We start from the raw sequence: 121,672 nt of genomic DNA on the forward strand, positions 1-121,672 counted from the left end.
CAAAATATTTGAATCAAAGCTCCTTGATGGAATTAAAGCTTTTATATTGTAGTTTTAGAACATATGTTTATTTTATATTACAAAACACTACTAAATATTTAGAATTTGGAGATGATAACAGTTTCCAAAGCAGTTATATGTGATCATATATTGTTGGGAATATTAAAATAAATTTAAGTCAATGATGACTTATTAGCAGGTGGAGTTGAAAGGTTATAAAGAGGTCATAGAAGGTCACAGACTGATTCATTCTAATTGCAGGGGGCAGCATGTAGATTTTCACAGGAGAGAAAGTTTCGATGTTCTTTTCCATTATAGTTCTAAACCACGCTAGTTAATGTACCACTCTGCCACGCTGGGAGAGAATGACTGTTAATAACTAACACATAGAGCACCAGGAAGAATAATCATCTAGACTAGAGACAGGCAGAGCACATCAGCATTAGAATAGACACAGTGGGTACTAGCAAGATAGTTAATATAGAAGAGGGAGGAGAGAATCCAAACATTTTGTATTAGACTTAGAATGATTCTGTAAGTAGGGAAGAATTTAAGTATGACGGAAGCTATTCCATATATAAACAAATTAACATTTGCCCTCAGATTGGTTCGTGAGTGCTCCAAAACCTTTTAGGACAACAATCTCCCATCCCATTATCAGACTTCCAGGATAATTATATGATTTTTCAGAGAAGAATTTTCCATGTGAAGTTCTTAAACAACTAGTCTATTTGTCCTGAATGAACACTCAGAAACAATGCCTCCTTGGTCAGAAGAAAGGCCGACTAGTTTGAGGGCAGTGAGTCTGCTTTTATGGAATTCAGATTAACAGCACAGTAAAACCAAGGAGGCTCTCAAACTCTGAAAATCTGGTGTCTAACAACTTTAGAGACCACAATTCTAGTCAGCTGCATTTTGCAGCAATGTGGCTGGCCAGGAGAGCTGGTAGACTTCTTTTTAGCCAATGGGTATTCTGTACCTAGCCTAGCGTGAAGATTAATAGGGATCCAGCTTTGTTGTAATATTATAGACCTAAGATTTATGCTGTTTGGATTCAGTTGGCTCCACTGATCAACTATTTTGCCACCAATCTTATGAATTTTCATCTGGCCTACATGAAGATATGGCACATTTTACACTTCCCGAGATAGGATCACTGAATAGTAAAGCTTTCTCCTTTATAAGCTCTATTTTCATAAAACTTTTTGTATTAAAATCCATTGTATTTCTAAATAAACAAACAGATTGGTGGTAAAGGAAACATTTGAAAAGTAGCAGAAGTAAATAATGAAAGGGTTAAGAATGCTGATGCTGTATTTGGAAAGACTTCATCGGATGCATAGAATGGAACATATAGTAAGAAGATATATATACATACATACAGGGAACATGAAAAGGTGGAGTAAGAGGCTAATTAATTAAGATGAGCTATTATCAGCAGGAGAAAAAAATCTGGCAATTTTGCAACAGAAAAGCTTCAAAAACAGACTCCAAGGAGAAACTGCTGAGCTTGAATTAATATGCAAACTAGATACCATTAACCTGGGTTTGAATAGAGACTGGGAGTGGCTGGGTCATTACCCATATTGAATCCATTTTCCTTTGTTAAGTATCCTCGCACCTTCTTGTCAACTGTTTAAATGGGCCATCTTGATTATCACTACAATAGTTTTTTTTTCTCCTGCTGATAATAGCTCATCTTAATTAATTAGCCTCTTACACCACCTTTTCATGTTCCCTGTATGTATATATATATCTTCTTACTATATGTTCCATTCTATGCATCCGATGAAGTGGGCTGTAGCCCATTAAAGCTTATGCTCAAATAAATTTGTTAGTCACTAAGGTGCCACAAGTACTCCTGTTCTTTTTGAAGATAACTGCTGAAATCCTGGTGATCTCAGACAATATGTGCATGTCCTTGTCTCCCTGTACTGCCCCCTGAAAATGGCAGCAGAGCTAGGTCACTTGCTGCTCTGCTATTGGTTCCCTGCCTGCTGCTTCATGCTTCTGCTCTCTCCACTGGGATTTGGAGGCCGCGTAGGAGAATTTGAGCAACATTAACTTATGTGGCAAACAGTGATGTGATTTCTTACTGGGAAACATGCCATGTAAGAGCATCTGTACCCTGCTTCATTTTCCTTTTCCCTCCGGCTTAGCTCTCCTCCTCTTTCTTGCACAGTCCCTGAGTTCTACAGATTTTCTTCATTGCTGAGTGACCAGTGTGTATTCTGTGAAGGGTATGCTGTTTACGCATTGCTTATTAGTGAAGGGAGTTCACAATTCATTTTATAGCAAATTCATAAATTCATTTATCTGCTTAGTGGAAATGAGGAGTGTACAAAACTCTTGGTTATTAATTGAAGGGTAGATGAAGATGCAGGACAGTGGAAATAAAGTAAAATAGCAAAGGGAAGGTGGAGAGAGAGAGAGAGAGCTGAGGGACTGTGGAGAGGAAATGTGAGGGGTAAGTGTGAGAAATAAGGGACTGGGGCAGGAGCAAGAAATTAGGTCTGGCAGGGAAGATTACTGGAGTGGGTGGGGAGTAGGAAGTGGCATTGGGCAAGGACTAATACTGTAGGAAGGTATAGATTCGAAAGGGAGAAAAAATTAGTGGACTACAAAAAGAAATAATATACTGAGGGAAGTATGAAAACTGATGGTGAGAAGAAAAGTGATTATATATGGGGGTAGGGTTGGCAGCCGTCTGGTTTTCGACTGGAACGCCCGGTCAAAAAGGGACTCTGGCGGCTCCAGCCAGCACCACTGACTGGGCTGTTCAAAGTCCGGTCAGCAGTGCAGTGGTGCTAAGGCAGGCTCCTTGCCTGACCAGGCTCCACGCAGCTCCCGGAAGTGGCCGGCATGTCCCTGCAGTCCCTAGGCACAGGTGTGATCAGGAAAGCTCCGTGTGCTGCCCCCGCCCCGAGTGCGGGCTCCGCAGATCCCATTGGCCGGGAACCGCAGCCAGTGGGAGCTGTGGGACCGGTGCTTGAGGATGTGGGCAGCACACACTGCGCAAAGCCGCCTGGCCGCGCTTCCACCTAGGGGCCGGACATGCTGGCTGCTTCCAGGAGCAGCGAGGAGCCAGGGCAGGCAGGGAGCCTGCCTTAGCTCTGCTGCACCACAGATGGGGGGTGGGGGGAGCAAAGGGGCAGTGACATTAAAGCTCTGCCACGGCAGCACTTTAACATTGGCTGAGTACAGGCCAGTAGCTGTACCAGCCTACTTCCTCCCCTGCCTGAACCCCTCATTTCTGGCCCCACCCAGGAGCCTGCCCCCCAGGTGGAACCTGAGAGAGCAAGCAAGAGGGGGGGGAAATGGAGGGAGTGGGGGCGGGCCCTCAGAGAAGGGGCGGGGCAAGGGTATTCAGTTTTGTGCGATTAGAAAGGTGGCAGCCCTATATGGGGATTGATGTATGTGTAGGGGACAACTGACATTTGGTGGCTTCGTGAAGCGGGACTCTCAAATCCCCGACTCTGGTGTATACGACTATTCCTTTCATTTTCTTGCCGGTGACATTTAGCCAGGTTTGGTGCATCGGGGACACACAGTCTGTGCGCATCCTATTAAATGTGTGACATGCTTTAGGCTCCCTGGGGATGAGAGGTGGTAGTCAGTCCTGGCGATGTAAAGAGCACACCAGGGACCCCAAACAATACTGATCTTAAACGCCTTCACCCCATCCCACACTGAGAGCCCAGCCCACCTCGAGCAACACCTCCATGAAATCATAGAATATCAGGCTCGGAAGGGACCTCAGGAGGTCATCTAGTCCAACCCCCTGCTCAAAGCAGGACCAATCCCCAATTTTCACCCCGGATCCCTAAATGGCCCCCTCCAGGATTGAACTCACAACCCTAGGTTTAGGGGGCCAATGCTCACACCACTGAGCTATCCCTCTGCAGCGAACCCCCCAACACCGCCCGGGAGCCCCAGCCAGCAGCCCAGGAGATCGGGCCCTCGCGGTGCATGCTGGGATGTGTAGTCCCTTTCCCTGGCCCCTGCCCCGCGAAGAGAATCACAGCAGGGCACTCCAAGCCCGGAGGCGGCCGAGGCGAAGGGCGCATGCTCCGCGGGGCTGCAGGCGGGTGGCCGGGAAGGGCGCACACTACCTTGCTGGGAAGGAGGCACCGCCTCTTGGCCTGTCCCGCCGCGGGGTTGGTGGGTTGGGCTGGGGAGGTGCGGCGAGGAGGCGGGCCCGGCCCGGCGCGTGCGTCAGGTTCGGTAGCGCTGCGCGAGGGGCCGGGTAAAGGTGAGAGGGAGAGGGGAGATTCCCCATTTTTCATTCAGGAGGGGACGGGACGGGGCAGGTCGGTGCGGGGCGAAGCTTCTGCCGAGCCCGGGTTCGGGGTGTGGCTGGGGGGCGGGGGGCTGAGCGGCATGAATCCCCCCCCCACACACACACACACTGCACAGAGCTGGGGGAGGGGCTGCCCAGTGGGGCTGGGGCCCCACTCCTTTCCCCGCAGGGAGGGGCGGCAGGGCTCAGTCCCGTGAGGGGGGGGGGTATCCTGGGGGGCGGGGAGGCGACGGACCCGAGACAGCACCGACCCTGCGGAGTCTGGTGGGCTGCCCATCCCTCGGGGGGAAAAGGGGGGGGCTGCAGGGACTCGGCCCTGCTGAGATGCCCCATGAGTGTTTGTTCTGCTGGGGTGGGCAGGGCTGGCTCCTCTCCAGCCGACTTGGCATTTCCCCCTTTAACCCAAGGGAGAGACTTCGGCTCCAAAGAGCATAAAACCTACAGTGCCAAATCATGCCCACAGACTGCCACAAGAGCGCCTGGCTGAAAGGCAGGAGCGGGAGTAAAATGAGCTGGGTTCCTAGCGCTACCACAGACTTTCTGTGGGATGCTTAAGCTCAGTTCTTCAATTCCCCTACCTGTAAAATGGGGATAGCGCTTCCAGTCCCACAGGAGCGTTGGGAGACTTCATGCTTGTAAAGTTCTCTGAAATTCTCAAGCAGAAAGCCTTAAATAAGTAAAATGTATTGTTATGTTTAAGCCTTTCCAGTTTTCATCAGCTTTTCCACCAGAGGTGCCCCTGAGCAACCAGCCTATGCCAGTTTCACCCTTGACTGCAAATATCAGAAAAATAATCGTGTCTGCTTTTTTATAAAGAATAAGGGATTAATGTCAGTGGCGGTGCATGTAATCTCATCCAATGAGACAACTAGTACATAAAAAAAAAAAAAGGTGAACTTTGGTAACGGTATGTTCAAAAACTGTTCTCAGGGCAGGTTGTAATTTTACCCTGGAATCAGTTTTACTGAAAGTTTTATTAAAAGCAGATACCATCTCAGACTATCTGAAGTTTAGAATTGTTCTGACTCTTTGGAGCACTGTACGCAGTCACTGCATCTTTGCCATGTGTCTGTGATAGGTTGGCTGAGTTGGGATATAGGATACTAAATTTGTGAAGCTAGTGCGTTGTCCACTAAGAAATGACAGAGGCTACTCTATTTAAATTGTAAGCTCTTTAGAGCAGGGACCATCTTTTTGTTCTGTGTTTGCACAGTGCCTAGTACAATGGGCTTTTGGCCCATGAGTAGGGCTCCTTGGTGCTGTGGTAATGCTAATAATAATTGGACGTGTACTGTTGTAGTTGGAATGTTACAGTGACTTCAGGTTTAAAAAAAATTCCAGTTTTCCAGAGTCTGAATATGACTATAGGCCAGGTTGTTGCGGGGAGGGAGGGGTTTGTTTGTTTTTGGAGGGAGAGAAAACAGTGATAGGTTTTGATTGATTCCACAAAGGGAGAAGAATTTCTGCTCTAATGTTCTCTCTTTGTTTCTTCTTGTCAGTGATCAGAAGCAGCAATAGGAGAAATGGAGATGCAGTCATATTACACGAAGCTCTTGGGAGAGCTCAATGAGCAAAGAAAGAGGGACTTTTTTTGTGACTGCAGTATTATTGTGGAAGGCAGGATCTTCAAAGCTCACAAGAACATTCTGTTTGCTAATAGTGGCTACTTCAGAGCCTTATTGATTCATTACATTCAAGACAGTGGGCGACACAGCACTGCTTCTTTGGACATTGTTACTTCAGAGGCCTTCTCCATCATCCTAGATTTCCTTTATTCAGGGAAGCTGGATCTTTGTGGGGAAAATGTTATTGAAGTCATGTCAGCAGCTAGCTACTTGCAGATGACTGATGTGGTCAATTTTTGCAAAACTTACATCAGGTCGTCGCTAGATATTTGCAGAAAAATAGAGAGAGAAGCTGCTTTCTATCAGGCTGATAGTGGAAGCTCTAGTTCTGCCAGAGAGGGCACTTCTTATGGTACAAAGAGCCAGTGCTCTGCCTCCATCTCTTCTCTGCAAGAAAAGGAAAGGATTTCTGATTGTCAGAGAGATCCTCCCTGTGGTGAATGTAGCAGCTGCCACCCAATGGAACTTGTGGTGAGAGACCCTGTAAGCAGTGATTCTCCAGATGACATTAATTCTTCTCTGCCCAAAGGGGTAGTAGAACCAAAAGTAGAATTTGACTCTGATGAAGTGGAAGTAGAAGTGGGTGAACGACTACAGCAGTATCCAACTCCATTATCTCTTGAGCAGATGGAAGAGGGGCTGCACAGTGGCCAGGCAATGGACTTGGCCTGTAATAACTACCATATGAAACAGTTCCTGGAGGCCCTGCTACGCAACAGTGCAGCTCAAAGAAAAGATGATGTAGTTCATCACTTTGTTCGGGGCTTTGAGGGTAGGCCAGAAGATGCAGGGGTGGCCATGAGTTCCATGATGGACATTCACAGCGACTGGTATGGTGAGGATACAGGTGAGATGAGAATTCCCGAGGCTCTAGATAATGTCTGTATAACAGATGAGGAAGCTGTTTATTTGTATCACTTTCTATGTTAATTGAACGGTTATTCTCATTCTTGTTCAGTATACTTCACAGGAAAATATTGCTGAATTTTATGCAACAGCAAAATAAACTATTGTTCTGGACTTCAAAAGAAAGCTGCACTCATTTTGTTCAGTGCAGCATTTGGAAGGTAAGTATTTCTGATCTAAAAACTTGTATTTGAAATAGGTATTTTGGAGTCTAATGGTGGTAGCATAATTTGGGACAACACTGGAATGAAAGATGAATGTAAGAAAAGCTTTACCTCTTATAACTGTTAGCATTATGTGTGACAGGTTCGGTCACAGAGACCCCCTTGGGACTTTCACCTGTTGTGCTGAGATTTGCCTCTGAGCTTGTTTTCCCTGCCAGCTTGGGACTCCAGAACCCTGCCTTGTTGAGCCAGACACGCTAGCCTGCTGCAACACAGACCCAGGTCTGGTCCACAAAGCCGCAGACTTTAACCAAAAACTGCTCAGCAGGTCACCTATCTCCAGCACCCACACACCCAGTTCCCAACGGGATCCAAACCCGAAATAAATCCGTTTGCTCTGTATAAAGCTTATACAGGGTAAACCCATAAATAGTCTGCCCTCTATAACACTGATAGAGAGAGATGCACAGCTGTTTGCTTCCCCAGGTATTAATCACTTACTCTGGGTTTATCAATAAACAAAAATGATTTTATTAAGTATAAAAAGTAGGATTTAAGTGGTTCCAAGTAATAACAGACAGAACAAAGTAAGTCACCAAGCAGAATAAAACAAAACACGCAAGTCTAAGCCTAATACATTAAGAAACTGATTACAGATAATATCTCACCCTCAGAGATGTTCCAATAAGCTTCTTTCACAGACTAGACTCCTTCCTAGTCTGGGCCCAATCCTTTCCCCTAGTACCGTCCTTGTTTGTTCCAGCAGGCATCTTAGGTGGAAACTAGGGGTTTTCTCATGACTGGAAGCCTCTTTGTCCTGCTCCACTCCCTTTTATAGTTTTGACCGAAGGCGGGAATCTTTTGTCTCTCTGGGTCCCCACCCCTCCTTCTAAATGGAAAAGTACCAGATTTAAGATGATTCCGCTGTCCTGTGACCTGGTCACATATCCTATGTGACCTCATTCTTCATTACCCATGAGCTGGCACACAATACACAGGAATTTTTCAAGTAAACAGCCATTTACAACCAATTGTCCTAGTCAATGGGAGCCATCAAAATTCTAAACCACCGTTAATGGCCCACACTTTGCATAATTACAATAGGACCTCAGAGTTATACTTCATATTTCTAGCTTCAGATACAAGGATGATACATGGCATACAAATAGGAGGAATATATTCAATAAGTTAAAACATTTGTTATGATACCTTACAAGAGACCTTTTGCATAAAGCATATTCCAGTTGCATCATATTCACACTTATAAACATATTTCCATAAAACATATGGAATGCAACGTCACATTATGAACAAGAGTTGTTATAGATTCAGAAAGGCAAACTGATAGTCCCATGTTGGTTATGCTATAAACACTGAGAGGCAGAATATTAACTACACTGCATATTTTCCCTCTAGAGACAGACTTCCTTCTCCATTGCTGATCATCAGGGCTGCTGCTTTCACTAGCCCAAATGCATGCTGGGATTTCTCAGCACCAGCAGGAAGGCTATGTGACAGCACCTTCAGGGACCTGAAGGAGAAAAAGCTCTTGTAAATATACCCATTTCCTAAGATGGCTAACGATTTTGGGTCTTCATCTGCTTGTAATAAAGTTGGGGGACTATTTCTTTTCCCGAATACTGTCTCTGTTTACCTTTCAAAAACTGTCCTTTAAGGTGGGCTCTACTCATTGTCTGAAGTACACCTCAGTTCATAGCCATTCATAATTCGCCAAGTTAAAAAATAATGATGTAGGCAATAGGAGTTATTCACAAAGATAGTGTATGCTGTAGAAAGTAAAGCTACGTTTATGCCATCACTAGCTCAAGCACACAAGTGTGTTCTTAAAACCACTTAGAGTTCAGCGGGTCCGTAAGGAACTCTCACTGTGTAGTGAATCAATGTTCATCTGATAAAATCATTAAGTCAGTCAGCATAATTGAAATATTTAATGGCAGGATTCTGTTACAATAACATCTACTGCTTCCAAAATGCTGTAGCATAGTAGACATCTAATAGGATAATATTATGTTCCATTGCTGTTTTTTTCAAGTAAAACTCTTCAAATTGTTAATCTAGCATTAAAAGTGAAAATACACATAAAACCTGATAAATCATCAATAACAGAATTTGCTAGAAACTTTAACACTAGAAATATGTATTTTAAATATACATTCAGGGTTCTATGTTTCTCTTAAAAAAATTGACGTCACTAGCACCTAAAGTAGAACAGGAAACTATTCTTTATGCTGGTTTAGGTTCTTGTGATGTATTCAGCTCTTTCAAGGGAGAGACAGAACGCTGATCGCAGGTCCTGGTAGCTAAAGTTGCGGAATGAGTCTCAGATATCTTGTTTTTGAAAGTGTGTGTGTGTGTGCTTGTGTGTATATGTACATATGTATATGTCTACACATGAATTATTAGGGTCTAACTGATTTTGATATTTATTGAAAAAGATATTATTTAATCTTTGAGGTGCCAGTACAGCAAAGGACTATGTGTATGCATAACTTTAATCATGCACTTAAGTCACATTGACTTCAGTGGGGTGCCTGACTTCAGGGGGGCGCTTTAACGTTAAGGATGTGTTTAAAGTATTTTACACGCTGATTCAGGAAAGCAACGCACACTTTTTAGTCTCTTAACATCACCACCCAATCCTAGTCATGTTACAAAGGACATCTCTAGTCAGTCATGTATTGGCTACCATCAAGTAATGCCAATTTTTATTTAAAAATGTAATCTTCAAATACAATTCTCAATTTTTGCATCTTCTCACATGAATTTTATCAATGTTTAATTGTATGTGTATATTCTCAATCTAGGCATATTTTACTGGAAAAAAAAAACAACAGCAAACGTATTAGAGATGAAAGACTCCTATTAGTCCCAGTAGAAAGCCTACTAAGACTTGAATGGGGACAGAGGCATAAATTACCTCTAGGGATGGTCCCTCTGTGTCTAAATTGACACCCATTATTATAGCATATTGGAAAACTTGCTAGTGCCTGTGCACTTTTCTGTGGCTAAATTAAAGACTTTAGTTTCCAGTGCTGTTAATATGACACCTTTTTCAAAAATAAATTTGCAAATAACAAGAAGCTTTCAATGGCTCACATATTGAGCATAGTCTAGCAAACACATCACACCAGAAACCAATTTTGCCAATTTATTAAATTTATTTTAAAATTGCCTGATTTTCAAGGGTTCTAAGAACCTGCAGCTCCATAAGCTTTTAAAAAAGAGACCATAAAATTAAAAAAAAAAAACAAACCATCCAAGTGAGTCAAATACAAAGAGGAAAAATATGTGAATATTCTGGCCCTAGCTTGCAGGCAAGGATTGTAACGAGCAACCTAGCTAACTTTGTTGAATTGTCTAAAATATATTGTTTTCTTTTTAAAAGGTGATGTGTTAGTTGTGCCAATCAAGCTCCACAAATGCCCGTTCTGTCCCTACACCGCTAAGCAGAAGGGAATACTAAAACGGCACATTCGCTCTCATACAGGCGAGAGACCCTACCCTTGTGAGACGTGCGGCAAACGCTTCACCCGGCAGGAGCACCTTCGGAGTCATGCTCTGAGTGTAAGTTTGATGAAAGCAGATATCTCTCAGAAGCAGATTTAAAAATAAATAGTAAGCTCCTGTGTTCAGTGTTTCTCAGTCATTCTGCTGATGTGTGTAAAGAATGTATATGTGTCACATTTTGATTTAAGGCTGTTCTAAAGTACAGTAGAAGATAGAATGATTCTGCTCTCAATAGGTAAGGTTAACTGGGCAATGGTTAAGACTAAGAAATTGACATTTAATGCAATACAATTATATTAGTCCAAAACCTTTGTTCTTAGAAAGGTGATGTGATCATTTGCCCTGCAAGTTTGGTAAATGCTGCTGTGTGTTTCGCCTTGGAATATATGGAAGCAGCATCCCCAAAAAGGGCTAAAGCAACAAGATAGGCCAACCACTTTTACAATGATGTTTTATTTCTCATTGATCAGGTGCACCGATCAAACAAGCCAATTATCTGCAAGGGTTGCAGAAGAACGTTCACAAGTAGCCTATCGCAGGGATTACGACGCTTTGGCTTGTGTGACAGCTGCACTTGTGTAACGACTACGCATGAGGATTCAATGCCCATTAACCTCAGTCTGATGGAACCTTCATCAGAAGGTCAAGAAAAGGGTGATACAGACAATGATTGGCCTATATATGTCGAATCTGGTGAGGAAAATGATCCAGCTGATGACGATGATGCTGATGATAAGCAGGAGATCCATAGAAGCTTATCAGACCGAGAGGCACTTATGTAGTAACAAAAGGAGGGTGGGCAGATTTAAAGTGTCTCCCCTGTGATTGGTCATTCTACAGCAGAAAACTGCATATTTAACCAGTTTTGTGGAACTGTGTGTTTTTTATTACTAAATTCCAGTTTTGATAGAACTGGTGGGAAGAACTGGATTTTGGAATTTTGAAATATTTTTTAACTTTTCAGTGCTGTGCACTAGAATTCTGAGGGAATTTCCTGTCCTGGGTGAGCAGAGGCTGTCTCCTTGCAATCACCTGTTGTGCTTCTGTACCCTGGCTATGAGGGAAGGATCATCATGATCGTTTGATACTGAGTTTCCTTCCACAATGCTACCATAGTCCCCCAATCCTGGTCTCAAGGGGGCACCATCATCTTTCTAGGAAGAGATGTGAAGAAAATAAACGTAGTTTTCATCCTTAATCTTGGACTTCTCTAAACTATTTTACATTCTTGTCCTTCTTATGCTAGGAAAGTCCTATCTGAAACTGTAAATCCTAACTGTTTAATTTTAAAAGTTTAGAATAGGATTTGACCTGGAAACCATGGTAAATTACCAGGATAACAAATATGCTACAGAGGGAAGCATATTCAGTAGAGAATCTTCACACGTGTTTGTTCATATATGTACTTAGAGAGCAAGCTTCTATTTTTGGGCAGTTTTCACTACATTTCCATCCCTGGAGAACAACAGAGCTTGGGCTATGATTCTTCTGGTCTATCTTTAATGCCCATTAGACAGTAGTCCAGGCCTGAGAACTACACAGAATACTTATTCTATGATCTGGTAAAATAGTGTCCAAAGTGCACTGGTCACTGAAGCAACAGTAAGTGCACTACCCACCTCTTTTCATAAAATCATAGAACTGGAAGGGACCTCGAGAGGTCATCTAGTCCAGTCCCCTGCACTCAAGCCAGGACTTAAGTATTTTTCAACCATTTAAAGTAGAAGTTATAACCTAGCAATCTAGAAAAGTGGTTTCTTTAGTAGATTCAATAGTCAGATTTACTGCTGATCTAGCCGAAGAATTCCAAAGAAAAATCTGGGCTACGTATATAACACCATCCCTGCAAAGTATTTTTCATGAAGTCAGGTGAGACCCCTTGTAAAATTAGAGACTCCCTGTATGCAAACTTCCCTTTTCCTAATGAGAGTTTTTTCTTCTTATGTAGTCAAAAAATAGTCTTTGGTGATTCCTATGATGGTTTGTACCCTTTCATTGTCTTATGAATTCATCCAGGTACTGTCTCTTGTTAAAATTCCAACTTGGACCCTACATTTTCCTTGTTGAATAGATACAAGTTGGCTTTTGAAGGAGGTGAGATTACTTTACTTAATTTACCTGTCCAGTACCAAATTGCTGTAAACTATGAAATTAGCTGGGAAACTGTAAAGAGCTCTTGGTAAGCTACTGCTAAACTTAAGACTAAAGAAGATACAATACTGAAGGATTCTGTGAAGTGAAGGTGCATACTGTATGTAGATAGTACTTTTTAACTTTGTAAATGTTAATGAAAAGCACTGTACTTGGGCCTCACTTTCTGGATCAAGTGCTAGAACAGAAGATTGCAGACAGACATCACTGACACAAGAAGATCGTCTCACTTAAAAAGACAGTTTTCCTTTCTTATATTTTACAGAAGACTTTACACTGAGCAAACATAAAATGGAACATTTTTATATAAAAAGCAGCTGATTTAATCAGTCATTTTCTGTATACCTCATGCAATTATTTCACATATTGGATAAGAACATTCTGCCCCACAGTTCAGCTTCTTTATTTGCTTCATCCTGTAGTAAGACAATAATCCTGGTGTGATATCACAATCTACTTGTACAGAAGTGATTCTGATATCACAAATGCAGCATTATGACTTCATTGCAAGATCAAATAGGATGAATAAAAATGAAACAAGCCTCTGTTTATCTTTAATTACTAGCAAAGTAGCAAAAAAAAAAACCCAACCCCCCCAAAAAATCAGAGGTAAATAGAGTTGTTTGAAATGTCTCCCCAAAACTCGAAGTCTTACTTTAAGTGCTATCTTTCTGGAAGATATTGCATTTCTTGCTGGATTTATTTTCTGTAACTTAAATTGAGAGGAGCAACGCACCTTTAAAAATAAGCTATTTGTATTTGTTTTTTAGTTTGTTACAAAACCTCTCCAATAGTCCTTATTTCATATTGTTTGTAAATTGGAGTTGGTGTCTGAACGATAATGTCATAGTTTCATCAGCATAGCAAATTAGTATGAGGGCCAGATTTTCAAAAGAACTAAGCAACCACCAGCAACTCCCATTTAGGCACCTGAATGAGTGTCTGGATCTACAAAAGAGCCCTGGCCACTTCATTTAGGAGCCTAAATGGGAACTGAGCTCTCCTGAACATCTAACTTCAATTTCGGGAGCTAAACACTTTTGAAAATCTGGCCTATAGAGTGGGCTTCTAAATCACATAAGCGCTTTTGAAAATCCTATATATAATCCCATGAGGGTGGTCTTTTCGATGACTTCTTTGTTACTGCTCAGCCAACCCAAGTTCACGATGGTATTCTCTATCTGCTTATCAGTTGAGCAAAGGACTTTGTGTAAGAACATTTTAAAAGGAGTCCTCATACTTTTGACAATTGAGGACTGAGTTGCATAATGAAGGTGGGGTAGGAATGTAAATAGTCATCCTAACTTTTCATCAGCATGGCATCCTGATCTCTATGGTCATTCTGGCAGAGAGGTGCCACTTCAGTGTAAATATTAGAGGCCAATAGACTTGGAATATTCATTGGATATGGTGCTGGATAGTGTGTTATAATGCATCTTTCTGGTGATTTAGCTTATCAGAGAAACACTGTAGAACTATGTTGAGGCATGTACTAGTGAACTCTGAAATTGTGAAGACCTTCAGAAGAGGGAAAATCAGTGCTCTTGTGAAGGCATGTATGCAGTGGATTTAAGAGCTGTGGGAAATACTGCAGTGGCCTTCAGCTGTTTGAATTCAGCCTGCTTCATTTGGTTTTAGAAATTTTTCTTGTGTGTCTTGTGCATAGAGAATGGAACTGTGTTAAGTTTTGTGTAACGTTGGGGCAAGGGGTGGGGTGGGCGAGAGATTCCAATCACGTTGCAGTTTGAAAGTGACCAGCAAAATTGCAATTTCTGTTGATCTGTCATAGTGTGCCACTTTGTTTTTCAGTGGGTCCTTAATTCAGCCTCAGTGTTTAGTAGAAAAGGTTACACTTTATTCAGTTTCTTGTGACAGATGTTTATGTAGATCTGTGTTTGCTGTGCTTCCCACCCAGTTCCATTCTGTTTCCCTGAAATCTTCCATGTAAATCCAGCCTTTACAAGCTTTGAGAAAGTGACACTGCTGTTCTAAAAGAATATTCATATGGTGCTGAATGAAGAATCAAAGAAAATGTCCTTAGACTTGTTTCTAATGTGATCTTTTCTCTCAAAGTTTTTAAAAGGCCACGAAAACTACATATCTTAAATTCTTAGCTCTGCATAATTTACACTGTTTAGGAGTATACTTAATTTATTTGTTTGCACATAATTGCACTGTTTTTCACTAAAGAAATACATGCTGCAATGATATTAATGGTGCATTGAACTTGTAAATATTAATCTTCCAAATCTGAGTCATTTCATTTGTCTGAAATTTGAACAGTAACTTTATAGCTGGAGTCCTTTAATTTAGTCTACCTAATTAACAGACACTCTTACGAGCTGAGCCTTATTTGAACAGCTGATTTAACTACATCAGTGGATACCTGGAGGAGTCTGAAACTATTGGCCTTGTGTAGAAAGTAAACCTAGTTAAGGGGGGTATGCTTTATAAAACATACACCAGTTGACTAAATTGAGGAAACTCCAAGTTAAGGCTCAACACTCAATTTTTAATTCCGACATTCAATCCATCTACTGCTGGCTATGGGCACTATGCAAGCAAAAATCAAACTAATGGCAAGGAAAGATTAAAAGGATGCTATCAACTTTAAAATCTAGTCATTTTTTTAAAGTGTTTTCAGGTACTACTGATTCTTCCTAATTACTTTTATGGTTTTACAATCATAGTTTCATTTTTAATTTTTATTTTTTTAAATAACTTTTCCTTCCCCTGTTGCTGTGGGGGGATCCTGCACAACCCTCTGGGGAAACAGTGAAACTGACTGTGTTGTCAAATGCACATAATAAACTGCAAAAAACAGATAAATAATTTCCCTCCTAATCTCTTTGTTATAGTAACCTCTTGGATGTTACTTGTAACAATAATAGGTTTTAAAAAATCCAGATGAAGCATTGATTTTTTTTTAAAAAAAATGTATTTGGTTGCTTTGTAACCCCTCGATTAAGTGAAAATTTAAGAAACCCAGTTTACTTTTTACATTTCTCCCAGTTTAGACGATGAAAACTTTTGTTTATTCGGGGGTCTTAGAGCTGCAATGTTTGGGTTTCAAACAGTGCACGGGAATTGTTAAAAACATAAGAATGGCCATTCTGGGTCAGCCAAAGTTCCATCTAGCCCAATATCCTGTCTTCCAACAGTGGCCAGTGCCAGGGGCTTCAGAGAGAATGAACAGAACAGGCGGTCATTGAGTGATACATACCCTATTGTCCACTCCCAGCTTCTGACAGAGGCTAGTGACACTCGGAGCATGGCATTGCATCCCTGCCCATCCTGGCTAATAGTCATTGATGGACCAGTCCTCCAGGAACTTAATTAGTTGTCTTTCGAAACCAGTTATATTTTTGGCCTTCACAACATCCCCTGGCGACGAAGTTGTCTATGCATTGTATGAAGAAGTATGTTCTTTTGTTTCTTTTAAACCTGCTGCCTACTAATTTCATTTGGATGACCCCTAGTTCTTGTGAAGGAGTAAATAACATTTCCATATTCACTTGCTCCACACCAGTCAAGATTTTATAGAGCTCTATCATATCCCCTCTTAGGCGTCTCTTTTCCAAGCTAAAAAGTCCCAGTCTTTTTAATCTCTCCTCATACAGAAGCTGTTTCATACCCCTAATAATTGTTGTTGCCCTTCTCTGTACCTTTTCCACTTCCTATATAGATATATGTAGGATTTTTTTTTTTTTTTTTTTTTTTTGAGATGGGGAGACCAGATTCGCATGCGGTATTCAAGATGTGGGTGTACCATTGATTTATATAGAGGAATGGTATTTTCTGTCATCTTATCTATCCCTTTCCTAATGGTTCCTAACATTCTGTTATTTTTGATTGCCACTGCACAGAGTGGATGTTTTCAGGGAACTATCCACAATGACTCCAAGATTTTTTTGAGTGGTAACAGCTAATTTAGACCCCTCATTTTATATGTATATTTGGGATTATGTTTTCCAATGTGCATTATTTTGCATTTATCAACATTGAATTTCATCTGACATTTTGTTGCCCCATCACCCAGTTTTGTGAGGTTCCTTTGTAATTCTTTGCAGTCTGCTTTAGACTTAACTGTCGTGAGTAATTTTATATTGTCTGCAAATTTTGCCACCTCAGTTTACCCTTTTCCAAATCATTTATGAATATGTTGAACAGCACTGGTCCCAGTACAGAGCCCTGGGGGACACCACTATTTACCTCTCTTCATTCTGAAAACTGGCCATTTATTCCTACCCTTTGTTTCCTGTCTTTTAACCATTACTGATCGATGAGAGAGCCTTCCCTCTTATCCCATGACTGCTTACTTTGCTCAAGAGCCTTTGGTGAGGGACCTTGTCAAAGGCTTTCTGAAAATCTAACTACACTGTATCCACTGGTTCACCCTTGTCCACATTCTAATAGATTGGTGAGACATAATTTCCCTTTACAAAAGCCACGTTGACTCTTCCCCCAACAAATTGTGTTCATCTATGTGTCTGATAATTCTGTTTACTATAGTTTCAACCTATTTGCCTGGTACTGAAGTTAGGTTTACCATCCTGTAATTGCCGGGATAGCCACTGGAGTATTTTTTTTAAATTGGTGTCACATTCGCTATCCTCCAATCATCTGGTACAGAAGCTGATTTAAATGATAGGTTACATACCACACGTAGTAGTTCTGCAATTTCATATTTGAGTTCCTTCCGAACTCTTGGGTGAATACCATCTGGTCGTGGTGACTTATCATTGTTCAATTTATAAATTTGTTCCAAAACCTCTTCTAATGACACCTCAATCTGGGACAGTTCCTCAAATTTGTCCCTTAAAAAGAATGGCTGAGGTGTGGGAAATTCCCTCACCTCCTCTGCAGTGAAGACTGATGCAAAGAATTCATTTAGTTTCTCCACAATGACTTTATTTTCTCTGAGTGCTCCTTTAGCACCTCAATTGTCCATGAACATTGTTCAAATGTTTAAAACTAACTTTTATCATTGGAATTCTTAATGTGAGAAAATATTTGTTGGTCATACTGTAAAAGTTTCTTTGCAAACTAAAATTTGGAGCAAAATTTAAATTGGGTGTCCCTCTTCTCTTTGTACATTATAAACTTTAATGTATGTTATGTTTATTTTTTTATCTTAAAGCCTTACTAGAAAGTGTAAAGTACTGTTAACATAATATGCCATAATTAGTTCACTGAGTCAATTTTTGTCCGTTTCAATCAGTTTTTGGACTGTTGCAGACTCTAAATAGGTGGAGGTGTTTAAAAACGTGTATTGGAGCCTAAGGTTTAACTTGTTCTTAAATGAATGTAGGTAAGTAGAGAAATATAGTTCCAATCCTGCCAATGGCTCCATGCAGGCATACAAGCCTGCCTAAATGGATCTTGTTATAAGGTCAGGGCCATAGTTACTGGTTCTCTGCTGCCAGGGTCAACTCGAGCGCTCTTTAAAACCACAGGCTCTTGACAATGACTGTAACACTTTGTTTCTTCTTAAATTTTTGTTTTAAGATGGTGTATGCACAGGAACAGAATAAAAACAACAAATACAGTACGTCGCCACTTAAACATTCATCCCAAAATACCCAGAGGCAGTATTCCACATCTTAAACTAAGGACCTGCAAAACATGATGCAGAATTTTTTTTGACTTACAAGAAAACCATCAAAGTACATGAAACCATACTTTTTTCATGCTTGTAACTTAACTGCTAAGACTCAGATCCTGTAAAGACTGACACACATGTTTAACTTTATGTACGTGTGGCTCTATTGACTGAGACTAGTAACATGCAGAAAGCTAAGCATGCATGTAAGGATTAGGGTCCAAATCAGATTGAAAAGTTCTCCAAGCTCTTGAATGGTGAGACTGAGTATGCATTGAACTTTTAGTTATTCAATACCTCTGAAAACAGAAGTTTATCATGTGAACACTAAAACTTAATTTTAGTGTAATTGACTGTCACTGATATTCAGATCAACTTTCTTGTTTGAGCACAAATAGCTAATGGGGTGGTGGGGAACCAAAAACCACAAAAAACCCTAAAACACACTACGTATTGTTCACATGCAAACTTTAGAAAGTTTGCCTTAGAATAGCTAAGATATTTTTAAACTTTTATTGCTGGGTAAGGTGGATTATGTGACATCTAGTGGATCAACATATTTAGAATACCCTAGCTTTTGGAGCTCAGAAGGTCTTATCAGCAGGTATTAAACCAAAACCTAGAATGTTCACTAAATCAAGAAATAATTAATCCATCAGCTTTTGAGCCTGATATTGGTACTTTTTGGACCTGAAAGCTTCTGACTCAAGTGCCAATCCTGTAAATTCCTCTGGGTGAACATGAGAGCCTCGGTGGGTCAAAATACTCAGGCAGAGGTCTGTCCATTGCATCCTATACCGTAAATTACTTTTTGACCCAGTAAAGGGTGTTTTGTACCTTTTCCACTTTCCAAGCCCAATATAGCTGCAAACATTTTCTGCAGGTTACTGGGTAATGCATCATCTTGAAATTGATCAACTGGTTTAACCAGAAGTAAACCTTACTATAGTATTAATTGCTATAAAGAAAATATTTTGTTTATATTCTGAATCTGCTTTGTGCCTGAAATTCTTCAGTTATCTCCACTTTCTCTGTAAGTCTGATTCTTGGTATATTTTTCACATTTAAATTCTGTTTTCTCTTGAATTAACTGTTAAATTAAGAATACAGGAGAAATTTGACTCTTGTTTTAAAAAGTTCTGTTTCACCATGTAAAGCAAATAAGGTGCGAAATTAAAAAAAAACCAAAACACTAAGGCAACCTGTTATCTTGGAAGTGGGAGAACTGACATCTTATCTCCTGGTTCCATAAGCATTGAGGGACAATAGTTCTATCTAAAGCTAGGGTCTTTTCAGTGTCTGACTAAAGATACCAGCACACTATCTAGAAAATTCAGTGTGCAATAGATGAAGCAATGCTAGACAGGCAGAACTTTGGAGATTTATAACTGGACATTTTCCATGAGTTGCTAATAGGAAAGTGGCTATGACATTTTGTCATTGGCTGCCAGGTTTCCGAGCGTATCTGAGACTTTTGTGTGTGTCAAGGTGGATGAGTAAAAAATAAATGAAACCAAAGTTAAGAATTTATGTAGACCACCACCACAGCAGCAATTTACCCTTGTCAAGGGATGGGGAACAAATCTTTAAGTGCTTTTTGTAACTTTTTTTCTACAGTGGTGCATTACTGAATGTCTTTATTGTATGTTAAATTGTATATGTACTATATATGTTTATATTGTTGTATGTAGTCCAGTTCTTTTCTAGCTAAAGAACAAAACAAAAATTAAATAAATATTATGCTAACAATGAGAACATAGTATGATTGTTCCTTTTCCCATAGATATGTTAGGTGTATGATTTAAGTAGATGGTTTGCTGGTGGCCCTGTGGGATTTTCTGAATCAGTGCTGTAATTTGTCACAGTGCTTTTCTTGAGGGGTATAACATTTCAGCGGGAATTATAATGGAAGACACAGTGAAAACATAAACATTTCTATCCATATAATTATTTGCAATTCCCATTTCAAGGAAAGTGAAACAATGACAATCTGTATCCCAAGCATTCTAATAAATAGCTTAAAAGAAAATGAAGTGACAAGTTGACTTGTCTCCCACTCTGCAATCTTAGGCCATGCAGGGAGAGTCTATAATGGGTGGGGGGGGAAGAGCTATCCAGTCTCTACAACTGTGAACAAGAGATGTCATTTCATTTTGAAAGTTGAAGGGACCTCCCGGTTCACATCCAGCAAAGGAGCCTTTCGCTGGTGTCCTAAAACGCTCCCGTGAATTGCCTGTTGAAAAGGAAACACTTCACTGTCACGGGACAGTCTCTCTCTTCTGGGCACCTGGAAGGGGAAAATGAAAAACCAAACAGCCCCTTCCCCTGTGTCAGTGTGTGCCATGATGGGCACTCTAGACGCTCCTACCCTGCCGGGGGAAGGCGCAGAAATCGGGCATGGGGCGGTGTAAAATGGCCCTTAGGCATCACGTTCCCTCCTGGGGAGCATGTGGGACTGCGGGTGGGAGAGGAGGAAAATGCAGCCCACGCTGCCAGGAAGCGGCCGGGCTTGTGCCTGCTGCGAGCGGAGCGTTGCCCCTTTAATTGTGTCCCCAGCCCTCGGGCGTCTCTGTCCAACGCCCACGTCAGCAAGTACCTTTTGTTTCTCTCGCGCTCGGGCTTCCAGGGTTTGGGGCGGCGGGACCCGCCACTTGCATTGAAGCCACACAGAGCCCGGCCCGCGGGTTCGCGGATCGCGCCTCCTGCTCTCTCCGGCCCGGCGGCTGCCGCCCGCGGAACCTAGCCGGTAAGTGGCGGCGGCGCAGCCGGGCGCTGCCATGGCCCCGGCCCGGCAGCGGCGGGCTCGGCGGACCCGAGGCGGGCGCTCCCCGCAGCCGAGCCGCGCTCGCAGGGAGAGCGAGGCGGGCGCCATTTGTAGCCCGGGCGCCGCCGTGAGGGGCCGGGAAGGGCAGCCGAGGGGCTGGCGGGAGCTCGGCGGCTGCGCAGCGGGACGGGGACCGGGCAGGGGCGGCAGGTCCCGGGCTGGCCGCGGGGCTTGGAGCGGCCGGGGGCGGGGCAGCCCCGTCCCGAGCCGCCGCTCAGGCTCCCCCGAGCGCCCCTCGGGCACGGACGCTCGGTCCGCTCGGCCAGGCGGGCTGCAGCGCCTGCCCCGCATCGCGGCCCGCGGGCTCCGAAGTCCCACGGTGCCGGCCTCGCCGGGCGGGCGAGTCTAGCGCCGTCGGGCGTCCCTCGTGCTACCCTCGTGCCCGATGGCGGAGCAGCCCGTTCCGCCTGGGCGTGCGGGTGAGAGCCGGGGTCCGTCCCCGGCGCCGTGGGGCGGGGGGCTCGGGGGCCCATTGGGAGTTTGTGCGGCCGCCTCCTTGTGCCGCGCTGCTCCCCGCGGTCAAGAGGAGGCGGGCAGAGGAGGGACTGTGTTTGCGGAGAGAGGGACGGTGCCTTGCAGCGCTACTGGTTCCTCAGCGTGTCCATGCAGAAGGCGTCTCCATCCCATCCCCTCCCCTCCTTCTCTCACCCCGCTTCCCTGTGATGGGGGATAGACAGAACTCTCCCCCCGCCGCACCTCATCGGGGTCTTACACGTGCGGTCGAGGGAGCTGGAAGAGAGCACCTGGACGCTAGGCAGTCTGATAGCGCCACAGCCCTTCAATATCGGCTTACGGATGATTCTGGCTTATTCTGCTGTACTTGTATGTCATGAAAAATTGCGAGCAAGCTACTCGAGTCTGCTCAGGAATGTATTCTTTGCTCATATGTAAATGTAATACATCTAGCTTCTCTCTAATAAATGTATTGTTCATTTCTTACATAGAAAGGCAAGAAGGCTGAAATGGGATTTTTAAAAAGTCAGTAATAGCAGGTATGTGTTTCAGACTTTGAAAGGTGCTTTCCAGGCACAATAAAGCATGCCATCTAGCCTCTTCTGATTTGAAATTCGTTTTTAAGGCGTCTGATACAAATATTACTGACATCTGGACAAATCCAAGGTTTTAGTTCAAGCAGTAGCCTAAGGATAAAGAGGTTATAGCATCATCAGTGCAGTATTATATCCACTTCAGGACAAAGACCTCATCATTTTGTTGCCAAAGATTTCTGTTTCCAGCCACCAGTGAACATCACCACACATGTTTAGCAAAAGCTAGCATTATGTTTCTCCATCTTCAGGTAAGGAATCCATGTTGCACCTGCCATGCATTGATGTTCATTCTGTTGTAACAGTAGTTCATCTTCCTGTTGTGTGGGGGTGAGTAGGGGGTTGCTTATTTTCCTTTTGTGACTTGATTAAAAATCATTGTCACCTTAGGTTCTTAAGTCTTCCAGATATTCTTATTGGTTTTCTTTTTTGTTTGTGTTCACTTCTATATAATAGTAAGAATTAAAATATTTTTCTTGATTTAATATGACTGTTCAAAAATAAAATTATTTTAAACTTTAACCATGAATATCTGCTTTTTATGTCTCTTTAGATTTAAAATAGAAATGTTATGGAGAGTATTCTTCACCTAGCTTCCGTTTAACACAGTTACATGGAAGTAAAAAATCTATACTTTCTCTTTCGCATGCCTCATTGAGAGAAGAGTACAGTAGTCAGGAGAATACCTGTAGGTGCTGAAGAAGAACCATTCACATCACCAGCATCCCATATAATATATAGTACTATATAGTCTAGTCACTCACTAGATGATCATCCCAGTTCTCTGTACTGCCATGCTGGAGATGCAGATTAATCTTTTCTGGTCTGACTCTCTGGATTAGTAGAGAACGGCACTGTGGAAAGAAAAAGGACCATTTAGACTCTGTCAGAGATGTGGAGAGCACACTACTTTATCCAGTGGGGGGTGGGGTGGGGGGAAATAGGAGATGAAGATTCTTGCAGCATACAAGATAGTGCATGTACATTAAAACAGTAATCTGGCATACTGATTTAATTTCCTGATCATTGATGTCTTCTGAACATGCATTGTGATATTCAAAATACATTTCTGAACTGTGAAGATCATGTTCATAGTCTGTCTTGTATCACTTAGTTTTGATGATAGTTTGTGATGACTGTCATTCATACACTGCTGTTGAATTTCACTCTATTTTTAAGAGCAATAAATTCTAGATTTTTTTCAAACACTACTTCATGAAACTTCCAGTCATTCAAATTTTATTCCCTGCATGCTGCGGAACCTACAAATGTATATAGTAGCCCCAAACTGTACTATTCCATCATAGGGTCTCTTCCGGCTTTTGTATTTTTAAGGGATAATTTCATATCAAAAATATTGGTGTGGGGCAATCAGAGTAATCCTGTAGTTGACCATTTAATACGTGTTGGATTTACAGCACCTATATTTTGCTTTATGAACTGGTAGGACTGCAGAATTTGCCAGCTCCTGGTGAGAGAGCACCTTTCATTGCTCTGCAGTGATCTTTGTGTAACTGAGTAAGGAGCAACGTTGAAAGATACTAAAGCCAGTCCTATATTCAGCCCTTTTTGCCAAAGAAGGTAGCTCTGACATGAGCTCTTGAGGGACTGGGTAGTGGAGAGAAAATTCTGGTGGTAAGGACATAGTAGACTGCTGCTTATATTTTCTTTTAATATAAATTGATATTAGAATACCAAAAATGGGATAGTGCTTTTAAAATATTCTATTTCAAAATAACAGTGTTATTTCAGTGGCTAAATGCTGACAGTTTTATGTTCCAGCACCACCCACCCTTTATAAAAGACTCTTCACTTTGGACACTTCTAAAAAACATTACTCAACTAGATTTTTTTTGGTCACTTCTTAGGCAACAACGTTGAGAAATTACTATTTGTGTATTAAAAGTTACATTTGTGTAGCGCCATTCATCCCACAGGAATCGATAAGACCTTTCCAATTTATATATTCAGGAATAACTTAACCCACTGGTAAGTGTTACACAGCAGCTTTTTACAAAACACATCAATAATGCATGACAATTTAGAATAGGAATTGAGCAATAAAATTATCCACTGAAAATGGAGGGTGACTTTAGGAAGGCGGAATGTAAATATCCCAGTGGGAATGTGACATGACTCTACAGGCTAGGACCATTTAACTCCTACAAAAAAAGGAATATTAGTGATCACAAATGGTCACGTTCTCCTCTGAAAGGCAACACCTTCCACAGAGAGTCCCATAGCATCATGCTAGTTCATTGTTTCATTATTGGTTTTGAAAAAAGATTACCACTTACTGAAATGACAACATCACTTGTGGCAGTACCTGGATTTTCCCCAGTTTCTTAACCAAGTACTGACAAAACCCAATCCTGCTTAGTTTGTGAAATCTGTCAAGATCACATCGTGAGGTGGAATGGCTACTGGAATACCCACAGAGGTAAAATCTTTGCTCTGCCAATCAGATTACTTCTTTCATGTTGCACATTTTATAAATATAATTTTCAATTTTTTTTAGAGTAGTTCTTGTTTGCCCTTCTCTGGAATGGATATTTCTTCTCATCCATCTCGCCTCCTACAGCAACTGAATGAGCAGCGCAGGCAGGACTTATTCTGTGACTGCAGTATCCTGGTTGAGGGGAAGGTCTTCAAAGCACATCGAAATGTGCTGTTTGCCAGTAGTGGTTATTTCAAAATGCTCCTTTCTCAGAGCTCAAAAGACATGAGTCAGCCAACAACTGCCACCTTTCATATGTTCTCCCCTGATACTTTTATGGTCATTCTGGACTTTGTGTATTCAGGCAAGTTATCTCTTACTGGTCAAAATGTGATTGAGGTAATGTCAGCTGCCAGCTACCTACAGATGACAGATATCATTAGTGTTTGTAAGACTTTCATTAAATCTTCACTGGACATCAGTGAGAAGGAGAAGGATCGCTACTTCAGTCTTTCAGAAAAAGATCTGAACAGTAATGGAACTGAGAGTCCATGCTTATATAGCACAGAATGGAGAGTAGAAAGCAGTCCCCCACATTCTCAAATGGACTCTGACGTAGGGGTATCTATGGTGGGTGGAAATTCCTGGAGTAATTGCACCTACTACTCCGCTTCACAAAGGAACACCCAACGATCTCACTTGACCAAACAGACTCAAAGACGGCATTCCATAAAAAAACGTATGAGGCAGCTTGGATTGCCACAGTCCACTGACGTCCCCCCTGGGAAATCAAGGAAACTTGGAGATAGAGCTTCAGATCCTACTAACCACATTTCTCAATCTGAAGAGCAAACTCAGCTTGACACAGAAGTTGACTTTGCCGATGCTGGGTATCAACATGGTCTGGGGTCAGAGGTGTTGCCAAGGAGCTTGCTAGAGACCCAGCAGGAGTATGAATCATCTAGATCAGCCAACAAGTCTAAATCATCAAAAGCAGATGAGCTGTATGCAAGTATGCCCACAATTTTAGGTGTTATGGGGAGTTGGATTGAAGGTAAGAGTGAACTAAACATTTATTCCTTCACTATTAGGGGTTCTTAAATGTTTTTTTCTGCTGAATTTTTGGTCCAGAAATTGATTGAACATTTAACTCAATAAAAATGATCAGCTCTAGAAACTGAAAAATTAGTTACAGTTATGCACTACAGTGAAATCTGGAATTACCTTTTTAACTAATGCCCGATAGTAACTCCATGGTTATATTTTCAGATTGCAAATCATTCAGACATTTCCATATTGATAAATCATTGTAATGGCTTTGAATTCCTGATAAATGAGGCTCCCAATAAAATAACTAAAGTTGTCTTTTATATTGTTGCTATGAACAGATTTTTATTTATTTGTCCATATTAATTTATAAATTGTGTCAGGCTCACTTTAAAAATTGCTATGAATCATCATGTGATAATTCTTACAGTAGCAGCGGCCAGTCAGTTTCTCATTCTAGAAAGACATTATTAACTTTCTATCTTGGATTCCCTTTTAAGGAAGTGCTGTTGCCTCACTGAAAACTTTAAAAATAAGTTCCCTATAGAAAGGATTATTTTAATAACAATTGTCCTGCATTTGTTACTTCTAAGGACAGATGCAACAGACCTTTACCAATACTGAATGCCATGATTAGTTAGCAGTGCTAATGGGGTGCTGGAACTAGGGGTGCTGGGGGTGCAGTAGCAACCTCATCGCTTGAAGTGGTTTCAGACATATATAGGGTTTACAATTTTGTTCGATGGCTTTCAGCACACCTATTACTAAAATTGTTCCAATGCCACTGAGTGCTAATACCAACGTCTACAGGAGGAGTTGTAAATTGATGGACTACTACATGGAACAGCCTCTAACAGAAAGATGATCCTATCAGAAGACTAAACATCTAGTTGATAACAATGAGTGAAAGAGTGCATTGTGTTAAATGTAGCTGATATGTGTCTTTGACTAGAGCAGAATGTAAACTGGCCACTAATTAGTTTAAAGAGAGTCTTCAAACTTGTAGGTTCTCTCAGGTATGCTGTAAAGATAGCTGAAAAAATACATAGCACTCCTTCAGGAAAGAATATTTCATGTTGTTGACCTTAATTTCTTAACAGGATTCTGCAAATGTATAGTTGCCATGGGGAAAACGCACCTTTCAATTGTTATCAATGCATGTACAAATATGTTATTATATGACCCTTACAAGCAGAAAAACAACTGTACCAGATAGTGCAAAACCCTGTTGTGATTCTTTACTGTTTAGAGTTTTATAGGCTCTTTTTGACTTCTTAATTAGACCAGATTTCCTGCTAATTGTTTGAATTTGAGGAAAAAATAATAATTGTTTTTGACAAATCATCCAGTTTTAGCAATTAAGGGTGGACTGATCCTCCAATCTACATTGTCATATCTCAGTGGATGACTGGTGCACTTCACTGACCTTGGGTTCAATAATAAAAATAAATGTAATCAATTTTTTTAAATTATAAAGTATACTATATATATATATATAGTTTTAAATCCACACAAATTTCCCTTTAGGGAGAAAAAGGGAGAATGAAAGAACCATATGTGATAGATGCTAGTCACATCACTTAATGCGCTACCAGAAGGCACATACACCACAGTGATGTGTGCGATATAAGAACCTGTATAGGTTGGAGTTGCTACTTTAAAGGCATAAAGTTCTGTTCTACAACTAACTGAGCACATCATTACAGGAAAGGCAGTTTTAATAAGGAGATCAAACTACTGTACCTTTGGTTAGAGTTTGTAATACCATATCTAACTTTCAGGTGCTAAAACTTGTCAAGTCCTAGGTTTTTATAGCTTTTGCTGCTTTCAAAAAGGGAGTACCATGGAGTTGCAACAACCTATGCCCAACTTATAAAGAGTTCATTTGTCAGGTAATTAATACATTTGAAAAGATTATATATAATGATGTCTTGATGACTCCTTGCATAAGTCATTCCTTTGTCTTTATATATTTTCAGGATTTTTTCCTATTATGTAGCTTGAATTTTCCTTTGATAAGAAATTAAGGGTGTGGACATACAACTCCAGGTAGACCTTCTATATACTTCCAAAATTTAAAAAACACTATATTTAATAAGATCTCGATGTCTTCTTTGGCACTTCATTCCCCTGTGTATGTGACCTTTTTTGCTAGACACTGCCTCCTAGAAATTGACCAAACCCTTTGCAGTGAGAAAGGGTTCAGTCACACTCTTCTGTTGCAAATATGCATCAGGTTGTTCTTATGACTGATATATTCTAAATCCAAAGTTTTCAAACTGCAGGGCGTGCCCCCCTGGGGGTGCGGGGGGACAAGGAATGTATTCTGGAGGGGCATGAGAAGTTGCTCTGCCTTCAGAGCTGGGTGGCCAGAGAGCAGGAGCTGCTGGTGGGGCACCCAGCTCCGAAATCAACACTGCCGCCAGCGGCAGCACAGAAGTAAGGGTGGCAAGCTGCTGCCCAGCTCTGAAAGCAGTGCCACTGCCAGCAGCAGAAGAGAAATAAGGGTGACAATGTCATGCCACCCTTCCTCAATAATGCAATTTGTGCATCTGTGTGGTGTACTGAACTTTCACAGTAGACAGAGCTCCAGAGAGAATGACACTAGCAAACTGTCTCTGATTTGATGGGCAAACTCAGGAAAGTGGTACAAAACTAAAACTAACTTGGCGGCAGAATAAAATGGGTTTATGTTTTTTTGTAATGTAAAGTTAGCAGCCATTTCACTGTTGCCCACAAAAAAAAAAAAAAAAAAAAAAGGGAAATATATGTGTTATTGAATATGCCTGGCAATGCGGTAGTTTGAATTACTCATCTGGTAAGACAGAGAACAAGCTGTATAGAACTTCTCAAATAGGACAGGAATTGACCAGTTCCTTCTCTGTCTCACCTGCTAGCAGGAAGGTAAGTACATTTTTCAAAGTTTTCCATGAACAGTCCACAGTTCTTTTAAAAAAATCAAAAGGATAATAATAGTCCTTTCCTGTTCATTTATTCTCTCATCCTTCTTTGGTATACAGACTACTAAAGCAAGATTTGTCACTTCATCTCCTTGAGCTGGTAGGGACTGGCAGCATTGCAGAAGCAGCATGTTCAGCCTCCGGGTTACCCTCATGATTGATACAGTAGTGTCTGACTCCAGAAAATTCCTTCTGCCTTAGTTAGTGTTACAGGGTCATCTTAGTCAGACCTGCATCAGATGCATGGCAGTGCCTCAGTTTCCTCTCTTCTGTGCCTCTGGGATAACCACGCAAATAGAATTTCAAAACAAAATCTCCCTTCTGTGGTCTGGTTTATTAATATACCAGTTGAATTCCAGTATTTGCACTGGAAAGTCTTTCCTATCCATACCTCATCCTCTGACTTCTACAGCCCTCCCACTGAGGTCTGTGAGTAGTTATTCCATTTTAACCAGGTTCTCGACAGCCTTTCTGCCAGGATCTATGAAAAGTTATTTCAGTCTTTCTTGGCTGCTTGGGTCCACAATATTTCTAAGTAGTCTCTGCCCCACTCAGGCTCTCTCCCCAGTCCCTTGGCAGTGGAGGCTTAATAGCCATTCCTCTTCCAGTCTGCCAGTGAAGAAACTCCCTGATCCCCCATTCAGATCTCTTTCAGACTCTTCTGTCAAAAGGCCTTGCTGTCCTCCTAGTCACATGTCTCCATACTGTCAAAGGGACTGAAGCCCTGCAACAAATGTTCTGGTGAAGCTTGTCCTTAGTGGCCCACCATGATGCTACATTTGGCTACAGAAGGTTGCCATTAGGTACATCTTGAGGTGAATTAAGGGATGGATGGCAGCAGGGAAGTCTTATACTGAGGATTGAGAGACAGAGTTTCATGATTTAAGTATTTCAGAGAAGACAAAAACTGTCATCATCTTACTGGATTTCTTTTTCTATCACTTACAATCTCCAAGACTTTTCTGTGTGAACAGAAGCTATTTTTTATCTATTTTATTCTGTTTGCTTGATTCATTTACTGTTGTCACTATCTAGTGTTCATGATATGACAATTGCTTCTATAGTAACAAAATCCAATGTCAGAAACCTTGGATTGTGTCAACACTGCTGTACACAATACAGCAGGAGAGTAAGGCTGTCTAAAAAAAGACTTTCTGTGTACAAATATGCTAGTAAAACATGGTGGGAAAATATCCCAGATTGGTATGTGATTAGTTAGTGAGGGTTTTTATAAAATATATTATCTAAAGGTATGCAAGTAAGGCTGTGATTCTTTCATGCTGTGGGTAATTATGTTAGAAATTCAGTGTTGATTGGAAAGATCTGCAATTATTTCAGTTTTAAAAAAAGTTGTTTTCCTCCTGCTGTTCATAATCAAAATATCATTTATACATCAGAAAATCTGATAAATGTGGTAAGTCATTTGGGTTTGGAACTTTAGTTATTGCTTTTCTCCCACTACTAAAAAGAACATGAAACTTTTAGAAATTAACAGGACTGTTTTGTAACAGATGATGTGAGGTTCAAGTGCCCATTTTGTACCCATATGGTGAAGCGGAAAGCAGACCTAAAGCGTCACCTTCGTTGTCATACAGGGGAGCGACCCTATCCATGTGAGGCATGTGGGAAAAGATTCACCAGGCTAGAGCATCTGCGTAGCCATTTTCGAACAGTATGTATATTTTTTAACATATAAGAGATTTTTTTAAAATGTTTGTAGCATAAACCTGCCAGTCACTTCTGTAAATAATCAATAGGGTGAACTTTAGACTATTTGCTTCTAAACATTTCTAAATAAACTATTGTGTTGTGATTATTGCTTGGATTTGAAGAACTCTGATTATTAAGATGAGCATGGTGCTTGTGTCTTCAGAATACAATGGTCAATTATTGTGTTATTCAAATACTGAAAAAGAATATATTGAATAACTAATGCTCAAATTAAATGATAGAATGTTTTCCTGTTCCAGTCTGGTATTTTAAAAGGTTTCCCAATGTTTATCTTTTCTCCCTCTTGCAAAATGTTATGTCCCTGAAATGACCCCGTTTGTGGGCAAACTCCTTTTAAGCTTCTCTGCATCATTCTGACAAAACACCTCAGTGTCAAAATCCTGTTATTACAGTTCTCTGTCTCTTTTGAAGAAAGACCACTAATTATTCACAATTGTGAAGTTGTTTGTGAAGTGGACATTTTATTTTTTTAATAGGGATTATGATGAGACTACCAACCAAAACAAGATTTAATTCCTAGTTTTCATAGAGGAAAGAAAGCACTGAATGTTGTTGACTAGCTCCCATCTCTTTCCAAAAGGAGTACTTGTGGCACCTTAGAGACTAACCAGTTTATTTGAGCATGAGCTTTCGTGAGCTACATAGCTCACGAAAGCTCATGCTCAAATAAACTGGTTAGTCTCTAAGGTGCCACAAGTACTCCTTTTCTTTTTACGAATACAGACTAACACGGCTGTTACTCTGAAACCCATCTCTTTCCAGTAATTTTTGCATTCTCTTCCACCCGAATCATGTGGTTCTAGTAACAGCCTTTCATCTCTACAACACTAGTTTACATCTATCTCACTTTGATAGTGACCAAGAGACATACCATTCCAAAGCTGTGTGGTGATCTATGATGAAATTAACTGATTTTCTCAGTACTGTTCAAAAAAATCAAAACCAACATTTGTACTAATTGAAAATCTTGCTGGAAGTCCCAGCATAGAGACTGAGGACTTAGTAAGTGTGGAAACTGAATTACTTTTTCAGTCTCAGAGATAGTCTCTCCAGGCCAGACTCAAGAGCTTTTATTACTGGATTGTCTAACCTTACAGAAGAGTGGGATGACGTAGCAATAGAAATTCCTATCTGCCTAACCCCACTTCTACACCATAGCTTCTGTTGTTGCTACAACTGGTGTAACTCACCAGTGGCGAATTATAAGTAGAGCCTGTCGCGGATACAAATTTATATCCATGGAAGGATAAATTTGTATCCACGCAGGACTCTAATTATGAGCCCTAATTTACCTAGTGTAGACCAAGCTATTGGCAAGATGAGTAGTGCTGGGAAATTTGTGCCACTCCTGTTTTTGGATTAATAGAGGGTTTATATCAATAGTGCTGACAATCCAGCATTTTTTCAGAAGCTCTACATCCTATTGAGAACGTTCAGCAGATATCTTTCTCAACTTAGATGCGAATACAGTACTCATTATACTGTGCAATTGATATTCTTCTCAGAGATTCTTCCCTGAATATGTAATATATTTATTAAAGTACATAATGTAGTTTGTCTCTCCTTATGAAAGGAAACTGGTTCTATTACATCACAGACTTGTTACATTTAAGATATAGAATCTGAAAAATAACTTGTATTTTTGTGCTGCTATTGGATAATATTTTTTATAAATTTAAATTTTCAGATTCATCAGGCTTGTAAGCCAATATGCAGAAAGTGTAAGCGCCACGTGACTGACATGACAGGGCAAGTGGTGCAAGAAGGAACAAGGCGCTACAGACTGTGTAATGAATGTCTGGTTGAAGCTGGCATAGAAAGCATTCCTATTGACTTGGAGGCTGAACAATCACTTGGGTTTTCACCAGAAGAGGACAAGGATTCTAGGTGGCACTTTGGTGAAGAACACAGAACTAAGGAAGTTGTGGAGGAGGACTCTGTTGGCTTAATCATCCAGGAAGTTGATGATAGTGAAGATGAGACTGAGAAAAAGGAAGTAAAGCCAAATATTAGTTAGTTGTGAATTAATTGAGAATTAGTAAATCTCACCATTACATTAATTTTTTGTGTCTTGTCCAGGAATCCCCATATCCCCAGACTCTGGTTAACAAGCAAAGTTCTGTCATTATGACTGTGATACGATCTTATTTGCATGCTTTGTATTCTTCAAGACACCAAGATCTGTGACATTGGAAAGAATTTCAAGACAGAATAATGAACAATTCACCTTTGAACTACTAGAGGGATGAATAACTTTTTATTAAAATATTCCTTAAAGACTTTTAAATGAAGGAAAAAAAGATTAAATTCTCACCAATACTTGCTCTCTCTTTAAGAAACATTACACCATTTAAAAAGCAATCATTTTTGCACAAGTTCTAAGTGTAGTTACTCTTGTTCATATTTTTTCATTGGATGCATTTTTCATCCAGCAAAATAGAATGAGAATTAAAATACTCTGCCACTGTGAAGCAGGAAGGGAATTAGAGGTTTCAGAGTAGCAGCCGTGTTAGTCTGTATTCTCAAAAAGAAAAGGAGTACTTGTGGCATCTTACTCACAAATTTATTTGAGCATAAGCTTTCGTGAGCTACAGCTCACTTCATCAGATGCATTCAGTGGAAAATACAGTGGAGAGATTTATATACATAGAGAACATGAAACAATGGGTGTTACCATACACACTGTAACTAGAGTGATCAAGGGAATTGTGTCACTCAAACTGCTCTGTAGCCAAGGGATCCATTAAACTTTTCTTATGTTTTGTATTTTGAAAGAATCTCAGTATAAGCATATGGTACTTTTATTTTCTTATTTTGAAAAAATCTGTTACAACTCATTCATCAAATTTATCTTTCAAATAAATGAGTTTATGTTAGTCTTCCTTATTACAGCAATTTGTGTTTGTATATTAGCTGCAGAACTTTTATTTAACAAATATTACATAACATTTAAAGAAAAAATATACCGTATTTGAGTTCTTGGATTTTCAGGACAAATATACTTTACATAAGGCAGAGCTCTTTTAACTTTTTCTGGTGTTATTTCTACTTTTATGATACCTAAGTGAAACCAAGAAAGACACACCTTGTAAAATGTATGCTAATATTTTTTATATTGACAGGTTTCAGAGTAACAGCCGTGTTAGTCTGTATTCGCAAAAAGAAAAGGAGTACTTGTGGCACCTTAGAGACTAACCAATTTATTTGAGCATAAGCTTTCGTGAGCTACAGCTCGCTCAAATAAATTTTTTATATTAGCAGCTAACTGAAGAGAAGGAGATTTTAATCTCCTTTTTCTAGAGCTAGTTTACAAGATAAGACTATCTGTCTGGCCTCTGAGCTACTACTCCTCATATTGTTGCAAGGAGTTCCACCCCCAGCAGAGCTCTTCCTACCAATCAATCCTCTCTGGCTCCCAACTCCAGGAGAATCTTTCTTAGCCTGAAACACTAACTCAAAATCTGAGAAATATGAGACCTAGCACTAAATAAAACAACTATACAAACTAATACCTATGTGGTCTCCTTTGCAGAAAATTTCTGTACAAAGTAAGAATAAAAATCTCCCTGTCTGCAAGAAGCCCAACAGTTCAGAATGTGGGCTATTCCTAGCAGGTTTACTGAAACCCTTAGCAGGTTTACTGAAATAAGAGCTCTAGGAAAGTTGTCTTAATCTACAATCCCTGGGACTCTGCATTTCAAAGGGTACAGATGCTAACATCTATTCTGTAATGTTGAGTGAAAGTGTGGATTGATCACCAGGGTCCTGTCTGACAGATTAGTGCCATGGAAAAAGTAGTCATGCTTTAAGGAGAATGGAACCTTGCGCCCAGAAAGCAAAAGTATTCCCAAAAATCTTCCTGAATATTCCAGTCAGGCACACAAGCACTAGTTCCTCATCCCCACAACCCTTGCTATCTGTGCACAACTATGTGATTGGATTTTCAGAACAGTTAGACACAACGTGACTCTTGAAAATTTTAACCAAAACAACATGTAGATATCTATGTGCTTATCTACTGGTTTAGATGCACCCTGTTCAGTTCCTGATAAGTGATGAGCCCCCAACTCCATTGACGTTGATGTGAATTCTGGATGTTCAGCATCTTTCCAGATCTGGGCCCAAGCACTAGGGCTTTGAAAATTCAGCTGTTAATTTCCAACCTAGATTAAACCTAATATAGAAAAGTATTGAGTGCACAAACAATTGGTTTCAGAGGGAAGTTTTCCCTACATGATGATGATTTTTAGCATAGTTTTAAAAAAGAACTAGGTAAGTTCATGGAGGTTAGGTCCACCAATGGCTATTAGCCAGGATGGGCAGGGATGCAAAACCATGCTCTGAAGTGTCCCTAGCCTCTGCTAGCCAGATGCTGGTAATGGGTGACAGAGGATGGATCACTTGATGATTACCTGTTCTGTTCGTTCCCTCTGAAGCACTTGACATTGGCCACTGTTGGAAGACAGGATACTGGGCTAGGTGAACCATTGGCCTGTCCCAGTATGGCTGTTCGTATGTTCTTAAAAAATATCAAGATATCATTTAGAAAGATGAGTACTGCTTACCTAAATTTACAGATTAAATTAAACTGTAGAAAAATGAAGTCACATGCTACAAAAATCTGAGGACCCATATAAAAACAGTTTAAAATTTTGAATGGATAGGAATGAAAGATTCTCAAGTATTACACTACCTTTAATATGTTGAGTAACCTTTAAACACTATCACAAGGTGCCCCAGTTTTTGTGGAAAGAGAGAGCTTATTCTTCCTGTTCTATGACATTACTTAGTTTCTGCTGCATAATACAATGGTTCTTTTGTTGCAAGTATAGTTGAGACTTATGGTCCAAGGCCCCAATCCTGCAAACTGCTCTGGCCTGCACAAAGCCCCACAAACATCAGGAGGCTCCTGATGAGTGGAAGGGGTCTACATGCACAGAACAACTTGCAGGATACAGATTTCAGAGTAGCAGCCGTGTTAGTCTGTATCTGCAAAAAGAACAGGAGTACTTGTGGCACCTTAGAGACTAACAAATTTATTTGAGCATAAGCTTTTGTGGGCTACAGCCCACTGCATCGGATGCATGCAGTGGAAAATACAGTAGGACGATTTTATATACACAGAGAACATGAAACAATGGGTGTTACCATACACACTATAACGAGAGTGCTAATACCAGCAGGAGAGAAAAAAAAACCTTTTGTAGTGATAATCAAGATGGGCCATTTCCAGCAGTTGACAAGAACGTGTGAGGAAGAGTAGGGGGGAAAAATAAACATGGGGAAATAGTTTTACTTTGTATAATGAGCCATCCACTCCCAGTCTTTATTCAAGCCTAATTTAATCTGGTATTCCTTCATTTGTATTATACAAATACTTATGATGGCACACTACAGAACCAGGAAACTGATGTTGTGGAGAACAGTAGTTCTGCTAAAGCTTCCAGTACCACTGTTTTCTTGACAGGTTTCAGAGTAGCAGCCGCGTTAGTCTGTATTTGCAAAAAGAAAAGGAGTACTTGTGGCACCTTAGAGACTAACCAATTTATTTGAGCATAAGCTTTCGGGAGCTAGAGCTCACTTCATCGGATGCATGTTTTCTTGGGTCTATCATTTTTTTGGCACTTGCAGATTGATTATGCAGATGATTTTTGACCTTACAGGGCATATCCATATTCTGCAGTCTTCACTCGTAAAACCCCCCATTTGAGTAAATATGAGTTGTTTTGTTTGAGAAATTTGTGAAGATGATACTAATCTAAGTACTTGGTGTTAATTTACTTTACCACAAACAAAGAATTATTTCTCCTTTTGTCACCAGCTGCCCATCATTTATACATACATACAGGGACTCACAAAGCAGTACCCCTAAGGGTTGAGTTAGCAACTGCAAGTTGTGTTTTTTTAAACAGATACAGAAAGAATGTGCTCTGTAGAACTAGATATATGATTTTGCATACAAGGATTACACAGATATGTCCAATAAATTTAACATATGTACAGTCTCTGTGTCTTTTCTTTGCCAAACAAAATGATATAAAATCTGGCCCTTCTGCTGGCAGCTAGTGCTTTCATCTCATGTACAAAATCATATTAAACTTTTATTATGGCAGGAACTGGGGCATCCCACCAACCCTGGGGGCTCAGCTAAGAGTGAAAAGTAAGGAGCGGGGCATCACAGATTCTCTTGAAGTGTCTGAAGTATGGGAAGGATGCAAAGTAGACCAAGCAGGGGGTGAGAAAGGACAGGCCCTCAAAACTCTACTGAAGAGCATGTCAGGAAGAGAAAAAAATGGGACATCAGGGCCTAAATCATAAAGCGTGAGGGGATTAAGAACAATTTGAGGCATTCTGGTGCCCTGAGGGGCAAGTGGGCTTGAGGCAGGACAGGGCATTACACTCCCCCAGGGGAACAGGCGGGTGTGTGGCAGATGGATCTTGGGCACCAAAACCCCTATAGTACACAAAGGCGTGAGAAGGAAGAATCTAGGGCATCAGGGTTCCCTCCTGGGGAGCATGTGGGGCTGTGGGTGTGAGAAGAGGAAAGCGCCACCCTGGAAGGGAAGCTCAGGCAGCGGAAGCTGCTGGGTTGTGCCTGCAATCGGAGCGTTGCCCCTTTAATTGTGTCCCCAGCCCTCGGGCGTCTCTGTCCAACGCCCACGTCAGCAAATACCTTTTGTTTCTCTCACGTTCGGGCTTCCAGGGTTTGGGGCGGCGGGACCCGCCACTTGCATTGAAGCCACACAGAGCCCGGCCCGCGGGTTTGGGGATCGCGCCTCCTGCTCTCCCCGGCTCGGCGGCTGCAGCCCGCGGAACCCAGCCGGTAAGTGGCGGCGGCGCAGCCCGCCGGCAGGCCGGCCTGGGCGTTGGGGTGCGGGGGCTGAAACGGCCCCAGAGCCAGCCGCAGGCCGGGGGCGGCGAGCCGCTCCCGCGGGCTCTGACGCGAAGCGGGCCGGGGCCCTTCGGCGGACGCTCCCGGGCCCAGGCGCTCTCCGGAGCCGAGCTTCAGCCCCGCGTGAGCCGCGTTTGCCGAGAGACCGAAGCGGGCGCCATTTGCAGCCCCGGGCGCGGCTGTGAGGGGCCGGGGACGGCAACAAAGGGCTGGCGGGAAGCGGGTGCGGGGCGAGAGCAGGCGGAGGGGGAGACGGGCTCGCACGCAGGCAGCCAGACCGGGATCGGGGCCGAGGCGGCGCGGGCGACGCCGGGCGCGGGCGGCAGTTCTCGGGGGGAAAGGGGGCGGGGGCCCGGCGGGAGCCGCACAAAGCGGGAGGCTTGAGCCTGAGGAGAACCCCCGCCGGGGCGAGCGGGTGTCGGCGCTGCAGCCGCCCGGGCAGCCCACAGGACCCTGCCGGGCTTGAGCCCCACGGCGCCTGGCCCGCTGGCGGCCGCCGGCTGCCCCCAGCTCCTGTCGGGCACTGGCGCCCCGGCCGCTGGGGAGGGCGGCCGGCACTGCGGTCTCCAGTCGCTAGGCGCTGCTGCCCCTGGTCGCTGGGCGGGCGTGTCTCGCGCCGTCGGGCGTCCCTGGCTCCCGATGGCTGAAGGACCAATGCGGGCTGGCCGCGCGGGTGAGTGACAGCGCCCTCCGCCAATGTCACGGCGCGGGAGCCCGGCCCGGCGGCTTCGGTGCCCGTGGCGAGTTTGCTGCTGCGGCTGCTGGCCGCGGTTTTGGTCCCCCTCCGTGCAGAGGATGTGACCGTCGTGGTGCTGGTCTCGCTCCTCTCCTCCCTGTGCTGATGTGGGCTGTTCCTCCTTCGGAAAAAGAAGGAATGGTCTCAGTGCATACTGCATTTCCAAAAGACCGCTGCTTTTAGAATTGGGTTCCGCAACTCTGGTTTACATGTAGCATGTCAAGATTGTAATTATTCTTTATTGTAGAGCAACGCTTCCTGTTACCCTTTTTTTGGAATGGAGATTTCTTCCCATCAGTTTCATCTCCTGCAGCAACTAAATGAGCAGCGCAAGCAAGATTTATTCTGTGACTGCTGTATTCTGGTTGAGGGAAAGGTTTTCAAAGCACATCGAAATGTGCTGTTTGCCAGTAGTGGTTATTTCAAAATGCTCCTTTCCCAGGGCTCAAAGGAGACAAGTCAGCCAACGACTGCTACCTTCCAGGCATTTTCTCCTGACACATTTACAGTTATTCTGGATTTTGTGTATTCTGGCAAACTCTCTCTCACTGGCCAGAATGTCATTGAGGTCATGTCAGCTGCTAGCTATCTTCAGATGACTGATGTTATTAGTGTTTGTAAGACCTTCATTAAGTCATCACTGGACATCAGTGAGAAGGAGAAGGATAGATATTTCAGCCTGTCAGACAAAGATGTAAATTCCAATGGTGTGGAACGCTCATGCTTGTATGGTGCTGACTGGAGAACAGAAAACAGTCCCCCTCATTCTCACTTAAATCCTGATCAAGGGACTTGTGTGATGAGTGGAAATGCTTGGAGCAATTTCAGCTACTATCCAACTTCTCAAAGAAATTCGCAGCAGCAGCTGGCCAAACATGACCAAAGGCAGGATTCCATTAAAAAAACTAGACATTTAGGATTGCAACAATCCTCTGACATTCCCCATTATAAATCAAGCAAGCTTGAAGACCGATCCTCAGACCCTACTAGCCACATTTCTCAATCTGAGGAGGAAGTCCAAATTGACACAGAAATTGACTCTGCCCATGCTGGGTACCAATATGGTCAGGGGTCCGATGTGATGCCAAGGAGCTTGGCTGTGTCACAGCAAGAGCATGAATCACCCCATTCTTCTAGCAAGTCAAAGTCCTCAAAAGCAGATGAGCAATATGGCAACATGCCCTCAATTTTAGGTGTAATGGGGAGCTGGGCTGAAGGTAAGAGTTGGTCATTTGTACCTCTCCCCTCAGTTTCTTTCAAAAATGTTGTTGAATCTTTACTGTATGAAAGTTACAATGGAAAATTTATATAACAATCTATTATATCACCAGCTCTATCAATGGGGAAGTATGTGTGACTGCACCCAAAAGGCAGGGGGAGGGAATACATTCAGCTGCATTGCCTAGAAATGCAAGATTGGAAAGTAACATTCCCTAAGTGGTACAACTCTGTTACGGCTACCTACAGTATCTTTCTACTTTAAGTCACTAACTTTTGAATTGGTTTCTCAAGCTTTGGAAGGATTCCAAAATGGGGTGAGTTTCACAAAATTAGAGCTCTCACTTCTTTTCCTCTCCCACTGTAATTGTGTTGCATTAACCCCTATGCCCTTAGGTAGACACAGAAACAAAAGCCATGTATCAAAGGTATGCAACAAACTATTAGGGACCTTGGGATAGGTTCTCAGCTGGAGTAAATTTGTAGCTCCATTGACCTATATTCCCTTTATTTTTGCAATATCTTTTTTGAGATATGGTGACCAGAACTGAACACAATATTTCCTAGTGCGGGTGTATCATCTGACAGTATTATCTTTTTACATTATTTTTCAGTCCAGTCCTTTTACATTCTAATACTTGTTGCTTTACCATTGACTTCTGCTCAGTATGCAGCATTGCTGAGCTGTCCACCATGATACCCAGGTCTTTCTTTCCTGAGGTTTTACAGTTAATGTGGAGCACTGTACGGTGTACACACAGTTCCAACTCATGAACTATGAGCTGTTTGTGAAAGCACACTCTCAGTAGTTGATTTTAGCCAAAATTCTCTTTTTAGTAGAGAGAATATCACAAGAGACTACTAGTTCAAGCTGGAACCAACGTGGGGTTGTTTTTTTCCTAGGAAAGGTATGTAGGGTCAAAGTCTTAAGTTCTTATAGAAGTATTAGAATTTTGGCAGAGACTGGCAGTAAATCAGGCCAGCCTTTTCAGGTCTCAAACTTTGTGATTTTTTTTTTTTTTTAATTTTTTTTAATTTATTTCTGTTGATTAAAACTTCTCATATGTCCATGTTCCCAAAACATCTTTTGAAATTATACTCTAATAATTGGACTCTCTCGTGAGTTTTTGCTTTATCACCTCTTCCTTTGGTCATAATTATTGTGCATTACTAATTGTAATGTAATGTTCTGCTAACTACTGGGCATACATAACTTTACAAAATTCAAGTTTTAAGTGGCAGGCAACCAAACACTAGAGATCAGATATATAATCTCTTAAGATTTACCAACCAAAGATTCCTGTGGAAGGTGAAGGGTGTCAGAATGCAGTTTATTTTATCTTGTTTCACATTCTGGGAAGGCACTGGCTTCTTTGCTCCTCACATTCATGCAACAGAGCAGAAGTAGGTGTTGGGATTCCGTCCAAGACCTCTTCCACTTGACTTATCCAGAACAACTCATCCAATTCTAGAAGAAAACTTCATCCAGTTTTCTGGAATCCAAAAACTCAGTCTGACTCTAGCTGGTCACTCAAGTTACTTTTTTAGGATGTAACAGCTCTATGCCCACGCTAGCCAGGCCCAGACACAGGGGTTTTAGGTACAGGATTATACCATGATTCTACGTCATATCACACAGTACACAGTTTCCTAGCTACTAACATTTATGCTTCTTGAATCTAATCGGTTTACACATTGTACGGATCGAGTAAGGACCAATCATGTTGCAGATTGTGTAAAGACCAATCACTTATGTCCTCACCTGATTTACATTTCAAGCTTATCAGTTCAGCATGTTCCCACTTATCTCATCTAGCCCAAAAATACCATCTCCAGCATAGCTTGTCACACCCTTGTTTACAGTTTAGCCTTGCACTCAAATCAAGCTATATGCAAGTTTACTCATGCCAAGCAAGATCTATGCCAATAGTAGGGAATCTCGTTCCTCAAAACTACTTTACTGTTAATTGCACATCACCAGTCAAGGAACACTCCCCCTATCCCCATCATGCTCTTTTTTTTAAAGAGCCTGTGGAGGAAGCGAGGAAGGTCATGGTGATGACAACTTTATAATGTGGTGGAAGGGCATAGCAATAGGAGAAAAGATACCAGTGTTCTGTTTCCAGCAGTACTGCTGACTTGCTGTATGATCTTAGGCAAACCATTTAGGTCCCAGTCCTGTTAATACTGAAGTCAATAGGACTATCCACATGCTTAATTAACTGTAAGTATAAAAAAAGGGTTGTGTGTTTTTTGTTTTTTTGTGGTTTTTTTTTATTAAAGGATTGGGGCCTAAAGCTGTTTATCTGTAAAATGGGGATAATAATGCTTATTCCCTGGTGAAAACCATTATGAAAGTGCTATGTAGTTGTTTGCCATTGTTAACCTAAAAATTGGGGGCGGGAATTAATTCCCTGACATATTTTGTTAATTACTGCTTTGGCATTTCAAGCTATTTTATTTTTGAGGCACGAACTTTGTATATTTACGCCTCAGTTCTTCTGCCTTGATCTGCTGGCAGTGGAGCTGTACAGTATAACTAGTAAAAAGAAAAGGAGTCCTTGCATCCGATAAATTTGTTAGTCTCTAAGGTGCCACAAGTACTCTTTTTCTTTTTGCGAATACAGACTAACACGGCTGCTACTCTGAAACCTGTCAGTATAACTAGTAGAAATGCTAATCTTTCAGACACTAACATTACAAAGGTAGTTAATTTTGAATGGCTGAAATAGCTATCTTATCAAACTCCATTGTTACTATAATCAAAGTGTTTGTCCAGGCTGGCTTATAAACACTAACCCTTCAGTGGCTCCCTAGTTTCATCCTGCAAGTTTGGTCACTATCCTTTATTTTTATTCTTATCCATTCTAGTATAGCCAATTGTTGAGTCCTTTTCTTTTATTCCACTGCTACATATTTAACGTGAAAAAACGATGACATCCTGTGGAACTGAAGGGTTGACTTTGAAAGATTTGTGATGTTAATTCACTGCTTTTTATAGTCAACATAACTTATAAATTAGAAAAAGTATCTTTTAGAATTTGTCATATTATTAGACCTGTTATGATATTTTTCAGGTTTTTAATAGGATTGTTTTGTAACAGATGATCTGCCCAGGATGAGATTCAAGTGCCCATTCTGCACTCATGTGGTGAAGCGAAAAGCAGACCTAAAGCGCCACCTTCGTTGCCATACAGGAGAACGACCTTATCCATGTGAGGCATGTGGAAAAAGATTTAGCAGGCTAGACCACCTAAGTAGCCATTTTCGAACAGTATGTATTTTAGACAAAGACTGCATGGTTTCATTTAATGCATGTACAAGTGTATGTCTTGGAGTATAATGTATGGATGCATATTATTTTACGTTACTCAATCTGCTTGGCACGATTACGCCATTTTTTTTTTTAAAGCAAGGTTAATATAAAACGGCACTCTAGTGGTTTAAAAACATGTCAACTTGAAATTTAATCCTTTTGAAATGGGATGAATTTCATCCTTGTTTAGAGTGCCTGCAAAAGGACTATGTACAACTTAAGACCTCCAAATAGGGTATAGGCCTTGTGTGAGCCCTTTGGAGATAGGTGAATGTTGCTCAAAAGGAATTGAAAGTAGTATTTGGCACTACTCCTACCCCTATCCATTTCTTTGTCTTAAAAATCACTTCTCCCTCTTCCCTGTTGCTCTGTGAAAGACTCCTATAAATGAGGAAACAAACTGACTAACCAATTTGACTATACAAAAAGTAAAACTGAAAATACAGAATTTTTCTTAAGTGTTAGTACAGTAATAGGTAGACTTGCACACAAGTGTAGCTCTTTTAAATTTTGGCTTTGTTCCTTTAATCCCTATTTAATTGTCTTTTAAAAATAAGTTCAGGAATAAGGTAAAACTGGTGGTACTGGGGGAAATAAGCTGTAATATTTGAGAAGGGATCTGGCAGGGTGGATGGAGGACCTAGAGCGGGGTGGGCAAACTTTTTGGGCCGAGGGCCACATCTGGGTGGGAAAATTGTATGCAGGGCAGGGGGTTGGGGTGCAGGAGGGAGTGCAGGGTGTGGGAGGGGGTGTGGTGTGCAGGAAGGGGCTCAGGGCAAGGGATTGGGGAAGAAGAGGGGTGTGGGGTATATGAGGGGGCTCATGGAAGGCGGTTGGGGTGCAGGAGTGGTGCAGGGTGCAGGAGGGAGCTCAGGGCAGCAGGTTGGGGTACAGGAGGGGTGTGGCAGGGGGCTCAGGGCAGGGGGTTGGGGTGCACAGGGGTGTGGCGGGGGCTCAGAGCAGGGGGTTGGGGTGCGGGGTTCAGCAGTGGGCTCAGGGCAGGGGGTTGGGGAGAAGGAGAAGTGCAAGGTGCAGGCAGGGGACTTAAGGCAGGGAGTTGGGGGGTGGGGGTGCAGGAGGGGTTCGGGCTCCGGCCTGGCACCGCTTACCTAAAGCAGCTCCGGGGTGGCAGCAGTGTGCACCGGGGCCAGGGCAGGGGCCTCACGCCATGCCACTCCAGGAAGCAGCTGGAACCACTTCCCTGCGCCCTTCCCCTTCTTCCTCTGCCCTCCCCCCAAAAAAGACTACCACTCCAGAGGACTTCATTAACTGTCAACTTACCTCATTTCAGGCCCAAAGCTAACTGTTTTCCACACACATTTGGCACCTTCTCATTTATATTGTTGAAAAGTTACATCAGAAAAATAATAATGAAACTTGTTATTTACCCTTAAGGAATTAATCTGACATCCATCTTAATGAATGAATAATTATTTTGTGTCACCTATTTATTAGGTTCATGTTTTTGGACCCTGACAGGTTGAAAATTATGTGTGTCAGTAACATATAGATCTGTAGGACAATTACAGAAAGATGAAATCAGATGATCTGTGACAGAAATCTTTGGTATACATACACACAAGCCTGCATGCTCTCCCTCTTCATATTTTTATTTAGTAAATTTTGTATTTGAAAGTGAAATATCAAATTGTTGAATGAGCACAGTTCTGTCATACTACTTAAGTAACAAATCACAATTTTTTGTTGCAGATTTTTTAAAATTCCCAGTTATGATATAATAAAGCCAGAACTCAGTTCACTGGGGGGGGGTTAGAATTTTCCTATGCTGCCTGGATTCTTAACATTAAAAGTTTAATTTCTCAACCAGGCCTGTCCTTGAGAACAGAATTATAAACTTTAAACTGAGACAGAACTTTTCAAAAAAGGCAAGTGCTCTGTAGTGTTGAGATTACAACACAGGGTTTTCAGCTCCCCTGTGAATCTCCTTTTGGGCTACTCAGTAGGTTTGTTTAAATCAGCCTAAATTAATTTTTTTTAATAAACCTGTGAAGCACAAAGTTGTCAAATGATATCTGACTGCCTCTTCACAAAACAAGAACACAGAACTTGTTTGGCTATCCTACTCTTATGGAGGAAAATACCAGCTTTTATCCATTTCAATTTTCACAGATTCATCAGGCCTGTAAGCCAATCTGCAGAAAGTGTAAGCGCCATGTGACTGAGCTGACAGGGCAAGTGGTCCAAGAGGGGACAAGACGTTACAGACTCTGTAATGAGTGTCTGGCTGAAGCTGGCATAGACAGCATCCGCATTGACTTGGAGGCTGAACCACAGCTTGAATTTCCACAAGAAGGGGATAAAGATTCCAGGTGGCACTACAGTGAAGACAACAGATCGGATGTGGAGATTGTGGAGGATGGGTCTACTGACTTGGTCATCCAACAGGTTGATGATAGTGAAGATGAAGCAGAAGAACAGGAAGTAAAGCCAAATATTAGGTAGTAGTGAGTGAACTGAGAATTAGTAAATCTCCCCTCTTACATTGACTTCCAGTGTCTTGACCATTAGCCCCCAACCAGCCTGTTGTTAATATACAAAGATCTACTATATTGGCTTCCTATGAACTTGTCTAAACTTGCATGCATTTATGGACATGCCATTGAGTCCATTTTGAATTTTGTTACTCAAAGTATCAATATTTTGCTTCATTAGAAAGAATCCATCCTGCGATGGAATAATGGATGAACAATGAAACTGAACTACTACGATAACTTTATAGCAGACAGTGGGTCCCTTCTCAAACCTTTTTCGTTGTGGGGAGGGCTAAAAAACACTTTAAAATTTCACATTTCACTGTAAATTACCCTATTTTAAAACTTTTATAGGCGGCGGGGGGGGGGGGGGGGGGGAGAGCGAGGAGTTTATATCCAGTATCACCTGGTGACAGCTAAGTATAACAGGGTAGCCCAGTATAGAACATAAACAAAATTTTCTTTAAAATCCAGAAATGAGGGTGCCCTTCCATGGAATTTAATAACTTCTTGATATCAAGTTTAGAGAAGCCAGGAAAAACTTTCAGAAATATTGTATATAAAATGTTTTAGATGTGATAGCACATATCTGGAAAAGCACTTTTTTGTAAAACTTCTAATAAGAAAAAAACAGTAGCAGACCATTCATTCAGGAAAACTTTTTCCCAGAAAATAAACAAATGGATATAACTTCTAGTCAATGCATCACAGATCAAGTGATGTCTGAGAGAAATCATTCATTGATACTGCTAAATGTCTTATTCACTTTGAAAATCGGGAATACTCGTTCTTTCCATCGAAATCCACTCAGTCTTTTGTTAACTATCGAAGGAAAGCAATTTTTTAAAATAATGAATTTTTGTACTTCTCAAAAGTGCCAAGTTGACATGACTGAGAATTGTATGTAGTATAGTTGTAGCTGTGTCAGTCCCAGGATATTTAGAGAGACAAGGTGGGTGAGGTAATACTTTTATTGGACCAACTTACGTTAGTGAGAGAGACAAGCTTTCGAGCGACACAGAGCTCTGACCTGAAGAAGAGCTCTGTGTTGCTCAAAAACTTGTCGCTCTCACCAACAGAAATTTATTATAATATAAAATATATTACCTCACCCACCATTACTGAGATTTGTTAGTTATAAGAACAGGTACAACGCTACCAATGGCAGTTCAAGCTTCCTGAAACTACTGTAAAGTAAACACCTTCAGGGGTGAAAAGGGTTGTTTTAGCCTCCATGCTAGTTCCTTCCTTGTCCCCTCATTACATTCTCAACAATGGTCTCACAGCTAACTAACCTGTACACCTGGTAATTAGAAACTGAACTAATGCAAACTAATTTTAATCTAAGCCACTGAATATTTTGGTCCATAGTGATCTGTACTCAATTTGAACTGGTAAGTTAAAGGTAATGTTCCCAATGTCATTCAGTCACCAAGAGGACCTTGTAATCTTCTTTTCCTAAGCTTTCTCAGTGAACAATATACCCTGAAAACATACGTACAATTCGTTACTTTGTCTACAATTAGAATACAAGAGGTGATTAGTGCCAACCAGAGAATGCCGCTGAGACAAAATAAGCCACTTTTACTCTCTGATATAGTGAGTTAACCAGCACTGCAAACATGAAACAAACGCATGCTACTAGTGTGCTTTTCTACAATCTCATCTTGAACAGAAATAATCTGTAGTTGGATGATTTAAAGATAATTGGACATAATTATTAAAAGCTTCATCCTGCCCTCATGGAAATTACTGGTGTTATCATTTATTTCAATGGGTGCAGGATTATGCCCTAAATTTCTATTTTCCATAAATCCTTGCTTGTCTGAATTTTTCTCTGATAGTAAATTGCAGGTTTTATCTCTTTGCACTATATCAATAAGCATGCTTGCCTGACGTCTAGATTAACTACAACAACATTACAAAAGTGTACTATTGTAACTTCTCTACCCATTTACATCTTTACATAAGTGGATTTCAAGTAGTGCTTTTTAAAGATGCGTAATCTTAATTTAATATCTGCATTACCTGAGAGAGCAGCATTTTCTTTTTGGGATGTTGATAGCTAGCAGGAATGTTAAATGAAAACCTGGGCAACGCCTTCCTGGAGATCATAGTCTGGATCCTAAATTTCTACACTGGCAGAGGCTGAGAGCAGTCCAGAAGTAGCATGCTCATCTTCTAGGGAGAGGAATACCCTCTGTCACCTTTGTCTGCCTCAGAAACAGTGTTAACTGCCTCAAGAGAAAGCCTTGTCCGTTCTTTTTCATATGGCAGAATGGGATGACCAGAGGTGGGCTCTGATAAAACAGGGAACTGAAAGGAGATTGCTTATGGGCTCCTATAGCCGATTTTAATTTTAATTATAATTATTCCAGATTTTCTCCTGCTATCACCTGTCTAAATTTGTTTTATGTTCCTTTTCACGCAGAAATTTGCACAATGGGTTTGCTCTGAAACTGCACAGAAAACTCTTGAAGTTTTCCACTTTGACAAAATTCCTGTAGTGGCTGGCAGAGGCAAGAAATCCAAGCAGACTTCTTCCATTTCTGCCAGAACTCCTAATATACTACAATTAAAACTTTGTAAAATATTCCATGACCAACCTGAACTAACTTTCAGACCTAACAAAGGAATGAGTATAGAGAGACTGAATGGCTTCAGAGAGCAGTTAATTTAGTAATTTGCTAACAGAAACCTGATTTACAAGTAAGAGGGAAAACTCCTGTTCAATCAGTAGTCAGCCACAATAAATTCCAGTTAGTAATAAATTCCACTGTGCCAGAATATTGAGCAATCACAGTAAATGATGGGGAGAGGGCTTTAGGGCCACGCACATAACCTGGGCTACATCTGCTGAGGCTGACATCTAGTGTGTAGCCTATTGCAATGGTTTTCAAACGGCGGGTCGTGACCCAGTACTGGGATGCGGCGGCTCTGGTCAGCACTGCTGACTGGGCCGTTAAAAGTCCCTACCTGTTCTGACGCTTCGCTGCGCCACAGAAGGAGCCAGCAGCAGGTCCGGCTCATAGGCAGGGGGGCACGGGTCTCTGCGCGCTGCCCCTGCCCTGAGCACCAGCCCGGGCAATGGAACCTGGGGGTGGGGGTGCCTGTGGGCGAGAGCCACACAGCTGCTTGTGCGCCTCTGCCTAGGAGCCGGGCCTGCTGCTGGCCGCTTCTGAGGCGCAGCGTGGTCCGCAGTGCCAGGACAGGCAGGAAGCCTGCCTTAGCGCTGTCGCTGACCAGGAGCCGCCTGAGGTAACCCCAATCCCCAGCCTGAGCCCCCCCAAACCTGGAGCCCCTTCCTGCACCCCAAACCCCTCATCCCCAGCCCCACTCCAGAGTCTGCACCCCCACCCCAGCCCTGAGCCCCCCAAACTCAGCCCCCACCTGCACTTCAATCCCTGGCCCCACCCCAGAGCCCTGACCCCCTCCTGCACCCCAACCTTGGCCCAGAGCCCCCTCCAACACCCTGAACCCCTCACCCCAACCCTGAGCCCCTCCCACACCCCGAGCCCCTCCTCCCCAGCTCAGTTGGGTCACGGGCATCAACACTTTTCTTCAACTGGGTCACCAGAAAAAAGGTTTGAAAACCGCTGGTCTATTGGGTATGTGGGGTTTTTCTTTTTAGAGCATAGACATGCTGGTCTGAGTCAGGATATTTGATTAGGTGGACATTTGTCTATCTCCAGGAGTGGTCAATAGCAGATGCTTCAAAAGAAGGTACAAAACCCCTGTAATGGGCAGGTCTGGAACAACCTGCTCACATGAGGGAAATTTCTTCCCAACACTAGGCAGTTAGCGGCTGGCTGTGTCCTGACGCACAAGGGTTTCTACAGTTTTAAATACATTTATCCGAGATAATGTAACCAGATGTTTTTATTTGTCATGTCTAGTCCATTTTGAAAATTTTATTAAGCTATGAGACTATCTTAAGGCAGTGATTTCAACAGGTAAACATGTTTTGTATTTTAAAGTATGTTTTATACTTGCCTTTTTAATTTGATTTATTCACATATTTTTGTACTGCAAAACAGGGTAAACAGAAGTGCCTGACACTCTTTATCATTCATCATTTTACATACTTTATCATGTTCCCTCTGTTCCTTTTCTAAATGTAAATGGTCCTAATTTTTTAAACATCTCCTCTCATGAAAACCTTTTGCTTCTAATCACTTTCTTTGCATGTTAGGTAGTAATGTCACACAATTCTTCTCCAGAAGCCCCCTCTCTTTATGCCCAGAAAAAAAACCATAGCCTGGCTGAGCAAATTTTAATGGAAATGGGGCTGATATCCTGCTGGCTTCATAGGTTACTTTTTCTATTGAACAGTCCTATCTGGCAAAATCAACTGCTTGTAATACTCCCTTCTTGGTACTCTGCCAGACTACAGATAAGTCAGCTGACTTCCTGCACTTCTAAACATCTTGAGAAGCTGTTCACAATTGTTGCATTGACTTCCTCTCCTGTCAAGGACATGACTGGGATGTTGGCGGTCATGCCTAATGGTCAGAGCTATGGGAGTAGCCAGGCCTGGAGGTTAGAATGGAGCCAAGTTGGAGTCAAGATTCAGGGCCACTGGACGTGTAGGGACAAAGGCAAGAGCAGAGCTGAGGGGCACAGCCAGGGGTCAGAAGCCAAATGTCAGATCCAATGGGTGAGCCGGAGACTTGGTCAGGAAGTGGACCCAGACTTCTCAAGGGCAGGGACAGAAGCAGGCACAGGAAGCAGGATCAAGCGCAGTTGCAGTTAGGGAATGTGCTGAGCAGTGAGCAAGGTCTGGGTATTGCTGGGTTAAACAGTAATTACCTCTACCCCTCCATCAATTAGGTAGCCTGTTAGGATCAGCTGTGTCCAGTGTGGTGTTAGGAGACTGTCCCTACTGCACCTGGCTCCTTGACAGTACTTCCCCCATCCAAGGGCGTGGTCTTTCTGGCTCCTTACCTTTTACCAGGAGTATGAGCTCCAGAGCATGGACATTCCCTTCTGGTTCCCAAGATTGTTCTTTGTGGCCATAATTCTCCCACTCCACCAGGTAGTAAAGTCAATCTCAGATTCGCTTAGACTCCAGGATTTCTCAGACTTTGTATTCAGCCTGACCCTGAACCTTCATGGGAGGATAGTGGAGTGGAGCAGCCAGGGAAAGGATTTTCTGTGTAAGGTTTCAGGGGGTCATGTGAAAAACTGGGTGGACTTTCAGGGATTTGGGCAGCTGGCTTTGGCATGCTACCCAGCTGATTTGTTCAGTAATCTTGATTGGACCCATGTATTGACAGTCTAATTTGGCATATGGGCGGGAGGATTTGAGATTTTTAGCAGACAGACTTTATTCCCCCACAGTAAGTGTTGGTGCAGCTTGGTGGCTTTGGTTAGCATGATGCTTGTATGTTTCCTTGGCAGCTTCCAGATGCTTTGTAAGTTCCTGGAGAACTTGGTGAAAGTGGATAATGAGGTCTGTTGCAGCAGGAACTTGAGTCTGCAGGAGTGACTAGATTGAGACAAGGGTGAAAACTAATGGGTATAAAATCGACTGTATTTGGAGGTAAGGATCGAGTTACTGTAAGCAAATTTGGCATATGTCAGGAAAGTGACCCAGTCTTCTTGGCGGTAGTTAAGGAAGTATCGACAGTATTGCTCGAGGATTTGATTTTACGTGCTCCATCTGCCTGTTGGTCTGCAGGTGGTAGGCTGAGCAGATGAAGAGTTTAATTCCAGGAGTTTAGAGTTTGCCCCAGAACTGGCAAGTGAATTGTGGGCCCTGATCAGACACTATTCTAGTTGGCAATCTGTGGAGATGAAAAACATGGTTTCGGAAAAGGGAGGCTGTTTCCTCAGCGGTGGAGAGAGTGAAAAGAAATAGTGCGCCATCTTAATGAAGACATCAGCTGCAACCAGGATGACAGTGTAACTTTGGGAGCGAGGTTGTTCTACAATGAAGTCCAACAAGACCACACAGCAGGGCTGAGGTGGGGTGGGCAGAGGCAAGAGTAGAACAAGCAGTTTAGCATGTGGGCACTTGCTCCGAAAGCACAGGTTGCAGGAGCAAGTGCCACCAAATTGAGTTTTATGAAAGCCAAAATGGCCAGCCACTGGTATACCCTGGCAAATTCTCAACACTTCAAGTCTGGGTTGACATTTTGGAATGTAAAAGCACTTCTCATGATACAGTAGACCATTGAGCAAATGGAAATCTGAGTTGAGCAGGGTGTCAGAGGTATCCGCCTCTGACAGATTTTGGCCACTTGCTGGTCTTTTGGGAGTAGTGTCTGAATAAGGGACAGCAAATCCTGTGCTGTGGTTCCACAAAATTAGCTGATCGTAGCACAGTGGCTCGGGAAGCAGTGTTCAGTTTGGCATATTTGTCCGTGTGGGAAAGGACATCCGCTTTCCCATTTTGTGACTCAGGGTGGTAGGTAATGATGAAATCAAACCTGGTAAAGAAAAGTGGCCAATGGATCTACCATTGATTAGGATTATGGGCCATTCAAAGATACTCTAAGTTCTTTGAATCAGTAAGGACCTGGACTAGGTACCAACCCCCCTCCAAAAGCTGTCTCCATTCTTCTAATGCTCTTTTGATTGCGAGCAGCTCCTTGTTCCAGATATCATAGTTTTCTCAGCAGTGGTTAGTTTGTAGGAATAATATACACAAGGATGGAGTTGGTTATGGGGGCCTTCATTTTGCAAAAGTACAGCCCTGATTGTGAAGTCTGAGGTATCTGCTTCCACAGTAAAAGGTTTGGCGGAGTCTGAACGCACAAGAACAGGAGCTGAAGTGAAACCTTTATTTAGCTGATCATATCTCTGCCAACCAGACAAAACAAAATCATTTTTGGAGGAGTGCAGTTATCATTGACGCTAGCTGGGAGAAGCCTTTCATGAAGTGCCAACAAAAATTGCTAAACTTCCTTGACCTCCTTTTGGGGCATTCCACCTAGCGATGGCAGACACTTTCCATGGGTCCATTGTTAGGCCCCCTGGAGAAATTATGTAACTGAAGAACTTGCCAGTGTCCTTGTCAAATTCACATTTTTTCAGTCTGGCATAGAAGTCATTCTGGTGAAGTCGGACAAGGCAAACATGTTGCTCAGGTAGTTTCTGGTCTTTGAAGAGAAGAATATCATCTAAATAGAGAACAATCGAACCAGCATGTCCCAGAAAAATTTGTTTACAAAATGCTGAAATGTGGCCAGAGTGTTACACAGCCCAAATGGCATATCCAAATACTCAAAATGTCCATATTAAGTGTGGAATGCTGTCTTCCATCTAGCATTGGCCGCTAAGAGCCAGAATTCCATAGCAAGCCTGGTGACTGGCCTATTCACCTGGCATAGGTTCTGAAGCACACTCTCAGAAGTACAGGGACAATTCAGGTAATCAAAAACATGATCTTGGTCTGCAACCTCTGCAAGGTGTCCATTACCTCTGTCAGGAAGAGAGAAGCCCTACCGGACTTCAGCCTCACAGCCAAGCCCAGTCTTTGGTCTTTCTCTCTTGAGCTTCTCAAACTGTCAAGGACACAACTGGGCCATGGGTGGTCAGGCCTAATAGTCAGAGCCATGGGGGAAGCTAGTCTGGAGTTTAGAGCAAAGCTGAGCTGGAATCAAGAATTGGGGCCATTGGACATGTGGGTGCAGAGTTGACAGCAGAGGGTCAGAACCAGGGATCAGAAGCCAAATGCCTGAGCCAATGGGTGAGCTGGAGACTTGGTCAGGAAGCGAAGCCAGGGGTCAGAACCATGGGTGTCCAGGATGAAGAAGGGTAGGAGCTGAACTGGGCACAAGAGCAGGCGAGGCAGGAGCAGGCACAGAAAGCATGACCAAGCACAGCTGCAGGCAGGGAATGCATTGAGCAGCCAGTGAGCTCTTTCACTGAATTAAACAATAGGTAAGTCTGCCCCTCCATCAGTCAAGAAGTTCTATCTATCCGGCAGCCCCTGTCGGGATCAGCTGTGTCTAGTATGTTACTAGCAGACTGCCACTAACTCCTACACCCACCCCAATTGGGTTTCTGTCCTCTTCACTCAAACTGCTTTCACCAAAGTCTCCACTGACCTCTTCCTGAGCAATTCTCCATGCCAGTATTCCATCTTGTTTTGACTTGATCTTTTCCACTCCCTTTTGATACTGCTAATCACTCCCTTCTCATGGACATTCTATCCTCCACTGGTTTTCATAATACCATCCTCCCCTGGTTTTCTTCCTACTTTTTTTGACCAATCCTTCAGCATCTGTTTCAGCAGATTCTCTTCCTTCCCACTACTGCCCTCTATGGAGGACCCCCATGGTGTTGTCCTGAGCCCCCTCTTCTTTTTCACCTACACTTTTTCATTGGGAGACCTCATCTATTCTTCTGTATGCTGATTGCTCTCAGTTATAGTGTGGCAAAATAGACTCCCTTCCTCTATTCAATCTCTCATCACTCACTGGCATTTCATTCTAGGTGGCCTGCACTCCTTTCAAACTTCGTTGCCAAAACTGAATTCTAAACCTTTTCTCTACCCCCCCATCTCCATTCCTGAGCAACACCTCCATTCTTCCTCTCACCTAATCTGCAATCTCCAGGTCACCTTTAATATATTTTTTTCACTGTCTCCCTGCACATACGGTCCATAGCCAAATCTGTCACTAAAATTCTGTCTTTCCTATCTCAGCAGCCAGATCACTTGTCCATGCCCTAGAATTTGAAGAAAAGATTGGGGAAAATGACCACCAATCACAAGAGGAACGAGAGACAGTGAGCCTCCCTCTGACTTCTTAAAAGTGTATCCTACTTAGTGAGAAGTATAGAAATCAATGCAATGAATGGTGATTTAGTGGGTTAATGGACATAGTCCACATAATTCTCAGTGGAAAAAATTGGTAGATACCACTGGTAAGTCTACAAACCTACTGTTTTCTCACACATATCCCATTGTCCTCTATATACCCATCACTTTTTATAAAGGCTAGACGCACACCATGTTTAAGGGCATGCCCCAATTGCTAAATGATTAGTTGGGAAGAAGCTTCAGCTTTGAGCAATTTATTTCATAATTGTTCACTACAGGGCTTCTTGCTCCATCCTCTGAAGCATTTGGTGATGCTGCTCACTTTGAGTGACTAGACGGATTATCTACTGGTTAGATTCAGTATGTTAATTCCTATTTTCCTCTGTCTCCCTCTTTCTCCACATCTCTCTCTCTCTCTCTCTCTCTGTCCTTTCTTGGCATAATCGCAACCATGGTCACACAGGAGTACTAATTTGGAGCATCTTGCAGTATGCACTGAGTAGGATCATGCTATTTGAACTATCTGTACAGTAGCTATGGTTCACAAGCAGGCTGGATGTTAAATCTATAACAGTCTCAACATCTGAAGATCTTTTAATATGCAGATCTCAGCTTCATTGTTTCCACGACACCTCTAACAAAATATGTTAGAAAGCAAATGCAGAGAATAGCCTTCATAATAATTTTTTTTTACCTAGCCTCAGAAGAGATGTTTGTTCTTGATTTTTCTTAACAAGAAACTGTCATCATTCTAAGTAATGAACATACTTCGGACTTATATAACCTTTCAACAGAGTGTTTTAAAGTGTTTCAGGAATTGTTATGTAACTAACATCCTTCAATTCCAATCAGAATAATAGTTCCACAAAGGGTAACTTACTTAAATTGACATTTAAAGATGAGTTGCAAAAAACAAAACAAAACCGGACACTAACTGAATATAGTGATATGCTGAATTCCTTACATACTAAGGATAAGAGGAGTGTTCAGCAAAGTTATTTTGAATGCATCAGTTGCCCTGAAGCTGCATATTATTATTCCTTCTCTTCTACAATGTATTATATTATACCTGCTGTATAAGTTCACTGAAAGAGAGGCCTTTTCAAGACTAGGAGAAAAAGCACCTTTTTCTCAATCAAGTTATCTTAACTCTATTGAAAACCCCACTTACGACTGTTTTCCCTTTGCACTGAGCAGTTAGCCAAAATTCAGGGATTTGCAGAGTTTTTAGGATCAGAAATTGGTGATATAGTTTTGCAAAAAAAGTACATAATATCTTGTTTCCCTGAACACCGTAACAAACAACAACAGGCAGTTTCTTTTCTCAGAAATCCCCAAGTCTGCCACTACAATCCCCAAGAAACCATGTCCCTCTGCTTCCTTTCAGGGTCATATTTGCAACTCCTTGTCCCGTCTGGCTTTTTGTCTCCAACACACACTACCTGTAGCTCATACCCTCACCTAGATCCTGCATTTGCAACCAGGGTTAGCACTCTATACAAGTTTCAGAGTAGCAACAGTGTTAGTCTGTATTCACAAAAAGAAAAGGAGGACTTGTGGCACCTTAGAGACTAACCAATTTATTTGAGCATAAGCTTTCGTGAGCTACAGCTCACTTCATCGGATGCATCCGATGAAGTGAGCTGTAGCTCACGAAAGCTTACACTCTATACAAGTTAGCCTTGACCTGCCATGTGATGTGGTAGCTGGGGCAGTAGCCGCAAACCTTGTAGCTATTCTTACTACATAAAGGGGCTTGATTGCCCCTCCTTTTGAGCTTGAAAATGCTTGGCACACCCATTGGCTTCAAGGAGGCCTGAGATAGTCTATAGACTGAAGACTCCAACACAGGTAGCCATAAACACCTTTCAGCATAATTTGAATATAGGTTTTAATATTTAGGCTATAACTTGACCTGCAAAAATCAAACTAAAGGTGTTTGACTGTATCTATGTTGGTATTAAGTGGGGTTTTTCAATTGATTTAAACTAGCTCCATTAAGCTAACTTAATTCGGGGAGGGGGGGGGGAGCGTACCCTTTTCTCCTAATCCAGACGAGGCCACAAGTAAGCATCAGAGAAGTTAAGATGGGCTGTGGGGTTTGAAGACTAAATTAGGGTACAACAAAATAAGGTAAGTAAAACCATTTGGCTTCAGTGGACTGTGGGGGTCAGACAACACTAACACATTGCATGATTTTGTTCTACATACAGTAGGAGGCAGATGTGTGATTTCTGACCATTTAAAAATAAATTTAAATTATACACTGAGTGCCCAAATAGTTTATTTTGTGTCTTTCAGCGTTTATAAACACTGAATCTAAAAAACAGTTGTCAGTACAGTACTTAAATACTTTTCAAACTAACTATGACATAGATTATAGGGATTCCAGCTGAGATGAAGCATTAAAAAGGGAATCAGCTGTTAATTTATATAGAATATTTTAGGAATGATCAAGGAAGATGGGCAGAACACTACTACTACTGCGGGAACACTACAAAAGAAGGGCTGCATGATCTGAATACCCATTTGCTAAACCAAAATTATGGACAGAATGAAAATGACCTTTTTATAATTCTAGCAAGAAGTGTACAGTTGGGAACCTGAAACTTCCAAATCTCATCTACTAAATTGTGCTTCAATACAATCTCTCCCCTCCCTGTGTGTTACTAAGAATTTTTGGGTCAGTATTTTATACAGTGCATGCATGTCAATTGTCCATACTTCTGCTATGCAAAAGCAAAATCAGAACTAATTGTTATGCTAATGGACAGAGGTTTTTATACCATGTTACTTGTCCAAGAACTGTTTCCAGTATTGTTTTTTCAAAGAAAAGAAATACCCAACATCAAACTAGCACTGTCCTTTATTATGCACATAGTGACACCTGAAATACAAAGTAAGAAGGATAAACTTTCGTGAGCTACAGCTCGCTTTCCGATGAAGTGAGCTGTAGCTCACGAAACCTTATGCTCAAATAAATTTGTGGGTCTCTAAGGTGCCACAAGTCCACCCAAGAAACCCTGGATATTTGACATTTTCACCTTGTTCAACAATGACCGCGCTCCACCGATTGCGGGAAACCGCGAAATGGGCTCCCCGGGGAGATGGCGGGTGCGGGGAGAGGGAAACCGCGCGGGCCAAGGCGAGCGCAACCCGAGCAACCGGCAGGAAGCGGCCGGGGATGTGCCCGCGGCGAGCGGAGCGTTGCCCCTTTAATTGTGTCCCCAGCCCTCGGGCGTCTCTGACCAACGCCCGCGTCAGCAAGTACCTTTTGTTTCCCTCCCCTTCGGCCCTGCGCGTGCGGGACCCGCAAACTGCGGTCCAGTGACACGGAGCCGAGCCCGCAGCATCCCCAACCCCGCCCCGGCCCGGCCCGGCAGCTGCCGCCCGCCGGTAAGCGGCGGCGGCGCAGCCGGGCGCTGCCATGGCCCCGGCCCGGAACCGGCCGGGGGCAGCGGCGGGCTCGGCGGACCCGAGGCGGGCTGGGGCCTGAGGCGGGCGCTCCTCGCAGCCGAGCCGCGCTCGCAGGGAGAGCGAGGCGGGCGCCATTTGTAGCGCGGGCGCCGCTGTGAGGGGCCGGGAAGGGCAGCCGAGGGGCTGGCGGGAGCTCGGCGGCTGCGCAGCGGGACGGAGACCGGGCAGGGGCGGCAGGTCCCGGGCGGAGCCGCGCGAAGGGAGGCTGCTGGCCGCGGGGCTTGGAGCGCCCCGTCCCGAGCCGCCTGGCGCGGTGGCCGGGTCACGGGCAGGCAGCCGAGCGAGAGAGGGCGGGGCGGGGGGGTTTCCCTGCGTCGGGAGCCCGCCCGCACCGATCCCCGAGCGGGCGTCTCGCGCCGTCAGGCGGCCCGGGCTCCCTGTGCTCGAAGGGCCAATTCGGACGGGGCGTGCGGGTGATTGACAGCGTCCTCCGCCAATGCCGTGGTGTGGGCGCCGGGGCGGTAGTTTCTCTGGCCGCTGAGATTCGTGCCGGTGGCGCTGGCGCCCTGGTCCTGCCGTGCAGAGGGCGCAACCGTGCGAGTGAGCGGGGCTGGAGTAGTAGCCCGGTGGCCTTCTCTCGGGCCTGAACCCTATTGAACCGTAACCCTCATACCTGTGAAAGGGATGGGTCTTCTTTCCCGTTGCTGAATCCGCAACGGGGCCTGTAAACTTTTCCAGTGAGTTTTGTTCGGTTTTAGGACATAAATGCACAGAGCTGGAGCCTCCAACTGAGGCATCTCATCTGCTCTATCAAAATAGCGTCTCTTCTCTCTTCCTTATGCTAACGCGGGCCGACCCTGTGGGGGGGGGGGGACTACATGGTCTCATTGTATCCCTTTATTAAAGAAAAATGTTTTTGAAATTGTGCAGTAACTTTGGGTTTACATGTAGCATGTCAAGATTGTAATTATTCTTTATTGTAGAGAAACGCTTCCTGTTTACCATCTGTTTGGAATGGAGATTTCTTCCCATCAGTTTCATCTCCTTCAGCAACTAAATGAGCAGCGCAAGCAAGATTTATTCTGTGACTGCTGTATTCTGGTTGAGGGGAAGGTCTTCAAAGCACATCGAAATGTGCTGTTTGCCAGTAGTGGTTATTTCAAAATGCTCCTTTCCCAAAGCTCAAAAGAGACTAGTCAGCCAACCACAGCTACTTTTGAGGTCTTCTCTCCTGATATCTTCACAGTTATTCTGGACTTTGTATATTCAGGCAAACTGTCTCTCACTGGGCAAAATGTGATTGAAGTAATGTCAGCTGCTAGTTATCTGCAGATGACAGATATTCTTAGTGTATGTAAGACATTCATTAAATCCTCACTGGATATTAATGAAAAAGAGAAGGATCACTACTTCACCCTCTCGGCCAAAAGGGTCAACAGTAGATTTGACTGCCCACCTTTTTATAGGGCAAGAAGGAAAGTTAAAAGCAACCCCATCCGTTCTCACTTAATTGCAGATCAAAAGGCAGGCATGGTGAATGAAAATTCCTGGACCAGTAACAGCAACCACTCATCTTCACAAATGAATGTCCAACAGCAAGAAACACAATTATCCAAAAGAGGCCAAAAGCTTGGCTCAGTGAAAAAACGCCAAAGGCATCTTGGATTATCACAGCCCCATGACTTTCTGAAATATAAATCAAACAAACCTGAGGAGGCCAGTGGAAGTTGCAGTGCTTCAGAGACTAATTGCACTTCTCAATCCAAAGAGCAAATTCAGTTTGACGCAGAGAATGACACTGCTCATACTGGGTACCGATGTGATCAAGAATCAAAGGTGATACCAAAGAAATGGTCTGTTGCTCAGCTGGAACAAGAACTTTCAAGAACTTCCCCTGTGTATATGGATTTAAAAGCAGATGAACTGTATACCTCTATGCCCACGATTCTAGGTGTAATGGGTGGTTGGAATGAAGGTAACAGTAGATATAATTGTATAAGGTGTTTGTCTTGAGACTTTTCTCAGGGTTCTCTTGAAAAAGATTCTGGGTGTCTGCAAAACCTTGGGAAAGACACAATCATGTGTATATGCCCAAACTTTAAGCTTCATTACACTTCCTTAATTCAGTATAACACCTAAGGAATAAGGAGAGAGAAGCAATATAGTCTAGTGGGTGGGCATCTAAATTCTGAGCCAGAAGACTTGAGATAGATCCTCAGCTGGTGTGACCTCAGTGGAGCTATGAGACAGTTTTACACCAGACTGAGGATCTGAGCCCTAGGTTCTATTCCTGGTTCTACCACTGATCTGCTGTGTGACCTCAGGTAAGTCACTTCATCTCTCTGTCCTTTCCCTCTCCCCCTCCCCCCCCGCTTTATTGGTCTTGTTTATTTAGAGAGTTCCTGCCCCAAAGAGCTTGCAGCTTTTCATGCTAATGTACCTATAGCACAATGGAGCCCCAACCTTGGTACCACTAAGTGCTACAGTAATAGCTTGTGCATTTAAATTATTAGACCTACATGCTTCATATAAGTACACATGAGTTATCTTATTGACTTCAGTGGTACTGTTCAGATGCGTAAGTGTTTGCAAGATGGGGTTCGAGGTTTACCATATGAAATCAACGGTAGAGATAATATAACAAGTACAGTATAAGAAGAAAGCAATCAGTGTGACCAAAGAAATTAACAGCAATTTGCACTAAGCTATAATCACATTATTGATGATCCACACTTTGCAAAATGCAATATTTACTATTAAACATTTGAAGTCTGTATTCATTCATATTGCATATATTTAAGAAATTTTGCAATTCACAGTAAGTTATGCTTGTCAATAATTCTGACGGCAAAAGCTACTGAAACCGTTGAAGGTTCAGAAGCGTTCCTCAATGAGTTATGCTGCAGGAAATGTCTTAAACATTAGTAAAATAAGGAGTACCAAATGGGAGAAGGAAGAGAAGAGTTCTCTATATTCATGTGTACAATACTGAAAATATTCACAGATTTTAAGGGGAAACAAAACAAGTTGGTTTAAAAAACAACAATGGGGTCCTTATGACCAAAAGTCCATATTAACTGCTGTGGCAGTACGATTGCTGACAGGCTTAAATCTGCTTAGATCTGAGTCACAACTGTGCCTAAAGGAAATTTAGAAAACGGCTTAGTATAGTTTAGTAGTAGCATGGTGCACCATCACAAGTAAGAACCAGACTTGATTCTTGGGTTTAGCCTTTTCCTGAATTGGCATTGGATTGCCATTACTCCAAGGGAGAAGCACCACATTAGCCATTTAGCTGTTTCTGTCTTGAATGTCAGGCAGATCCCTTCTCCATATAAGGCAGAGAGGGAATTGAATGTGGACCTCCTACATCTCGTGAGTGCTCTTGCCACTGGGGTAAAAGTTATGATAGTTATCTTTCCTCCCACCCATGGGAGCTATTTGGTGAATTCATGTCAAATATGTGAATAATTTCAGGTTGACTGAAACTACATTTTTTGACAAACTACTCATCTGAAAAAAATTCAGTCAGTTCTACCTGGTACCAGCCTACTTACTACCTGAGGGATTGCCTCTCTCTCCATGCCTGCTGCAACTGCTGTGGTCATCAAAGGTGCTTTAGCTAGATCCTCTTCCTACCCCCTTCCCCCCCATTATAAAAGAGAAGAAATGTGAGGGCTCAGACTTAACTTGCTTCCGCACCCTTGGTCCAAAATAGTCTGAATTTGATGACTTTCTGGATATACTGCAAAAGACCTCTGTTTAGGAGGATTTTTGGAGAGGCTTAGAATATGCTTTCTTGAGGAACAGGGAATAGGTGGCTGGCAAAATTCTGTGGAATTTATTTTAATGCTGCTGAGATCTAATTGTATTTTTTGTATAAATTATATTAAGGCACCTTGAGTCTTGGAATGATGTCTTTATTTCAAATTAAACAAATATTCATCTGGATTCTAAAACATTATCTGAAGCAAAAGTCCAATCTGTAAGCATCTGAAAACCTATGCATGTTAAGGCACCTCTGTAAGTATGTATGTAAATAACCTAGTTTAGGGTCAGTCTGTCTAGGACAGAATCCGCTATCTAAATCAGTTCACCAAGTATTTGACTTTTTATTAAGTTGGAAAAATAATGCAGTGAGAGGAGAGAAGGAGGGTTGTGGTTGTGTTTTGGATTCTTTTCTCTCAAGTTACAGATTATAGGAAAAGCTAACTTTGCTTCAACAAATCTGTCTAGGGAAGAGACTATTGATGTTTACCTAACTAATAGGATTTTCTCTGTAACAGATGATCTACCTAAGATGCAATTCAAGTGCCCCTTCTGCACCCATACAGTGAAACGGAGAGCAGACATGAAGCGGCATCTTCGATGTCACACAGGGGAACGACCTTATCCGTGTGAGGCATGTGGGAAAAAATTCACAAGATTAGAGCACCTACGTAGCCATTTCCAAACAGTATGTCATTTGACTAAAGACTGGCTTTCTTGAAAAATGAAATTATGTTCACAACAGCAGTTTGTTGTCCAGAACCAGCCCCAGAGAGTCACTCATCTTACTGCTCTTCAGTGGCCAGTATAAAATAATTTAGTCGTCTCACTTGTCTCTGTTTAGGAACTGGACAAGCATCTACATCACAACACTAACCATCAAATTTACCATTAAAATTAACATCTTTGGTGGTAGCCTAACCATGGCTTCTGTGGTAAAGAGAGAGACTGAACTACTCTATCTTGCCCCTAAATGTTAAGATGGATGAGGCCTTTTGGCAAAATGAAAAGAAACTTGTAGCTGCATGTGCTGCACCTGTTATGTGCACAAATAGGACTGTGCTCTCAAAACTTATGGACTTAATTCTTCAGTGGAGACAAGTGCCTTTTACATGTAAGATAATATTTAGAAATAACAAACTGTATGATAACATAGCATTTTCTAAAAAACCACTAAAGCAGTATTTAAAAGAAAGGGCCACAATAAGCACAACGGGTACAGTTTAGAAAAATTGTCTTCAAATGACGGAGATTGAGTTGTGGAGGAGAACAAAGTAGCCACAAATTGAAAGTAGAAAGCAAAAACTAGCTTTTAATCTACTTAAGAGTTGGAAAATGTGAGTGTAAATCACATTTGAAATGCTGAAATAATAGTGTGGCATTTTCATTACTTTTTTTTAAGTATCCCATCTTTATTTGTTTTGGTGCACACATACACAATGCCTATGTGAATACTTGGACCCAGTTAATAACTTGGTTTCTAGTTTAAATAAAAAGATGGTTGTAGCACAGAAGCAGTGCATCCTGTCCTAGGTGTGCATTTTGTTGCATAAACACGTCTGGAAAGAAAAAAGCTTTCCCCTTTTGATAAGCAGATAAAATACTCATATTTTATTAGTTGCGTAAGAAACAAGATGAAAATCAAAGATAGTTAATGATCCAGTGTACTTGTACTATAGACTTTAATAAATGAGTACAGATCTGTTGGTTCTTGCTCTAGAAGTCTCATTTATAATCCCCTTACTTACTTTTAGGGTGATCTAATACATTTCTCAGTTTATAAAAATATTACTGTAGATGTTAAAGAAAAAAACTAAAGAAAACATTGTATTAACCCTTCTTTGGAAGAAAGCTGATTTTCCATTTTAAATCTCTATAGATACATCAAGCCGGCAAACTAATCTGCAGAAAGTGTAAGAATCATGTCACCGACTTAACAGGACATGTGATTCAACAAGGAACAAGGCGCTACAGACTATGTAATGAATGTCTAGCTGAAGCAGATATTGACAGCATTCGTGATGACTTAAATGCAGAACATCCTCTTACTATCTCTCTAGGAGACAAAATTTCTGAGTGGCACTTGGATGAAGAGCCCAGATCAGATGTAGAGATGGAGGATGAACCTGATAAATTTGTCATCCAGCAAGTTAATGATGATAACACAGATGAGACAGACGAAAAAGTGAAATCAAATCTTAGATAGTTGTATTTGGAGTGAAATCTATTAGGGCTCATCTCATCACGGACTCACTACATCTTGCCAATTAAGAGACTATGATCTACTTAATCATTAATAGATCCTTTTTAACAATACTGCATGGGAGCAAAATAAGGCCTACAATCTAGTGTGCACATAGTTCCAGACATTCCTTTGTGTCCATAGGAACTTCTTTCTAACTACATTTTTTGCTACAATGTAAAGATCCCTGAAAGTTGGCCAGAAACTGAACATCTGGAGAGCTATTAAAATGATTTATTTTACGGTAAGCCAAAGACCACCTCAAAGTTCCTGTTTAAATGAAAGCGTGAACCATTTTTCTTCCTTTATTTCAAAGCCTTTGTTAGAACAAAGTTGTTTAAGATGTTCTAAAAGGCATTTCTTCATAGGTTTAATGTTCTTGCTTTGATGCAGCTGGCAGAACTACTGAATCAGTTACTATGAAAAACTTACTAAAGCCAGTAGTTAAAATACATATTTTCTGTAAATACTGTATTTAATCTATGTACACTTACAAAAAATTTACATTTGATACTTGTAATAAAATTTTTAAAACTAATTAGAATCTGACTAGTCTGCTTACTAGAATAGCATTTTCTCAAAAAAAAATGCTACCCATTACTGGTTACAAGAAAAAGCATTTTAAAGAATATCTATATAGAGCAGGTTACGGGATAGAACAGCTACATTTGGATGGAGTGAGTTTGCATCCTCAAATGAACAGGATTCACACTACTGAAGCTTTTTAATTTAGAGTACCTATAAACAGAGTTGCTTTGAAATAAGAATATTAGAAGTGCAATCTTTACAAAGTGTTTTTGTTTTGTTTTGTTTTTTTAAACAAAAAAAAAAGTGTTCAGGACTTGCATTAAACTGCCAGAGGGGATTGGTTAGGCACTATAGGGGAGATTTTCAGGCACCTACAATTTAGGAACACAAGTCCTACTTTCAATTGGACTTGTGACATAAATCCTTTCATGCATATTTGGAAGTCTTTGTTTTCAGTCGATAAGATGTCCAAAGGCCATTGGGCACTCAAAGCAAAAACCACAGTATATTAAGTAAAGTGACAAGTGAGACTCTGATGGCTAAAACATAAAATTTAAAATACAATTTAATTTTAAAATTTTGTAAACTTAAATACAGATCATACTTCAAGAATTTGATTTGACTACACAAGGCAAATGGCAGTAGAGAATTGAGCCCCTAAACTAGATTGCTGAGCTGTGTGAAAGGCAACTTTCCCTGTTCCTGGATCTGTCTTTTTAATCCTTAAGAACCATCTTTGTAGAATGCTCAGTTATGTGGACTCAGCAAAACCTTTAGACCCTAGAAACACTAAATTCTTAGTGGTAAGTGCTACAACACTTCAAAAGGGAAATGCAAAAAAGAAACACTAGCAGTGCAGAATGGGGGGAGCTCATGAGTGGGGAATGTCAGCCATATGAAGAGAAGCCACAGCTCTCTCCCATACCCACTTCCTAGTTTTCTCTTTTCTCCCAACAAAGCTGCAGGAGAACAATGACTTTCATGAGTTAAAGGTAAACAAAAGGTTCTTGAACAAGCTTTGAAATAGGAGGCTATAGACTCAGTATCAACAATGGGCCTGATTCTCAGCTGTATCCCAGCCCCCTTCACACTGCTCCAGTGACCTAAAGTGACAGCAAACCTGGCAGAAATGGCCTTTAGAGAATTACACCCTGCCTGCCCCAGGACAGTTCTATGCCACTATTTCCTTATAACCCCCAGTGTAGGAAATGTCAGGACAGAGATGGAGTGTGGCCAGAGCATGCTTGTGCTGTGGTTATGTGGGGCATATCTATTGCAGCTGGAGGCTGAAAGTAGACATGAGATGGCTAAATTTCAACAGGGGCTGAACAGGCCTTCAGACAGTCCAAGTGCTAGTCCACACTAGAAGTGCTGCAGCTGCGCCTCTGGTGAAGACACTCAATGCCAATGGGAGAGAGCTGCTCCCACCAACATAGCGCTGTCCACATTGACACCACTCGGGGTGAGGCGGCCTATTCATGCTCCTGAGCAACATAAGTTATACCGACATAACCTGTAGTATAGACAAGCCCTTAGAATGCAAGGAGTGCAAGTAGAATTTGAACCTGTTTTTGGCATGTCCATTCTCCATTCATTAAGGCCTATATATTTTAAATGAGTATTTAAAATATAAATTGGTTTGTTTCTTACCTTCCAAAGTTTTACCCAGCAAGTGTCACACCTCCTAAAAGCAAAGCATTTTCTTGCATTATTACAATAACATTTTCATATAGTATCTTTTACATACTCTCAAAACACTTTTACAGTTAAATGAAAGTTACATAGAAAAGGGGAAAAATTAACTTTTAATTTTAACAGGTATCAATTATGGAGATACTTCCAGAAGAGACTTAAAAATAGCTGAAGTTGAGGTGAAAAGATACATAAGGCTGTTCTAAACTCAAGGAGCTGCAAATGTGGTTCTTACCTACAATAGCAAATTTCTTATCCGTTGTTCAGCTGCTCCTGTGCTTCCAAGCATAGGCCAATATAGACCACATGCATACATATTTTTAAAAAACTATATTATCAAATACCAAAGTGTCTAGATTTTATGGAGGGGCAGAGGAGACCAGTGCTAAGATAAGTGAATAAAGGGGAGAGAGAGAGAGAGAGAGAGAGAGAGAGAAAGCATGTGAGGTTGTTCACAGTAAATCAATAGAAGGCTTTGAAATCAGGATCCAAATTAGTCAATGGGGTAATTCTATTGAAGTGAGTAGACGGAGTTACTTCATGGATGAGTTGGGCCACAGAGGACATTTTTTCCCCACTATGCACTGAAACAGATGAGGATCTAATAGTATCTGTGATGAGTATGGGGTTACACTTGTTTTAATGTGTGAGAAAGTAGACAGAAGCATTCTGCACAAGCTGAAATCTATCAAACCTACACTATCTGTAAATGCATGAACCATGCTCTTTTCAAAGATGCAGCCTTCCCAAAAGGTAATGCATATATTTAAAAATAAATATGAAATACAATTAAGAGTATGCCCCAAAATAAAAAAAGTGAGACACCTATTTATGTTTAATCTGAGCAGGAAACTTTTATTTTTTAAAAATAGAGCATTCCTTTTGCATCTAAAACTATTTTTTAAAAGTTTACTCACATTTATTTTTAACTACCAGACTGGAGAAGTTTCATTTTGTTAGATACATATTTACATTTGTGTAGTCATTTGTCGTTAATAAAATCAACTACTTTTATTTTAAAACAGTGAATTTTCATAGTTTTCAATTCTTTACAGATAAATACACTTTGACAAAAGATTTTTTTAAATTTAAATTATTGCTATATTGTATATATATTTGAATTCCTTTCAAATGTACTATAATAAATATGGCATGAGTGAAATATAAATGGAAAAAAGACTGTCCTTTAATATTAAAGATATAACAAATGTCAAATTTCACCCACAAACACAAGCCCTTCATCTGCAGGGGAGCTACATATGCACCTGTGAGGTCAGCACTTTCCACCCCTCCCAAAAAATAAAAGTTATTGCATTTAAATATTTTAAAATATAACATGTTTTCAGAGTATAGATTTTTTCAAAGCCAGAACAGGTTGGGTATGACCAAAAATCCGACAGATCTTTGGAGTTTATTGAGGAAGGGGGCTCAGTCCAGTTGTTGGTGAAAATGTGTACGTCATAGGAAAACATCAGAATTGGCAACCATGTTGATAGTTTCAGCAGTCTAAAGACTGCATGGGAATAGAAGCTGAACCACCTTCCCCATTCCTTGAGAAGGTCCCCATGGAATAGGCCTAAGCGACCATCCCGGCTTGTGGAAGAAGCTTGTACTGCTATTGGCTGTGGTGCCTTTATTTTTACAGACTGAGGCTTTTGCTCTCCAGAGATTTTGTTCAGGAACCCCAAAATACACTGAAAAAGACCTTTGCGGAGGGTGCCCATATGGTGGTGAGAGAGAGCCTTCATTTTCATATTTGCAAGCAGAGCATTGCACAGGAAATCCATTTCAACTTTAGCAGTGAGGTGGGCCCATACAGATGCCAGGGAGTGCCAGTTCGCTCATTCAGGGCCCAGCTGAATGATTCCAAGAGGCACCAATTTCAAGTCTCTCCTGACTTTTCCAGATGGTTCCACTGAATGCCCACCATTTTCCATGTTTAGAAAAATAAATTAATATCTAACATTTCACATTTTCTCCACAGAGAACATTATTTCCCCCCCCGCCCCGTCCCCATGATTTGAGCTCAAGCACCACCCACTCCCTGCCTCTCACAGGTAGTGCCTTTTATTGCAGGAGAAATATCCCAGCCTCCTCTTAGGACACCCTGCCCTTCTTACAGCAACAGCCCTCCCTCCTGCCCTCTGCTTAGCCCACCACCCTTCACAGGGGCTCTGGCCACCATCTAGTTACAGGGGCAGGAGGCCCCCCCTCAAATACTGTCATACAGAGATAGTACCTCTAGTTCCAGCACCTATAGGTGAGGCTGCACCCCTTGGCTTTGATTTCCATCAGACAAGGGTTTAGTTTTGTTCAATGGCTTTCAGCACCCCTCCCACCCACCACACACACTAAAAATTGTTCCAGCACCTGGCCTCACCCCACCTCCCCCATTCTTACCTCTAGCCCCATCATGGGCTAGCCCTGGCCACCCTGCCCCCTCTATCCCCTCAGGATGGGCCCCAACCTCCCCTGCAGGGTCTTCCGCTCATGCTTCCACTGCTGCTGCCCCTTTAGCTTTCCTCACACTGGGGACCGTGCTACCCCCCTGCCCCATGCCAAAAATCGACCCGACATGCCACATCCAGCCCCACCTGAAACTCCTTCAGGCACCAACGGGAACCGAACCCGACCCGCCCGAGGCTGCTCTGGTGACAGAATTCCAACTCGACGCCCCATTGGCTGAATACAGCCACCTGACAGCCAATGGGAAGTTGGGCTAACTATCCTGTCTTCCTTCCCCCTCCCCTGTGATAGGTCAAGTAAGATGACTGATTGATTGACAGCCACATGGTCCAATAGAACTCCTTCCTGATTAGCTGCTTTGAGTGGGTGGGACCTGACCCAGTGCTCAAACAGCTCTGTGGAGTAAACAAAGCTCCGCAGAGCTTCCCGCCAGCCCCGCGTCAACTCCACGCTGCTATTGGCTGAACAAATCGGCAGACCGTTTCTGCCCAATGGGGTGAGGAGTTGCCTCGAGTGAGGGACAGGGGCTGGCCTGGGTGGGAGATTGTCCCCGTTCACCCCCCGGCACTCAGAGAGGTGACGTCTGTTGGTTCCACTCTTATGCTATAAACCCTCTGCTCTCTGGCTCCAACCCACTAGCCAGCGTTGGCCCAGCCATGTCCTGCTGAGGGCCGGCTTCCCTCATGGCCCAGGCTGGTTCCCCCCACCTCATATTGTGCACCGTATTACACACCCACCTCACTCGCATCAGCTCAACTAGTTCTCAGGCTCGCACACATCTCACTCCAACAGGCAAACGGGACATCACCCCAATGCAGCCAGCTCTGGGGTGGAGGACAGCAGCAGGCAGCCAACACAACTGTACATCTTGCGACAGCCTGAGGGAGGGGCAGTTTAGCCAATATGTCATTGCCCATGTGTAACAGAGTTGCAGAGGGTCAACTGGAGGGAGAGGGAAGGAAAGTGGTGACGGTATTTGCCCTGCTCCACCTACAAAACTAACCCCACCACTCTATCTCACCTCCAGGAGATGCTGCTCTCGGTAGATGGTTATAACACCTGCACAATTAAGTCAACTTTATTTCACACTATACATGCAACTAAATTGAAGAGATTTTTAAATGGACATGTGCACAGTAACATGATTGTAAGAAAACCCGTTCGTCCCTTTAAAGGCGGTCTTAAGTGAAACATTTTAAAAAAGAAAGCTGCTTAAAGTGGGCAGCCCTTTCTACGCTTTGTAATTATTTTCTCAAAATACAATGGAAGAAGGGAAGGGTACTAAACACAGTATTAACCTTTCCTAGTTATAGTACAATAGACTCTTCTTTTTTGAGGTAGTGGGCAGTGGGGTTCGTTAGGGTGATGATGTCCCAGTTTTATAGGGACAGTCCTGATATTTGGGGCTTTGTCTTATATAGACAACTATTACCCCCAACCCGCATCCCAATTTTTCACACTTGGTGTCTGGTCACCCTAGTTCTGACATGCTATACTGAGCCAAATAGAGACAACTGCAGATAAGATGTTACTGATACCTGTCGGTGATTCGCTCCTTCCCTCTTTCAAACATCCCACTTCCTATGCTGATAATAAAAGGAGAGCTAGTAAGTGGTCATTTCAAAAAGATGACAATTGTCCTGCATGGATCCTATATGCAATAATGCATGCAAACCTATATGCAATAATGTTCAAACAGCAAAGAACCGTTACTCGCACAGTTAACTTGTACACTATTGTGAAAGATACGGGTCCCAATTCTAGTTTGCCCCTGGCAGCATGAAGGTGCCTTAGAGCTGCTGAAAATATAATTTACTCACTCCTGCCCCCCAAAAAACTCCACTTGCTGTAATTATTCTCTTTCTCCTCCCCACTAACACACCCACACCCATCCCTTGCTAGTAAAGGCCAACCCAAAATATACGTTAGCATTTAAAGACAGACATAGGAACCTTCCGCACTGTTTACTTGCAAGGTCTCAGAACTGTATAGCACAACGAAGAATGGTGAAGTTTACACACACTTCTCTGTAGGAAAGGTGTTCAGTCAGAGTTTGCCTCCTGCATGACAATGCATTGTCCTACAGTGGAGGAATGTTCTGTACCGTTTCTACGGTCTTAAGAAAGAAGTAGCCAGTTTATTGACTGCCATCACGGGAACAGGAGAGAAGTGCCCTTCATATTCCAAGATCTAATTGTTCTGGGACATGCAGATCCTGGTAGACTCCCTTCTACCCCAGAAGTGGTGAATGCAGCCTCTGCTTGTGGGAAGGGCAAGAGGAAACATTAGTACTGTACTACACTCACATGGACACATGCTTCATTACAGTAGGAGTTCACCAGTGTTCTATGGAGGAGATCCAGTACCACCTAGTGGCATCTTTTCACTTTAACACAGACAAGTCAAGATGACTTTTATCATGGTAAATCCTTTCATTAGGCCAGACTAGCAGCAGAGATCTCAAGGTCTGTCTACACACCAACTTACCCATGTGGCTTACCCATGCCAGCCGACTCAGGCTTGCAGGGCTCTGGGTGTGGGGTTGTTTCACTGCTGTGTAGACTTCCAAGCTTGGCCTGGGGCCCAAGCTCTGGGACCCTGTGAGGCAGGAGGGTCCCAGAGCCTGGGCCCCAGCCTGAAAGTCTACCCAGCAATGGAACAGCCCCACAGCCTGAGCCCAAGTTGGTTGGCATGGCCCAGCCATGGGTTTTAGTTTGCTGTGTAGACATGCCCTCGGAGGCTTTAAATAAAGTGAAACAGAGATGCCACTTTGGAATGAGCAAATTAAAATCTATATCAAAACAGTGCAAAACAGAGGAGAGGTAGTTTCTCTAAAAGAAGGCAAAAAAGTGTTCAGATCTATGACAATCTAGTCTTCTCCCACTCCTGCTAACTCAATAAAATATATTTTTGGCTAATAAAAATAACCCCCTTTTGATTTCCCCACCTACATTCAAAAGGAACCCAGTACCAATGCTGGCCTTTAAAAAATCGATATAAAAGTATCAGTGCTACTGAGAGACTCCCTACAAATCCCTTTCTTTTCACCAGAGAAACCTAGCTCTCCTTTCTGGATATGCAGTTCCCAGCCTGGTTCACCATCCTCAGAGTAAAATCATAGGTGGCTATTCCCTGTGATTCCTCCTCCCAGCTGATGGAGCATCTTATTGGGTCTAAGTATTACAATACATTTATAGCCAATTGTTCCATTATTTCCAGACGGATGACAGCGTTCGTGTGGGACCTTTGCCAGCAATGACAAGTATTCACTCCTTTCAGCAGTTTTCTTCTTGTTTTAGATATCGATGATCACAAACACTTCTGGAGTCCCTTCTTCATAGATCTGCATTGCTGAATAAGTTATTGCCTTGACCTCAGTACCCTAGAGGGAATGGGCACAGGAAATTAGAGTTTGTAAACCATGAGCCCCAGCAGTGGCTCTGTATGAATCACAGCAATACATGAATATTTACTGGCTTCCTGGGAATGCTATTCAGTTTACAGTAGTTTTCAAACTGGGGTATATGTACCCCTAGGTGTATGTGAGCTCTCGTTAGGGGGTACATAAGAAAAATCCTGTAGTGGCAGACAACGCATTTTATTTAGTACAGAGATTTTCAAACTGTGGCGGGGTGCCCCCTAGGGGTGTGTGGAAGAACATTTGGGGATGAGCGGGGACACAAGGTGGCTTGGGCCAGCGATGCCAGGCAGCTCAGGGAGGGAGTGCCACCTCCACCCCCTGCCTGACCTCTGTGAAAACCTCCAGAAGCTGTTGCTAAATGGAAGGCAGAAATTGGGGAGAGGCACATGATCCCACACACCCTCCCCCACCTATGTCAGATAGGGGCATGCAGTAGACTATATTATTTCGAAAGGGGTACAGAGCCTAAAAAAAGAAAAGGAGTACTTGTGGCACCTTAGAGACTAACCAATTTATTTGAGCATAAGCTTTCGTGAGCTACAGCTCAATTCATCGGATGCTAAGGTGCCACAAGTCCTCCTTTTCTTTTTGCGAATACAGACTAACACGGCTGCTACTCAAGAGCCTAAAAAGTTTGAAAACCGCTTAGTTTAAAAAAAAAAAAAATCCTTCCCCAGAAGCACAGCTATGCTGCACTTGTTAGGAGTGTAAAGGTTGGGACATCACCATGTAGTAACTGGTCTAGGTCAGTGACTGATGGGAAAGTAGCAGAACAAAGTTACTTTCTGCACAGCACCAACTCCCATCAACTAGCCACAACAGAACACCACAGTTTGGGCGATGTGGGAGGGAAATCAGGAAGGATTATATTAGTTTATTACTGAACCTCTAGAGAATTTACAACAGAGCAACCTAATAACTATAATGCCAGTGTAAGCACCCTGACTTTGGATTGGTTTGCATTTCATTGGCTCAGCTAGACAACGGACTTCTCATTGCTGCTAGCTCATGAGTAATCACCCAGACACTCAGTTTCAGGAGTGCTAATTGCTGCATTCACAAATGGCAGTTAGTGAGCAAGAGCTTTGGTATCAGAGGCAATACTGGCATCTAATTACGCAGAAAAGTTTGTAACTGGCTCTCTTAATAACTTAGGAGAAAAGCCTTTGTCATACCCATGAAACCATAAGACACAGAGCAATTGTTACATACCTGAGGGTGTTTGGGTAAAGAGAACTCTTCCCCCCACCTTAGGGAACAAACAAAAAACAAACCCACAGATAAGTGTGAGGAGATTGTTGAAACTTTGGTTTAATTCAACAACTATCATTGCTGGAATCACCAGTGCAAGTGAGTCACTTAGAGGAAATCCACTTTGTGGAAAGGTCAGATTAACTCTCCTCAGTAGTTCTCTCATAGCGTAACTACTGACGTGGTGTGGAGGATAGTTACTATCTCAGAGAGCTGAGCCATCCCAGCAAAGATACTAGTTATTTGTACCTTGCTTGTTTAAATATATAAAAAGCCTCCTGTTCCAGGCTCTAGCCTCTTGGGCAATTTTACAAGCTACTAACAGAAGAAAAAAAAAGAAAAGTAATTCAGGGAAAACATACTACACCCTCTCTAGTAGTTAAAACATGTAACTCCCACTGTAGGGGAGAGAATGGCACACCATCCCTTGTGCCCCATGGAGGGGAATTTTTCCAACTAATTGCTGGAAAGGTCACTCCCATAAGCCAGGGTTGCTAGGAGAGGTGTGGGTGGGAGAGAGAAAGCATGAGCCAGTGGTTAGGCAGCAACCCATGACATAAAAGAATAGGGGTGGGGCTTTTCTACAGAATTCCTCTGTGATCTTGGGCAAGTCACAGCCTCTCACGGTCTCAGTTCCCCGATCTGTAAAATGGGGATGATAGCACTTCTACACCTCACAGGGGTTTTGTGAGGATAAATACGTTATAGCCTGTGAGGCACTAAGATAAAGGGCCTCAGAAAAGGACTTAAGATAGATAGAAGGGAGAGCAGAACAAACAAAGCCCATTTTCCTTTTCACTTATGCATTAGAGATTCACTCTTAACAGTTCCCCTATAGAACTGGGAGGACTGAAGTTATTCTGGTCCTTCCAAGTCTCCTCATGCAAGTACAATACACACAGTGTACCGTCAGCTACAACACTGAAAAGCTAATGCCCCCCAAAAAAATCCACTGAATCATCAACATGTATGTAAATGCTATAGAAGTTGTCCAGTGGGAGTGAAACTGGGCATCTATGGCATTGTCTAGACTAGGGCTACACCCACACCAGGTAAATGTATTAATTAACCATGTGCTAACATCCTAATCTTAATAAGGCTGCTATAGTTCAAACACTTTAAACTGGTCAAGATAAAACTTAAGGGGGAGCCTAGGGTTTAACTCCATCAGGTTAACATGTTCTGAAGTACAACTGCTTTGTCTCAATTAGAATTTTAGAAGAGGTTAGTTAGATTGAGCGAGCTCAATCTAACATCACACCTTTAAATCCTAGTCTAGAGAAGGCCTACAAAACAGGGAGAAGGAAGCGGAGAGACGTTGATTTGCCTACAGTCCCTGTATTGTATTAAGTAATTCCCTGAAGTTCTGGGCTCAGATTATTTTTATTTCCGGTCTGCTTCCAAGTCTTTGATAGCAACTGGCTGAAACACATCAGAATAATAAGTAGTATTATACAGTTTTACAAAGATTAGCTGATTAATCCTCATGAGAGAGAGCATGATAGATACTTAAATTTTATATACAGGACAGACACAGATAGAAGGACTTGCCCAAGGCCCCCCACTCCTTCCTAGTCTTTATTCACTGGTTTTCAGAATTTCACTCTTAAATGAGATGGTGTTGATTACTCACCCAATGGACCTTATTTTGTACCTCATTCGGTCAATGTGAAGCACTTTCACCTCCTGCAAGGAAAAAAGAAACAGGGAAAAAAGTTGCCATTAAGAGGACTTCTCATATTGATTTATGCCACCGGATGAAGACTCCCAGTGAACATGCCTCGATACAAAGCCAATATTCACATCACCATCGGAACCTAAAGCCAGCGTTTGAGCAGCCTCAGAGAGACACTGGTGTGCAGAATTCAGATGTACATAGAACAGTTATTATGGTATAATGGCATCTATTCATTAGCCTTTACAACAGCAAAACTAAGAATATGTGCCTTGCCTCTCCCTATCCTTGTGTCTACAATCCCCCTGATGTGTTGGCGGGTCTAAGTGTTTTGTTGGTTCCACCCTGTGTACCTAGGGCAGGTGTTGGTAGGGAATAGTCCTGTCCTGTAAGATGGAAGAGACTTACCCTGGGTACGAAGAACTGGTCAGCACTGAATTTATACAGCCACTCATTCAAGAAGTTATAGAGAAGAGAGAGCAGGTCATGTCCTACAGGATAGAAGCAGAGAGAGAAAGTGACTCAACCGGGAGCTCGGTCAAGAACTTCCCAAACATTCTTTCAGTCCGTATCAAAGGGGCAGTTTCCTGATGACAAAGTACTAGAAGATTCAGATTTCCTGCATGTAAATCTGTATTTAATAAATCGGTACCAGTACTACATCTAAGGAGCCAACTGAGATTGGCTCCTTAGATGTAGTACTGACCTTTTTATTCCAGTGCACTTCTCTTTCAACGAGTTCATACAATAGGCTCACTGCCTTCTTACCTTCTGCCTCCACTTCTATAGTATCCAAGGGTTCAACCGTCTCTGTATCCGTCATGTAGCCAAACATGGCCATAGCACACTGCTCAAATGTCTCTTCCAAGGTATCTCCCCAGGCATGTAACCTACAGACAGCAGCATTACTCCATCATACAATAGTAACAAAGAAAGTGGGGGGATGCAGATGAAAGATTGGGGTGCTAGTATAAGTGGGAAAGGAAGTGAATGCAGAGAAGTGCAGACCTGCCATTACCTATGAATAGGGGCATTTGGGAAGAAGATTAGGGAAGCACTGTTGAAATATTGCAAGAGGAAAGGAGCTTCCTTTTGGAGGGACAGAGTGGGAAAGTAGAAAATATTTTACTAAAAGAAGTGATGTCCTTCCTAAATATGGACAGTTGGCATGCATGGAAATAGATCATTTGGAAATAAAGAGGTAGCATGAACATCTGAGGTTGAAGAGAAGAGACAAGGAGCTGAAGAATTAAAACACCTCCATGTAGCTTAGACTTATTTCAGGAGCACTCTAGGCATACCTTTGTGACATTCTGTACCTTGGGGGAGCACCCTGTAACCCCACATATTCCTCATCTGTATATAATTGTGATATTACATATAAAACATGCCTTTAAGGTATCAGTGGGAAGGTTATGATCTGCTGAAAGTCATTTCTCTATGCATTAATGATATATATATATGGATGTGAAGTTATGAGAATTGTGTTGTATGGCTGTCACTAAAACATGCTGTAATTGGGGAATTAGCCAGATGATAGCTCACCAGAGGAAACAGCAAGGAAAGTAACCAACACCTGGGCAGGATGTCAAACAACCCATCAACCACCCTTGTCCAGCAAGGGAGCTACAACTCAATGACTCACTTGCATGAGGCCACACCAGAGGAATTGCTCAACCTTGCCTGGAGACTCAGCAGTGCCCTGAGACATGCCTGGACTTTTGTTCTACAACACAGGGGGCCCAGGCTTGGCCTTTTACTCCTTCACCCACCTACACTGCAAGCAACAAGGACACTCTGAAGACTCCAACTGAGTGGACTGGTCCAGATGTCAAGGGTGAAATCTGTGTACTTTGAACTGCAATATCCAGTGGGGTGAGAAAGACTCCTTAATCTAGTTGTTGCCCAGTCCATAGGGTTGAGAGTTTAGACTGCATGTTTATATTTTATTTCTGCTGGTAACTAATTGACTTTTTGCCTATCACTTAAAATCTATCTTTTGTAGTCAATACATTTGTTTTACTGTTTATCTTTACCAGTGAATTTGTCTGACGTGTGTGGTAAATCTGCTCAGGTTTTGCACAGGCTGGTGTATGTACACTTTCCATTGATGAAGTAGTGAACCAGTTACTAAATTTGCACTGCCCATCTTGAGCAGTGCAAGACGGTATATTCCTGAGGTCCAGTGCTGGGAGCTCCTGGCTCAATGCTGTCACCCCACCAGTTCCTGAGCCCAGGCCACAGTCTGTCCCCCCAGCTAGCTATTCTGAACCCTAGTCTGTGACCCCTAGCAGCCTTGTGTGCCCCACTCTCTGTCCTAACCTGGCTCTGCAGGCAGGGTGCAATGATGAACTTCTACTTGTGGGGGAATTCTGCTCCACTGTGCATGCACAGAAAATACATTCTGCCCCAGAAGTGCTGCAGTTCCACCTTTTGCCCACCAGAGGCTGCTGTGGTGCCAGAACAGCCAGCTGTGTTCAGGTGCTGTTGGCTGTTCTAGCGCCACAGCAGCCTCTGGTGGACAAAAGATGGAACTGCAGCACTTCTGGGGCAGAATGAATTTTCTGTGTGTGGGGGGGAAATTCTGTGTATGCACAGTGGCGCAGAATTCCCCCAGGAGTAAATTTCTGTGTGTAACCTCACTAAGATTAATTCTCCTATCACATTTGATGTAAATCAGGAGCAACTGTGAAGTCAGCAGGGTTGCATCAATGTAAACTGATGTGAGAGGAGAATTGGGCCAAATATATCCACTTTGAGCTTATGGAATGCATACTTAAGCATGCTGGGATGCAGGGGTGCTGGAACTAGGGGTGCAGCAGCACCCTCTGGCTTGAAGTAGTTTCTATCATGTACAGGTTTTCCAGTTTTGTTCAATGGCTTTCAGCACCCTCACTATAAAAGTGATTCCAACGTCACTGCTGGGATGCTAGATATTCTTTGTTTCATTTCAACTATATGGTTTCTCTTGGGAGGGCATGGGGGGTGGATATATTTATCTATTTCTCTTTTGATAAGTTTGTAATGGGTTTCCCCGGAGTGCAGCCTGGGACCGTGGGACTGCTGTGCCCCCTAAACTCTCCAGCCTGGGCTGTGTCTCATAATGCCTTGCTAGTGACCAGCAGCAAACCCCTCTAGGAGCTGTGATCACTCAGCACAACCTCATGTGGAGCCCCGCAGCCAGCTAGATTGCATGAATGCTCCCAGAGCCACTCATGAATCACACAGGGAAAGGCACCAGCCAAATCCCTCTAGCTGAATGGGAATTGGGATGCAAGGCCACATGGGGATGGGGGGAGAAGGGCTGCAGGGACACATAAGGATGGGGAAGAAGGCTGCAGAGACCCATGGGGATGGGAGGTGTGGGGAGACAGGCAGATGTGCCTGACTGAATGAGAGAGGATTTGGGTCAGCAAGGGTCTGCATGAGGGAGGCGTCCAAACTCCCTTACAATCCAGCCTGCCCCTCACCCCCCAAACAAACAAACTGTTCCATACTTCTTCCAGCCACATCCAACAACCCTCCAGGTTCACTTCAGGCTCCTTCCCTCTCCCTCAGCTCCTCCATTACCCCTGACTCCCCCCAAGCCTTTGCACTGCTTCTGACTGGTGCAGGAAATACAGTTCTGTATTAAGAAAAGGAGTACTTGTGGCACCTTAGAAACTAACAAATTTATTTGAGCATAAGCTTTCGTGAGCTACAGCTCACTTCATCGAGTTCTACTTCTACTCACTACTCTGAGTTCTGTATTGTAATTTAAATTAATTACTCAAAGTTCTGTGCTAATATGCCTAGTAAGGAATCTGTTTGTCAAAAAAAATTACCAGAATCTTTTTTGGTTACAGATAAACTTGCTGACAGATATTTTGAAATAAATTACCAAAATAATTGAAACTGGCATGATTATACTGAGATATTTTGACAAATAAAATATGCAGAATTTTGCAGAATTTTAAAATTTTGGGCACAGAATTTAATTTTTTGGCATAGAATTCCCCCAGGAGTAGAAATTGCAGCTGTAAATACTCACTGCACGTCAGCTGTGTGATCCAGATCTGAGGGAGTAGAAGAAGAATAGTTATGAGATCATCATGGTGGTTTAAAAATAAGCAATAATATGGAAGAAAAAGTCAGGTCCTGTTAATAACAAGATAATTTTTTGTGCTTGTTTTGACACTGAAGCTCCAGCTAGTGTGTTAATCTGATTAATTAACAATGACACTGGAAAAGATTTAATTCAGTGTCATCAACACATGTCGACAGAACAGGTTTTTAAAAGAAAAACCACAAAAAGCTAACTTGTTTCTAGTGAAACCACCGATAACATGGTACAATTCAGGGCGGCTTCAACAGTGTTCCCCTTTTGTGGTCCACCAAGGGCACTCACTCTTAAACCTCCAGCTCCCAGCCATCACCTCTCCTGGGGAGAGACCTGCATCTCTCTCCCCCTCCTGAATGGGGTTTTTCCAGGTGGCACAATTCCCTACCTACACGGTGTTATTACCAGCAAGTCAGACTGCCTAAATAGACCAGGGTCTGTGATTTGCTCTCATCCCAGAAGCTATATCCAGCTTAACTGCTACAGTTATACTCTTACACAACTCTAAGTCAGCACTTTTAAGGTGAAAGCATTACAGAGAAAAACACAATTAAAAACAATTCTACACATGCAATAATAAGTTTACCAAAGACCATTCCCACCCCTACTCCAGCAGAGGCTCTGGTAAGAGTTAGTCCTTCAAACCCCCCCAAAATGTTTTGTGGTTACAAGTTCCTAACAGCTTCAGCTCAGCACAAGCACATCCATTCATAGGTCAGTCTTTCCTTTATGCAGCCAGGTGGTCTAACTGTATCCACCGTTTTTTAAAATCAGTTTTTATTTATTAAAATGCTATTCTAGGCCATTCCACCTTTTATCCCCCTCCAATTAATCCATTCTTTTGGTCAGCTCATCAACATTCAGCCCCTCCCTGTGCTTGTGCTCTGACTCCCACTTGCAGAAGTCAAGCACAGACAATGTAACTAAGTTAATTTTACAATTAAAGTGTACTCCCACCTCCATTGTAGGCATAATACCCCAGAGAGGACTGAGCTGAATAAGAAAAAAGCAGCCGGTGGTACATGCTGCTTGCATACAACAAGGTGTGGTGTTGTAATTGATAACAATATTCTGCACCATAATTTTGAAGCATAATGTTGATGGATCAGGACTGGATACAAGAAGTTGGGGAGAACTTAAGAACGGCCATACTGGGTCAGACCAAAGGTCCATCTAGCCCAGTATCCTGTCTTCCGATAGTGGCCAAAGCCAGGTGCCCCAGAGGGAATGAACAGAATAGGTAATCATCAAGTGATCCATCCCGTCGTTCATTCCCAGCTTCTGGCAAACAAGAATCTAGGGACACCATCCCTGCCCATGCTGGCTAATGGCCATTGATGGACCTATCCTCCATGAACTTATCTAGTTCTCTTTTGAACCCTGTTATAATCTTGGCCTTCACAACATCTTCTAGCAAAGAGTTCCACACGGTGGCTGTGCTTCGTGTGAAGAAATACTTCCTTTTGTTTGTTTTAAACCTGCTGCCTATTAATTTCATTTGGCGACTCCTAGTTCTTGTTTTATGAGAAGGAGTAAATAACACTTCCTGATTTACTTTCTCCACACCAGTCATGATTTTATAGACCGCAATCATATCCCCCGTTAGTTATCTCTTTTCCAAGCTGAAAAGTCCCAGTCTTATTAATCTCTCCTCAAACGGAAGCTGTTCCATCCCCCTAATCATTTTTGTTGCCCTTTTCTGAACCTTTTCCAATTCCAGTATATCTTTTCTGAGATGGGCCAACAACATCTGCATGCAGTATTCAAGATACGGGTGTACCATGGATTTATATAGAGGCAATATGATATTTTCTGTCCTACTATCTATCCCTTTCTTAATGATGCCCAACATTCTATTCGCTTTTTTAACGGCCGCTGCACTGAGTGGATGTTTTCAGAGAACTATCCACAATGACTCCATGATCTCTTTCTTGAGTGGTAACAGCTAATTTAGACCCCATATTTTATATGTATAGTTGGGATTATGTTTTCCAATGTGCATTACTTTGCATTTATCAACATTGAATTTCATCTTCCATTTTGTTGCTCAGTCACCTAATTTTGAGAGATCTTTTTGTAGCTCTTTGCAGTCTGCTTGGGACTTAACTATCTTGAGTAGTTTTGTATCATCTGCAAATTTTACCACCTCACTGTTTACCTGTTTTTCCAGATAATTTATGAATATGTTGAATAGGACTGGTCCCAGTAGCAGCTCCTGGGGAACACCACTATTTACCTCTCTCCATTCTGAAAACTGATGATTTATTCCTACTCTTTGTTTCCTATATTTTAACCAGTTACCAATCCATGAGAGAACCTTCCCTCTTATCCCATGACAGCTTACTTTGCTTAAGAGCCTTTGGTGAGGCACCTTGTCAAAGGCTTTCTGAAAAATCTAAGCACACTGTATCCCCCTTGTCCACATGCTTGTTGACTCCTTCAAGAATTCTAGTGTATTGGTGAGGCATGATTTCTCTTTACAAAAAAAAAAAAAAAAAAAAAAAAGGGAAAAAAAACCATGCAGACTCTTCCCCAACACTTGAGCACTTGATTCCCACTGACACCAGTAACTCAGAGGCCCTAAATGCCTTCAATTACATGGCGGCTCCCTAGTATAGCTGCACTTTGTAAGGCATTAGGTTTACATTTAAAAGTGTAGTTAAAAAATAAATTTCCAAACCTGTGCAGTTAAAGCAGATACATGAACAGTCAAAATACTGGTCATCAGCCACTAACTGATCCAAAAAAAGTGTATACATGGACTGTACAATCCATTGCAGACAGATCTCTTTGTACAGAGTCATGTACAGAGTAGTCCAGTGAAAGGGCTAACAAGTCGTGCTCTGCGCACTTACAGTGCAAGATGCAGACATTAGGCCCAATCCTACAAATACTGCCCGTCAGCTCTCAGACAGCTGCTGAGTGAAGAGCACTCTTGAAAATCTGACCAATAATTCTTACTACCTTTAGTAGTCCCATTGACTTATGCCTAGTGTTAGCGTGATCACACCCAGGATGGCACACTTTCTCCATTTTATTATTGGCAGTGCAGTATGCACCGAATCCTGATTCCCCCTTAAGATTATGAAAGACAATTTTAAGCAAAACCTCTCTCTTTCTTAAAAGTCTTTTACAGCTAGGTTTTGGGATGTGTGTGTCAATAACGGTTTTAAGAGAGGACAGTGCACTTAACAAATAAAGAGTATGATGACCTTAAGTAACAAAATCTAATTGAGAGCAAAAGTTAAGGGACAAAAGTAAGTGAGCTAGCGCTTGAGTGAAAACATTAGTTATTAAGATCAATAGGGGAAACCTAGAACTGGTGTATCAGTGTTGTGGCATTGTCAAACAACATATAAATTATAGAACCGAATTTCAAAGCAAAGATGAATAGAGTCTATACCTCCTATCTCTAGCTAAAGCAGATTTCTGCCAGCTCTTATGAGATATTAAAGGTGTTTACTGCATCAACACAGCAAACAAGTGATGATGACTAGATGTCTGTGACAGTTTCTTTTTTTCCCTCAAGGCTGAGAAGTGTCATGTGTCCGGTATATTCTGCAGGCTTAGTGCACAAGCCTTTTCTGTTCATTTATAGCTTTTAAGCGGCCAACACCCTAATATGTGGCATTGACTTTTAAACCATTAAGAAGGATTACAAAACGAGGAACCCACAATATAAAATTGATCTTAAATTATGTAATATTAATTCTTTAAACACATATGAAATTTTCTACATCCACAATTTAGGGATCTAGAATTTAAGTCAACTCACAGTAATACAAAAGGTGTGTGAAATTGTTGGAGACAGATTTAAACTTAGGTCTAAAATAAGTAACATACAACAGATCATTACAGCTGAAACCACGCTCTTGGTTCCATAATCACTTACCTGCTTTGTGAATAGTTTCCCTACCAACTATCTCTAACAAACAACTCATTTCAGCCAGAGAATAAAAATCTTCTCTGATTACAGAAGGAAGATTGGCTCCCTTTTGACTGGTGGAACACGCTGCTGTCATTAGGCTATACTAGGCTTAAGAGCTGAACAAGTCCTGAAACATATGTTAATAAATTACACAAACTACTCTCCCAAATAGGCACAGCCTAAATAAAACTACAGTTAGACCCAGGCTGCTTCCTGTAAGCACCTAAAGCTATTAAATCAAAGCAGGAAGGAATTCCTGGGGAGGGAAGGGGAAAAAAGCCCAGGCAAAAGTCTTAAAGCAGCAGATTAAAGCACATAATGCAAAAACAAAACAGAAAAACGTGTAGCGAAGAAGACGGAAAAAATACATTATCCAGCTAAGATCTCAAGCATTTGTTTAGAGACAAGAAACAGCTTAGAAGGAGTGTTTCCCTGGATGCTTTTGATGAATAAGTCATTGTATAGTTATTTACATCACAGAAAGGCACAAAGTAATTCAACAAATTAAGAATCACAAACAACCCCTACAGTTAATCTACAGGCACACACCCATAATCTGAAAGCGAAAACAGCATGCAGCACCCGTGTATTAAGGAGACTCACCTTTCCATAGTCCCCCTCACCCCCACCCCATGCCCAGCACCCCATGGACTATGTCTGGACAAGGCTAGGAATACTCACACTCATATTTCTTATTGAGGGGCGGGTACTTGACTTTAATGGCCTGCTGGTCCGCTGTCAGATTATAGTCCCTGTAGTTATCTGCCATGATCACTTTAGTGTACACTACTCACTTCCTGCTTTATAAAAATGGCCACCCCCTTCCAGGCTGTCAGGGAAGTTTCCACACGTGATGCTGGTGCTTAAAGAGAGAGTTCTCTTTTTATCAGGCCAGTCTGTGAGGAGTATCAATAGCAATTTTGTAAGAGATCTTTTATTGTACTATGGAGTTGTGGTATTTCAAATGTGCCTCTCTGAATTCCCATGCCACCAAATCCTTCATTCATGGGGGAAATTTAGACCTTGATTCTGCAAAGATTTGACATGTGCTTTTAACTTTATGCGCTATGAATAGTGAACATGAACAGTGGGTAAAGTTAAGCATGTGCATAAGTCTTTGCAGATTTGGGGCCACAAATTGTTAACTCCTTGGAGCAGGAATAATGTCGTCCTTTATGTTCTGTACAGCCCCAAGCATGCTGTCAATAATCCATAAATAATAGAATGATATTAAAACCAAAGTAACAAGTCAGTTGTATAGGAAGCCTGCCTGAGCTTCCAAGCGTCAAATGCTTTCAACTCCCCCTGAAGTTAATGGCATCTGAGGGTATTCAGCACTTTACAGAACTATGCCCAGTGTGCATACGGTAATCTAAACATAGACATGTTACAAAACAAGCCCCTATAAAGCGCAGCTGGCACAAATGCAGACTCTGTAGTTCTCAACCATGTCACTACAGCAGGTAAAAGTGAAATCTGTTCTTTAGGGCAGCAACTGTTTGTTAGGCCCCAATCCTGAAAACACACGCAAATGCTTAAGTCAATGGGGCTCTGAATAGGATCTGGTCCCTAGTGAACAAGGCTGTCAGGGCCCAGTGAGGAGTATAACTTTCCTAAAATCAGCCTGTTTGCAGTTTCTTCAGACTTTCAAACCCCGTTTTAATTTGAAAGGTAAATGGAAATAAACTTCAGGACCAGAAAACACGTGTCAACTGCAGGTTCTGTAATCAAGTATTTATCCCCCAACTGTATCTTCCCCTTCCCCACAGAGTGACCAGCCTTGCTCTTTCCTTAAATTGCTTGCATGTGGAAGGAGCTATCTGCAGCTAAATCCAATTAGCATCCTCAACAGCTGATGGAAATTGTACTGGTTCAAAACAGTATTGCCTGCTCTTGTGATTTTATCATGAGGGTCTCACAATGTGTAGCGTCTTCTTAAAGGCCCAGGTTCTGGAATCATGATATTGCATGATACACCTCTACCCTGATATAACGTGACCTGATATAACACGAATTTGGATATAATGCAGCAAAGCAGCGCTCTGGGGGGTGGGGCTGCGCGCTCCTGTGGATCAGAGCATCAGCATGTCTGGCCCTGACATGCTGCTCTGAGCGGTGTGTTAAGGGTGCCGGGCCGGGGCCTAGGGGTTGGATAAGGGGCAGAGGGTCTCGGGGGCTGGTCGGGGACAAGGAGCTGGGGGGGGTTGGATGGTTCGGAGTTCTGGGGGTGGGGCAGTCAGGGGATGGGGAACGGGGGCGTTGGATAGGGCATAGGAGTCCCGGGGGGCCTGTCAGGGGCCGGGGGTGTGGATAGGGGGCGGGGCAGTCAGGGGACAGGGAACAGGGGGGGTTGGGTGCGTTGGCAGTTCTGAGGGGTCAGTCAGGGGTTGGGAAGTAACTATTAATGACAGAAATGTTTGAGGCCAAAGCAAGTTCAATATAACGCAGTTTCACCTATAACGCGGTAAGATTTTTTGGCTCCCGAGGACCGGGTTATATCGGGGTAGAAGTGTGATTTCAACTTTAATTTTTTAAAGTAAATTTCTAGCCCTTGTGGTTGCAGAGAATATCTTGAAAATGTGAAGCAAGGGATCCCTAAAGAGCCAAAAGGAAAGAAAAAGTACCGAACATTTAATATTTTAAAAAACCCTCATGATTTTTAAAACAATCTCTCGATTTTTATGGGCCAAATTAATTATTTTTCAATGTTTGGGGTTTACAACGCAGGGCTAATAATGTTCTGAATGAAAACATAAGAGAGGAAATCTATAAATAAGTGCATATGTGAAGTAAAATAAGGGTATATCTTTTTACTTTCAGTAGAAGGGAAGGACTTTTTGGAAGGACTAAATAAAAAGCTCTCATAGTGCTTTTTTATCAGGAGATTTTAAAAGAGGTCAGTATCATTATCTCCACTTTAAAAATGAGGAAATGGAGGCTCAGAGATGTGCAAGTGACTTATCTAAAGTCTCCTAGTAGAGACAGAAATAGAAACTGCATTTCCTGAGTCCTAGTCTAGTGTGTACACCTCTAGACCACATGCATTTAGTAGCAGCTAGTCTGCTTTTTAAAATTGGGATTAAGGACAGAGTACAGTCTGTGTCTATCCAATGTAGTGTTTTCTATAATGTCCATCTCTGTTGCACCTAAGTGGTATATATGGAAAGGGGAAAGTATTGACTAGGGTTGGATATAGTCCATTTATGTCTCTCTAGTTGAGAGAACTAAGAAAATAATCAGGAGACAGGAAACATCCAAACATACAGGGCACATAATCAAAAAAACCTTAATTTTGTCTGTAATGTTTTAACTCTTCAGTGAGGAAGGGCGGTAACAAACTATCTAGGAAGCAGATTAAAGGCTGAATTTGAACCTTGTTTCTCAAATTCCGTAATTGTCTGGATTTTAGGGTGTTCCATACTATTATCTGATAATAGACTGCAGTGACTTGTAGACAAAAACTTTTATTCCTAGGTATATTTACTTCCCTTAGATGTAGTATGTAGGGACACACAAACTTTATAAAAACAGAGGTTTATGGGCAATTTAATTTGCATAAAGTGGAGCAGCTAACAGTTTTTCTGCTCTCTCCTAGATGCAGCATGGAGACCTCAAATGTCTGATGGGGCACCTCATTAAAGAACATCTTGGAGCACTGCATGGTGGGGCCTCTAGTCTCTGCGGTGTAGTGCTGCACTATTTAAAACTGCTTGGACCAACATGCAGCATTCCATACTGGGACCATCTGCCTATATTATAGATGGGTGGTTGTTCATTGCATATTCCTCCTTAGTGCACCTTAGCCAGTACATGATACAATATTACTCCTTATCATGGATCCATAGGATCAGTGCTACACTCCCAGTTTTGGAACAGTGTCTTGGAGGAATCCCTTTGATCTGCCAGATCCCAAGGTGTCTCACTTGACTCCCAGGGTAGGCCATGCATCCTTACCATCTCCTGAGACTAAACTTCTGGGGCTTCATCACTTCTGCTTCATACTGAGCTCTGTTCAGCAAGTCCAACTGAAACAGGGTCCTGATAGAGACTTGTACACTCTTCAGGGACGAGTGCACTTTACCAAGTAATTACACTGACACTAACATCGCATTTTCAATACAGGAGGGTTTATTAGTCAGCTGGAACACAGAGTAGGAAGTCCGTAGGTTAGCATACAGAAATTAAGGTTAAAGCATAGTCCAGGTCAGCCCAGAGCACCAGCTAAGCAGTAGTGAACCCCATTTTCAGATACTCTGTCTCTGACTTCCTTCCTCAGCTCCCAGGTAACAAAGCCCCAAGCTTCTTCCAGGAACCATCTCTCATGTCCCCACCTCACACCTCCCAGTCCTTTGTTCTCCAGCTTGGGTCTCTGCTCAGCTTCTCTGCTGAGGCAGGGAAATCCTCCTGTCTCTGGGTCATTGGTTGCTAGGTGTCAGTGTCCTGGTGAGTGGCTTTCCATTGGTTCCATTCCATTCTCTGCCAGTCCTTTTTAATAACACTCATCTAGTCCACTCAAGTGACACAGACACAGCTATGTCTTAGGCTATTTCTACACTACCACTTCTGACGGTATCATTTATATCGCTCCTGGGTGTGAAGCCACCCCCCAACCAACATAAGTTACACTGACATAAGTGCCGGTGTAGACAGGGCTATGTCGGCAGAAGAGCTTCTCCGACCAACATAGCTACCGCCGCTCATTGGGGGTGGATTAAGTTGATGGGAGAGCTCTCTCCCGTTGGCTAAGAGTGGCATTGGTGCGGCTGTGCCACTGTAAGCTCTCTAGTGTGGCCTTAGCCTCCCCTGAGAGCAAACACAGTCCTTTCCCCCCAACTGAGTAGCCACGCAAAGTATAGGGGAAACTGAGGTACACATAGGATTCATAGGTTTCAGAGCAGCAGCCGCGTTAGTCTGTATTCGCAAAAAGAAAACGAGTACTTGCGGCACCTTAGAGACTAACCAATTTATTTGAGCGTAAAAATGAGGATTCGTAAAAATTACATAAAATTTCCCACTGAGTGAGCCGTGTGACAATAGCGGTGGTAGGGCTGGTTGTTGAGTGGCCGGAGTTACACGCAGGCTTTACCCTTCGGTCACTCACTCAGATGACCCCCAATAGTGCTGGCAAATAGGGCACACCTGTGCAATGAGATGGGCCCAACCACTGCCAATGTCCATAATGCAGTGCCAGGCCATAGGGTTGGCGGGCGGCCCATCTGGAAAGGGTTTTGAGGGCCGGGCTGTTCATGGCCGCCACAGCGTCACCTGTGGCATGTGGTGCAATCGCTGAGCCCACCACCCAGGGTGACCCCAACCAATGCACGTGCATGGGGCTCGAAGCGCACAGTCTGTGGTGCCTGTATGCAAGTGGCCCCTGCCTGGTGACTGGCCCTTTAAGGAGACCTGGGCGAGGACAAGGGCCCAGGCCGCCCAACACTGGAAAATGGCGGCTCCCAGGGGAACTTCAGCGGCACCTTCGCCACCCACGTGACCGGAGAGCCCGCTCGCCGCCCTCTGGGCCCGCCCACCCGAGGTCGCCTCGGCGCTACGATTGGCAGCGGGGGCCCGGCCGCGGGCTGTGATTGGCGGCTGATGGCGCGAAGGGCGCGCGGCGCTGGAGCCGCACGCAGCGGGCAGGAAACAATAGAGCGGCGGCTGGCGGGGACGGAGGGAGGCGAGGAGCCGGCTGGCCGCACCGCCTGCACCGACGCCATGGCGGACAAGGAGGGTAGGCGAGAGCGCGGAGCCGACGCGCGCAGGCCCCGGCCGGCCTGGGGCCCCACCCCCCTCTCTGTGAGGGGGGGCGGCGGCTCGGCCCCTTCCCCGGCCTGTGGAGAGCCTGCGCCGGGGGGGGCCGCCTCCCGGTAACGGGGACCCGCGTCGGGTCCCCCTCCCCGCCCGCCGGAGCCGGTCCCCCTGGTGCGAGGCGGCCCTCCCCGGAAGGGCTGGGGGTGGGGCCCCGCTCCCAGGCGGGCTGCTGTGGAGGCGGCCCCTGGGTCTGGGGGGGCGGGGTCCGGCCCCGGGGTGTCAGGCCGCGGGCCCCGCGCCGCCTATGGCGGGCAGAGGGGGGGGCCTTGTCCCTAGGAGGCCCGAGCGGGCGCCTGGTCGCGCTCCGGCCCAGGAGGCGCCTGCTCCCCTAGGGCCCCCGCGTCTGGGGGTGTCAAATGGGGAGGGGGGCTCCCGGAGGGGCCCTTCTGGGGTTCGCCTCCGCCCTCGTAAGGTCACTGCTGAGTCCTGCCCCTGTGAGCGTCAGGACCTTCCGCACCCTCGGCAGGCTCCCCGCGAGCTGCACTCGCCCCTGGGGCTGTGCTTTGCTCATCCAGCCCAGCTGCCCTGGGATTCCCATTTCTTCCCTAGCCGCCTGCTGCTGCTCCCTCTGCCCGTCTGTGAGGTGGTTCTCTGGGGCACGTTTGTCCACTGAAGAACTTCCTACCCTCTGCTTACAGGGGTTCATTCCTTGTGATTCCCCAAATCGCCCTTATCGACTAGTTTAACTCTCAAGGGCCCCAGAAACTCCTCTTCTACATACAGGGAAGTATCTTTGCTTGGTCTGGGTTCTAACCCCATCTTTACTACTGCATTTTTATAGGATTCCTGGGTTGCTCAAACCTAGATAGTATGAAAGGAGGGAGATTTTGTTTTTCATGTTCGGTGAAAACATTAGAGGAAAGAATGCCATTCTAAATTGTGGAAAGCTTTGTGCATTATCTTTAGTGAAGGGTGAGTTGGTAGGTTTAGATTCAACTCTTCTGTCACACAAGGAGATGCAGAGGGATCTATCGGCTGACTTAGGGCTACATAGCCTTGTTGGGGATATTTCTAGTATGAACTGAGCCCAGCTAGGCACTGCTCCTTTGTATTCCAGGCATATTTAATTTTTATTGCTTCCTACATCTGTGTGACAATGGATCTTTAAGTATTGGTTCTGGATTAGTCTTCTTTATCTGAAGAGAGAGAGATGATCGCATGTGCTGCAGGGGATTTTTAATCTAATAGTTGTCTTTTTGGTAGACGTATGGTGTAAATATCAGCAGTGTGACAATGTAAGACAGATAGCTAGTTGTTAAATGCCCACTCATTGTATTGTTGCCAGCTTATAAATGTACTTGTCCATATTAATTTTGTGCATTTTAAAAAAAACTTTAGCAGCCTTTGATGATGCGGTGGAGGAGCGTGTGATCAATGAGGAATATAAAATTTGGAAAAAGAATACTCCTTTCTTGTATGATCTGGTAATGACCCATGCTCTGGAGTGGCCCAGCTTGACTGCTCAGTGGCTTCCTGATGTAACAAGGTAAATTGAGCCTCTTATTTTGAATGAGGAGGGAGAAAGCGATGAAAAAACAAATTTGCTATCACATCTCATATTGCAGTGAGACTGTATAATTGCTGTCTTCCATGACCCAGCTGTTTGTGCTCTTGCCTTATGAGTAGTAAGTTGAGGACTGTGATGGCCTGCAAACTGTTAGCCAATACCTCTGCTCCTCCTTTTTGGTTTAGAAACAAGCTTCTGTTTGACAGTATCTTTTTTTTTACCTGTATTCAAAATATCCAGTTGTTTTCTGCTCTTCCCCCACCACCCTACACCAGACAAAAGCTTCAGAGTAAAATGTCCATTGCCTGCTTCCTTGTCTGCACGCAACCATCCCCTTAATTTCTGAGCCAATTTATTTTTCATCTGCTGCTTGCAAAAAGTGCTAATGAACCTCAAGGTTTTACTCCACTAGAAGCTCCTTGGGCGGTATATCGGGGACACTCTAGAGGGGCAAAGAAAACAAGTAGGCTTTGGTGTTGTGAAGACTCCAGTATGGGATCTGGAAGCAACCTTGTTTGAAGTGAGGGGATTTCCTATCTGAGTAGGAGGGCAGGGACAATGCTAAAATGAGTGGGTGGTTGTGTTGGTTGTTTTGTAAGGGATAAGTTCCAGGCAATGGCTCATTCTGATGAGCTGGTTACAGCTGGATATCTCTTCCTCGATTACTCATGTAATTTCCTTTTGTTGTAGACCCGAAGGCAAAGATTTCAGTATTCACCGACTTGTCCTGGGGACCCACACTTCAGATGAACAAAACCATCTTGTGATAGCTAGTGTTCAGCTGCCCAATGATGATGCACAGTTTGATGCTTCACACTATGATAGTGAGAAAGGAGGTAAGAGATAAAGGAGATGAACAAAGTGGAGTTTTAACCTTTTTCTCACTAGCTCTTGGCCTTTTCTTAGCTTTGGGTTCATAAAGTACAGATATAAAAAAAATTAAAAATTCTTACACTACTAAATCATCAGGAAAGGATTCAGCTTCTCTCTCATGGATTTCTACACAGTACCTCTAATCTATATGCTACACTGAATGAAATTTAATTTTCACTTAGTAAAATGTAACCTTTTTTTCTTGTAACTGTGGTGAAAAGAAAGGGGGAAGGTTTAATCCAAAATGGTGGGGTACAACTGTATATCCATTATGAGATGACTGAATTCTACAGGTTGACTTTTACACTGCATAAAGTATTCCTTTGTAGTGGCTGTTTTCTTAACCTGGTGAAAGTGTCCTTTTCCTCTGCCCTAGAGGGGGTGTAACGTTTCAAATGTTCTCTTTAGTTTGAATCCTGCTGACAATATTTTGCCAGCCCCTTCAGAATAAAAAGAATGATTGTACTTTTGTCCAGTTAAATAGTCAAATACTTCGGGTTTGGATCCCATGTTTTCTGCAGCCTTGTTTGGCTGCCAGTGTTCCTATTTGTTATAAGGAATGGCTATTTTAGTCAGTTTAATCAGTTGTTCTGCATGACATATATCATTTCCAATCCTGTTGTTTGCTGTGTACTTTCTTGCTAGAAGCCAGGATTGTGCAATTGACATTTTGATCTTTGGACTTCTCAGTATTGCTCATAAACAGGAGTCTATCTAATAAAATACTTCATTTTAGTATTTATTTTCCAGAAATGTCAAATCTCAGTAAAGCTGCTTCTTTTCTCCTTCATATCTTAATCCTTTTTGTTTTTCATGATGGGTATTGAATCACAATATTTGAATACTACTTGCAATTTTAAGTGAGATAGGAAGTCTGTAGAGAATCTATTCACCCCAAAACTTTTAATCATGGTCCTAAAATGGTTTTAGTTTTAATTTAATGACTTTCACATTAGTGTCTCTCAAGGAATATACCGCACAATACTTGTTCTCAATTTTGTATTCAGATGCTAAACAGCTTCAAAAAGTTATCAACTAATTTTTTTAGTCATCTGACTTTCTATAACCCTGATATATATTTGCTACTCCTCATTCTTCCACATGAGGCAGTATGGCCTATTGAACTGAGTACTACACTAGAAGCCAAGAACACTTGACCTAATCCTAGCTGTGGCACTAATGAATGCCTTGTCTAAACACCCATGGCAAGGCCTCCTATTGTGGCCTTGGGCAGGTTGCTTAATGTAACCTTTCTACCTCAGTTCCACTCTGTAAAACAGATTTGTTTGCTATTATTGTTCATCTAGCTTCTATTTTAAGCATATTTTATTAGTTGTAAATGAGAGGAACATAAACAAGAACTTTGTTTAACTTATTACAAAAACATTAACAAGGACTATAAACTTTGTTAGTTATTTTTAATGTCCCAGTACTGTAAAGTACATTCATCACAAAAGAAAACCTTACCATTTTACTGAGTTCAGTTGATGAGATTTAGTGAATTAATAGTTTTCTATCTAAAAATTTTAAAATTTCTCTGAAAGTCTCATTTCTTGCATTCATGGGCCAGATTCCAATGTGGTTTCATTATCATTCAGAAATGGAAGAGAAATCTACTGTGAATCCACTCATAGGAGTAGGTAGATTGATGCCAACACTGTGGAAGAGAGGTCAGGAACTCTGTCCAGGGATTCTGTCACTCTGACACCTTTCTCACCTCTGGTCCCCTGCTGCCAGATCAATGGTGGTAGGTCCTATTCTCTTTCCTAGACTTGGGGTTGCCTGCCAGATTTTTCATACAAGGTCCTGTATCTTCCTCAGGGAGCCTTGGGGGTAGGCTGAATTGGTCCTGTCTGCAGAGGCAGGCTGAACTGTTGAACAAAATTGTGCTGTAGCTCCAGGCCTTAAAGGACAGTATGATGCTTTTGTTAAATAAAGTTTGGTACCATCTAACTGGGCAAGACTTGAACTGTGTTGTGTTTAGGAACAGATGTGTTCTGATGGATCTCCCAACATACATCACCTATTTGTAGAACAGATAGGCTCTTTTAAAACTATTAGTCTTGAACCTTCACCAGTAATAGATTTGTAAGTTCCTTAGCTGAAATAATGAGCAGAAGCTTCTAGTAATAAACTGACTTGGGGGTTTGGGAGCTAGTTAGAGCCCTGTTGTGTTGATGTAACAACAACAAATGTATTTGAAAATCAGCTTCTCCTGGCTTATTTTCTATGAATATTGCTTCAGAACAATGAATTGTCCTATAATCTATGTGGATACTTCTCTGGCCTTGTTGAGTTCTCATATTCTATTTTGAATGACATGCTCAGTTCACTATTAACAGCTATTTGTTCCTTATTTCCAGAGTTTGGAGGCTTTGGCTCTGTTAGTGGGAAAATTGAAATTGAAATCAAGATCAACCATGAAGGAGAAGTGAACAGAGCACGCTACATGCCCCAAAATCCATGCATCATTGCCACAAAAACTCCATCCAGCGATGTCCTGGTCTTTGACTACACCAAACACCCCTCTAAACCAGGTGTCTGTAGCTCTCCTTTGCCATGGTCCAGAGCTGAGCACAAACTCTAGTGGATAGGCCTTATGAATCTGTGTGTGTGGGAAGGGTGAAACAGCCCAATAGAAGCTTAAGGGCTTGTGTGGGATACATCTTGTTTTTAACTCTTAGAATTAAAGCTGATTTTTGTTTCTTATGTAGAAGACTTCTCCAAGGAACTAGTTGATATGTGTTCTCAGTGGCTGCCTCACTGAATGCTCTGTCATGTCTTGTTTAGAATCTAATTTTTAAATATTTATGTATTGTCTGAGTGGGGCAACACTAGCAGTTCCTCACTAAGGCAGTGTTGGGAGTTCACCTGTTGTGGTAATGGAGGATGCTCAGTGACCAGTTGGAAGCTGTTTTGTTTGCTAGGTGGCTGAGCTGCTGTCCTGGGATGTAACAGGGATGTAAAATCATCAGCAAACAGCCTAGGGAAAGCAGGGAGCGGGGGTAGCCTTAAAAACTAATTTGGCCTCTTTTGGGAGAAGCCAACGAAGATCATTGCGAATTACAAAATGAGTGGGTTACATTGCACCATCCAGCCTGACAAATTACTTCTTGATTTACAGATTGTAGACACGGAGCAAAGACTGTCTTTGTTTTGACAGCACCTTAGCATAATGGAACCCTGGTCCAGAATTAGCTCCTCAGTAATAAATGTTTTGAAATATTATTCCTCCTTTTAGCAGTTTAAGAAAACATTAGTTCTAACATTTTTCTTTAGCCTTGTAGATTGTCTTGGTGCAGTCTACAGCTTTTCTTAAAAATGAAATGGTCCCACTGCTGGAGAAAATACTCGAGACTAAAGTGGAAAATTCTGTTTTAAAATGTGAAAGCAAAGCTTGGGGAAGCACTGTAGAACTCTTTTTTTTTTCATGGTGGTCTGGGGTGGGCTTGCATGAGTGGAGCTGTTAGGAACTGAAGCTTTCTGACACTGCCTTTGCAGACCCTTCTGGAGAGTGTAACCCTGATCTGCGTCTTCGTGGACACCAAAAGGAAGGCTATGGACTATCATGGAATCCAAATCTGAGTGGGCATTTGCTTAGTGCTTCTGATGATCACGTGAGTATTGTAAATATATGTAGAATGCTGTGCTTTAGTTGATTAACTATTGCTTTTTTGGGGGTGGGTGGGGGGAGGTGAGGAGAGTTCCTCTATCTTAAAGATACGCTTTTTCTTTAAGACCATCTGCTTGTGGGATATTAGCGCTGTTCCAAAGGAAGGTAAAGTGGTGGATGCAAAGACCATCTTTACAGGGCATACAGCAGTAGTGGAAGATGTATCTTGGCACCTGCTCCACGAATCTCTTTTTGGATCTGTTGCTGATGATCAGAAGCTCATGATGTAAGTGGGTAGTATCGTTATTTGTAAAGTTGAGAACATTCCCCCTTTTGATGTTGGACAGGAAAAGTTTATATCCCATCACGTTCCCTCTCTTTTTGTAGTTGGGACACCCGGTCAAACAACACCTCCAAGCCCAGCCACTCTGTGGATGCTCACACAGCTGAAGTGAACTGCCTCTCTTTCAATCCCTATAGTGAGTTTATTCTGGCTACAGGATCAGCTGATAAGGTATGGTCTGTCTTGAATGTGGACAGATGACATCCTTTAAGCTCATGTTCACACAACTATATATTGCTAACTCTGGTAAAAGTATCTCTTTCCTTTAATTTTATTTTTCCTTCTTCCTGAATAGACTGTTGCTTTATGGGATCTGAGAAACCTAAAACTGAAGCTGCACTCCTTTGAATCTCATAAAGATGAAATATTTCAGGTACAGTAAAATGGTATATTTTTATGGAATTACTTTGATTTTGTTTCCTGCAGTTGCGGGGCCTCCAACTTACTGACACCCTGCACAGCGTTAACATATATTGATTAAAAATTAGTCCATTTTGTTCCTTTCCTTCCACTGCTCTTAGCACTAAGGATATTTGCATTAAAAATTTGTGGCGGTTTTTGGCAGCTTTATGTGACTCTCTCCACAGTAACTAGTTGCAGTGAGGAGCTGCAGCAGATAGTGAGCCCTTTAAATGTGGGAGAATACCAAACCTTTAAGGGAGTTAAAATGATTGGGAGAAAGGAACAGGTTAGATGAGAGGTAGCTTTAATGGCTTTTCCTCATTATCACTAAAGAGAGAAATGTTAGCAATACAGAGTAAAATTAAATTATTCATGGTGGTAGACAGAAACAAGGTGGTGTGCTGAAATGTCTGCAGCATGTTCATCATCTGGATTCGTCCCTCAGGGAACGCTGCACCGTCTTAGAGTACAAACTGGTGACCAATAATGGGGATATTCAGGGTCAGCTAGAGACAGTGAGCAATTGGGAAAGCAGGACGCCTTTTTTAGACAGGTTAGCATCTTCAGCATCAGAAGAGATGGCAGGTGACGATAATTGTTCGAGAGCAGCAAAATGGAAGACTGATTCGAAAGAAAAGAATATGCAGGGGTTTGTTAGGTAAGATGCTTACTATCACTGAGAACTATAACAGTTTCTAAATAGAACACTTGATGGCTTTTACATGCATTGTTGAAAGATATGTGCTTAGAACCCAACACTCTTCCCTTGACCTCTGGCCCAGCTGCTGGATTAAGTAGCATTCCCAGGAATAGTTTGTCCTCCAGTTGAAGGCAATAACTCTAGTATTTGGGCTGGTATAAACAGGATTGTGGGACTTCTTCCTTTTCCCTTCTGTTCTGCTTTTTCTGTGCTCCATGTAATCTTGCCTCCTATTTCACATGAGTGCATGGTTTGTTGTGTAAGTGTAACCCTCATTATCGCAGATGGGAGGGAAAGCAGCTTCCTTGGAGGATGCAGTGCTTTTCAGTAAGCATCCCACATGAGAAGGAAGACTGGATGTTGCAGCTCCCTGGAGTCTGAGTACATCACCTCATTCATGCTTTAGGCATGCCGTCATGAGTGTTCACAAGCCTCTCTTCCATGTAGAAGCATTATCAATGGAAAATTCATATTTTGAATTGATGCGTTTACAACCTGAAACTGGAAAATTGCATTCATGAGAGAAAGCAGATGTAGCTCCACTAACTGTCTCATGCATCGCTTGTTAAGATTCATCTCCTTTCTGATGTGCCCTTATTTGTGCAGGTTCAGTGGTCTCCTCATAATGAGACTATTTTGGCTTCCAGTGGTACTGACCGCAGGCTAAATGTCTGGGACTTGAGGTAAGTCCTAAACTGGCAGTGTTACCTGCTATTGTCTTTCCTGAATCAATTCCCTTGTGTCCTATGAAAACTCTGTTTACATTTTGCTCTTGTTTCTACTACAGTAAAATTGGAGAAGAGCAATCCCCTGAAGATGCAGAGGATGGCCCACCGGAGCTGTTGGTAAGTTTCTCAGACCATAACGCAGGATCTGACATGCTCTACACTGTAGACCTGAATGCTCTGTCTTTTGTGTTTTCCCCAATACTAGTTTATTCATGGTGGTCACACTGCAAAGATATCTGATTTCTCCTGGAATCCCAATGAACCCTGGGTAATTTGTTCTGTATCAGAAGACAATATTATGCAAGTCTGGCAAATGGTAAGTTTCTTTGTGGTTGGCTGGTGTGTGGGGGGTGTTTTTTGTTTTCGTTGTTTGGTGGCTGTGTGCGGAAATGACACTATCTCAGATCTATTGAGCAGAGTAGAATTCCCTGCTCTGATTCAGACTTGCTGTGCAGTACTGAAGTTGATTTAGGTTTTGTTGTTTTACAAACATTAAAGAAACTACTTCATGTTTCTCAATTCCAAAAATGTGGGGGGTTTTTTGGGACGATATAAACGTTCCCTTCCAGTATTTGGAAACCACACATTATATTAGTGTGTGTGAGAGCCAAAGGAGAAGTTGAAAACTAATCGGTCATTGTCCAAAGTGAGTGAAATGCTTACAAATGGTAAATAGAATAAATGGGGCTGGAGAAATTAATTTTATATTTTACATAACTCCAGTTAGAAGCATAGGAAAAGAAAGTAGTGTTTTTAAGTGACTTATACCCTAACAGTCCCTTTTTTACCTCCTGCTTATCCACCTGGAAATGGATGGAATATCCACTTCACAGGGGCTTTGGAATGATCGTGTTGAAGTGCTTTGAGATCTTCTGAAAGGCACTGTCTGAGAGTAGTGTATGTTAAATATATGGAAAAGATCCTTTTTTATTGTTTTTAAATACAGTGGGATTCTCAGTGATCTTCGCTTACAATTAAGGAGGCAAGTCCCTAATTGTGTATTATGTACAAACTACAGTCTATATAATGAGCCTTTGTTTAAGAAAATAATGTAGAAAACATGACCATTATGAGAAGGTTGTCGTATTTATAGTAACACTTCTGTAAATGCTAAATGGCCTTGAGGGATATAGGGTGAGAGCTCAGTATGTGGAGATGAGCAACTGCTAGAACTGCAGTCCTTGGGAGTGCTCCAGTTGAATCCCTTTAACTTGGATAAATGTTGTCTATTAAGTGCTTCTCCAATTCCCCATCCTCTGTATCTGTCTTACAGGCTGAGAACATATATAATGATGAAGACCCTGAAGGAAGTGTGGATCCAGAAGGTCAAGGGTCCTAGATGACTGATCTTTTACTGTTTTTAGTCCTCTTTCCCTCTCTTCCCTTCCAGTCCTGATATTGATTTAACACTGGTTTTGAAACACACATAGACTTTGTGTTCAGCCTTCCTTATGTAGATACCATCAACAATGCTTTTAACTCCAACAGTGAGGACCCTAACTTAAGGGCTTGGCCCAACTGAGCTGGTACTGTGCTATAGCTCCTTGTTTAAATTTCCTACAGAAGTTGATTGTGTATCGAGCTGGCCTAAGATGCCTTCATGAAGTGGAAAAAAACTCACTTTTTTTCCTCTCTTCTGCTTATATGCTACAGCTGCAGGTTTTCTGGTTAACTTTAACCAAGGTTTAAGGGGTGGAGCCACCTAAGTGTGCCTGAGATGATGCAGTTCAAATGTTGCAAGGGGTTTTAATCTGTGAGCAGTTGATAAGTGGAGAGTGGTGTCTCTTGTCCTCTTTTTGGTAAAACTCAGAATATCGGGATCCTTTTCGTCTGTGTGCCAGTATTTTCAAGTGCAGATTCTGACTTCAACCAGAACTAGAGTTCTTTCCTTAATTCTGGATTTTCACTTCCCCATCTGGTGGGCAACACAGAATTTTGGATACGGTAGCTATTCCTGCAGATCATTGTTCACCACCCATGTAGTTTGCTCTATTGTGTGTTCTTGAGCTGTGTTTTCATACTATATTTTCTTTCCTTTCTGTGAAATGGTTTTTAAAACTTGGGACCACCAAGTTGTAAAGTTGTATGTTTTTACCTGACTGACTTACCACAGATGGCATGCCCAGTAATCTGAAAACACCATTGGTAGCTGGTATATGTAAAACAAAATATTAAATGTGGATGAGCAACTTTTTTTTTAGGAGTTAGTCCTTGACCACTAGCTTCTGCACATCTCCCACTAGGGTGACCTGTTCCACCAGTAGGCTGTTACTCTCCATGACTAATTATGTGTAAGTGCTTCAGATGGAATAAATTGTTTTTCTACATAAATGGTGTGCTGCTTTGATTTTTTTGAATCTTATCTTCAGGAAAAGTGCATTCTCAAGGCAAAATTGTACCTCTTACAATAGAGATGCTTTCTGAGCAGCAGTGTATGGAGACATACCTTCCAGGAGGTTCTTTAAAAGATGTGACCTGCAAATGCTGCCAGGAGAATGCTGGTGTGTAGGAGGCAGGAGTATGGCTGCTCCTCCATCAGCCTCTGGGGCTATTAGCATTGGCAGTAGTATCATGTAGCATCTTCTTTGTGCCCCCTGCAGCCAAAATATGGCTGTCGTATTAGGGGAGGAATGAAGGGTGCGCTCTTGCCCATTCCTTCTAGAGTACATGTACAGAGCTATCCATAATTTAGCCTTCAGAAAGTTCTTCTGTTCACACCCTCTCAAGGACAAAGTTCTAATGGTGTGGCAGACTTGGGTGGGGGAAGAGTCCCAAACCTTGATATTCATGAGGTCAGAAGATAAAATTCAAGGTTTTGTAGCATGGATTACCTTTTTATATAAGGCTTTGTGGTTCTGATTCATTCAACATTAAGGTAAAGCTTGGCCTTCAAGAAGGCATGAGCAGACTAGTAACCCTTTTCAGAATTACACCTCAGAGTCTGAATCTCCCCAGGTGCTTTGAGTGGGGCTGTGTCTATACTACAGATGCTGTGGTGGTGCTGCTGTAGTGCCATGGTGTAGATACTTGCTACAATGATGGAAGGGGGTTCTCTCTTGCTGTAGTTAGTTCATTCCTCCTACAGGCAGTAAGTAGGTTGATGGAATAATTCTTCTATTGACCTACCTGTGTGTACACGGGGGCTTAGAGGTGTCGTTAAGCCACCCTCAGGAGTGAAAGTTCCACACCACTGAACAACATAGGTCCGCTTAAGTTTTAGATAGAGACCAGGCCTGGGTCTTAAATCCCCCTAACAATTGTTAATAGGCTGTTAGGTCTACATCCTATGATGATTGTTAACGTGTGAACAAATTTACAGCTGTTTTGATTTGATCATGTGAGCACGTTGCAGTCTCCATGAGGCAGAATGTGCTTTGGGATATACAAGCAGCCTTTAAAACCTGAATCCTTATTTTCAAGGTGAGATTTTTATATAAAGTGGAAACAATTTATTTGGGAACTCAGTTTATGGACCCTACTAGAACATATCACAATACAGCAGTCATCTTTTCAGCTACAAAAGAAACAATCCTGTTTACGGTGCAACAACAGTAGTTCTTTGAAGTGTTTCTTTGAAACAAAAAAAAAATTGGCTTTCTGTATGACCCTTTCTGTGCAAGCTTATATGATCCACCTACAAAACAAGATCGGATATGCTTTCCAAACACACAGCAAAACAGCTATCATTCGTCTTTATATGTTCATTGTTTAGTACAAGTGTACTTTTCTGTGCCTTCCTGGAGGACAGCAGCTTTATTCTTTTCTACCATGCTAGAAGATCAACAGAGCAGCACCTCAAGAAATATAAACAAGCAAATGATTGTCTGGTATTCCTGACTTTAAATAGTTGCTATGCATTATTTAGGAGGGGGTGAGCAGGGAGAGGGGAAAAGTAAGTGTCCACTGCAGATACCTCAGTCCTTCGCATTGAGCTCCTCTGCATTTATTTTCTGATAAAATAAGGAAAGTCCATGGGTCAGTCCTGGTCTGCTTTTTCTTCTGAGTTGCAAAGATGACCATAGATTTCTAAGCAGCCTCTGCAACGGAATAAAGTAAATTTAGGCCACCAATTCTATGAAATGATCTGGAGAGTTGTGGGAGGAAGACTTTATTTATGAAGAACACTCTAGTGCTGCAAGGTGTGCAGGAATAGCACTGGATAGCAACCAGGTTGGCCAACTAAGCATGTAGAACTGTGAGATTTGCCTCCAGAATGCAGATCAACTTATCCTCAGCACAGAGTTTGACAAACGAGGAACTACTGCTATGGCAGAGAGAAGAATGGAGTTGACATGCAGGCCACAGGCAAAGGAGCAGACGACCCACACTTTCAAATGTGGGTGCCCAATTTTAGGTTTCTTATTTAGATATCTCAATCCATATTAAGTGGCCTAACTTTTAGTGGTGAACACCGCAGCATGTGTAAGTATCCAGGAATTCTGACTATTAGGCAACTTTTATTTAGGTGCAGATATGGACTTAAGAGTCTAAGATTGATCATTCACATTTGAAAATGTTGGCCTTTGAAACCTGTGATTCAGAATAATCTGGCCTACATCTGTAGTGTCCTAAAGTCTTTGCTATCTGATACCCCTTCAGAAGGGCCCAGATAAACTTCATCCAAGAATATTAAAGAAATTGGCACATGAAATTGCAAGCCCATTAGCAAGAATTTTTAATGAATCTGTAAACTCAGGGGTTGCACCGTATGATTGGAGAATTGCTAACACAGTTCCTATTTTTAAGAAAGGGGAAAAAAAGTGATCTGGGTAATTATAGGCCTGTTAGTTTGACATCTGTAGTATGCAAGGTCTTGGAAAAAATTTTGAAGGAGAAGGTAGTTAAGGACATTGAAGTCAATGGTAAATGGGACAAAATACAACATAATTTTACAAAAGGTAGATTGTGCCAAACCAACCTGATCTCCTTCTTTGAGAAAGTAACAGATTTTTTAGACAAAGGAAACACAGTGGATCTAATTTACCCTAGATTTCAGTAAGGCATTTGATACTGTGCCACATGGGGAATTATTAGTTAAATTGGATAAGATGGGGATCAATAGGAAAATTGAAAGGTGGATAAGGAATTGGTTAAAGGGGAGACTACAACGGGTCCTACTGAAGGGTGAACTGTCAAGCTGGAGGGAGGTTACCAGTGGAGTTCCTCAAGGATCGGTTTTGGGACCAATCTTATTTAATCTTTTTATTACTGACCTTGGCACAAAAAGTGGGAGTGTGCTAATAAAGTTTGCGGATGATACAAAGCTGGGAGGTATTGCCAATTTAGAGAAGGACAGGGATATCCTACAGGAGGATCTGGATGACCTTGTAAACTGGAGTAATAGGATGAAATTTAATAGTGAGAAGTGTAAGGTCATGCATTTAGGGATTAATAACAAGAATTTTAGTTATAAGCTAGGGACGCATCAATTAGAAGTAACGGAGGAGGAGAAGGACCTTGGAGTATTGGTTGATCATAGGATGACTATGAGCCGCCAATGTGATATGGCCGTGAAAAAAGCTAATGCGGTCTTGGGATGCATCAGGAGAGGTATTTCCAGTAGGGATAAGGAGGTTTTAGTACCGTTATACAAGGCACTGGTGAGACCTCACCTGGAATACTGTGTGCAGTTCTGGTCTCCCATGTTTAAGAAGGATGAATTCAAACTGGAACAGGTACAGAGAAGGGCTACTAGGATGATCTGAGGAATGGAAAACTTGTCTTATGAAAGGAGACTCAAGGAGCTTGGCTTGTTTAGCCTAACTAAAAGAAGGTTGAGGGGAGATATGATTGCCCTCTATAAATATATCAGAGGGATAAATACCAGAGAGGGAGAGGAATTATTTAAGCTCAGTACCAATGTGGACACAAGAACAAATGGATATAAACTGCCCACCAGGAAATTTAGACTAGAAATTAGACGAAGGTTTCTAACCATCAGAGGAGTGAAGTTTTGGAATAGCCTTCCAAGGGAAGCAGTAGGGGCAAAAGATCTATCTGGCTTTAAGATTAAACTCGATAAGTTTATGGAAGAGATGGTATGATGGGATAACATGGTTTTGGTAATTAAATATTCATGGTAAATAGGCCCAATGGCCTGTGATGGGATATTAGATCGGGTGGGATCTGAGTTACCCAGGAAAGAATTTTCTGTAGTATCGGGCTTGTGAATCTTGCCCATATGCTCAGGGTTTAGCTGATCGCCATATTTGAGGTCGGGAATGAATTTTCCTCCAGGGCAGATTGGAAGAGGCCATGGAGGTTTTTCGCCTTCCTCTGTAGCATGGGGCACGGGTCACCTGCTGGAGGATTCTCTGCTCCTTGAAGTCTTTAAACTACGATTTGAGGACTTCAGTATCACAAATATAGGTGTGAGGTTTTTTGCAGGAGTGGTGGGTGAAATTCTGTGGCCTGCATTGTGCAGGAGGTCAGACTAGATGATCATAGTGGTCCCTTCTGACCTAAATATCTATGAATCTATGAAAGGGTGGATACAACTAATTCCTTCTTTGGCAGTCTGAGGAAAGCATGATATTTCTCTGGAGTGAGGGACTATTTTCTGAAACTGTACAAAAGGAAAAAGTGTGGGGGAAATGAATGCTACAATAAAAAGGAAAATTACTAAACACCTCCAGAGCCTGTACAGCCCAAGGAAGGGGTAAGATGTCTCAAAGTGAAAACCTTGAGAAGCGAGACCAATGATTGTACTGATGCAAATCAATGCATTTTTGTTCAAAATTCTCGGCATTGTGGAGCATTCCCATAACAAGATGAAGCGTCCTGAGGAAAAATTAGCTGTAGTGGTATCTTGGCTAGAAGGGGAATTTCCCCCCCTTGCTTGTGGTGATGGAGACTATCCACTGGTGCATTTCCCAAACTTTTCCAAAACGGGGGCTGCCTTCAGGAAAATTGTGCCCCCATTACAATCCTTCTGTGTTGCTAAAGGTCTGTCCATTTTACTTTATATCCATCTCCTCCTGCTCTCTGGTAAATACTTGAGTTCCAGTCCCTCCCCTTTCTGGCTGACACTAATGGTATTGTGCCTAGTTTGTACAGTAAGTGCTTTCCATCAAAGTAGTAGTGCTTTGGCCCCCTGCTTGTATAGGAACTAGGAGCCTTAGGCTCCTACTCAACCAACGTCTAAGTCTGCCCTTGAGAACTACTTAAAATTAAAAATAAACTGACTTGTAAATAGATAGCTCCTGGTGCAGGCTGGTCCTCAGCTCTTCTAATTCTTGGTTCTTACGTTGCTGAAGTTGGACCTCATTTTTCAGCTCCCTTAGCCTCTCTTCCATCTCTTCCATCTGTTCCTGTGGACAAAGAATATGTCTGATGTGTAACTCTGAAACACAGTGCCTGGGAGATGAAGGTTTACCAGCTCTTAGTGTTGCTTTCGTGGGGAGGGGTGGAAGGGAGAGGTTTTGCCCTGCTTACAGCCATCAGTATAGCAGGTCTGTCTGGTTACATTATGGGTTTGCACAGTTGCAGCTATACTGATGGCTAACGCCACCCATTGATTGATTTCCCCGGTATAGATAAGGAACCTAGTTTGCCTAGGGAGGAAGTTCTGCTCTTGGCTGAATGTGCTAATGCATGTTCGCTAGGCTCATCTGTCTGTATGGGATGTTTCTCAGCTCATAGTGCCTCAAGAAGCGACAACTGACGTGTAATACAAACAGGAAAATTGTGTGTTTCAGAGAGATCTAATCTGTATTTTTATCTTCATGTAAAATTTCCAGGAGCTGAAGAAGAAATTAATGGGGAAAGTATGCCCTGAGTTCTTGTGTGATGTGGAAATAGCGGGGAGATCGTCCAAATCAATTTTCAGCAAGCCCTGTCCTTTCAAAGCGCTGAATAGGGAGAGAAATCTAAAATGAAAAGTTGATGTAAAGCCATAAGCTGATCTGGACATAGATGGCTTGACCTCTTCATACAGAGCCTGCAGCATCTGTTACCTTCATGCATGATCAGGGGAACTTGCCAAAAGCTTTTCAACAGCAACATTCAGAAAGGCTATAGGGATTGAAATCCAAGTCCAGTTTTAGAAGCCACTGGCTGCCTTGGCTTGCTTTAATTTAGCTGAAAAGCTGCAAAGTGAAATGGGGGTAAATGTTGTGGATCATCTTCATCTAAATGCACTCTGCAGGTATTTAATTGCTTTTCCTTTCCTTACAAAATGGGGGAGAAATGCTTAACATTGGACATTTCTCTTGTCTTTATAGATAACCTGTGGCAAGGGAGACAGCCCAACCCTGTGGCAGAGTACTTGACACTGTTACTGTACTATTAATGCAGGAGGAAGTCAGCCAGGCAGTGCTTTCACTGGGACCCAAAATGTTAGGTAAACAGCTGTATCTGGGCATTCAGAAAGGCTTTTACTTGTAAAGGAGCACCAACTTCATTTACTAGATGGCATAGACTCTGACTATTAATAGCAGTGTTAAGAAAAGCAGAGATAACAATACTGAAAATAGTCTGCCGTTATAGGCCTTGACAGTACATTCTCCCCTTTGAATTTTGTGGGTTTAGGTTTGGTCTCAAAAAGCATATTCTAGAAATAGAAAAAACTAGGGAAAGTGTTTTGTTTAAAGACAGGGAAAGTATTTCTATAGGAAGACATTAGAATTGGACTATTATGTTTAGAGAGGAGGTGAATATGATAAGGTATAGAAACAGGGTCAGCTAGGGGGCTTCTGTTTATCCTCTGTCCTAATACAAGAACAAGATAAAGGAAATGCAGCAGACTTTAGAATGGAAAAGGAAACTTACACAACTCATTGAACCTGTGGAACAGTGCTAAAAGAGTGTGGCAAATAACTTAGTAAGATTCAGAGAAGGAGTGGTCACTTATCTGAATAATATCTGCTATTGCACCAACTGGGATAAAAAATGTTTTAAGAGGCATAAACCTTCACATTTCAGGGCATAAATCAACTATTAGCTGCATTTGCTTAGAAAGAAATTCCCTCTCCTTTCCATTCCCCTGAGCAGGTTGTTGCATAAGTAGCCATAATGAAGGTTTGTATCTTTCTTTAAAGCTTCTAATGTTGGCCACTGGAGGATACCGGATACCAGACTGGATGGGACATTGGTCTAATCCAGTATGGGAATTTGGAGGAAAATCATTTTTCTCTCTAGGAGGGGAAAATGGCCCTACTTGAAACAATAGAGAGGGGTCTATAGCTCTTCCCATCAACATCAGTAGTTTAGTATTAACAGTGTGTTTGGCTTAGGCATTTATAATGGTGCCAAACATCTCCACAACTGGTCCTCTGTGTTACTCAAACCAGTTGCTAGCAAAGGCTTACGTTTTCAAGATATTTGACATCCACTCTCTGGCTTTGCCAATGATGGACCAGTGAGGGCAATTCCAATGTGTCTTACACAGCGTCCTGAAGCTCACCAAGTTAGCAGCCCAGTGTCCTGCCAACAAGGTGACAAGATAAATAACAGGCGTAAACCATTTAAGGCTTTATAAACTAACCAGCACCTGGAACTAATCCCAGAAGCAGACAGGGTACTCTGAACACTAGTGTCTTCGTAGAAGCTCACTCATTATAAGAGGAGCTGCTGTATTCAGCACAAAGTGAAGCTAATAGGTGCTTCTCGAGTAGCCCAGGCAGAAATGTGATGTGCTGCAAGTTGGACTCTTTAGATACATCTCTCTCTCTTTGTTTCTGATGTGCTTATCTCTGTGGTATTTGAACATGCATGTCTCTAAGGCAGAAATAAATCTGCAGGTGTGTGTTACATACCTGTAAGCTAGTGTGTGTCTGTATATTGGATATGCAATAGTATTGTAGTCCTGTTGGTCCCACTTTATGCCTGTGTATCCAGTATACATAGACACGTTCTCCTGGGACAAATCTAAATAGAGAGAGGGTCAGATCCTGTGGTGGTGTTAATCGGTGTCGCTTCATTGAAGTCAATGGAGTTTCACTGAATTATACAGAGGATCTGTTTCGTTGTGTCTAATAAGTCAGTCAAAGCTTGGAGGCTTTTAAAAAAACAAAACTTTTAGCAGGACTTGTATTGGACATCTGATTTAAATACAAATACATAAGACAACTGCTGCAAGTATAAAAATCAACAACTTTGGCACTACACTGCTTCGCAGGCTTTAAACAAACTCCTTGACAATGAACATGCATGTGATAAACTCATGGTGGTGTGCTGTAGGCCCTTAATTAATATTTGCTTTTAAAGTAACACAGCTAAAGTTATTTCTGCTCCACTGTGTTTCACACAGTGTGCTAGGTAGGGACTGGCTTTATTTGGAGGTGTTATTTAGGTGCCTCATGTCTGAAGAGGAGATCAGTAACTGATCCGGTTAAACTAGAAGAATATTCCCTTTGGCTGCCCATGGTGATGAATCCATAGCAATATCGCCTGGTGTCCTCCTTATTTCTAACCTCTTTTTTGCCTACCTAGCAGCTGCCATTGCTTTGCCTTGCCTCCATAAAGGAGAGGGGACATCTGTCTTTTCTGGGCTACTAAATGTATCGGCAAGTAGAGGGTGTCTGACTGTTCCCAACTCTTGTGTGTAAGGTACTTGTCTAGCACCAATCACTGTAGTATGCAGTTGCTGAATCCAGGAGCCCCAGACCACCTACAAGGAAGCAGCATAGACTAGGCCTATACTAGAATGGTGTTTAAGCTATTTTATAGGCCCATAAAGCATACCCTGTACTGGAGAACTTCTTCGTCCCGTTTTTGCTTAACGAGCATGATCTGTTCTTCCAGACTTCTGTTCTGCAGCCGCAGCCTGCTGGCCTCTCCCTGCAGTGGTCGCAGTGTCTCCTTCAGCCCCTGAATCTCTCCCTGTGTTTGTTGCAAAGCCTTAGCACTGGCTTCTCTCCTTTCTAAAAGGCACACAAGCTGTGGCTCATAGTGTTTCTCCAGGCCCTGGCGACTCTCTGCCACAAAGCTCTCGAACTCCATGGAAAGCCTTCGGCTCTCCTGCAAGTAATGGCTGTCCCCCCGGTATTGGGGCATTTCCAGGCGCTGCCTGAACTGTTCCTTCTGTTTTTCACAAGTCTCTCTCAGCTGCGATATTTCGTCTGAAAGCTGGCTGACCCTGGTTTCCAGTTCAGCCCGATAGACTGCATATTGGGCCATGTCATGCCGTCTGGTTTCCAGCTGGTACTGGCAAGCCACGCACTCTCTGGTCACCTTGAATAGCTTGTGCTTGACTTGTCGGATCTCGTTCCTCAGATTGTCCCGCTCCAGCTCCACCTTGGCCTGCAGTCTGTAGGCTGCCAGTATCTCCTCGTGAGCTTGTCTGATTTCTTGAAGGGCAGGTTCCCGGAGCAGCGTGCGTTCCTGGATGAGGCTATCTCTCTCCTTCTCCAGCTGCTCCACTGCTTCAATGCATTCCTGGAAATGCTCTCCTAGCTCCTCAATGCTGAGAGTCTGGGACTCTGCAACATCTAAGTCCAAGGGAGCGCCTGCGCCATCCACATGCTGCTCCAAGGGTGCATCTGTGTTGTTCAGCTCCAGGGGGGCGTTTGTGACATCCATATGTAGCTCCAAGGGGGCATGTGCAACTTCAGGCTCCAACGGGGCATCTGTAACATCTCCCTCGAGCTCTAAGGATGTACCTGTATCATCCACATGCAGCTCCAAAGGGGCTTCTGAATCTGCCATCAGGTCCCTGGAGATGAGAGATGAAGTGTGAATCAGAACAACATTCACTGCGAGTTTCAACCTTCCCTTTCCCTCTCCGAAGTGTTAAGGAATGGTTCCTCAAACTGGTTCCCCTGAACCAGGAACATTAATGGTGTGTTAACCTAAGCACCTGCTTCTGCTGCAAAGCCCCATCTCTGCTGCTCTTAGCTGCCTTTGCACAAGTAAGACACCCTTCCTGTCCTTTACAAGAAACCATGCTCTAAAATTCACAAGCTGCTTCAAGCATGAAGGCTACAGTTTTGGCTGGTATTGATGCATTGTGCATGGTCTTACAAGAACTTTGCCCTTAAAAAATCTAAGCTGTTTGAGAAATAAGAAGTGACATTGGCTCGGATGGACCGGGAAGAAGAGAGTTGTAGTAGTAATTTGAAAACCAGCTGCAGTTCCAGTGGTACCCAGCCTCCCAGAACTGTAGAGCCACTTCTTCCTCCAGTGGAATTGCAGGGAGTTACAGAATAAACAGCCCAGGACAATACATTGCAAAGTTGCACTACCATGGCTGGTCAGGTAGTAAAACTTCACTAATGATGCAAACCATTATCCCATGGCAGGATGTGACCAGTGAGTGACGGCTGAAACAGTGGCACATAGACACTGGTGATTGTTGCGTTGTAAATACCAAGGTGGCTATATCCTTTTTGTTTCTTGGTTGCTGGTAGTAAGACACTGTTTCTGATCCCTCCTTGTTGCTTCATAGGGACTAGACCAAATGATCCCGATCCATTTACTCATTGTTTCTTCACACTGCCTTGCGCCACAAGTACAGAGAATCCTACTGGAATGTCTGACTATGGCCATATGTATCCCTAGACCAACACTCGGCTAAACTTTTTTTGTTTACATGAGTGAAGGTGTTTGCTGATAGAGGTTGGGTGTGGAAACCCATCTCTCTTTTTCTTCCGTAGCTGATACGTGAGCTGGTAGCTAGATGCTTTGGGATGGGTGCGGTGGACGTGCCTAGATTCATATTATTGCTTATCAAACTATATTTCTGTCAGGCTAGGTCTATACTAGAAACTTCAAAGTGCTGATGCGGCAGCACTTTGGAGTGTGAGCGTGGTCACGCGCGAGTGCTGGGGGAGAGCTCTCCCAGCGCTCCTGGTAATCCACCTCCACGAGGGGAATAGCTCTGAGCGTGGCTTGGCGCCTGTCCACACTAGCGCTTTAAAGCGCTCAAACTGGCTGCGCGCAGGGGGGTGGTTTTTCACCCCCCTGAGCGCAGTCAGTTTGAGCGCGATACAATGTAAGTGTAGACGAGCCCTTTGGAATTGAAGCTCTTTGAGGCAGGGACTGTCTTCTGTTCTGTGTTTGTACAGGGCCTAGCACGGTCCCCAGCCTTGGTTAGGATGCTGAGGTGCTGCAGTAATACAAAATAATAATAATAATCGATGTGTATTCCTGCCTCTCCCACAGGCTGTGACTGGACTATACGTGCTAAGTCTGTATCTCTTTTATTTTTAGGAGAGAATTTACTCCTCAGAATGATAGAAAGTCAAATGAGAGGCTTTTACTAGATGCTGTTGCATCGAGAGCTCGTATACAAAATGTCAGGCAGACAGCAGTTTATACAGTACTGCCAAGCTATAGATTTTTTTTTTTTTTCTTTCTTCAGTAAAACCTGCCTGGTTTTTGCCATGCTGACACAGCCTCCGAGGGAGGGAATGTGCTGTTAGACTACCTCCAGGCTCTCCAAGATGGCTGAGGATGGAATACAACATTTAACACAGAATAGAGAAGCTTCAGCTTTCCCAGGAGGGATTCTTAACTCGCCTCTGCAGCTGTGAGCCGATCATTCATCCACGACAATCTGTGTAAGTCCTCAGTGCACATTGTTACAAAATGCTTCAGTCATAACTAGTCTAAACGCATGTGCTTTGGGGTCCTGAGGAGAGAATGATCTGTTGCAAAAAGGCTGTTACACTGTTGGCTTTTTTTAAAAAAATTACACCCTAGAATACGTTCGGTGGGGAAGCTACGACCACACCCAATTTGGAGTAGAGTCGGAGAGGAAGAAAGCATGCTCACTGCCAGCATGGATCTGAGCTAACGTCTAGTCACCTAGAAATAAATTAGCGTAGGCTGGCACAATAACAGCGCTCCCCTCTGTTCGCTAAAACAGTTCTAAGATGAGAGAACAGATTATTTTAATGGATACGCTCCCTCTTTCCAAATAAGGCAGTTTTCTGAATTCATGACACATCCCTAGCCTCAGAAGCAGGGTGAGTGTCTCTTATTTCCTAAGGGAGAAAGGGAAAAATCATGAAAAGGTGAGGACAAAAGCAGAGCCCTTTATCAGCTGGTACTATCAACTTTTTGGCTAATTGAACCCCTTGGTGCTCATCTGCACGTGTGGGACTGAAATCAGGAAATAACCCCTGCCACACCTGTCCTGCTGTTGCAGGATTTAATCCTGGAACTGATCAACTGCCCAAGACCACACACTGCAGCCCCACCCTTCCAGATCTGGGTTTAGAGATTCACACCCACGCACCATGCCACCCCTCTTCTCATTTGTGTGTGTGTGTGTGGACTCCCTCTCCCTCCCTCCAGTTCGCACAAGGAATCTCTTACCTGGCACATAACATCCCTTCCTTATCGTCCTGTGGTGAAGTACCACACATTCTTCAGCACAGACCAGAATGGCTGGTAGTCTGACCTGCATGTATTGAAGAAGGCAAACTCCTGGCAGATCTTCTAACCCTGTCAAATGAATGAAGCTGCTGCCTGCAGGAGCCCTGCTGCCCTACATCCTGAGCAGAGCTGCTGGACTTTCTGGGTTAACCCCAGCACGAACGGTGAAAGTGGCTCTGCTCAGGGAAGACCCCTCCCCACCCCTCCACTTTTGCCCCCTTTACCCCATCTGGTCCCAGACAAGGGAAAAGCACAGCCCCAATTTACAATTGTTAGCTCTCACCTTTCTCTCCAGGAGCCCAGTTCCTCGTGTTCTGGACTGGGCGTGGGTGTAGCATGGGAGTGTGTATTTGCTATTAATAAACTGTTGGAAACCAGAGCCCTCTGGCCTCCAAGCAGCAATCTCCCTTTCTTTGCCTGGACACCAGCTGCAATGCCAGCTGCAGGCTGACACTGGATCCCTCCCAGCGTGGTCAGGGACGAGGAGGAGGAGGAGGAGGAGGAGGGCGGAGAAAGGGAGAGCTGGCTCCTTGCTCCAGATCATTTTTAGCAGGCGGCAAGTAACAGCAAATGAGGCTGGGTCCTTCCATAAGTCCAAGGCAGGCTATGGGCCGGGAGTCCGGATCTAAAGCATGCCCATCCTGGGAGGCATTTGCCAGGGAAGGTGGTGGCTGGAGTTATCCTGTTTGAGACAGAGCACAAGCTCTGGGTTGCTGTACGCCTTTGATTTTTAGAAGGATTTGAAGTGATGTATTTTCTTGTGCAGCCTTAAGCCCGCCCCTTCCCTGCCCTTATTGGGCCCTCTTCCCTGACTGGCACAATACCCTTACCATCCCAATCCAGCCATGGCGATGCTTGCACAGAGAGGCAGCTGTCTGGTGAGCAGTACATGAGAAAGCAAATGCAGTAGAATGGGTGGGATGAGTTGGAGGGTGAGGCGTAAGGGTTTGTGATATTCGTTCTGAGTTCTTGGCCTGTGATCAGTTTTAGTTGACTGGAATAGAAAATACTACAGAATTTTTTTTTAAAAAACCCCAGCAAATCACTTAAAAATATTTTGAGATTAAATGGACTTTAGGGATGGGGCACTGCTAGGGTGACCAGACAGCAAATGTGAAAAATCGGGAAAGGGGTTGGGGGGGGGGGGGTAATAGGAGCCTATATAAGAGAGACCCAAAAATCAGGACATCTGGTCACCCTAGGCACTGCCCACGGCTCTGGCTAGGATACCGACCTGTGAGTCAGGCTCCCGGGTTCTACTCCCACATCTGCCACAGACTCACTAGTTGATCCAGAGCTAGTCACTTTAGATAAAATTTTCAAAAGCACCTAAATCATTTAGGAGCCTAAGTCCCACTGATGTTCGGTGAGATTTAGGTCCCTGAGTTCCTTGTGACAATGAGGCTGTGTCTACACTACAGGCACGGTTACCACACTGTAGCTCGGCCTCTGCGGCACAGTCGTATAGACATTTCTTACAGGGGCTGAAGGAGTTTCTCTGTCACTGTAGTTTAATCCACCCCCTCAAGAGGGGGTGGGTAGGTAGTTTTTACACCAGGGCTTAGGTTGGCTTAACTACATCTCTTGACTGTGAATTTTTCACACCCCTGAGCGATGTATCTAGGTTGATCTAAGTTTTAGGCCTAGACCAGGTCTTAGACTTAGGCCAGGTCTATACTTAAAAGTTAAGTTGACCCAGTTACGTCACTCAGGGATGTGAAAAATTCATACCTCTGAGCACTGTAGTTAAGTTGATCTAATGCCAGGTGTAGACAGCACTAAGTCAACGGAAGAATTCTTCCATCCACCTTCCGTCCGGCAGGTAGATTGACTACAACAATGGAGATCCCCTCCTGTCGCTGTAGTGGTGTCGGCATCAAAGTGGTGCAGCTGCAGCGTTTCTAGTGAAGACATAGCCTATGTCCACCCTACAGCCTTCTGCCAGCATAGCTCTGTTGATCGGGAGTCTGAGATTCCCTGACTGACTGAGCTGTGCTGGCAAAAGTTTGTTGTGTGCACACAGCTGTTCTAGGAAAACTACACTTTGGTTGGGTTAGCTTGTTTTGCTCATGGGCGAGTGGAGTTACCATGCTGGTATAAAGCACAGCTTTGCCAGTACAGCTGTGTCCACACTATGTCTTTGCTTGGATAGTACTTGTAGTCCTATGCTGGTAAACTGCTCCTGGAGTAGACGTAACCTTAGGCTCCTAAGTCACTTACATGCTTCTAAAAATTCTATCCTTTACGTTTGTGCCTCTCTGTCCCCATGTGTAAACGGGATTAGAATAATGACTGTGGTAAAGCACTTCGAGACCTGCAGTTGAAAAGTGACTACGTAAGTGCCAGGTGCTATTATTATTAGGAATAATTAAGTTCTGTCTCCTTTGTCACTGCACTTCGGTCTTCCCCTCCCAGCTGGCGCAAGAGGGAGCTCAGCTGTGGTTCACTAATAAACCTGCCCACCCCCATAGCGCTGCTCTGACAGTAACATTCTCCCTGCCCTTTGGAATGCAAGGGGGCTTTGTTGTTTCAAGATTGCACCCTTTCAAATATATTCCCATTTGCTAAACATTGAATATATATATATACAAATGTGCTCCCCTCATGCTTAGTCTCCTCTGCAACGTGGCTATTCTGAGTGTAATGCAGAGAGCGTGGAGGAGGGATGAGCCAAGCTGTGCCCACCAGGTTCTGCTGCGGCAGATGCCCTTTTCTTTCCAGTGGTGGTAAATCTTAGCCTCAGTCCCTGACCTGGCAGCTGTCTCTCTCCCCCTCCAAGTTCTCAGGGCAGTCTTGGCCTTGCTCACTATATCAGCTGCAGCAAACTCAGAAGTGGAAGAAGGTGCCAGCTACTCTCTAATGGTGATTGCATAACCCTGTGATGATGGTCTTCCCAGTATAAAGGACTGCTCTATAAAACCATCAGCAAAGGAGTGGAAAGACATAAAACTATAGATGTATAAAGATTGTCACAAGGTATACCTAGCCCCAGGAAAGAGAGATATCATACAGTCAAGTCTATAAGAGGCCAGAGTTTACCCTTTGCATTTGCAGACCTGACAAGTCTTGGAGTTTCTGCTTTTTGGATTAATTTTAAGACCGTTTTTAAAGACTCTCCCTCTTGCAATTAAGGGCTTTGTTGTGTTTCAGTGAGATGTTCACAGCCTCACTAATGACTTCTCAACACCTCCTTCACTTTGAGATTGTCAGGTCTTGACAACCTTGCGTTCCTATTGTACCGATAGGCCTTGTGATCTGCGTGCCTTTACATTTTAAAAAAATACAAATCTGTAAATCAAGCAATAATCTATGGTGGGAATTAAACTAGACCTTACCTTTGCTGTAACAGCCCTGTTCATGCCCAGTTCTCGACATCCTCCCCAGCAGTTGCTAGCTGGCTCTGCTTATCTACCTACGAATTGCCAGGCAACACCCACCACACTCTTGAAACATTCATAAATGTCAACATAGTCCCGAATGTCAGCTTCCCCAGTCTTGCTAATCCTCCCTGGGCCAAACACTAGTGCAAGGATCAGGTTACCCATCCCTTGTTTGCCTTCAGGTTTCTAAGTTCCAGTGAAATCAGGGCTAAATCAGGCTTGCCAATATAAGCACTGAAGGAAACACAGCTTTAAGTGACAAATATTTTTGTTAAAAAAGATCCTTTTTTCAGTACAGTCCACATTCCCCCCCCCCCCCAAATTCCCCTATTTGTGGAGTGCCTTTTGACTCAATAGCACAGGAATGCTATTAACTTGAACAAGTTGTTTGTGTGTGTGTGTGTATAAATATATAACTGTCCAAAGCTGCCGGGGGATAAAACACGTGGGTCATGTGCACTGCGTAGAAAAAGCCTTGTATGGGATTAAATTAAAAAAAGGTTACTTCTGAAATGCCAGCTTTACACCTCTTTCTGATTTATCCATTAAATATTTCAGGGGAGGGAGGAATGTGGAAAAAGTTCAGCTGTGCTTTCCTTCTGGACTGGGTGCGTTTGCAGCTCTTCTCCTGTTGGGGATCTGTTTGTGAGTATAGCTAGGCAACAGTCAGCTAGGGTGTCATCAGGAGAGGAAGGGGCATTACATCTGATATGCCCAGGGCTACTGATACAATGCAGCTTGTTACAGCAAATCCAGAGAAGAGATCTCAGCAACGTTGTGACCCCTCATAGCTGCAGAGAAATGATATTTCTTTTTGGGTTTGGTTAAGTAAGACTCCCCACATGTGCTTCTTTTAGGCCTGGTTGTTTGTGAAGTTAATTCAGGTCTGAAGGTTGGGTGGATTCCTGTTTGTATGGAGCAATCCGAAAAACGCTCTTGTGTGTGTGTGTGTGTGTGAGAACTAGAATAGTCTGTACTTTGCTCCTGTAAACAGCACTAGTGAGGACTTATCAGGAACACTGCTGAAACCATGAAGGAGAAAAGAAAACACATGAGCATATTGCAAAGACTAAATGTTCCTGCTTTTTTAAAAAACTGCAATGTCCCTGATTGTCCCTCTTGTGGTTGCAGATTTCTCTGCTTTGAACCTGATGACCTACTAAAAATAGCTAAGCACCACAGAGCACAAAAATAATACTTAGTTCACTCTCTCTCCGTCTGAACCCCAGCAAAGTGGGAGGGGGACACATTTTTTCCTTTGAATTGTGCCTTTTTTTCTCCTCTCCCTCTTCAAAAATTTCACATCTTCTCCAAATCCAGTATCTGGGTAGTAGGTTTAATAAATGTTAGACTAGAGAGACATGGTTCTAGGCTCCTGGGATCTGGACCCAGCTTTGCTACTAACTCACTGAAAGATCTTTGAAGAAAGCATTTAACTGTTTATGTCTCAGTTTTTACTCATCTCTCTAAAGGGGATAATACTTACCCCACAGAAGTGTTAAGAGGTTTAATCAGTGTCTCCTCTTTTCTCCCTGGTGGGACCATTTATCTCACATGGTAAATACAGTAAATACTATCCATATAAAGTCATTCTGCCTAAGTTATTTTCCAATGTCCTTCTTTCTTAGGTTAAGTTCATGTCCTCTGTCTGCTTCTTGTCTCTGACACTGATTTGAACAATTTTGCAGCCCATGTCTTGTCTAGTCCCCACAGAATTTCATACACCTCAGTGAGTTCTCTTCTAATGGCCTATCCTGCTTCTCACTGGAGTTTCCCCATTGATTTAAAGGATGGCTTTCTTTCCCAACGAATGCAGGGCTTTAAGGATCCCTTGCCCTCTGGACTACAGCCATTGCCCTTTTCTCTGAATTATCTCAATTTCTGTGCTCTGTTTTCCCCACTGTGTCCAGGGGGGCAGAGAGTTTTCCTTGAGAGGCTTGGGTAATCCCTCCAGCAGGGGTAGCATCATTTCCCCATCCCTGTATGTAACCTAGCAGTTCTTTTGTTCTTTTACTGCATTTGCAGCCTGTGTCAAAGGTTTTAAGATCTTATGTGCCACTCCTCCTGATTCTTCTGCTCCTCAGTGTTTCATAGCATATCGTCTTGTGGATCTGTTTATTCCCTTCCCTCCATTGTATGTCCCTAGCATCATTGCCGTGTCTGTTTCTATATTGAATAACATCATCCGTAGTGACCAAATCATTCTGAATTTTACTGAAAGCTCCCTTCCTCCCTCCCAGCCTTAACATCAGCAAATTCCACCAGCCAACTGCACTTTCCTTCTTCCAGGTCGTTAAACAAAATTGATCCTTATTTTCTGATCTCTGTGGCTCTGCACTAGCTAGCTGCCTCCACTCCCAACTGCTTCCATGTGCTTGAGCTGTATGTGTTTGATAGCTAAACCTGTTCCTAATGTTCTCAAGCAGAGATGCTAATTAACTGTATGGATTAGTCTTTTGCAAGGTGCTGTCTCCAGAAATGGCCTAAACATTCAGGAAAAAGATGTCCACAGCTTCCTCCTCCAAACTCTTCCACCTTCCTTTTCAGACCTCACTCTCTGATCTCACTTTCTGAATTAATGTGGACTGTTCTTATCCTATTAGTCTTTTCCTTGTCATGCCATCTGCTGAAGTCAAACTCACTCGTCACTCTGTGCATTTTCCTTCCACTTCCTTAATTCCATTCTGCTTGCCCTGTCCAATCCTCCTCTATATCTCACAAAGAGACTCTTTAAAATCTCTTGACGCTTTCGTTGCTAGCTGGGACCCCCCATCCTTTGGACGTAGCAATTCTGTCCTTTAAAACTTTCCGTTTCCCCTCCCCGCTTCCAGGCTGGAGGGAGACCAGCTTTAGGGGGTTTTCACCTTCCTCTGCCCCGACCTTGTGCTACAGCTCTTAGTTCGTTCCTCCCCTAACCCTCCAGTGAGAAGTGCTGAGCACAGGAGGTGAGGAGCCCCTAGACCTGCCCCACTCCACTGCAACCCTCCTAGGCCAGAGGGCGGGCAGAGGAATCCAGGAGGAGCAGAGATGACTCTGGGGGGCCTGAAACAGTGGGATGGAGGGGCTGATCTGCTGGGTGGGGTCTGGGGGACAGGATTGATTGCTGGGCACAGGACAGGCAGACATGGGGGTGAGAGTTCTTGTAGCAGGGGCCAACTTATCTTAACCAATACATTTGGGAGTGCTGGCAACACTGATTGTCACACATAGACACCAGGTGCGGGGGTGGGGGATTCAAAAATCAAAAGGCTGATGAAAAAACAGTAATTTTGTTTTTTTTAATTGAGTTTTTTGAGGTGGGACTCATGATTTGTGATCTCTTGAGGTTGGCAATCCTGGGTCTGTGGACTGTCGCTGACTCCTCATAGACCTGGGCCGGAGCTGGGCTGGAAATGAGCCCTTTGGATTTTGAATCTGATTCTGTGGGGAAAATGTGACTCTTTCGTCCAGCTGCGCGTATATTTCCACAGAAGGCAGCACTCCATGGGAAGGCTTTTTTGCATGATGTCCAGGCTCCTGCATCTTTCTCCATGGGGATTTCCCCTTCTTTGTCCCTGAACAAAAAGGCCCTCCACAGGTAGGTCTTTCTGCCTTGGCAACACTTGACGTAGTGTGTCATGAGCGATGCAGGGTGACAGGAGTGAACTGATTTACTGTACGGGGATGTTCTGCAGAAGTGTAAGTTCATCCCTTTGGCCGCCAGAGGCCGCCAAGAATGCGAGTTACATTTGTGATTTGCCTGGACGGGAGGCAGGTTTAAATATTACTCAGAGTTCCAAGGGGGAGGGGCAGTGCTGGGCCTTGAGCCTTCTTGTTTTCCAGTTAAAAATTACATCGGTTTGAGCTAATCACTGATAGATTAACTTCAGTTTCCCCCCAGCTCTGCTCCTGCTGAGTGACATGCACTGTACTGCTCCCATCTGTTCCAGACCACTGGGCTCAACAGACATAAATCCCTAAGTGCTACCAGACATCATCCGGACTCCCTTTCAGTCCTGACTGTGTTACATTCCAAGTACCTAGCAGTTGTGGCAGGGACTTTCCAAACCAATGGGCCTTATCCCACCCTCTGGCTATCTACAGGAGTAAATATTTGTAAGGAACTGTAGAACTAGATTCCCTACTTCCCGCCCCTCGGACAAACAGGCTCTGCTAGGTACGAAGTGGGATTCTTGGGGGATGCTGTGTGGTGTAATGCATATTCTAGAATCAGGACTACTGGGTTCTATCTATCTACCTTATGGGTTTCTACAGCATTCATCGCCATAGTATCCATCCAGCTCTGCCACTGAACTGCTGTGTGACCTTGGGTGAGTTACTGCTGCTCTCCGTGCCTCAGTTTCCCTGTGTATAACACAGAGACGGTTGAACTGCAGCTGCTTTGGTATGCCTTGGTATCCCTGCAAGGTGCTGTCGATGTGCAATGCAGCATTATTACTCGGAGAGAATGCCCCCTCTGCTGAATTGCCTATAGCAGCCATGGCTTGGATCAGAGAGCTACTCTCCTCCCACCAGCTTCCTTCTTCCCTGACTCCTGCAGTGACACAACTGCTTTGTTGCGTCTCCTCCGTACTGCGGGAGGGAGGATCTGGCTCAGATTTGATTAGAGCAGATGTCTGTAAACAACTAAATTACAACAAACAGTTGGGCTGCAGCAGCACATGCCTGAGGTATCCAAATTCTGTGCAGTGGTGCTGTCTGGAGAGCTCTGATCAGGAATCTGGATGGGCTGGCATTATTATCCTGCTTTGGTGATTTTTTTTTTCTTTTCACCCCTCCACCTTCTGCTTTCTATTTGTTCTTTCCCACAGAGTTAGTGTAACTTGAGGGCTAGCCACAGAAAACCAACAGTTCCAGCTTAGAAATTGACACCCACATCCTGGCTGGAAGGGGAGAGAGGATGGGAGCAGCATGGCAGGTGTGACCATCAGGATCCACACACCCCAAGGGGAGAAGAGGGGATCTGATCATTATGAGTTATGTACACAGACTGTGATTATGAACTTGGGGTAGATGGATTTGGGGAGACTCTGGAGTGGAAAGGCTGTTAGGGTCACCCTGCCAGGAGTAACGAGGCTGGTGGAAGTCAGGATGAGCCCTTAGGCTTGTGGGTTGGCTACTGGTGTCAGGGCTCTGAGCCACAGCAGCATATCATTAAGGCACCCAAAGTTACAAGGAAGGTGGTTGCAGAACCCCTTACTAGTCTGGGTGATCCCCAAAATGTCACATGGGGCAAAGGGGCATTTCTATAGGTTCACGGGCAAAGCAGGGTTTCTGAGGACACAGTAGATTGAAAGCAGTCACATCTCATCAATTCCCTGAGTAAAAGAGCTTGTGAGGAAGAGTATACTGTACTCAAGGCTGTACACTCCAGTAATGGCCTCTCTCAGCTGGAAAGAAGAAGGATGGCTCAGTGGTTAGGGTACTAGCCTGGGACTCAAGACCCTCAAGACCTTGGGCAAGTCACTTAGGGCCAGATCTTCAAAGGGATTTAGGCCTCTACCTCCCAAGTTAGTCACCTAAATACCTTTTAAGGATCTGTGCCCTAGGCTGGTCTACATTACAAAGTTTGCAAACAATGTCATGCCCTCTATGATGTAATTAAGATGACCTAATCCCTGGTGTAGACACCACTAGGTCGACAGAAGAAGTGTTCCCTCAACCTAGCTACCTTCTCTCAAGCTGGATTTATTCCAGTGATGGATGTAGTACGGGTCTATACTACAGCCCTAAAGCTGCACCACTGTAGCATTTCTAGTGTGGACACACTTAGTCTTTTTGTGTCTCCCTTTCCCATCTGTACAATGGCAATAACAGAACTGCCCTACCTCGCAGGAGTGTGGGGAGGATAAATACATGAAAGATTGTGAGGTGCTCAGACACTATGGTGACAGGTGCCAGAAAAGTACTTTTTAGCTAGTTAGAGGCATGACAGGGAGGGGCCAGAGCACTGGCTCTAAGGGTATGTCTACACTTGTAAGTTATGCCAGTATAACTTTGTCAGTCGGGGGGCGATTTTTACCTATATAGTTATAGCAGTAAAAGTCCTAGTGTAGACAGAATTATACTGGTATAAAAGTTATGCTGGTATAACTTATTCTGCCTCCAGAATTGGAATAAGCTATATCAATATAACTGCATCCACACTAGGTAGGATTTGCCACTTTACCTCTACCAGTGTAGTTAAAGCAGTCCATCTTTTACCGCAGATAGAGCATAAGAGAAGTCACGGCTCTTCCCATCCTATTCTTCTACATCAAAAGTCCTGCTGTAGGGGGTTCCCAGCTCCCCCCGGAGGAGTCACTCTTCAAAATGGTGTTGCTTCTCGCAGCAAGAAGCTGCAAGAGCAAAGATGCCCCCAGCTAATCCTACCCCAGCCTTCTGTGGCAGCTGTCCCTGTATGGATCTATTCAGGAAGGCAGGCTGTGGGGCACTCTAGCTACCTCAGACTCAGCTTCTCCCTGCCGGAGGTAATGTAGGGAGTATTGTCAAAGGTGCTGTCTGTGCGGAGAACACATTCCCAGCCTCTGCTCTATCCCTCTTGATTTGCATTGATCTGTCTCCACAGAAATGTCAGCCTAAGCCCTGATGAAATAATTAGTAATGGAGAGATAAGGCTTGAACATAATGTGTGAGAAAGCAAGGAAAGGGTTAAGCTAGGGAAAGATTGATATGATAGGCAAAGCAAACATCCCAGAGAGGATAGGCTGTGGCTGCTGGCAAGGCCTGGCCAGGTCCAAAGGGGAAAAGCTTTCTAAGAGCAGATCAGGATAAAGACACTCTCCTCTTTGAAGACAGCTGGGGTGGGGCTCTGGAGAGGAAGGAGAAACTTACAATTTCACCAGCTTCCAAACATTACTTTCAGCCTTATTATTATTTATTATTTTATGTATTACTGTTGCTCCTGGAGCCTTAGTCCTGGACTAGGACCCCACTGTGCTGTACAAACACAGAACAAAAAGACAGTCCCTGTGGCTGCTTGTGGACACTGCAGGAATGGGGCTTCCACTGCTCTGGGATATTTGCTTTTCATATCTTCCTGCCTGGCACTGACAGGGCACTACTGCCAGGAAGCTCGCAGCCCAGTCCTGCCTGGCACAGACAGGGCACCGCTGGGCGGAAGCTGAGGTCCTGGCTGGTACTTTTAGAAAGAAGGCAATGCCGGAGCATAACCAGCCAGTTCAAATAAGCAGCTAGAGGCAGCCGTCTCCCTGCACAGCAGGTTCCCTTTAACAACAGCATGAATCTTTAGGCTCTGCTACTCTTGAATAACAGACAAGCATCCCAAGCTCTGCCCTCCTGACTCCTTGGCCTGGCATGTCACATCAGCCTCACTAGACAGGCGGCTCTTGCATTTTCAGTTCATTTCAGGCTCCATCCAGGGCACATTACGCTCAGAGTTAAGAAACACCTGTCAAAGTGTTGCCACATGGGCAGGCTGAACATTCCCTGTTCCTTTTGGGGTGGGTGTGGCAGCTGGAATTCTACCTTCCCTGCACTCGCTTTCAAACCTGTCCTAAAATTCATCCAGAAGAAGGCAGCCTGGTAGGAATGAAGGTTTCCGGCAGCTGGATGAGCGATCGGTTGGAGGGGGAAGTGCATGAAGTGATAGCTATTCCTTTGGAATCTTTCAAGGCCAGAGAGCGCGCATGCTGGCACCGACCAGGCAGGGAGCTGGGAGCAGTCTGGGGAGGAGTCTGGCAGAGCTCAGCCACCTGGCAGAGAGGCAGCAGCTGGATACAGAGGCTTCAAACCGTCAACCTAGGT

General features: G+C 43.1%; 8 protein-coding genes across 22 annotated transcripts; 5 read left to right on the forward strand and 3 right to left on the reverse strand.

Moving 5' to 3' along the window:
* The first annotated feature begins 4,148 nt into the window (after positions 1 to 4,148).
* On the forward strand, positions 4,149 to 20,028 carry ZBTB8B (zinc finger and BTB domain containing 8B). 3 transcript variants are annotated; one of them, XM_043532037.1, is made up of 5 exons: positions 4,149 to 4,252; positions 5,800 to 6,772; positions 10,402 to 10,580; positions 10,994 to 11,216; positions 18,183 to 20,028. In XM_043532037.1, the coding sequence occupies exons 2-5, from the start codon at positions 5,824 to 5,826 to the stop codon at positions 18,206 to 18,208; spliced, it is 1,377 nt and encodes a 458-aa protein (XP_043387972.1). In that variant the 5' UTR covers positions 4,149 to 4,252; positions 5,800 to 5,823; the 3' UTR covers positions 18,209 to 20,028. The 3 variants fall into 3 exon arrangements, with proteins under 3 accessions (XP_043387972.1, XP_007067637.1, XP_043387971.1); XM_007067575.4 differs by lacking the exon at positions 18,183 to 20,028 and having other exon boundaries at positions 10,994 to 15,598; XM_043532036.1 differs by lacking the exon at positions 18,183 to 20,028 and having other exon boundaries at positions 4,215 to 4,310; positions 10,994 to 15,598.
* Positions 19,891 to 21,431, reverse strand: LOC122463302 (translation initiation factor IF-2-like). The gene is made up of 2 exons (XM_043532038.1): positions 20,873 to 21,431; positions 19,891 to 20,509 (listed from the first exon to the last, which is right to left on the reverse strand). Exons 1-2 carry the CDS (start codon positions 21,389 to 21,391, stop codon positions 20,420 to 20,422), a joined length of 609 nt encoding a protein of 202 aa, XP_043387973.1. The 5' UTR covers positions 21,392 to 21,431; the 3' UTR covers positions 19,891 to 20,419.
* Positions 21,432 to 21,539: 108 nt separating this feature from the next.
* Positions 21,540 to 32,840, forward strand: LOC102940470 (zinc finger and BTB domain-containing protein 8A). The gene is made up of 4 exons (XM_007067576.4): positions 21,540 to 22,834; positions 24,015 to 25,637; positions 30,102 to 30,262; positions 32,009 to 32,840. The coding sequence occupies exons 2-4, from the start codon at positions 24,692 to 24,694 to the stop codon at positions 32,336 to 32,338; spliced, it is 1,437 nt and encodes a 478-aa protein (XP_007067638.3). The 5' UTR covers positions 21,540 to 22,834; positions 24,015 to 24,691; the 3' UTR covers positions 32,339 to 32,840.
* ZBTB8OS (zinc finger and BTB domain containing 8 opposite strand) lies at positions 22,884 to 83,059 on the reverse strand. Of its 5 annotated transcripts, none has more exons than XM_043532040.1 (7): positions 82,914 to 83,058; positions 78,236 to 78,260; positions 74,974 to 75,095; positions 74,614 to 74,696; positions 74,164 to 74,216; positions 65,351 to 65,384; positions 22,884 to 23,000 (listed from the first exon to the last, which is right to left on the reverse strand). In XM_043532040.1, the coding sequence occupies exons 1-7, from the start codon at positions 82,999 to 83,001 to the stop codon at positions 22,899 to 22,901; spliced, it is 507 nt and encodes a 168-aa protein (XP_043387975.1). In that variant the 5' UTR covers positions 83,002 to 83,058; the 3' UTR covers positions 22,884 to 22,898. The 5 variants fall into 5 exon arrangements, with proteins under 5 accessions (XP_043387975.1, XP_043387976.1, XP_043387977.1 ...); XM_043532041.1 differs by lacking the exon at positions 22,884 to 23,000 and adding an exon at positions 32,179 to 32,303 and having other exon boundaries at positions 82,914 to 83,055; XM_043532042.1 differs by lacking the exon at positions 22,884 to 23,000 and adding an exon at positions 60,275 to 60,301 and having other exon boundaries at positions 82,914 to 83,055.
* Positions 37,006 to 49,133, forward strand: LOC102940693 (zinc finger and BTB domain-containing protein 8A). Of its 2 annotated transcripts, none has more exons than XM_037882034.2 (4): positions 37,006 to 37,144; positions 38,197 to 39,166; positions 42,272 to 42,441; positions 44,614 to 49,133. In XM_037882034.2, the coding sequence occupies exons 2-4, from the start codon at positions 38,227 to 38,229 to the stop codon at positions 44,944 to 44,946; spliced, it is 1,443 nt and encodes a 480-aa protein (XP_037737962.1). In that variant the 5' UTR covers positions 37,006 to 37,144; positions 38,197 to 38,226; the 3' UTR covers positions 44,947 to 49,133. The 2 variants fall into 2 exon arrangements, with proteins under 2 accessions (XP_037737962.1, XP_037737963.1); XM_037882035.2 differs by lacking the exon at positions 37,006 to 37,144 and adding an exon at positions 37,202 to 37,336.
* LOC102940908 (zinc finger and BTB domain-containing protein 8A) lies at positions 57,419 to 63,710 on the forward strand. 3 transcript variants are annotated; one of them, XR_005222844.2, is made up of 4 exons: positions 57,419 to 57,899; positions 58,146 to 59,137; positions 61,449 to 62,044; positions 62,810 to 62,946. XR_005222844.2 is itself a non-coding variant. In XM_027829788.3 (4 exons), exons 2-4 carry the CDS (start codon positions 58,177 to 58,179, stop codon positions 63,134 to 63,136), a joined length of 1,404 nt encoding a protein of 467 aa, XP_027685589.2. In that variant the 5' UTR covers positions 57,424 to 57,899; positions 58,146 to 58,176; the 3' UTR covers positions 63,137 to 63,710. The 3 variants fall into 3 exon arrangements, 2 of the variants coding, with proteins under 2 accessions (XP_027685589.2, XP_037737959.1); XM_027829788.3 differs by having other exon boundaries at positions 57,424 to 57,899; positions 61,449 to 61,564; positions 62,810 to 63,710; XM_037882031.2 differs by having other exon boundaries at positions 57,438 to 57,899; positions 61,449 to 61,618; positions 62,810 to 63,710.
* Positions 83,060 to 87,523: 4,464 nt separating the features above from the next.
* On the forward strand, positions 87,524 to 98,537 carry RBBP4 (RB binding protein 4, chromatin remodeling factor). 4 transcript variants are annotated; one of them, XM_037881806.2, is made up of 12 exons: positions 87,524 to 87,960; positions 89,379 to 89,526; positions 90,238 to 90,383; positions 92,784 to 92,957; positions 93,922 to 94,037; positions 94,159 to 94,319; positions 94,421 to 94,547; positions 94,672 to 94,749; positions 96,085 to 96,161; positions 96,266 to 96,323; positions 96,412 to 96,522; positions 97,480 to 98,537. In XM_037881806.2, exons 1-12 carry the CDS (start codon positions 87,825 to 87,827, stop codon positions 97,543 to 97,545), a joined length of 1,398 nt encoding a protein of 465 aa, XP_037737734.1. In that variant the 5' UTR covers positions 87,524 to 87,824; the 3' UTR covers positions 97,546 to 98,537. The 4 variants fall into 4 exon arrangements, with proteins under 4 accessions (XP_037737734.1, XP_037737736.1, XP_037737733.1 ...); XM_037881808.2 differs by having other exon boundaries at positions 87,706 to 87,960; positions 89,382 to 89,526; XM_037881805.2 differs by having other exon boundaries at positions 87,710 to 87,960; positions 89,382 to 89,526; positions 94,141 to 94,319.
* On the reverse strand, positions 98,368 to 113,929 carry SYNC (syncoilin, intermediate filament protein). Of its 3 annotated transcripts, XM_043532398.1 has the most exons (5): positions 113,861 to 113,929; positions 110,809 to 111,207; positions 106,890 to 107,859; positions 103,392 to 103,516; positions 98,368 to 100,243 (listed from the first exon to the last, which is right to left on the reverse strand). In XM_043532398.1, exons 3-5 carry the CDS (start codon positions 107,850 to 107,852, stop codon positions 100,183 to 100,185), a joined length of 1,149 nt encoding a protein of 382 aa, XP_043388333.1. In that variant the 5' UTR covers positions 107,853 to 107,859; positions 110,809 to 111,207; positions 113,861 to 113,929; the 3' UTR covers positions 98,368 to 100,182. The 3 variants fall into 3 exon arrangements, with proteins under 3 accessions (XP_043388333.1, XP_043388334.1, XP_007067642.3); XM_043532399.1 differs by lacking the exon at positions 110,809 to 111,207 and having other exon boundaries at positions 113,861 to 113,897; XM_007067580.4 differs by lacking the exon at positions 113,861 to 113,929 and having other exon boundaries at positions 110,466 to 111,276.
* Between the last annotated feature and the right edge of the window lie 7,743 nt (positions 113,930 to 121,672).

This window comes from Chelonia mydas, chromosome 19 (assembly GCF_015237465.2).
Source record: "Chelonia mydas isolate rCheMyd1 chromosome 19, rCheMyd1.pri.v2, whole genome shotgun sequence".
Classification (NCBI taxonomy): Eukaryota; Metazoa; Chordata; order Testudines; family Cheloniidae; genus Chelonia; species Chelonia mydas.

Bases quoted from the DNA above. Each gene is read 5' to 3' on its own strand.
- ZBTB8B (XM_007067575.4), top strand. From the start codon at position 5,824: ATGGAGATGCAGTCATATTACACGAAGCTCTTGGGAGAGCTCAATGAG. The intron at 6,773-10,401 runs GTGAGATGAGAA...TCTTTTTAAAAG, and splicing joins CTGGTATGGTGAGGATACAG to GTGATGTGTTAGTTGTGCCA. The intron at 10,581-10,993 runs GTAAGTTTGATG...CTCATTGATCAG, and splicing joins TTCGGAGTCATGCTCTGAGT to GTGCACCGATCAAACAAGCC.
- LOC122463302 (XM_043532038.1), bottom strand. From the start codon at position 21,391: ATGCGGGGCAGGCGCTGCAGCCCGCCTGGCCGAGCGGACCGAGCGTCC. The intron at 20,510-20,872 runs GTACTTGCTGAC...CCTTTTCAACAG, and splicing joins GAGCGCGAGAGAAACAAAAG to GCAATTCACGGGAGCGTTTT.
- RBBP4 (XM_037881804.2), top strand. From the start codon at position 87,825: ATGGCGCGAAGGGCGCGCGGCGCTGGAGCCGCACGCAGCGGGCAGGAA. The intron at 87,961-89,378 runs GTAGGCGAGAGC...AAAAAACTTTAG, and splicing joins CGCCATGGCGGACAAGGAGG to CAGCCTTTGATGATGCGGTG. The intron at 90,384-92,783 runs GTAAGAGATAAA...CCTTATTTCCAG, and splicing joins CTATGATAGTGAGAAAGGAG to AGTTTGGAGGCTTTGGCTCT.
- LOC102940908 (XM_037882031.2), top strand. From the start codon at position 58,177: ATGGAGATTTCTTCCCATCAGTTTCATCTCCTTCAGCAACTAAATGAG. The intron at 59,138-61,448 runs GTAACAGTAGAT...TCTCTGTAACAG, and splicing joins AATGGGTGGTTGGAATGAAG to ATGATCTACCTAAGATGCAA. The intron at 61,619-62,809 runs GTATGTCATTTG...AAATCTCTATAG, and splicing joins TACGTAGCCATTTCCAAACA to ATACATCAAGCCGGCAAACT.
- SYNC (XM_007067580.4), bottom strand. From the start codon at position 110,515: ATGTGTGGTACTTCACCACAGGACGATAAGGAAGGGATGTTATGTGCC. The intron at 103,517-106,889 runs GTATGCTTTATG...CTTTGTCCACAG, and splicing joins AAGAAGTTCTCCAGTACAGG to GAACAGATGGAAGAGATGGA. The intron at 100,244-103,391 runs GTCAGTTTATTT...ATTCCGTTGCAG, and splicing joins CAGGAGCTATCTATTTACAA to AGGCTGCTTAGAAATCTATG.
- ZBTB8OS (XM_037882033.2), bottom strand. From the start codon at position 83,001: ATGGCAGATAACTACAGGGACTATAATCTGACAGCGGACCAGCAGGCC. The intron at 78,261-82,913 runs GTGAGTATTCCT...CTACTCCCTCAG, and splicing joins CCTCAATAAGAAATATGAGT to ATCTGGATCACACAGCTGAC. The intron at 74,697-74,973 runs GTAAGAAGGCAG...TCTATCCTGTAG, and splicing joins TATAGAAGTGGAGGCAGAAG to GACATGACCTGCTCTCTCTT.
- LOC102940470 (XM_007067576.4), top strand. From the start codon at position 24,692: ATGGATATTTCTTCTCATCCATCTCGCCTCCTACAGCAACTGAATGAG. The intron at 25,638-30,101 runs GTAAGAGTGAAC...GTTTTGTAACAG, and splicing joins TATGGGGAGTTGGATTGAAG to ATGATGTGAGGTTCAAGTGC. The intron at 30,263-32,008 runs GTATGTATATTT...TTAAATTTTCAG, and splicing joins TGCGTAGCCATTTTCGAACA to ATTCATCAGGCTTGTAAGCC.
- LOC102940693 (XM_037882034.2), top strand. From the start codon at position 38,227: ATGGAGATTTCTTCCCATCAGTTTCATCTCCTGCAGCAACTAAATGAG. The intron at 39,167-42,271 runs GTAAGAGTTGGT...GTTTTGTAACAG, and splicing joins AATGGGGAGCTGGGCTGAAG to ATGATCTGCCCAGGATGAGA. The intron at 42,442-44,613 runs GTATGTATTTTA...CAATTTTCACAG, and splicing joins TAAGTAGCCATTTTCGAACA to ATTCATCAGGCCTGTAAGCC.